This window comes from Coffea arabica, chromosome 7e (genome assembly GCF_036785885.1).
Source record: "Coffea arabica cultivar ET-39 chromosome 7e, Coffea Arabica ET-39 HiFi, whole genome shotgun sequence".
Taxonomy (NCBI): Eukaryota; Viridiplantae; Streptophyta; class Magnoliopsida; order Gentianales; family Rubiaceae; genus Coffea; species Coffea arabica.
This window is the reverse complement of record NC_092323.1, coordinates 6,802,214-6,941,420: the sequence shown is the minus strand read 5'-3', so window position 1 is coordinate 6,941,420 and position 139,207 is coordinate 6,802,214. Positions and strand designations below refer to the sequence as shown.

The 139,207-nt window shown below is 37.3% G+C and overlaps 16 protein-coding genes and 1 pseudogene across 19 annotated transcripts; 5 read left to right on the top strand and 12 right to left on the bottom strand.

The window, feature by feature from the left end:
- Positions 1-4,043: 4,043 nt before the first annotated feature.
- On the bottom strand, positions 4,044-5,489 carry LOC140011477 (homeobox-leucine zipper protein HAT22-like). Its single transcript, XM_072060421.1, has 3 exons — positions 4,861-5,489; positions 4,694-4,773; positions 4,044-4,548 (listed from the first exon to the last, which is right to left on the bottom strand). Exons 1-3 carry the CDS (start codon positions 5,335-5,337, stop codon positions 4,266-4,268), a joined length of 840 nt encoding a protein of 279 aa, XP_071916522.1. The 5' UTR covers positions 5,338-5,489; the 3' UTR covers positions 4,044-4,265.
- Positions 5,490-15,233: 9,744 nt separating this feature from the next.
- Positions 15,234-20,599, top strand: LOC140011194 (uncharacterized). Its single transcript, XM_072059860.1, has 10 exons — positions 15,234-15,808; positions 16,297-16,483; positions 16,570-16,703; positions 16,801-16,913; positions 17,009-17,132; positions 17,574-17,723; positions 17,836-17,991; positions 18,973-19,052; positions 19,134-19,183; positions 20,113-20,599. Exons 1-10 carry the CDS (start codon positions 15,431-15,433, stop codon positions 20,250-20,252), a joined length of 1,512 nt encoding a protein of 503 aa, XP_071915961.1. The 5' UTR covers positions 15,234-15,430; the 3' UTR covers positions 20,253-20,599.
- Positions 20,600-23,536: 2,937 nt separating this feature from the next.
- On the top strand, positions 23,537-29,386 carry LOC113701730 (protein CROWDED NUCLEI 4). The gene is made up of 9 exons (XM_027222493.2): positions 23,537-24,086; positions 24,606-24,815; positions 24,895-25,148; positions 25,568-25,838; positions 25,924-26,007; positions 26,096-27,516; positions 27,609-27,771; positions 28,749-28,917; positions 29,000-29,386. Exons 1-8 carry the CDS (start codon positions 23,862-23,864, stop codon positions 28,848-28,850), a joined length of 2,730 nt encoding a protein of 909 aa, XP_027078294.2. The 5' UTR covers positions 23,537-23,861; the 3' UTR covers positions 28,851-28,917; positions 29,000-29,386.
- Positions 29,387-31,730: 2,344 nt separating this feature from the next.
- LOC113702116 (branched-chain amino acid aminotransferase 2, chloroplastic) lies at positions 31,731-36,879 on the top strand. Its single transcript, XM_027223121.2, has 10 exons — positions 31,731-32,088; positions 32,265-32,344; positions 32,850-33,027; positions 33,270-33,446; positions 33,531-33,662; positions 34,379-34,477; positions 34,671-34,787; positions 34,986-35,081; positions 35,447-35,559; positions 36,508-36,879. Exons 1-10 carry the CDS (start codon positions 31,954-31,956, stop codon positions 36,623-36,625), a joined length of 1,245 nt encoding a protein of 414 aa, XP_027078922.2. The 5' UTR covers positions 31,731-31,953; the 3' UTR covers positions 36,626-36,879.
- A 4,863-nt stretch (positions 36,880-41,742) lies between these two features.
- Positions 41,743-43,774, bottom strand: LOC113701426 (transcription factor MYB87-like). Its single transcript, XM_027222078.2, has 3 exons — positions 43,170-43,774; positions 42,866-42,995; positions 41,743-42,738 (listed from the first exon to the last, which is right to left on the bottom strand). Exons 1-3 carry the CDS (start codon positions 43,303-43,305, stop codon positions 41,979-41,981), a joined length of 1,026 nt encoding a protein of 341 aa, XP_027077879.1. The 5' UTR covers positions 43,306-43,774; the 3' UTR covers positions 41,743-41,978.
- A 9,556-nt stretch (positions 43,775-53,330) lies between these two features.
- LOC113701564 (1-aminocyclopropane-1-carboxylate synthase 3-like) lies at positions 53,331-55,606 on the bottom strand. The gene is made up of 4 exons (XM_027222285.2): positions 55,234-55,606; positions 54,967-55,098; positions 54,713-54,873; positions 53,331-54,577 (listed from the first exon to the last, which is right to left on the bottom strand). The coding sequence occupies exons 1-4, from the start codon at positions 55,378-55,380 to the stop codon at positions 53,602-53,604; spliced, it is 1,416 nt and encodes a 471-aa protein (XP_027078086.2). The 5' UTR covers positions 55,381-55,606; the 3' UTR covers positions 53,331-53,601.
- A 12,289-nt stretch (positions 55,607-67,895) lies between these two features.
- Positions 67,896-70,578, top strand: LOC113701077 (pentatricopeptide repeat-containing protein At3g49710-like). Its single transcript, XM_027221557.2, has one exon. It carries the CDS (start codon positions 68,056-68,058, stop codon positions 70,189-70,191), a length of 2,136 nt encoding a protein of 711 aa, XP_027077358.1. The 5' UTR covers positions 67,896-68,055; the 3' UTR covers positions 70,192-70,578.
- Positions 70,579-70,643: 65 nt separating this feature from the next.
- LOC113701078 (probable pectin methylesterase CGR2) lies at positions 70,644-74,371 on the bottom strand. The gene is made up of 7 exons (XM_027221559.2): positions 74,231-74,371; positions 73,472-73,611; positions 73,275-73,314; positions 73,028-73,069; positions 72,417-72,797; positions 71,711-71,766; positions 70,644-71,026 (listed from the first exon to the last, which is right to left on the bottom strand). The coding sequence occupies exons 2-7, from the start codon at positions 73,586-73,588 to the stop codon at positions 70,874-70,876; spliced, it is 789 nt and encodes a 262-aa protein (XP_027077360.2). The 5' UTR covers positions 73,589-73,611; positions 74,231-74,371; the 3' UTR covers positions 70,644-70,873.
- A 2,019-nt stretch (positions 74,372-76,390) lies between these two features.
- LOC113702057 (GTP-binding protein At3g49725, chloroplastic) lies at positions 76,391-81,128 on the bottom strand. 2 transcript variants are annotated; one of them, XM_027223009.2, is made up of 13 exons: positions 80,469-81,128; positions 80,207-80,271; positions 80,040-80,102; positions 79,814-79,903; positions 79,599-79,711; positions 79,303-79,371; positions 78,574-78,718; positions 78,436-78,491; positions 78,233-78,283; positions 77,996-78,050; positions 77,865-77,921; positions 77,501-77,620; positions 76,391-77,397 (listed from the first exon to the last, which is right to left on the bottom strand). In XM_027223009.2, the coding sequence occupies exons 1-13, from the start codon at positions 80,917-80,919 to the stop codon at positions 76,876-76,878; spliced, it is 1,857 nt and encodes a 618-aa protein (XP_027078810.1). In that variant the 5' UTR covers positions 80,920-81,128; the 3' UTR covers positions 76,391-76,875. The 2 variants fall into 2 exon arrangements, with proteins under 2 accessions (XP_027078810.1, XP_071916502.1); XM_072060401.1 differs by lacking the exon at positions 78,233-78,283.
- Positions 81,129-83,827: 2,699 nt separating this feature from the next.
- On the top strand, positions 83,828-86,467 carry LOC113702055 (pentatricopeptide repeat-containing protein At3g49740). The gene has a single exon (XM_027223005.2). The coding sequence runs from the start codon at positions 83,924-83,926 to the stop codon at positions 86,117-86,119; it is 2,196 nt and encodes a 731-aa protein (XP_027078806.1). The 5' UTR covers positions 83,828-83,923; the 3' UTR covers positions 86,120-86,467.
- Positions 86,468-86,792: 325 nt separating this feature from the next.
- Positions 86,793-91,521, bottom strand: LOC113702056 (squalene epoxidase 3). The gene is made up of 8 exons (XM_027223006.2): positions 90,907-91,521; positions 90,118-90,229; positions 89,810-89,984; positions 89,118-89,286; positions 88,663-88,881; positions 88,143-88,418; positions 87,602-87,880; positions 86,793-87,136 (listed from the first exon to the last, which is right to left on the bottom strand). The coding sequence occupies exons 1-8, from the start codon at positions 91,504-91,506 to the stop codon at positions 87,032-87,034; spliced, it is 1,935 nt and encodes a 644-aa protein (XP_027078807.2). The 5' UTR covers positions 91,507-91,521; the 3' UTR covers positions 86,793-87,031.
- Positions 91,522-92,010: 489 nt separating this feature from the next.
- LOC113701967 (proline-rich receptor-like protein kinase PERK2) lies at positions 92,011-96,991 on the bottom strand (annotated as a pseudogene).
- A 1,570-nt stretch (positions 96,992-98,561) lies between these two features.
- On the bottom strand, positions 98,562-105,915 carry LOC113700340 (DEAD-box ATP-dependent RNA helicase 16-like). The gene is made up of 15 exons (XM_027220763.2): positions 105,537-105,915; positions 105,267-105,425; positions 105,068-105,157; positions 104,841-104,969; positions 104,489-104,589; positions 103,996-104,110; positions 103,349-103,480; positions 102,815-102,880; positions 102,530-102,709; positions 102,015-102,110; positions 101,417-101,554; positions 100,886-100,968; positions 100,303-100,340; positions 99,996-100,210; positions 98,562-99,190 (listed from the first exon to the last, which is right to left on the bottom strand). The coding sequence occupies exons 1-15, from the start codon at positions 105,780-105,782 to the stop codon at positions 99,098-99,100; spliced, it is 1,881 nt and encodes a 626-aa protein (XP_027076564.1). The 5' UTR covers positions 105,783-105,915; the 3' UTR covers positions 98,562-99,097.
- A 3,856-nt stretch (positions 105,916-109,771) lies between these two features.
- On the bottom strand, positions 109,772-111,161 carry LOC113701816 (receptor-like protein 44). Its single transcript, XM_027222637.2, has one exon. It carries the CDS (start codon positions 110,861-110,863, stop codon positions 110,039-110,041), a length of 825 nt encoding a protein of 274 aa, XP_027078438.1. The 5' UTR covers positions 110,864-111,161; the 3' UTR covers positions 109,772-110,038.
- Positions 111,162-120,379: 9,218 nt separating this feature from the next.
- Positions 120,380-125,024, bottom strand: LOC113701814 (AP2-like ethylene-responsive transcription factor ANT). The gene is made up of 9 exons (XM_027222636.2): positions 123,851-125,024; positions 123,050-123,725; positions 122,706-122,788; positions 122,561-122,569; positions 122,368-122,456; positions 122,212-122,285; positions 122,071-122,121; positions 121,895-121,971; positions 120,380-121,295 (listed from the first exon to the last, which is right to left on the bottom strand). The coding sequence occupies exons 1-9, from the start codon at positions 124,185-124,187 to the stop codon at positions 120,661-120,663; spliced, it is 2,031 nt and encodes a 676-aa protein (XP_027078437.1). The 5' UTR covers positions 124,188-125,024; the 3' UTR covers positions 120,380-120,660.
- A 1,110-nt stretch (positions 125,025-126,134) lies between these two features.
- On the bottom strand, positions 126,135-127,739 carry LOC113701966 (short-chain dehydrogenase ptmH-like). Its single transcript, XM_027222890.2, has one exon. It carries the CDS (start codon positions 127,708-127,710, stop codon positions 126,862-126,864), a length of 849 nt encoding a protein of 282 aa, XP_027078691.1. The 5' UTR covers positions 127,711-127,739; the 3' UTR covers positions 126,135-126,861.
- A 2,652-nt stretch (positions 127,740-130,391) lies between these two features.
- LOC113701817 (thioredoxin-like protein AAED1, chloroplastic) lies at positions 130,392-133,086 on the bottom strand. 3 transcript variants are annotated; one of them, XM_027222638.2, is made up of 7 exons: positions 132,652-133,075; positions 132,306-132,352; positions 132,087-132,201; positions 131,125-131,169; positions 130,985-131,044; positions 130,785-130,880; positions 130,392-130,710 (listed from the first exon to the last, which is right to left on the bottom strand). In XM_027222638.2, the coding sequence occupies exons 1-7, from the start codon at positions 132,955-132,957 to the stop codon at positions 130,591-130,593; spliced, it is 789 nt and encodes a 262-aa protein (XP_027078439.1). In that variant the 5' UTR covers positions 132,958-133,075; the 3' UTR covers positions 130,392-130,590. The 3 variants fall into 3 exon arrangements, with proteins under 3 accessions (XP_027078439.1, XP_071915812.1, XP_071915811.1); XM_072059711.1 differs by lacking the exon at positions 131,125-131,169; XM_072059710.1 differs by lacking the exons at positions 130,392-130,710; positions 130,785-130,880; positions 130,985-131,044; positions 131,125-131,169 and adding an exon at positions 131,283-131,771 and having other exon boundaries at positions 132,652-133,086.
- Between the last annotated feature and the right edge of the window lie 6,121 nt (positions 133,087-139,207).

Sequence of the window (139,207 nt, the reverse complement as noted above, 5' to 3'; positions counted from 1 at the left end):
AGACGCTAATTCTATTTATAACTTCCAGCACTGTCTTTCATCATCAGTCAGTGTTATAATAACGTTGAAGTATTTTGTTAGAAATGAAGACTTCAGATGCAAATATACTAGGCATAAAATCTGTTTATTTATTGTGTTTGATCGATAAAAATTATTTGTATTCAATAAACAAATAAACTTGAATACTACGGCATTTGATTCAACTATATACTCATTTCCATCCTAAATAAATGAGAAGCCAGTAGCGTCTGGAGGATATGAATATGACCTTTGCAGCAGCCTGAGTTACACGAGGTGTGTCCCCATTTGGATTGGTTTCTTCTGGCTCATGATAATTGCTTTATCCGTGTAACCACCATATTCTACAGCAACTCCGCCTAATAGTAATAGTAGTCTAGTGTTTCCGATGAAGAACAAATTAAGGAGAAAAAAGAAAGCAGAAGAGGTCGGGGGCCCAGGCTGAACAACCAAACAGCAACCCCCTGCCAAACCCGGGCCACATTCAACAATCCAAAACGCGCCACACGGATTGTTTGTAGACACTCTACTACTCTTCCCCAGATCTAAAATCGCTGCAAAATTCGGCTGCTACCTGGCAAATGATTATTTGCTGAATGTATTCTTGAGCGCAGATCAGATTGATCACAATCTGCCGACATGCTTCCATAATTGGTTGCATTAAATAATGACCCAATATGTGCTAGTTGCTGAACATGCGTAAATTCCCAGTCTAAGGAGAGATTTGTATCGTAATACTCCTAGGTAATGTTTATTTTTGTATTTCATGGGTCGCCGTCCGTCGATGATGATAGATGCTGATTCAGTGCTAATTGCCACTAATTTTAAATTAATTGAAGGTTACAGAGTTTAGACAGGCCGCCAAGCTAAATAGGGGATGACATCTGTCTTACATGCTTTTCTTTTCGAACCTTTTTTTTCTTTAGTTAGTATAAAGTTTCATGTGGGCACACGGATTGCAAGTCTACCGTCCCTAAAACACTTAAATTAATTGGAACTAGAAAAAAAATATATATATATATGACTTTGCCTAGATGGTCTCGTGTTAGTCATGGAATCAATATCCGAGCGGGACTAAAATGAGCTTGATGCATTTTAATACCATCCAAATATCCAATAACTTTCATTTTTTTTTTTTTTAAAAAAAATATCATTTAGTTAGTTTGTTTAATTTTGTAAAACTTTCCGCCATCAAAATCATGCATTCTCCTGAAAAATGTTTGATGATTCAGTTTTGTCATGTGACTAAACGTTGCCTGTGTTTCCTCTAGTAGATGATCTTGTACATATTTGCACATTTCATGTCAAGATGAAGTGGATCAGTTCCTATTCTTCGCACTGTGACAAAAAAAAAAATCATGCAGTAAAATCTATGTCAATTGATTTTTCTCTTTCTAAATATCATGAGATTTGAAAGTAAGCTTGCTTTTTGAAGTTCAATTTGGACATAGCAAATTTTGTTAATCAAACGTCTCAAAATTGTTGTGTAGTTATTTGACTTTCAGGAAAATCAATGACTCATGGGAGTTTCAAGTAAACTCCAAGTAGATCCATGCTTTAAATGGATACTATTGAACATATTTCCAATTAGACACAGTCTCATATTTTACATATCCATCCCATCCAAATTAATTTTGGATATGGAAGCCCGTTGGATCTTGGAACTTTCTGTCACCTCTACTTAAAAGAGCATGCAAAGATGAGATAAACCGAATACTTTCCTACCCTAAAAGCTAACTTTGATGCACGCTAATTCACACTTTTGGAGTTTCCTGTTCACCATGTTAAAGAGTTTTTTTTGCACTTTTTACAATCTCTCTTGCCTTTCTTTTAAAGAGTTTTCTAATTAGCTATGTTGTTGTCTAGTGTTTCTGTTGAAAATTGTGGGTTCTTTAGGGTCTTAGGTAATTCTCATGGGGCCAATAATATATTATCAGTTGGCTTAATTCTCTGTCCACGGAGATAATACAAGTAAATGATGAAGGAGAGAAACGCATCATGTTGTGTTGACTAACGTCCAAACGGGGCGTTGAAGGAGCGCATTGGTGTAACCGTAACCATGATAGTGATGGTATGCGTTTGAGGGAGAGAAATTGAAGAGATAAGAAGAGAGACTTTCCAACTAACTACCTCTAGAATAGTTGATTATTACATATTTTGTGGAGCGAAAGGTTAAATGTTCAAACCATTTATTGTAGCTTCTTTTCTTAGATCACTCGTATAAATATGTAATGCATCCGTCTGATTCTGTGGATTCATTCTATTAAAATAAATTGGAGTAGAAATAGGAAGAGACGTAAATGATAATAATTAATAATAAAAAAAGAAAAGAAAAGACACTCATCTCCTTGTGTATTACTCCCTCCGTCCCACTTTGATAGTCCTGTTTTCCTTTTTCGTCTGTTCCAAATTGTAGTCTACTTTCCAATTGAATAATGTAGTTGTATTTTAATTTTTCTAAAATACCCTTATTCAATGTAAGTAAGTTGTTGTTACTATAAACCTACCCATTTAATGAGAGTTGATTCTTTTTTTACCATCAATTCAAGTTCCCATAAAGTTGTACTCTAATTAATATGAGGGTATTTTAGAAAAATAGCTACCTAAATTAATTATTCCAAAAAAGTTAACTACTTTTTATTAAATTATGTGAAAAAAAAATCAGGACTATCAAAGTGAGACGGAGGGAGTATTATATTTTTCCTTTTCTAAAAAGAAAAGGAGGGGTGGGGGTGGTGGGGGCATTAGAGTTTGAACATCCAGAATGAACGATGATTAGACGAAGACTACGAGGCGTTGTAACTTCCAGGAAAGTGTCCTCATGATTTGTTGGACCACAGCAGGAGAGACATTTCTAGGTAACAACAAATGCCACTAACACACTCTGCATAAATTCATGCTAGTGGACCGAAAGACCATCACAGATCCTCCCAATGATTCAGTCTATGACTTTGCCCATGACCAATCATAATAACGTGTCCTTTAAGAAATACACCTCACGCTGCACTCTCTTACTACAACATCCATAACATGCGTGTCAATTCGGCACCTTTGCGCCGTGCCTCTGTGTTTTTCACTTTGAAAACATCATCCACACCTCATCATCAACTCTCGATTCCAGACTTGAGATAGATGAGTGGAACTAACATTATTATTATTGAATTTGGAACTGAATAGTGACACCCAGAGGATGATTTTAACTGCAAACTACTGCGAGAAAAAAGAAAATATTTCATGGAAACCTCATTGTTCATAATATGATCGTGAAGGTGAAGGAAATCAAAACAAATGAGGTAGGGTGTGAAGCGTGAACATCACGTGGGTCGTGACCCACCGGTCCCCTAAAAGTTGGGACATTTCACGCTGGATGATCAGGCCCATCATCCATCCATGTACGCAAACATGATCCACACACGCCGCACCATCCCCCACCCTTTCCTTCCTCTCTCTCTCTCTCTCTCTGAGGGGGGGAAGAAGGGGAAATGAGTTTTGGGGATTTTTCCATTCTTTTCTTTCTCCGCACGCATCTCACCCCTGCTGCTCATGCCTCATGACCAACGACCCTTTCAGTACCCTTTTCATTTTATAAAAAACATAAAATAAAATTTTATTGGTTGCCAATCAGGAGAGGAAAAAAAAAAAGTTGGAAAAAGCTACAGACAGATACACGTGAGCCAACCCCTCCCTCCTCTTCGTTCTCTCACACACATCATCATCTGATCATCATAACTTCCAACTGATTTTCCATCATTATCTTCTTCATTATCTTCGTTTGGTAAGAGTTTATTGATGAGCTACTCGAACCATCATCCCTCCCATTAACAATCGGTGCCGTTTTGATATTGATAGGCCGAACAATTTTGCCCAAATTCAGACTTTACATTTCATGAATCAATGCATGAATTAGACCAAAAAAAGTGGTGCACTGCTTCGTTTTGATTGCAAGGAAGGAAATCAGTAAGTGATCGATCAATGCAACACAAAACCAAAAATACTACTAACAAGTAACAAGTAACAACCACCCCTCCATAATAATAATATATATATATTGCTTCATCATTTACAAACATATGTCAAAAGAAATGATTATTGAATTTCTACAAAAAAAAAAACCTCCAAACTAAAACTTTGATCGCATGCCCCTTAACCAAAAAAAGGCCGGTTATGGGTTTTTTCCATAGTCTGATGATCATATACCCAAGTAAACTATTTAGCGCTATTATATCTGTTGCTAAATTAAAAGCTAGCTAACAAGCTGCAGATGGATTGGTGAAGGGATTAAAGAAGTGCGGTTTTGGGGCCATGGAAAATGGGCTCTTGCTGGAAGAGTTTTCACCAACTCCGCCGACCCTTTCGCAAGAGGGGCACATCGTCAGTGTAGCCGCTGGCAATTGCATGTACAAGGGCTGCGCTAGTTTTAGCGCCTTCAGTTCTTGTAGCTCCTTCTGCAGCCTCCTGTTCTCGTCCGTCAACGTCTCGCAGCATTTCTTCAAGAACTCGCAGTCTACTTCCGTTTGCTTAAGCTTCGTCCTGCGTATGGCCAAGAAAAAACCCCCCTCCATTATTTCAAATAAACAAAAAATTTGTGCATATCTCAAAAAACCGCCTCGAACGATCGATTTTGTTTTTCCTCGACATTGTTAATCTTCAGGGTGAGGGATGAAGAAGTAAGTACCTGGCTCTTCTGTTCTGAAACCACACCTCAACTTGTCGAGGCCTTAAACTCAGTTCCCTTGCCAAATCTTGCTTTTGCTTCTGCAGAATCAGCAGATATGTATGTATATATACTATTACGTGTGAAAATAAATCAACTAGCTAGCCAAAGAGAGAGAGAAATGTTACCGGATTGAGAGTGCTATGTTGCTTGAAGCTCTCTTCCAAAAGAGCAGACTGAACTTTTGTGAGGCGAAGCTTCTTCCTTCCATTAGAACCATCATCATCTTCGTCACTTACTCTTGACGAAACTCTCTCGATCTCCACCTCTTCGCTGCTCCCGAGCTCCCTCTCCCTCTTCACGCTATTGTTGGAGAAGGACGACGCAGCACTATCTTGACGATGCAAGTCAGCAGCAGAAGGTGGAGGCTCATTATTCGAGGCCTTATTAGCAGTAGCATCCAGCTTCTTGACTAGCATATCGAAAGTGTCGCCGCCGGAAAGGCTCAAGGTCAGCGACGGCTCAAAGTTGGCCAACTGTTCGGACTTGAGGAGGGATGGCTTTCTTGATTTCTGGTTATCCGTTTTCAGTGGTTTGTTCTCGGCGGTTGACGGGAAGCCTAATCCTAATACAAGGCCTGGGCTACATACATCATCCAAACCCATCTATCTATATGTTTCGCGTAGACTGGTTGAGGAGTGGATTGTGGAATGAGGGGTTTTATCTTATGGAGGGTTGATGCTTGGTTTGTTTGTTGTTTGTTAAGAAAAAAGGCACGAGAGAGTGGGGAAGAGATGAAATGAAATGAAATGAAAGAGGGTCTCGACGGAGGGAAAAGTTGCGGAACAAATAGGATGGGGGAAGAGAGTGAAAGAGGAGGTTGTTTGTGGCTTGTTGGGGGCGGGGGGGGGTATTATCAATTATGTCGAGGAGGACTGAGAGGAGTTGGGTTGGGTGGGTGGACGCTATCTATCTCTCTATCTCTATCTCCATCCATGATTTTTAATCAATGGGAAGAATGAGTAGAGAAAACGAATAAGGTGTGGGGGAATTATGAAAAAGTGTCTTTCTCTCTCCTTGCATAGGTTGACCATTTGATGCCCACCGTATTAAACTCCACAACAGTAATCTGACCTACTAGCGAGGGAACAAAAGAAAACCGCCACCAACAAGTCTTACGTGTTCAGCGTACTACTGTACAAAATTCCGCCAACACACTTTAGACTCAATCATAATAATAATTATTATTATTATTATGGATGGATCCATTTCTTCTTGGTTTAGAATAGCTCTACGCAGATGTCTCTACTTCTACGTGGAGTGGACTGCGGATACGGATAATAATGGCCTTGTTTGGATAGCACATTTTTTTTTTAAAAAAAAATATTTCGCTTTTATCATAAATACATTTTTAAATTTATCTTTTTATATTGTCAAGCACTTTTTTATCTCACATAAATTGCATCACAAAAAGTGCTACAGTAATTATTCCAAACAAAATGCTGCTAACTTTTTTGTCCTTGAATTCGGATATTTTAGCTCAGCTCAAAGCATTTAACAGGAACACATGCATTAATTCAATTCTGATAGTTAGTAATTAGTTTATTATTCACAAAATTATCATAAATCGCAGCAGAAAAAAAAAAAAAAAGAGGAAAAGAACCCCCTAGAAAACAATTTAGGGTTGTATGAATGAAAGGCCAACTTAGAGTGGGAAAACGGAGAAATAGCACGGAAGTTAGAAACACATCAAGAGGATGATTCGTCCGCCGCTTGCCACCCCTTGACATGCCAAAGTTCACTATTACCACTACCATCACTTGCCGCTACTTTTCTCTTTCTAATGATTCCAACTTTGATGCATTCATGCTTAAACAATAATAATAATGACTTGCGAGGATCAATAATTGAGCAACAATTGTGCGACAGGCAAGGCAAAGAGGTGATATATTCACAGTAGCAGTATCTAACATTACATTATCATCATCGTGGGTTTTTTATTCACTCCCTAAGCATTTAAAAAATGGCTGTCTGGGGGATGTCAGGCAAATCTTCAGTAAAAGGCTAATTTGCAGTCTTAGGTATTTGATTGGATGTCCACGAATTGTTACGGAGTACTACAATTTATCCATTTTGTGGTAGACCATACTGACTGTCCCCCACTCCAGACCTCCAAATATCAAATTTTGCTGCCTCTGCCTTTCGTGGTACTACTGTTACTGTGCTAACTTATTATTATTGTTTGCCATACTTACACCTGACATTGTAGGCCACGAACTAAAAAATTGTTTCAACAATTAACGCAAACATCATTTTTCGATCAACTTTAAAATGCTACCTAAGAGCATCCAAACATGTTTTTTTTTTCTCTTTCTTTTTTAGTCAACTTTTTCGACTTCAAATCAAAGTGAACAAAATTAGAAACACATAATATAACAGTGCTACAAAATTAACTTTGGCTTAAAAGAAATACCAGTGATACATTATTATTATTATTATCAGAAACAAGAATGAAAAGATATCAGAATGAGGCAGAGATGGCGATGGAGGGACAAGGGGCACAAACAAGGTGCAACCGTTTCTGCCGGTTGTGTGCATTTTTCACTGTGCTTAACTTTGATTACACACGATATGACTTTCTTTGCACACGACGTAACTTTAGAACAAATTTTTGTGGGTCCCACACACGGCGTGAAAATCAAGTTACAAGATGTGATTTGAGCCGCACAAAATTTTTTGAGCAAATCATGGCCGTCAACTACCAGGAGATGGGCAGCATTTCCGGCGATGGAGATGGGCAGCATCCCATGAATGGTTTCACATTTTGTTGTTTGATGTGTAGGAAAGAGAAAAAAGAGGGAGGGGTTAGGGAGGTGGAAAGCAAAGTAGGTAGAAGGCAGGAGAGGATTTCAAAGAGTTATAATTAAGGGTGCCAGAATATGATTCATCAACAAGAAAGAATCCGGATCTTTGCTTAACTAGAAAGTTGATGTAAGGGGTAGTGTTTGGGACCCTACGCTAATCCGTGCGCTTACGAACCAATCCAATAATGCAATGTCGGCTATGCTGATTAGGAGTTAGGTCACCCGTATACCATAATCAAAACCCAAATCATTAATTTTCTACCCATTTAGAGTCACATATATAGAGATGGTAGCCCTTGCTTCAATTATTATGTATATTACTCCTACATGGCAATTATATGGTTTATTCTCGGAATTATCATATTCCCCCAAATGCCAATCGCATGGTCACCCCGACCAATTATCTTCTATCAGAAAGGTGTCTGATATGCACTCAGTTTCCACGCAGTTATAGTGCCCCCAGGATTATGCAAATATACATTACACACTACCATTAAGTTTGAAAATTGGATCAAACGTCATGATTATTTTACTGAATCATAACTCAAAACTGTAAAGTAGTTGTGGTTTTTGCATGACAATTTTGTTCGCCATCTTTGCACGCAGCTAGTGGGTACCCACGTCACAAATTGACGAGTTGGATAAAGGACGAACAAACCCCTTTGAACATATACGTGCAGCGTAAGGCGACCAACTACCTTCAGAGTAATTGGCTAACGAGGCTCTTTTTTAATGCAGATCAAGGGATTTGATTTATTAACTTGTATTTAGTTTTAAAGTTTTCTAAAAGTTTTATCAGCGAGTGTAAAAGACATCTATTTGGGATGTATGTGCGCGCGTGCATACATATAATACATTGTGTACCATTATTTTAACAAAAAAATAAAGATTGAGAAAATAATTAAGTACTAGCTGCATGAGTTTGGTACAAATTGATAAACTGTGTGATAAATGCCTTGGTTAATAATTTTATATCTCATTTTTCATATACATGTATATAGTAGGTGTGTATACATGACGACGAGTTGGTGGAATACAGGGGTGTGTTAATTAATACCTATTGAGCATCATCGGTTAGGCAAAAAAAAAAAAAAAAAAAAAAAATCCATACTATTTTATTACAACATGGCTTCATCCGTATTGATTCTAAAGAAACAATAATAAATAGAATGGAGAATGTGCAGCGCACACAACATAACGGCAATTATTACAGTTCAATCATAAAGTTGGCTTGACATCATGGGGCACCCCGCACGTGTAACAGAGGAATACAAGTGTTGTCATCGCAAAAGATAATTTGAATACAATGATGAGGGCTTCTCTGCTTCGTTTTGTCCACCTTCCTCAGTGATGCTTGTAAGTGTATCAATTTCTATTCCCTTCCCGCCCCTTTCCACCCAAATTCGTATATTCTCGATTCGCATCGTTATTCTTGTTGATTTTTTTTTTCCTTTTTCGGTCTTGGACCTGATGTACTCTTTTATGGGTGCAGAATAGGGTCTTTTTTTTATTCCCTTCTTCTTCTTTCTACTTGCAATATTTTTTTCGTGCATCAAATAATAGTAGTCTCAATGGTAGAACAGTGAGAGTGCAGAATAACTCAACAAAGTTGACTTCGATACAGAAAAATCATGGGCTGGCATAATTTTAAGTGCGTTAAAGATGGAACCAGCTCTGAGTTCAACTTTATTGGAGGTGTGATTGGGGATGCATTATATTATTTATTTGTTTGTTTTTATAAACAAAAGGTTTTGAATCCAATATTTACTACTTATAATATCTTTATCTTATCATTTAATCCAGCGATGATGCATTAATTTGATTACTCGAAAATCTAATCCAATCCTGAAATCTAATCCATAATATTAATAATCAAAGACAGACACACGAACTAACGAAACTTTTGGATTGCCTGAATTTCACGAGAAGAAAATCTCACGTGACTGTAGACCAACTGCATCATTTGTCCTAATGCAACTGGGTTAAATGGGATGGGAGAGACGGTAAATGGATAGAGCAGCCTGTAGGGGGAGGTAGACAAAAGTGGGAGCCACCAATGATTTGGTATTATGGGCATTGGATTCAGTGGGGGATGGATGACTGTAGAGCGTAGAAATTGGCCGTGATGGAGGAGAGAGGAGGCAAAAGAATTCCTTGTAATTTTTTTTTTAATTTTTTCGAGGGGATAAGGTTTCGTGATGTCCTTTATTAGTTCCTGTCTTTACGGCCAGCCGACCAACGTTGATTACAACAAGTCAGAAGAAGTTCAAATAATTTGCGTTTACCTGTGGATCCCACTTTTTACCTTGTTGGCAACTCTCCTCGCCAGAAATAGTACGTAAAAAGAGTTTTAAATTTACAACACGGTGTTTGTTTGGATTAACTTATTTTAGATAAAATAATTTATTTCATAAATTTCAATCACCATTTTATCTTTTTAATTATCTTTTTTATTTTACATACATCATGTCACACAAAATATTACAGTAATAATCTCAAATAAATCATCCAAACTAATTTTTATCCATCACGTCCAAGATTTACAGCCAGCCCCGTTAACTCACTTACGTCCATCATGACGTCTATGTATTCATCCTTTCCTTTTTCTACTGACCAATAAAGTGGATTTGAATTTTAATCCCTATCACTTCATCTCTTTCTTTTAGGCATCGATGCCAAAACTAATAATGTCGTCGGACTCTACTAGAAGTTTTGAATTTAGCCCTTGCCTGTGTGTGTGTATATATATATATATATATATATATATATATAAAGAAGAAAAAGAAAAAGAGGTTTGTTCCTCGCTTGACAATTAGCACTTCAGTTTCCAAGTCAGACTTCAAAATTTTCGATTCACAGGTCAGGGCTAGGAATTGATCAGCCTGTGACTAGAAAAATGTGCTCTCTGTCAAGTAGACATGGGAATGGATCGATATGTGATGCATGGTACATACTTCCAGCAGCCTCCAACAAAAAGTCTAGTGAAAGCCAAGACTTGCTAATACAGACTAAGTGATAGCTTTATTTTAGTTAGTAGTAATTTTCTACAACTTCTCATCTGATTGCTGGTGTGTAATACACATCAGAAAGAAGAAAAGAAACGCTATAGATGTAGAGACACATAAGAAGATGTATACATAGTCTTTATTATTATTCAATGATGATGATTGATGAGCAATACCCAAAAGTTAGTATGATTTTATTATTGATTCTGCACAACCTATTGGAAATTTCCAAATTCCACATTTCATCCGCAAAATTCCATAAAATGGTGGTGTATTTAACAAAAAGGTAACAGCCATCCCTCAGGGTGCAGCTCATCTGGTCGTGTCATCTATCTTTACCGTATCGATCACGGTTCGACTCTCTCTGAATTAACGCATTCTAAGAGGCGTGCTCTGCTCAACTGCAAGAAATTAGTGTGGATGATTTCAGTATACTCTTGTATCGGAAAAGAAAAAAGAAAAAATAACAGCCCAAAAGAGACAAGGGTACGATTTGTCACTGGATTTGGACAAAAGGACCCGTCTTCCTAGTCAGAGAAAGCATGATAGAATTGAACTGCACATGAGTACTAGGCTACTAGCAGCTTTGAATTTTAATGAAACGGGAAAGAGAGCATTATCAAATGCACCGACTTTTACTAAAGCAAGGCCTTAGGGCGCCCCCACCCGCTAGACTTTTTGGTGGAGTCGATTAAGCCTTCAGAAGGGAAGCATCATTGCTTGCGTTTAAAAGTTAAAATGCAGGGAAAGCTTTGAGAGAGAGTTGAGAGCAAAGACTCGGACTGGGACAAACCCCAACCAACACCACCTCCCCAGTGTCCCCACCCAAGCAGCAAAACAAAAAGTCCCCCCACCCCCCCTTCCTCTCAAGTCTCCATTGGTAAAACTAGTACCTGATTTTCCTCATTTTTTTCCTCGCATTTAGATGGAGAGAGAGGTATAGAAGAAAAGGCATGTACCCATGAAGCAAGTAGCAAGGACTAAGAAGGGGGTCCTACGGAAAACCAACTTGACAGGGATCATGGCCAAATTTGACTTGGTGGTTGGGGGTAAGGGGCAGAAACAGTTGAAGGCTTTTGCCGGTTCTTTTATTTGTGTGGCACAAAGTTATGGCATATGGGTCCCCCAGTTGGACGCCCAAAGTAACAAGAAAATTGACAATTTTGCCTTCCAAAGGGTTCTCTCTCCACTATCTTTTACACGAAATGGAATCGGCTTATTGGTTGAATGATGTGTTAAAGTTCAATCAGGCGTGGTCATCGGCAATCATTAATGGCTTAGACCTTCAAACATACCACCAAATGATTTTACAAATACTACCTCCATAGTTTAAGTACTACTGGTAACAATCAAAAGCATTTTGACCCGCAGAGGCTATCCACTAAGCATAATATTCTACTAATTACTGTGGGCTAAATTTGTCGGACAATTTAATTATATATGCTCGTGAATATTTTCTTTAACTGGTTTGATGCTTGGAGGAACAATTTTTGAAGGATACTCTCCTCTGTTCAACTTGATCAAGATTACCTAACTTCTCGAAGAAGAACGTCAGTTTCTTAACCATGAAAAAAGCTTATGTGGTTATTATGGAGTCAAATTCCATCATTAAAAAAAAAGGGAAAAAGTTTTTTTTTTTTTTTTTTTTTTTTAAGTTTGATCATCAATAATATGTTATTAAACTTGCTTATTGAAAGGAAAAAAGTTCAAAAACTTTCAAAAATGTCATAAGTTGGGGTGTTGGCGTACGTAGAATGACAATCAAGCCTGACAAAAACAAGCCTTTCGTTTTAATAAAAAAAAAAAAAACCAAGCAATTCATTCTAAGCTCAAAATTCCTCAGAACTGAAGATTTTCCTTTCCAGTTATATTTTCTTTTTAGAACATGTAAGGAATGTCTTAATTGTTCATGCACTACAGATGCGATTGCGTCGGCGTCTGTGTGAAAAAATAATCAAAATAATAGCTTGCCTGGTTAGAAGTTTTCAAAACAACTCAAAATATTGTAAGAGATTTAGCATTTAGCTTTTATTTTATTTCTAAGTAAGTTTTATTTATTCTGGTGCATGTTTTTGTTATGTTATTCAGCAAAAATCCCATCATCCACGGTGAAGAAGAACGCTTTGGCAAGGATCTCCTATGGGTCCATTAGTTTAAAAGGCTCAGGAAAACAAAAGCCCAATAACCGTTGAATTGTATGATGCTTTGGGGTAGGAACAGAAAATTTGGGACTGGGCCTCACTGTCCACTGGGGAAGGCGCCGTGAGGTCAAATCTTCAAGCTGCAAATAATTGTCCAAATTGTTCATCTAGCCATCTCATCTTCGACTTTATCAGAATCACGGGTCTCCCGCACTATGGAGGATAAGGCCGTGGACGGCTACAATAGCTGTAGACAACCTTTTCTTAAAGAGCGTCCATGGAAGTCAAGCCCAATAAAAAATCCCAGTTGAAATCCATGCCCAATTAGGCGGTACTAGTAAGTTTTATCAGCACACTCTTACACCGTCTTCAAAACTCAATTTAGCTGATAGGGATATTGGCTGGATGATCATGATGAGATCCCTGCTTCGACGACTTTCAAACCTTACCTTTTAAGAATTTAAACTCAACATTCAATGTGAAATTTAAATCTTTAAATTCTCGAATTGACTTAACGTGCATTTGATAAAATTAAGGTCTAAAAATTAAAATTTAAAATCTGAATCTATTAAATTATTAAATTGTTAAGTATTAAATCTAATTTATTTGAGTGCATGTCACATTTAGTGATAAATGAATTGTTTATCACTTAATTTTGGGAACAAGCTTTGCTTAAAAAGATTAGTGCAACTTAATTAATTCAAATGTTCAATTTTTTTCTTATCAAACGGTCTGAATGTATTAAGATCTGAATCTATTAAATTTAAGTGTTTAATTGGGTTATCAAATAGGGACTAAATTAGATATATTTGAGTGTATATTACATTCAATGATAAATATATATCACTTATTTTTTGGAGTAAGTTTTGTCTAGAAAATTCAATGTCGTTTAATTAATTCAGATGTTCAATTTTATGTTGAATTTGTTTATCAAATAGGGCTTATTTTTCGCCAAATTATAATGGAATATATTACAGCTATAAAATTGTTAAATAACTGGAGTAACTCCTCCTATATCTTCCTTGGATAATCTAGCTAAACAAATGGGGAAGGATTCCTTTTACATGATTTCACTAAGCAAGTTCAGGGCAAACTTTGTCAAATTGTAACTAAAATAGTTATCTTTCCTTTTAATAACAGAGAAGTAGCATTTACAGAAACTTTGTTTAAGTTCCCTAATATCTTCTAGGAATGCACCAATCTTCTGATCATTTGTACTCTCGTCCTTGGTCTTATCTACTACCACAGTGCAATCAGATTGAAGTTCAATATTTTTCCATCCCTTGTGCTTTGCTTTGATAAGTGCTGTTCTGATTGCAATTGTTTCTTCAACCCGGGGCTCACAACATCTTTTCTCAGGTCCTGAGCTACTATTATCTACTCGCTCTTGTCTATATATACTTTTTTCCCTTGAGAAAGGAAAACAATCAAGCTAGAAGAGCATTCCAACTAAAGCCAACTATGTGGAAGATGTATGTGAATAAAATCATGGTGTTTATTACGTGCAATTATTTAAGTTTTTGCTGTGGTGAATATCAGTATAGTATCAGGAAAATACACTAAAAACATTATGGGGATTTATGATGATTGACAACTTCGCTATTAAATCAGGCTTATAATTTTATTTATATTGGGGTTGAGTATGTCCTATTAGTCACTGATACATTGATGCCGATATTAGAGGCGCAATTGTCTTATAATTATTTTTAAAAATAAATTTTACTAGTAATTTCCCATTCATATTTTTTTTGTTATCGAGTTTTTTTAGGTGTGTGAAATCAGAAACAGTAAACAAGCTTCAAACTCCGCTCTTGCAACTGTATAATCCACTCCACTCCGCGCCAATGCGGGTCTGATTCTCAACCCCTTGGGTAGTTCTCTTATCGGATCTCACCTTAAAAATTTGATAATGGTAACAAATTTGACATCTACAAATAAATTTTTTTTTTCATAATAGGTGTAGTAATTTTTTAGAATTCCATTTCAAGTAAATCACCAGTTATTTGAGAATGATTTTCTGAAATTTCAAGTCAATGACAAATATTCAAATTAAAAAAAAGTGTATAGAGTAACAAAAAATATCTAATGCTGAGAGGATTGAGAATAATTCTGATTATAAATTTAGAGTTTATAGATTAATGATGCACTGACTGGGTTTAGTAAATTGGAGTTACTTTACTAAATTGCAAAAGTCAATCTGTTGACTAGAAAAAGACAAACTGTCCGCTTGGGGTGTGCGTTGCTCTTTAGTGCGTGAGGCTTTGAGTGCTTAGGTTTGTCCCACATCGAAATTGGGAGGGGGATTTGGGTAGTTTATTAAGGTCCTCAGGAACCACAAGAGTTGCCGGCTTTTGTGGTTTCCTGTGGAGTTACTTTACTAAATTGCAAAAGTCAATCTGTTGACTAGAAAAAGACTGGGTTTAGTAATATTCTCAGAGATAAATAATTAAATGGATTTCAAAGTAGAATTTGATTAATGAAATCACGTAAGTTGTTACGCATGTCTCAGACAACATGAGTTGTTATAAGTATCAAATGACCTCCGAGACTTCTTCTTCTACGGTTCGACCTCTGTTAAACAATACATTACGAAGTGTACTACTAGTTTGTTGACTTGTGTTTCCAAAGTCGCCGGAGACGGAAACTGTACACAGAAAATCTAACAGCAGTACCTACACAGCTCTTTATCACTCGTACCACCACCCACTTCCCCTGCCTATGGCCTGAAGGAGGTTGTCAACTAAGATAATGGCCACTCCACCATTCCCTCTCGTGCTCTCTTTCCTAATCCTTCTGTCCCTCTCCTCCTCAGCTAACTCTTATCCCCCTCGATCTTCCAAACATGCCCCTCGCTTTCTCGGTAAATTCTCCCACCTCCACCAACCGACGGACCAAAAATACGAGACCCGATACTTTGAGCAGCGGCTTGACCACTTCAGCTTCGCCGACCTCCCATCTTTCCGCCAGAAATACTTGATCAATACTCAGCACTGGCTGGGGCCTTCCCGTCTCGGCCCCATCCTCTTCTACTGCGGCAATGAAGGCAATATTGAATGGTTCGCTGCCAACACTGGCTTTGTTTGGGAAATTGCCCCCCGCTTCGGCGCCATGATCATTTTTCCAGAGGTTAGATTGATTATACTTCTACGAACTACTTTGTAGGATTCAACAAAGACCATTTTTCTCATAATACAGATTAGAAGGGTACTTTGATCAATTTAAACAAAAAATGAAAAAGGTAAATGCTTTATACCATAAATCAAAGTTGAACATTGCCTTCTAATTCTGTACAAGACTCGTGTCATTTGGGTGCAATAATGGTTGAATGTACTGGTAAAAGCTGTCTGCTTTACATAAATCTTCTACAAATATAATTATATAAAGTTGAGATTAAAAGGTTGATTCTGATATATGTTGTAGGAACAGACATATTTGTTGGACCCTCAATTTGATCTTTGTCTTCTTTTCCTTGGTGGGACGTAAATGTTAAAGAGGCCACTTTAGTTTGAGTGATGTAAATGTATTAGGTTGGGAAGGGGGGGGGGGGGGGTTGGTTAGGTTTTTGTCCTTGTCCCGTGCATTTGTCTAATTTGATTGAGAATTTTGATTGGCAGCACCGGTACTACGGGGAGTCAATGCCATATGGAAGTCGGGAGATTGCATACAAGAACGCGAGTACATTGTCATACTTAACAGCTGAGCAAGCGCTTGCTGATTATGCTGTTTTCATCACTGAGCTTAAACGGAATCTTTCTGCTCAAGCTTGCCCTGTAGTCTTATTTGGTGGATCGTATGGAGGAAGTGAGTGACGGTATCAGTTTGCATCTCGTATCTCTATGTTTTGATGATATATTTATCAGCACTGAATATAATGGCACATGATGCAGTGCTGGCAGCATGGATGCGGCTAAAGTATCCTCATATTGCTATTGGGGCATTGGCTTCCTCAGCACCAGTTCTTCAGTTTGAAGATATTGTGCCTCCTGAAACTTACTATGACATAGTCTCTAATGATTTTAGAGTATGTTTTAAGTTGCTCGTGTACCTGGTTTGTATTATGATGTGTCATTTTGTACTGCACTTTAAACCTGATGTCGATTGTGTATTTACATCCATAGCGCGAGAGTATTAGCTGCTTCAACACAATCAAAGAGTCTTGGGATATAATTGCATCAAAGGGAGAAGAAAACGATGGACTTAACCAGCTGACAAAGGCTTTTCATTTCTGTCGGTAAGGGCATGTCACTGTAATTTTGTCATCAAATAGATAACATTCTTGATAACATTCTTCTCAAGTCTCCTGATCCAATTGAAATAATTGGTCAGGAAGCTGGATAGCAGTGAAGATCTTTCTGATTGGCTCGACTCTGCTTATAGTTATTTGGCAATGGCTGACTATCCATATCCTGCTGACTTCTTGATGCCTTTGCCTGGGAATCCAATAAAAGAGGTTCTTTTTGGGACTGAATCTTTTGATTGGGTTGGATGTTTTTTATAGCTTGGCAGGAGCTACAAGTGTCAAAATTATCAAGTTTGCTTGTCTCTTATGGACGATATTTCTTAGTCCTAATTTCCTAGAAACTTTTCTAGCTAAAGTTTCTTGAAAACTACCCTGATTATAATATCGTCTTTTAGTAACTGAGGTGGTTACCACCTGAAGATGAGAAAAAGACAAGGTGTTCTTCTCTGGATGTATATCCTTTCCCTAGCATTTAAATGAGCTATGTCCTATAAACTGTTGGCAATGTGGTTTGATGTTTTTCCTTATGTTATCTTGTCTGGCTTGAATTTGGATTGATGCCTCTGGTTGTAGATATCTCTTAAATGATAACTTGTCTAGCCCTTATTAGTCACAGGGCCTTGTTATGCAACTGTTTTTCTTCTTTTTCAGCTATGCAGAAGGATTGACAGTTGTCCTGATGGGACAAGCACCCTGCAGCGTGTATATGAAGGAGTTAATGTCTACTATAATTACACTGGAACCGTTGATTGCTTTAACCTGGATGACGACCCCCATGGCATGATCGGGTGGGATTGGCAGGTGTCAATTTTCACAAAAAAGATTTCTTGCATTTTAACTGGCGAAATAAATATATGCATGCTCCAAGGGATACCACTATGTTGATATTCTTGGTTTCTTTCTACATTTTCAGGCTTGTACTGAAATGGTTATGCCATTTGCTAGTAGCAAAAACACGAGCATGTTTCCAGAATTTGAGTATAATTATGCTGATGATGAGGAACGATGTCTGAAGGATTATAATGTCAAGCCAAGGCCTACATGGATTTCTACTGAATTTGGTGGACATGTACATGAATAATGCTTTAACTAAGTTGCTGGATGACCTACTTGCTTCTCTTTTTGTCCTGTCTTTCTTTAACTTCCTTGAGAAGAGCATCTTCAACTTTTCAGTGATCTGTTAGAAGGCTATTCATTACAAATGATTTTCTTGAGCTAAATTTGTTGACTTTTGAATCTTCATGCAGCTTGGAAACCATTTATTGATTTGTAGAAAGATGTAAATGTGGTTGAAAATAGTGAGGCTTTAACACGGCTGTCTTGTAACTTGGCAAGCAAAAAAGAAGTAGAGGAAGGGGGGAAGGAAGCTAAGAGTGTGGTTGCTGGTGGAGAGTGAAATGTATGCAAGTTGTAATAGTTTCTACATAGAATCCGAGTTCTATTATAAGCTCAAACAAAATATAGAAAAGAACATCTTTCTCATCACGGAAGCTGTGGGTTTTGGAGATAGAGAAAACGATACCAAGTGTCTTGATGTCCATCATGGATTATATCTATATTAGCTATTTTATGTCTTACTTAAATGTTCCCTGCATATTGGTTCCGATTTTGTTGTTTCTGGAGAATATGTTCAATTTGGCACTGTTACTGGGCCCATCATTCTCTGATGGGTGACTTCCTTCTGAATTATGACTGCCATTTTTATCATGGAGCATGAAATCTTGCAGCATGTATTAAAAAGATTCTAGGGCATATCTTTAATTTAAATCATATCTGAGCTAAAAGTTGCATCAATCTTGTCTAGCACCTAAACAGTGCCTGTTACCCAAAATATGCATAATTTAAATTTAGCTGATATCTGTTGACCATATACTGCAGCAACCAGAGGCTAAACATATTCTTACATCCTACTTATCTACTGATTATTCAGCTTTGCAACCTTCTAAATCATAAATGGAATCTTGTTCTTTGTACCTGTCCTTGGAGGCGAGCATGATGCCAAATTTTAGCTTTTCTGGTCTAATAAATTTGCTTCTTTCTTGTTGCTCAGGATTTCAAAAATGTTCTGAAAAAATTTGGTAGTAACATCATTTTCTCAAACGGCCTATTAGATCCATGGAGTGGCGGCAGGTGACCTCTTAGTTTACTATGAATCTATAAAATCATGGAGCATTCATTCACCAACGTTTGACTAAAATGTATGTGCTGCAGTGTTCTGGAGGATGTTTCAGAAACTATTGTTGCACTTGTTACAGAAAAAGGTAAGTTTTTCTATCTTTCTGGTCTCATAGTAGCAACATTGAACTAATTTTATGCCACAAGTTTTCACTCTCATCAATGAGATCACATGCTAAACTGATCTTGAATTCTGTCTTCTCATCCACATCATACCCTGCATCACTGCAGTCTAAGATCTGTTTGTTTGAATTCTGTGAAATTGATTTACAGAAACCGAATTCAAGTTTGAAAAATTCCACTTGTCAATTATGAAATGAGCAATAAAAAAAAAGAAGATATTTTCTTAAATCTATGTTAGAAAGTGCAATATTCGTAGAAATAACACTACTATAAACCTTAATTTACAATTTAGAGTTTCTAGGATTAAATATCAGGTGATTCATGCCAAAGCTAGTGATATAGAGTAAAAAGCTTTCATTGCTTCGTCATGTCCATTACCAGTAGTCCATGCCTTACCGGTTAAATAGCTCTTCTGCTGGTGGCCATTGCATTCATTCTCCACTTGTCAGCAAGCCTGTTAATTTATATTTTCTTCCTTGTACCGATATGTACATGCCATATATGGGCTTGTCTTTGACCACTAGTGTTAATTCGGGTATTTGTATTCGGCGATGAATATTCAATATCTTGAAGTAATTGAGTTTATTAAAACTAATAGGTGTTATATAACCAAGGATATCAGGTTATGTGCTCCACCCAAGAACCTAAAGATTATACTTTTGTATATTAAAACTTTACACAGACCTCCAAAACTTAGGGTCAGTGCTCCTTTAATCTTACCAGGGTTATACCTGCCATATTACTCCATTCATTCAAATCCCAGCAAAGTCAGCTTCTATTTCCCTCATGCATGAAAGAGCATAATTTTGATTATGTTGCTGTGGTTTAGCAATTACAACAAGCCAGTGTAAATGCTTCAATCGACTGATGAACCGTTTTGTCGGTGTCTCAGGTGCTCATCACTTAGATTTACGCGCAGCAACCGATGAGGATCCCGATTGGTTAGTGGACCAACGGGAATCTGAAGTGAAGCTGATCAAGAAGTGGTTGCAGGAGTACTACGATAACAAAAGGGCAACATTCACGGCGTAACGATTAAGGTCTCTGGTTTTGCTCATCTCGCAGTCTCCAATTCTAAAGCTCTCGTTGCTCCTACTGTTATCAGACAAATGCCACCGTCTACCGGTTGAAACATGAATTAACTCCGATGAAAAGTACTAGTTAGAGAATTTAGTACAATAGTAGAGTTGCGCTTTGATTTTGCGTTTTTATGTCCTTTACTAATGCGTTTAGTCAGGACTACTGCATTAGCCATGAAGTTACAAACATATGATTAAGGAGTATCAAACTACCAATGTATGTAAGGATTGTGTTTATAGGCGATTCATGAAAATTTGTAAGTGACTTATGGGATAATTTCAGTGTCATGCTTTCGTTCATGATGAGCGATGGTTTTTCTATGGGATAATTTCAGAAATCTCCCCTGAGGTTTCTGACATTTACACTCACCTCCCCTGTGGTTTGAACAATTACACTAACCTCCCCTGAGGTTACTAATCCTTTACAAATCCAGTCCAAATGATTAAAATATTATTTTAGAAAGTGAAATTAGAATTTTGTATCTGATTTGCCCTTTGTGCTACGTGTCCAATGAATGACAAAGTATTACAAATTAATTAATAATTAATAAACTTTAAGGAGCGTAATTTATAGGCAAATACGTATTACTTATTTAAAGTACCGGCTCTTTACATGTATTTTACTTTCAAACATTTACTTTATTACAAATATTTATTCTCAAATACAGATTTGTATTTACTCTCAAATATTTAATTTTTGTTAAACAAAAAACCTACCAGTTTTTCTTCCGTAGAAATATTAATATAACACTTTTTCAATTTTAGTTATAAATATTTATGTATTTAACATAAATTAAATGATTCAGGATAAAATACTCATAAAGAGCTAATACTTTACTCATGTAATTGATGAAAATAATAAAAAATTAATACTTTATGGGCCATTTCTTTTTTTAAAAAATATTTAATTTATATTAAATAGATAACCTACTGATTTTCTTTTTGCGAGAATATTACTGTAACATTTTTTACTTTTTAATTACAAATGTTAATATATTTATCATAAATTAAATATTTGAAAATAAAATATCTGTAAAGGGCGGGTACTTTAAATAGGTTATGTGTATTTGCCTATCAACTACACTCCTTACTTAAATCAATAAACTACACTCCTTATATTATTTAAAGTACTCGCCCTTTACAGATATTTTATTTTTAAATATTTAATTTATGATAAATATATTAACGTTTGTGATTAAAAATTAAAAAGTGTTACAGTAATATTCTCGCAAAAAGAAAATTAGTAGGTTATCTATTTAATATAAATTAAATATTTTTTTAAAAAAGAAATGGCCCATAAAGTATTAATTTTTTATGATTTTCATCCATTACATGAGTAAAGTATTAGCTCTTTATGAGTATTTTATCCTGAATCATTTAATTTATGCTAAATATATAAATATTTATAACTAAAATTGAAAAAGTGTTATATTAATATTTCTACGAAAGAAAAACTGGTAGGTTTTTTGTTTAACAAAAATTAAATATTTGAGAGTAAATACAAATATGTATTTGAGAATAAATATTTGTAATAAAGTAAATGTTTGAAAGTAAAATACCCGTAAAGAGCTGGTACTTTAAATAAGTAATACGTATTTGCCTATAAACTACGTTCCTTAAAATTTATTAATTATTAATTAATTTGTAATACTTTGTCATTCATTGGACATGTAGCACAAAGGGCAAATCAGGTACAAAATTCTAATTTCACTCTCTAAAACAATATTTTAATCATTTGGACTGAATTTGTAAAGGATTAGTAACCTCAGGGGAGGTTAGTGTAATTGTTCAAACCACAGGGAAGGTGAGTGTAAATGTCAGAAACCTCAGGGGAGGTTTCTGAAATTATCCCTTTTTCTATCAAACAAAAACCAATCTCCACTCTGTTTGTTTTTTGGTTGAATTTTCTTACCCCTTCACAAAAGCGAAATTGACAAGGGGTGGTCTCAGTCTCACCACGTGTATGGCTTAGCCATGGTTAAAAAAAGGAGTGCTCAGGAAAACCCAAAAAAAAAAGAAGAAAAGTTTTAGGTCAATCAGAATAAATCTTCTTAAGGTATAACCTAATTTTCACTTTAATCCCAACCTTTGAATTGTGTGGTTTTACTCTCTATGAGACAAAATTGTCCCTCAATAAACTTGCTTTTGATTTTTCGTGTTTACTCTTTTTTCTTCCTTCTGTTTCTCTTATCTTCTTTCTATTTTCTTCACTCCATAGCCTTGTACTTCTTTGATGAGTAATGAATAAAAAAAATAATCATAGAGTATTAAAATTTTTATATAAAAAAAACAAAGAAGAGGCCCCATTTGGATTGAAGGGAAAAAAAACAAAGGAATTGTACTTGTTCCACTTTTTGGGATATGGATGTAGACTCTACATAGTGAGATTAAAAGGGAGCTCAATCCTTGTCTTCTGTCCAATGGTCAGGGAATGGCTAATGGAAGGAATCTGTCTGGCAATTTGGGGGTGGGGAAAGGGATTAAAAGGTTTTAAAAAACGATTTTAATCGTGCTTGGACAGTAAATTATTTGAGATAATTTTATAAAAAAAAATACTGTTGTACTTTTTTGATATGGTGTATGTGAGATAAAAAAGTGATTGGAAAATGTGTTGATGATGCAAGCAAGTTAGTTTGTGTAAGTAAGGTGTAATAATTTACAATTCAAACATTTCTGCATTTTGTAAGCCTTAATTCTTTAAGTTGTGATTTGAAAATTGAAATTCATCAATTTTACAGCACATTATATAAGTTTTATTATTATTATTTTAATAATGCCTTTCAAAATGATAGTTTGGTGGGTGAAGTATCAAAAATGGTCAGTGAATAAAACGAGAGTCAGGCTATAGCTTAAGGAGATTATTTGTAATTAACGCAAAAGCTTTGATAGGTACTTAGGAGTAGCGCACAATTTATTCTGCTAGTCATAGTTAGTCCTCGACAGCTGCTGACCTTCCGTAGGACTTTCCTTTTCTTTCTTCAGCTTCCACCGTAAGACTCGAGCAATTAATTTAAGCCGGAGAGGTTTGCATATTAACACCCATTTTAAAGTTTTGAATTTCAGGGTCCAGACTCCAGATGTGTGATTTTCGGTAATGAAAACTTAAAAGAACACTTATAATAATGAGAAGAAACCCTCACTAAACCTCATCATTTCCTCTAATTACTTGCTGGGTTATTCTCTATTTTAGCAGTTGTACTACCTTTACCTGGAAACGAAGCCCTCTTTCTTCCTTTGCTGCCGATTCAAATCAAATCATATTTTAATTCCATTCCAGTTTCCAACTCAGAGCAACCGAGGCCCCAGTTGTCCACCACCACTCGCCGCTAAGAAAAAGGCATAAAACAAAGGGGGGAAAAAAGCAAGTAGAGGGCAGTTTTCGTGGGTCTTCACCACCCAGTTCTTGCTCGAGAACCCAACTTTGATCTGCATTTAAGTTGTTGAAGACTTCAGCAGAAATAAATTTAGGGAAAAAAACAAGCTAGGGGTTTTATCTTTTCTTATCCATTCCTTTTTTTTTTTTTTTTTTTTTAAAAAAAAAATTTATTATTGTTCAGAGAGGATGGCGAGTCCTCTGTCAGAGAGATTAGCACTGACACCAAAGACTCAGGTGACTACTCTGATGACGCCATTTACTGTGCCGGATTCTGGTGGTAGAGTTTTCAGGACGCCGTTGACTGATGAAGCCATATGGAAGCGACTTAAAGAGGCTGGTTTCGATGAAGAGTCTATCAAACGGAGGGACAAGGCTGCTCTTATCGCCAATATTGCCCGCCTTGAAGCTGAGGTTTTTTCCCCCTTTTTAAATCAGTTTACTTCTTTTTGCATTTTTTCCCCTTCTTATACCCTTTCTGCACTTTCCATAATCAAGAATTTCTGACTTTGTAGTTATTGTTAGGGAATACTGTGATTTTACTTGCCGATTCTTCTCTGGTTGTTGATAACTTAGAAGGAAGTTGATTGATTTTAATTAAATATGCTGATTCTCCAATTGGGGATTCTTGAAATTTACTGTTTTCTATTAATGGATAATCAAATTTGTACTCTTTGGTTGTTTTACACAGAATTATGTGAAGACAGGGAAATGCTGTAGGACATGAACTTAAATGGTTGTTATTACTTTTTGTAACTAAGTCTTCCTGAACATTTATGACCAAAATCAAATTTCTTTTTTCTTTTCTCCTGGTATTCCGTCCCAAAGGCGGAGAAAAGTGGGGGATCTATGGGGGAAAAAGCAAGAATTTTGTCTAGGGTCTTGAAGTACAGTTACTCATCAATTTGACAGAATCTGTGGTTTGATTTTCAGAAATACGATATTGAACATCATATGGGTCTTATCCTCTTGGAAAGAAAAGAGTGGGTTTCAAAGTATGATCAATTGAAAGCTGCTGCTGATGCTGCTGAGTTGAACTATAAGCGTGAACAGGCTGCACGTGCGTCTGATTTGGCTGAAGCAAAGAAGCGAGAAGATGCTCTTAAGAAAGCTCTTGGTGTTGAGAAAGAATGTGTTGCAAATGTATGAATGTTCAAAGTTCCTTCTTTTTCCATGTGTCACTGTATTTTGCTTGTTTGTTCTTGACTTTCTGTTGTTGTAGATTGAGAAAGCACTGCATGAGATGAGAGCAGAGTCTGCTGAGGCAAAAGTTGCAGCTGAGAGTAAATTGGCTGAAGCACGAAGTGTGACAGAGGATGCTCAGAAGAAATTAACTGAGGTTCAGGCAAAACTCTGTGCAGCAGAATCATTGGAAGCAGAAGCTAGTCGATATCACCGAGCTGCTGAAAGAAAGCTACGTGAAGTTGAAGAACGTGAAGATGACCTTAGAAGGCGGATCTTGTCATTCAAATCTGAGTAAGTCTTCTGAATCATATTGGTCTCTTGTATCTAAAAGGAAAGACATTGCTTTTATTCTTTCTTTGTTCCCCTTTTTTTTGCGGTTGGTGGGGATATTTTCCAGGTCCTTATGTATGTCTGTTCTGTCATGCTAATTTATTACTAGATGCTCCGTGCCTGGCATTTTACTGTGAAATAATCTGAGCAGTTGAGTTAATTGTAGCAATTCTTTTCATGCATGTGTGCCATGTATTTCATTATCTCTAGTCTCTGTTCTGGTCTTAGTTTAATTATTGCTCGGAAGTCAGCATATATTGAAGTACCCTATTGTGAAATATTGTTAAGCTAACTGTAATTCTAACTTACATTTCAGCTTCTGGAATTTGAATGTATTGAGGGTGATTAAATCATGAGTTCGTCTTTTTCTTACATTCTAGGTGTGACAACAAAGAGAATGAAATCCACTCTGAGAGGCAATCTTTACGTGAAAGGCAAAAAGTTTTGCAGCAGTCTCAAGACAGATTGCTTGATGGGCAATCTTTACTTAACCAAAGGGAGGAGTACGTTTTTAACAGATCTCAAGAATTAACCAGGCTTGAGAAGCAATTGGAAGCTTCAAAGTTGGATGTAGAGAACGAGCGCAAAGTTCTTTTTGAGAAAAAACAAGATTTGGATCTTTTACAAACGTCCTTGTCAGCAAGAGAGGAGGTTTGTTGTCAAAGTTTCCTGATTAATTCCGTGCTTCTAAATGGTTTTGTCAATATTCTTTTTTTCCAATTTTATGTCCCTACAGGCTGTTATCAGCAAGGAGTGTGAACTTACAAAGAAAGAGGAAGAGCTGCTTATTCTACAAGGGAAATTAGCTAACAAAGAGTTTGTAAGTTATTATAAGAACAGAAACTTAGCAAGATGTTTGTTCATTGGGTAAAATTCCGCTTAAACTTGCTTCTGGATGCATTATGTAGGATGGGGTTCAACAAGCAGTAGATGATCGTGAAGCTGCATGGAATGTACAAAAGTCTGCTTTTGAGGCAGAGATGGAAATGACACGCAAATTGGTGGAAGAAGAAATTGAATCCAAGAGGCGGACTTGGGAGTTGAGGGAAATCGATATGAAGCAAAAGGAGGAGCTTGTGAAGGATAAAGAGCATGATTTAGAGATTCAAGCAAAAGCAATTGTGGAAAAGGAGAAAGATTTGGAAGAAAGGCTTCATTCACTTGAAGAAAAAGAAAAAAACCTTGTTGCTGCTGAGGGAGAGGTGGAGTTGACTAAGTCCCTGCTGGAGAAAGATAAAGAAGAGATCAACCAAATAAAGCTTGACCTCCAAAAGTCTTTGGATTCTTTGGAGGAGAAAAAGAAACAAATATGTTATGCTGAAGAGAAAATGGAGGCAATGACAAGTGAAACAAATGATTTACTGGTTCTAGAAAAAAGATTGAAGGACGAGATTGACATGATCACAGCACAGAAGCTGGAGCTTGAGGCTGAAGCAGATCAGCTGAAAGCAGAGAAAGCAAAGTTTGAGACTGAATGGGAATTAATTGATGAGAAAAGAGGTGAGCTCAGAAAAGAAGAAGAACGTGTTGCTGAAGAGAGGTTAGCCATTTACAAGTTTCTTAAGGATGAGCGCAACAACCTCAAATTGGAGAAGGATGCAATACGTGATCAGTATAAACGTGATCTTGAGTCTCTTTCTTGTGATCGTCAAACCTTCATGAGCGAGTTAGAGTGTGAAAGGTCTGAGTGGTTCAACAAAATTCAAAAAGAACGTACAGAGATTTTGCGAGACATTGAAGTGCAGAAAAATGAACTTGTGAACCGTGTTGAAAAGAGGCGTGAAGAGATAGAAAGTTATCTCAAGGAAAGAATGGAAGTTTTTGATGAAGAAAAGAAGAAAGAACTTCAGGAGATTGCTTCTCTTAGAGAAACTGTGCAGAAGGAAATGGAATTTGTTAACTCAGAAATGAAAAGACTGGATACTGAAAAAAAGGAGATCCAATTGGACCGTGAAAAACGAGATGAGGAATGGGCTGAGCTAAATCGTTCTATAGAAGAACTTAAGTTGCAGAGAGAGAAATTGGAAAAACAGAGAGAACTACTGCATGCAGATAGGGGAGAGATTCTTGCTCAGATTGAGGAATTGAAGAAATTGGAGGACTTAAAAGTCATTCCAGATCGTATCACTCCACGAAAGGTGCCGGCAAAGAATAAAATAGATTCAAATGGTACTGCGCACAATTCAGGTCGATCAGATACTGGACCGTCTGCTCTCTCTGCTCCTTTGTCTTGGCTTAAGCGCTGTGCTGATACACTGCTTGAGCAAACTCCAAGTAGCAAAAAGAGAAGGCAAGAGAAAGATGTTGCTTTGGACAGTTTTTCTCCAAGGTACTTACCAACCCCCAAAAAGTAGTTTGATTATGCCTGTGTGTTGACATTATTTGTTTCTGTTGCATTTTGACTGGGTGGTTTACATATAGTGCATTATCAAAAGAAGCAAATGCTGCAGAGGCTGTGAATGCTGCAAAACCAATTAACCAAACTCCTGTTGGTGCTGAGGAGACCACTGTATATATAGATAAAATCATAACGATTCGGGAAGTAACCTCAGTAGATGTTGGAAGAGCTAGTGGGGATAGTCAGGTAATAGAACACCTTGTCTTGTCATCATTGTTTGTGGTTCTTTAGGTGAATTCTTGTTGATCTTTAAAAAAATTTTGAAATTATAGACTGCCACATATAGCTGGTAGCTATAATCATGATTGCGTTCCTGATTTAAATTGGTGTTGGCAATTCCACAATTTTTTGTTTTGGTCTCACTTCTGTAGTTACAAGTTGATTCATCCCGTCAATATATGGGTAGTAGATGGCTTTTATATTTTTTTGTTGAACATACTCGTGGCATAAATATTCTATTTTTTTGACCATTTCAAAACAATGATTGTCCAATCTTGTGGCCTTTGTTACTTAAGCGGAGCTCAACAATTTTAAATAGTCTTGATGAATTACTTTTACTAGATGCAAATGTAGTTGGTTTTGCTCATGTTAGATGTCTTATTATGTTGCAGTACAGGTAACTACTGCTGCTAACTGGAGAACTGTGAAATCTATTGTTCATCTTAAGCTTAATGCTTGACCACGGATTCCGAGCTCATTTGATGCCACTTGAATTGCATTGCATTGCAATTTGTATAAATATGACTTTCAGCTATTAGCTTTGAGCTTCTAAAGATGGGAAATATTTTAGTTGGACATTTATTGAATGAGTGCGCAGAATAGATTGTGATTGGTCTTCATATCTCGCTATTTATATGCCTTACCATCATGTAGTGTGGATATTTTTTAATTTTTCTTGTTGCATTCTTGATTTTCCCCCCTTTTTAGCTTTATAAGAATCAACTTGGTAGATATATCTAGTTCAACTTCCAACCTCAACTGTTTTTGGAATTACGTGTGATAATGTACTATACCTACTAACTCTCAGTTGCTGTGAACCTGGTATGTTTGTTGTTTCTTCTAGAATCAGATAGACTAACTTGTCAGTGTTCAATGCTCGTTTTTTTTTTATCATTCTTTTTCTTGTTCAACTCATTGGCAATCTTGAATGTTTGTATCTGCAGGAGTTTGTGCCCCAAGAAAGTGACGATATACTTGATAACAATAATGGGCTAAAGAGCAATGACAATATAAACCTTGAGACCGAAGCTAGAGTGGCGAGGTAGAAAAACAAGCAAATTCTTCTTGCTGCATTTATATAGCTTTGGTTCTTGGAGATAGCTATCCATGGAAGTATGTCTCCCCTCTTTTTCCACAACCTTCTCCCTTTTTCCTATGCAGACATTATTCTTGACAGCGTAGATTTTACTTTCAGGTCTGCACCAAAATGGTCAGGATAAGCGACTAGATACTGGGGGCTCTTTTAACGTGGCCTGCTATTAGTCTTCTAAGCTGACTAATCTTGTAAATGCTACTTTATGTGAGCTTTTAATCATGCGTGCTTTTGTTAGGTAGGTGATGTTAATAGGTGTTTGATAGCATTCCTTGGCTGAAAGGAAGGTTTTTAGTATAGTTGTGCTGGTTTTTAGCTCATAACTTTGTACCAGTGTGTGCTTGTGCTGGTAATGTAGACATGCAAGTGAGAAGTATGTGGTGCTTAGATGTGGATTTAACCGTCTTGGAACTCTGGGGTCCTTGGTATTTCGTGGTGTTTAGTTTTTACAATATTTGATATCTGAGAATCGGATACCTCATTGCACAATAGTATAGTTTATATTTTCCTCGCCCTCTTTTTATGGATTTGCTGCCAACTCTTTTGTAAATTTATTTTGCCGTTCACAGCCTGCTGCCATTCATTAAGGAGTTAGTGGGGAGCATATATTCTGTTCCCACGGTATACAAAGTATTTATATGTAGTTAGTTATAGGTCATCCTTGGGAGCTAGAGCGGACTCCTTAATCATCAGGCAACCCCGTGGCTGTGATTTAGTGCAAGACTCAGCTCTGTGGAGGAAACAAATCAATGCAGGTTAGAAATTCCAAGTACTTGCCCTGAATCATATAGAGCTGTGATTGTTAGTTGAACTCGTCAATCTTTTTCTTCATATGCGTGTGTAAGTAAATACGTTGTATGCATGAGCATGCTGACACTATAAAATTGAGCCTTCGTGGGACCATCGCACTGAGAAAGCATAATGAAGAAGATATAAAGATACTAGCGGAAAAAGATATAAAGTTGAGATACAACTAAGTAATAATAACAACAAAACGATCAAGTTCACCGGCCAAAAAAGAAAGTTTAGTAAATTTTTTTCCCAGTAATTTAGATCACTCAGAAGTGGGAGAGCAGTGGGCGGCTGTTTGGCCGATTGATGTTTGACTTACAAAAAGAGTGGACTTGATCTTTCCCCTAGTTTGTCAGGGCAAAAAAAATTTCCACATAAAATGACGTCATTTTCTTGTTACATGATTTTTAAATGCCTTTTTGCTCTTGGGAGTTCAAAAAGATAACCAAACACCTACTATTCTTTAACTAATCTTGTAGGAAGGAAAAAAACTGCCATTACTTTTTTAACTAGTCCATTTTGTCTTTCTTTCAAGAGAGTAGGAGTAGGACTATCAATGGAATCGAACCAGTTCGAGATCGAACCAGTTCGAGCTCGATTTATGCGGCCTGAGAAAAAGCCCAATGACCTCGATTTTTTAGTGAGTCGGTCCGAGTTTGAATTTAAAAATTAGGCTTGAATTAAATATGAGTCGAGTTTGAGCCTCATTAAACTCAAATCCGATATAAGTCCGGCTCTTTAATTACTTATATATATAATATTTATATATATTATATATAATTATATATTCAAATATATTATTACTAAATACTAAATACATATAAATTACAAAACACAAAAATACATCTAAAGATTTTTCTACTAGTTTTTTGAAAGCCAATATTAGTAATGTATAACTGAATCTCTAAGTTTTCTTATCAGTTGAGTAAATTTTTGTGTTGGAATAATATTGGTCAATTTCTTTTGGGTCTAGAAGAACAAATCATCACGCATGTTTGGATTCAAATCACAAGGCTATAAAGAAATTCCAATCTTTGAAAATATATTGGCTTATGATCGCATGTTTTGTTACTATTTTCATGTATTTTAAATGAATTAGATATAAATATTGATGAAATTTTTTTGGTTTATATGCTTTTTAAAAACTATTACTTGTTCATGTTTAATTTTAATGTTGTAATTTTGTAAATGTTAAATTAGTTTTACAACTTAATAGTTATAGTAATTATATTAAGAAAATTAAGGAGTAATAAGTGAGTTTGGACTAAATCCGAATGAGATTCACAATCCAAATATTATGAGTTGAGTATGAGTTTCATTTTTATTAACTCGAAACTCATAACCCGAAACTCGAAAATGTTACAAATTAAATAAACCGAACTCGAGCTCATGAAAAACCGATTCATTAGGCTCGATTGACAAGTTTAAGTAGGAGATGATGCGAGATTAGTGTAAAACCTATTTCAAGTCTAGAAAATTATTTTTCTATATTATCACAGCTGCTTTATTAATCAACTCAAGAAGTAGTGCTATAGTATTTCCTATTTCTGAACTTAAAATAAATGTTGTTTTCTTCATCGAATATGAGAAGGCAATATAAACGCACCTAATATGGTTTTGATAGTAGGAGTGTTTTGGTATGTAAACAGGGAGTGTTCGGATAGGAGATTATTTGAATTATTATGTAAAATAATTACTGTAATAATTTTTATAATGTGATTATATGAAATAAAAAATAAAAAAAATCGAGTAAAAAACGTGTCAAGAATAAAAGAGGTGATTGTTAAGTAGACGGAAGTTCCATGATAGGGATTCCACCACCCATGCAGTAGGCAAAGCCAAACAGTCCCCAATTAACGTGTTAAGAGTTTTTCTTGTGTACAATGTGTTAAGAGTTAAGACGACTGGATGACTTTGATTAAATAAAATATAACACGGCCGCCGGCGGCAACGACGCAGGCCAAAGGAAGGAAAAAGAAGCTAATGAACCTGAAACGGAAACCAAATACCCTAAATAAAACTGACAAAAGATCTCATACGTGACAACCAAATTACGTCTTTTATTACTATTATTACTATACTGATTCGAACCCACGACACGACCATACTGATAACTATACCAAAGTACTTATTTATTACTGCCCTGTAGACAAATTGGTACTATAAGCCTCCATCTCCCGAGCAGCATTTTGGTCAAGGACGACCCAAGAAAACCAGAGAGAGAGAGAGAATCGAAGGAAAGAGAGCGAGGGAGTGGGAAGGAAATGGAAAACTGCGCAGTTTTTGCAGGGCTTCACCCAATTCCCCCAAATCAACTATTGGGGCCATCAAGAAGCGCTCTTAAGCTTCTCCCTCCTTTCTTCACTGAAAAAACACACCTTTTCTCCCTACCTCTCAAGGTATCATCATCAGAGCATTGTCTTTCTAATCAAAATGAACCCCCTGTAATTAATCGATGCAGATTTTTTGCCCTTTCTTGGGTTTGCCCCCTTTATTTATGCTATGCTAGTTTTTTTTTGCTTGTTTTTGCATGGGAGTTTTGACTAATTGATAGTATATTTATTATGAAATGCAGCTGCAAAAGCAATCACATTTTGCATTGCGTACTACCAGTAACAATAATGGTACTACTTCGCGCGTGGCCTCTCCCACAAGGTACGCTGTTCCTTTTTTTTTGGTCAGAATTAGTTGTGCTGCTTAATCTTCAAGATGTGCTGTTAAGTTGGACCTAGAAACTTTGGCAAGACACAATTTGTTTCTTACTGCATGTCATTCCTTACTTTTAAAGATTCAATATTTCTACAATTAAAGCCCATCGAGAAGCAGATGTGAAGTTTTGCGGACCGATAACATTAGAATCCTACTCCTTCATCAGAATGTTTGGCTTTTGATTATTGAGATGGAATGGATGTTAAATCTGATTTTGAGCACACCATCACTGCGATCCAGAAGTACGAGTTGATAAGCTAGTGAGAGTGTGTTTGGATGATTGAAATTAAAAATAAAATATGTGATGCGTGAATGATGATCAGGAGATTTTTCCTTGCTTTTGTTGAGGTTTAGTCTGTGATAACATCTTACAAGTGAACCTTCATTCATACACTTTCATTTTGAGTGCTGAAAAATCAATTTTAGTGAAGTTGAATTTTTTCAATTACAGCAATGTGACCACTGAATTAGCTGACATCGACTGGGACAACCTTGGCTTTGGCTTCATGTCTACTGATTATATGTATGTCATGAAATGTTCTCAAGGTGAAAACTTTACAAAAGGCGAATTGCAGCGTTTTGGGAACATTGAGTTGAGCCCATCAGCTGGTATCTTAAACTACGGACAGGTAATCCTTTAAGAGCTTTATCGTTGTTGCATGAACGAGTTTAATATAACTTTATAATGTCTACTACTGTTTTTTGTTTAATTCCATAGTTTTTCTGTAGCGTAAACAGTGCCTAGCGTGTTTTTCATTTTCCTTTTAAATTTTTAGACAGTTTATAGACTTTGTTCTTTGTTCAAGATCTGGTTGTTTTGTTCACATGCTTTGAAGCGTATAGAGGATGTTTTATTGTAATTTGTTTGTAGGGTTTATTTGAAGGTCTAAAGGCTTATAGAAAACATGATGGCAAAATTTTACTTTTCCGTCCTGAGGAGAATGCTTTGCGGTTGCGGATGGGTGCAGAACGTATGTGCATGCCTTCACCAACTGTTGAACAGTTTGTGGAAGCTGTAAAAGTCACTGTTTTGGCTAATAAAAGATGGGTAATGTGGCATGTAACCTTTCTCCATGGCTAGCTCTTGTGTCTCTCATGTTAATTCTTTGCTTGTTGCTCCGCCTCTTTCCAGATTCCTCCACCAGGTAAAGGTTCCTTGTACATCAGACCATTGCTGATGGGGAGTGGCGCTGTTCTTGGTCTGGCACCAGCTCCAGAGTATACATTTCTAATATATGTATCACCTGTAGGCAACTATTTTAAGGTATTAGTTTTTGTCCGTTGGCTATTATGCATTTGCTATGGTGATTTTTGGCACTTTATATTGCTTTCAAGCTGACATCCCTGGAAGTTTCTGCTGAGACTGGCAGGGAGAAGTAACCAGAAGCTCTTGAATGATATCGAACAATTTGTTGATCACTATACCTATAATATAGGCAAAAAAATGCAATATTTGTGGGACTCACTTTTAAGTAACTGAGACAAAACATGACTATAGTATAGTGTAACAAAGAAGAATGTGAATGTCAAGATGGATTTTTTCTTAAACATCTCAATGCAGAATTAGTTGTAATTGGAAAGCTGATGATATCTTTTGAGAACTACATAATATTCACTTCTAAAAAGGCAATAATAATAGGTAGATACAAGTAACATGAATGTAGGGTAATCAAAAAGTTACAAGAATATGGTTTCTAAATGGATAGTGGGTTGGATGGCGAACTAATAGGACAGATTGGAAACAAAAGCCAGCTTTTCATATTATGTTAGTCAACTTGACTATATTACGCCAGTTAACTGATCTACCATGGTAGTCTTTTGTCTCAAGAATGATTTAAATTTGCTTTTCAGGTAATCAAATTATAACAGTCTATTTCTATTTACTTGTGTTTGCAAATATCCTAGTTGAGGTCTGTGTTAACTTTTTTTATTGGTGGATTTGTTAACCTCCCTATGGTTTTACGTTTAATTTATTCCCAGGAAGGTTTGGCACCAATAAACTTGATAGTTGAGACTGACATGCATCGTGCAACTCCAGGCGGTACTGGAGGTGTCAAGACTATCGGGAATTATGCTGCGGTAAGCTACTCTCCTGGTTCTGGTATTTTTGTTATTCATTCTGTCAATAAGGTGTAATTTTGATAGCAGCAAGCTGTATTACCTGTAGAACCACATTCTTCCTTTTCACTAAAAGAGTGGATCACGATGTTGTGTGTTTGATTAGCCTAGAAATTGCTAAAACCTTTAGGATCTTCTGGCTTGCAATTTGTAGGTCCTAAAGGCCCAGAGTGCTGCAAAAGCCAAAGGCTATTCTGATGTTCTCTACCTTGACAGCGTTCATAAGAGATATCTAGAAGAGGTCTCCTCTTGCAATGTTTTTCTTGTGAAGGTACACTGTTCATGGTCAGATGCATATTACCTTGTGGCCTTTCTTGATTCATGATGGGACAAATAGAACCGGTTTTGTACATTTCCAAAAAACACGTAACAATTATTTAATTACATGACCAGGATAATATGTGAACCTTTTACCAAGGAACCTTTTTTAGTGATACATATTGATGCTATTCAAATTCTCTTCCTATAGGGAAATGTCATTACAACTCCTGCAATAAAAGGAACTATCCTACCTGGCATTACACGAAAGAGCATACTTGATGTTGCTCTTAGCCAAGGCTTCCAGGTAACCTCTGGCACTGTGGAGACTATTATGCTAGCTTTTTTCTGCAATTTGCAGATCAAGCCGATTCATGAGTCTGATTAGTCAGTGATTTGACATTATACTCATATTCCAGCTTGATCTACAGCTAATAAAAACATTAGAACATTTCCCAAGCGTTAAAACTATAGCTTGATAGAAACGAGTATGACAAAACATTTTGTTGCGGTTTCTTTTTTATCGAAAACAACACTAGTTCCTGTTTATTTCTTTCCATAATTTCCCATTGATGTCCCTTGCTGAGCTGGAGTTCTTTGCTGCTGATAGACTCGTGGATTTTCAATACAGCTGCTGTAAGCTATTGAAAGCTTATTTGCTAATATATGTAGGTTGAGGAACGGTCAGTCAGTGTGGATGAATTGCTTGATGCAGATGAAGTATTCTGCACAGGAACAGCGGTTGTCGTGTCTCCTGTTGGAAGCATAACTTATCAGGGTAAAAGGTAACTATCGGTGTTACTTAATAGTTTTTGTGGTTCACATGTACCTTCGTCTGTGCGTTACCGTACTAATTATACGTTCTGCTATGGTCAACATCCACATCTTCAGAGAAAGGCAAAGGCAGAAAATTCAATTGCAAAACCATTGCTGCATTCATGGCGAGTTATCTGCCTTCCTCTTTCTAACCACTATCAGCCTCTACTTTGAAAAGCTAAAACAACACCCTAGACTCTCTTCCTACCTTATTTTCCACTTCTTGATTGTGTGATCCTCCCAAATTCTTGTTCCTCTTTCATGATAATGCACCTGTATTGTGCCATGAATAGCTGGAAAAAAACAGTAGTTACATTTTTCTCATCACCAACAATACAAGCCTTGCACCAAACCCTCACAATCAAGGATTAAGCAAACCCTGTTGCAAACCCAATTATCTTCACTTGAACAGTTTTTAATATGCTCTGTACGGGCAAAGCATCATCACCACTAAGCTTGCCACAATGCATAAATCCATGAGAAATTGTTTTTACCTTTGTTTTTCACTTCAAAGATGTTACTTCATGACGATTTTCTCAAGTATTTATTTATGATTATGCATGTGTTCATATCTTTAAGTATGCGATTTGAGAGACATAGTAGGGAGATGGTGCTGAGAACTAAAATAGGAGTGGTCTGGTAGGATGACAAAATGAGGGTATGATTGGAAAGGGGCATTTTAGGAGGTTACTCATTTTGTCCGCTATCACTCACTTCTTTTCTACCAGTAGCATTCCCATTGTCTATTATCCTGTTTTTAGTCATTTAGCACGTGCTACATATCGCCCCATTTGTCGATAATTTTTGTGAGCAGGAGATGTTATTTTTCCCGTCCTTTCATTATTCCACTACTTTACTCCCAAGTGGACTTCAAAATATTTGTGTTCCCTAAGGCACCTCCCTACTTTACTGTGCAGGGTGACCTACGGAGCAGATGGTGTTGGTCGTGTTGCGCAACAATTGTATTCTGCTCTAACAAGTTTGCAGATGGGAATCTCGGAGGATAAAATGGATTGGATCGTTGAGCTTAAGTAACCCTTGGTTAGTGATTTTTGCTCAAGGATACTGTTCATGGTAAAGATAATCTTAGTCTACATTTTTGATTGTGAAAACTTATGAACTAGCTTTCACATATCTTTGTTTAAAGACGAATTTCAGTGTGTAATATAGAATCCAGATAGTGTTCCTTTATGTTGGATAATGCTGAAGGAAGTTACTGTGAAAATACTGCATTTTAGTCATCAGCTTTTAACAAAATACAATACTGGTTACCAAGAAGGATTGTTAAATTCTTTGCTTTTCGGCCCCTCATGCTGGCTTCCGTGTATTTTTGTTTGTCAATTGCGGCGAAGGCTACAAATCCTCGAGAGGCAAACTTGGGTGAGGGGCTGGTCCAGGTGATTGGCCCATGATCAGGCTGGAGGGGCCCGTCTTGATCTGGGTCACTGATTTCAAAATTCGTTCCTGTGCGATCTTGGGCCATTCAACGCGGGGGCTGGTTGGCCCTGCATCTGTAGAGGCCCCGGACCCGGTAAAGTTAATGGAGAGGATTACTCGAGGCCTCTTGTCAAAAAAAAAAAAAAGCAGGATTAGCAGGCATCGTCGCATTGAAACAAAAAAAGGAGGCGTTAGAAAATATGCCGAAAGGGCCATGCTGAAATCGTACTCAATTAAAAGTTTAAAAAAAAGGGTTATTAGCAGTCAAAGCTTAGTTACCAGTTGTGATTTGGAAGACTACTAATAGCCTAAATTATTAGTAAAGCTGAGGAAAGTTACTGGTAACATTGAAAATTTACTAGATTAGTTGTCACTTGGTTGGTTACTAGTAACCAAATTTGAGTAGTAATTTGAAAAACCTACAAAACCATTAGGAAAATAATCCCAAGTTGTTCATACTTTCTTTACAAATAACCGGAAACAAATTCCAATAAGTTTGTCATTTAATTACTCGCTACGAAAGCCAAATGACTAGTAGCTTGAGAGAATTAAACAATAATTAGTGGCTAGTTTAGTACTAATAACCAATCCAACTTGCTATGACTGTACTGTTGATTTGACAGTGACCAAATTACAACCTGCTTTGCCATCCTCCAGGAAAGTTATATTACGTTATTTGTGGAGATCTATTTTAAATTTGGCAGGAATTTGGTTTGTGGGGGACAAAAAAGATCCCAATACACATTTATATATATATATATATATAATTCTCCTCTCCCTGTTTTCCTGTCTTAGTTCCGTCAGGAAAACTCGTGTGAGGAGGTCATGTAATATAAAGACCTGGGTATGACTCTTCGAATTTGGTCCAAATAAATATATATATATATTTATAAAAAAAAGGATCTTTTATCCAATAGCATATTATACTTTTTGATTTGGTATAAAGGAGTAAAGATATGGGAGAAAGTGATGTTTGGAGTGGTTGTCACCATCTTAATGCCTCAATCACGGGGATAAATTTGATGCTTATTTTTTCAGTTTGGGTTTTTTTTCAATCAGCCTACTCATTACAACACTTAATTTGCTATCTAAATACACACATTCATATTTATTTTTCTTCTACATTTAGATACTTTCCCGAATTAGAAAAAAAATAATACATAAAACTATTTTAAAGACACTCGTTAGTCATTTCATGTTAATAGTTCCATTTCCCTTCATTCTTTAATATTGTGCTCCATACGCGGGAATTTTAGTGCTCTCGTCTTCTAATCTCCTCCACTTCAATCTCATCAGTCTTTCCTTTGCATCTTCAAATTTTACATGTTTTTCCGAAACCAAATGACATGAACAGTACACCATCTTCGACATTCTCAGTAGTCACTGGTCGGTAGAAGTGAGCCACCCGGGGTTCTATATCCTATATTTTGTGCCAGCCCAGTTGCACTAATGTAGGATTAGAAACCAATTCCGAAGATCCAACTCAGTTGAGAGGAGCATTAACTACATTATCATAATGTCCTGATTCGATACTCAAACATCCATTTTTCCCCTTTTCCCTTCCGCTTTTGTACTTGAATTACAAAAAAAAAAAAAAAAACTGTCTCTATTTTTATACACTTTATTATTATTATTATTATTATTATTATCATTATTAGGTGAACATCAACATACTAATTATCCGTTATTCCATGGACTCGTGATTTTTGTAAGAAAGCAGAGGGTTATTTGAGATACTGTTGCATTAATTATATATATATATATAAACGAAGAGTATGGAACTCTTAAGGTGGCTAGTTGTATAAATGTGCTTCTTACCGTATTTGGTAACAGCCCTTCTAGATTTCTATAAATCAAAGCTCCCTTGAACCCAAAAGGGTTGGTTGAATGTGTGCGGCAATGCCTGCAAAGGCTGGGAATAATTACGTTGATGGGGACAGAGTTCAGAACTCCAAACAAGAAATTGGTTTTACATTTTTCAGGAGACGAATTTTATTTTCCCTGTATCTATTTATTATCGCAGGGCCAATTTGCTTTCATTTGTGTTGTCAAGAGAAGCACTTTAAAGGCCGTCAAAGAGTAGGAAACTGGTGAACCTTTAATGCAAATGTTCCTGCTTGATTGCCAACGGATTTCAGGAGAGCTTTTTCTCATGATTCAGGAAGTAATTTATCCACTGCAGTAAACTGGAGAAGCACACCGACTGAAAGAAAAAATGAAAAACGTAAGCGAGTGATTGCAAGAGGAAAGAACAAGTAACAAAGAAAACAAGTGAGCATGTCACAAGCGTCAGCACCAGGCAGGGTGTGCCACGTTCCCAAACACCATCTTTGTCCAAAAAAAAAAAAAAGATTAATTAATTAGCTAGTTTTTTCTCAGCTTGACTGGCAACCAAAACCCTTTATTATTATTGTTATTATTATTAACCAAAGACCCACATGACTTATGAGCAGCCGGCCTTAACTAGCTGCTCATTTGGTCGACAAAGATTTTGGCAATGATTTGACGTCAATTTTGGTTAAATTTTATCTGTTTCTATTTACATGTATTGGGAGTGATTTTGGTCGACCTTAATTCCATGGCTGCCACCATCACGTGATTAATTATAGAACACAGCTTAGCTAGATATCATTGAAATCGATCGACAAACTACTGACCCTTTCTCAAAAAGAAGGGAAAAAAAATTGCTGAGTATGGTTTTTCATGATCAGGGAAAACTGACGAAAGTGCTATGCTTAAAATAAATAGTAATAATAATAATAATAATAACAGTGCCAGTTTTGACATTTTGAGTCGTGCCGACGTTGGAGTCCTGTACAAAAATGATTCGTTTCCGGTATCTATCAGCGTCAATGATCAAAGTACACAACACATTTTGAATAGCAAGAACAAGTACACTTCTTCTTAAGATACAGATGGATCCATTTTCATTGTTTTGAGTTATTTCTTTGCATTGGATTAGAATATTAGTAACTCAAAACTTAGAAGACTATCATGCTAGAATTAATAGCCAATTCATGATGAAATGGTCAACCTTTTTTAAGCTTTGTGCCACAGCCCCTTTATCTGCTTTTTTGACTTCATATTCTACTCATATTGATGCCACTCGATGTGTATGTTCCTCACTGTGTCCCACAACCCCTGTTTCATCTCTTTCTAGTTTATTTTTCTTGATCTATTAATGTCAAATATCTTGTTCTTAAATATCGTGAAACCAAAATTTTCCTTTATTATTAGTGGTCGAGTTACTTCGTTACCCTAATTAATTTCCGATGAGGTTACTGGTTGTCTGGTATTCCATAGCCAAGCCTGCACTTTTCTGAAACAACATGTTTCTAGAATTCTTTTTACCAGATCAAACTGAATTAAGCATAGAAAAGGTGCATTTTGGCTCCCCAACTAATAATTCTTCATCGGGAAATATATAAATAACTAGATGAGCACAAAAGAAAGCAGAAAAGAAAAATTAATGTAGTTTATATCACCAATACTCGTCACTAAAATTGAGACAATTATCATCTATTTTTTGGGCTCTTTTATGTACATCCTATATCGTTGTATTATACGGCATTAATTTGCCTCCAACTTTACATTAAATCTAACGAAATTTGTGAACATATCCCTCGAAACTTGAGACACAAGGACAAAGCCTTACATACAAGAACTTTTAGTCGAAGGAGTTGAGTAAATGGTCTTTGGAGCTCATGATTTCATTTTCAAGATATGTACTGTATAATGGTCCAGGGTCTCAAGGTTTATGCTAATTGTACATGTATAGAGTGATTCAAGTATGTACGAGAATGTCTAGTGGTTAATATTGAAATCTCAGAACGTAGAGGTTCTGAGTTTTTTAATTCCCTTATGTTCATTGAGTTTCTTAAATTTCACCTTTCTTCTGTTTAAACAAAATTAAAAAAAGTGCATATAAGGATTGATAAACGTATCTTAATTATTTACTCTCTCTTTATATATATATATATGTATATGTATATATGTATATATGTATTCGATACCACTGATTATGTCATGTGTTACTCAATTAACAATCATATGCACACCAGTAAGACTAACCATGGGATAATGTTTGAGTTGGGGATATATAGTTTATCTTATCTTGGCATGGATAGAATGGAGTATTGAATTTGTTGCACAAAATAAAAAAGTTTCTTTTCGACTGTGTGAAATCTATACACTAGCCGTAGTCCAAAATAGGAAGATACAATTTGTTTGAAATTAACGTATAAAACTCAAAAGTGGCTATTAGTATCGATAAAAACCATTATGCCAAATGGCAAAAATCCAAAAGGGGAAAATATGGAACAAATACTCGATATGGATAGGCTTCCTTGATGTGATACCATTACAGCCGACAAATCAGCCCTGATTCGTCATTTCCATGCAATTTAATTTTATTAATTCCACTAACATCATATGGTGTTGTGCTAAGTGCTGCAACAGCTCTTCTTATTTAAAAACAGTAATCAAGAAAGCACTAAGAGCTTGCCGCCAGTTCTGGATACCCTACATGCTAAAGCCATTGACTTGTAGCCAAAAAACTGTAAGCACCTTTCTAACTTCAACAATCAGTGCTGCCTTTTCATGGATGATTCTGAGGTGTTCTGTGAAAGATGCATATACTTTCACCCGCCCTAATAATGTAGAGAACAAACAAATGTAATTCCAAACGTAAATGGTAAAGGTATGAGAGGAGTGTATTAATTCAGCATCTATCCATCAACTGGAAGTCTAATTCCGAACATAAATGGTAAAAATGGAAGAGAATAAACAAGTGCATATTTCTAGCAGCAATGAAGAGTCTCTCTACGTGCTGAGTCAATATCAAAGTTATAAAGCAATACAAAATTAACGAATCCAAGTTCAGAGGGGAATTATGCTGGAACACTAGCCCCTCCTCTTTGACTGTGGCCAAGATAAATATATTTTTTTGTTATTATTGAAGTACAGTTTCTTGTTGCATCCTGAAGTAGCTGGATTTTTCAAGTGTGCAGCTTTGCTGGATAGGTTGTTGGCAGATTTCGTAGCAGGATACGATAGGAGAATAAACAAGAGAGTTTGTATCTCCCCAGCTTGTACTTTCAGGTGAAGTGCCGGTGATTGTGCTTCTATTAACCGTATCCGTTCCCGAAAAACTTTGTAAAGTATCCGACTGATGGAAATTATTAATGTATTCCATCCCATTAAGCTCATGAAAAGGGAAGCTGCTATAGCATGGAATGTTGCTGTTTGCAATTACCCCGTGAATGGGATAATAGCTGCTTGGCGAACACTGTTGTGAGCATGAAGCCATGCTGAGGGGATTTTCACATGCCTGTCCTTCACCAAAGGAAATGTCACAAGAGTATAAACTGTTGTGATTGTTAAAGCTGTTCCCATTTGCTTGTTGATCATCGGCAGACAACTTTCCTGCTATGATGACCGCCTGGTCCTCCACATCATGTGCTTGTTGCTGTGGAATAACTGCAGGAAAGGCCAGTGGTTGCTGCAGCTGATGAGAGTGTAGCACATGTATGGCTTCTGTAGTCATGAAATTCTCTTTTTTCCTATTCATTTCTTGCTTGAGAGAGCTGGCTGCCCGAGTCCTTTGATCCTTACGTTGCTTGCCGAGCAACTTTTTCTTCAGCTTTGTATTCCAGTAGTTCTTGATATCATTGTCTGTCCTTCCAGGCAACTGTGCCGCGATAATAGACCACCTTGAAGATCGCAATAAATTTGACACTTTCAATCTCTGAGTTTATGAGAAAAACATTGCGAAGGAAAAGTATATGGAGATCACGACGAGCCCTATATTTTTAATGGTTGTTGGTTAAGTTAAATTACCTGCTTCCGATATTCATATAGAGGCTGCAAATGATGCTATCCTCTTCCTCTGAAAATCCACCATGCTTGATATTTGGCCGCAGATAATTCAACCATCTGAGCCGACAACTCTTCCCACATCTCCTTAGACCTATAACATGCCACCAACTCATTTTTTAGCTCAGCTCAAAAACATTATCAGTTTAGAATTAGGCCCGTGTTATCAATTTACTTTTTTCTTTCTTAATCATTTTATTCTGTTAAAAAGAAAAAGGAAAGTGAGAGCACGAATTAGTCAAAACTCAAAAAGTATTAGCACAATTACCTATTTTCTGTGGCAAGGCAATCCAGTTGCCGCCAGTGCCGTACTGTTCGATGTAGGCTTTGAGTTTTGCATCTTCTTCTGGCGACCACGGTCCTCTCTTGACGTTGGCTTTGTCACAGCAAGGAGCTCTACCCATATTCAGTTTTACGCTAGAGAAATTATTATGTGCTCTGACGATCTTTTGTTGCAAAGCTTCCCACTATTGGTGATGGTTGCAGCTGTACGTTTTTAAGTAATTATATAGTGCTGGGTAGGCTAGAGAAAGGGGGGTGAATATAATAGCTGGAGAAGGAGAGACATAGGATGGAATGAGCCCCTGAATTCAAAAAAGGAGGAATGGGGAAAAGATGAAACTGCTTTCTGCATAAAATAATAGAGGAATTTGAATGCCAGAGGAGGAGACTTGGGAAGTTTTCTTATTGTCTTTCTTAGTCCAGAATCTCTCTCTATCATCATGCATATAATTCAGACATTCATCTTGACTGTCTCCATCTATAAAACCTCCAAACAACACACTCTCGGACACGCACAAACGTACACGCTAACTGTCACCATCTCTCTCTCTCTCTTTCTTATTTAACACATAGTACGTACCAGCTTGATCCTGATCGTTCATTTGACATTTGCCTGGCTAATTTCTCTACGGAGACCCGGAAAAGCACAATACTGCTGACCCTGCATCACACTTCACCTATCATCTCATCAACATGAAAACTATAATCAATCGAGCTTAAGGATAGTAGTATATAAAAATTGGCGGAGGGACATCATTTTATCGGCTCAATTTTACGTTGTCGATATTAAGCATTTAATAATATATAAATACATTGCTGGCTACGACCACAAGACGACAAGGGGATGGAGTTCAGACGCCACCAGATGGACAACAACTTGGCGACTTAGCAGTGTGCAGCCTGCTTTCCATGGCAAAGCTGGGCATTTCATCCAAGCATAGATGTTGAGAAAAGGAAAACCCAAGATTTCACTGTTTCCGACGATGATGAGATCACAGAAACGGCGGCATGGTTTTTGGGCGTTGGAGTTGGTTCTAGAACAAATGACACGGTGGAAAAATTGCGGTCGCATACATGCTGTTAACACTTACCACATGTTATACATCCAAGTGCAGAATATTTCATGATGAGATCAGTTGATCACAAGTATTTTGATATCTGTTACCTAAGCTTTGTTGAACTTATTTTTCTGCGCCTTAGATCATTAATCTATGTTATCCTGCAAACAAAAGTAATTACCATTTTGCTTGTGGGTCTCATGACTTGATAATTTATGCTTGCGATCGAGAAGTTCATAGGAAGGACAGCTATGGCACTTTCGTAGATGCCAGAGTTTTCAACACCTTTAATATCAAGCAAAGTCTCCCCAAGTGAATATATTTTTGACAAATCTTGATTATGATGACCATTTTGTAAGTGGCACAAGGTTTGAAACTTGTTGGAGAAAATGGAGAAGTTTCAACTAATTACTAATACTACTATTACCAGTTGTGGTTGGTTTTGTGGTTTTTTCATCTTCCTTTTCATAGTTTCATTTATTTGACCCTATGCGACCAAATCAAATGTGGACACTCCCAAAATGAAATTAAGTTCAAATGAATTTTCTTTTCTTAAAAGAGCTCTGCACATTTCTATGATTTTACCCAAACTCGCATTGATTTAATTTGCCATATGAACAACTACAATTGTTTGCTTAAACATCAGATTTATCGTGTATCCCTTAGGGAAAACAGATGACAACAGTTGGACTTTACGTATGACGAATTTGTTCCTACTACCATCGTCATTTCAGGACCCGCCACAAACCCCCTATCATAGAGCGCAACAGCCTCAAATCTCACTAATGGAGGACAGGGATTTTGACTGTCTTTCATGCCGTATCCAAATTGATCTTTTTCACCCTTGCAGCTTGTGGAAATGGGATCCCCGAATTTAGATTTTAATTCGAAAACTTCGTGTTGCCAAAATAGAAAAGGCATTTGTTTTAGCTGAATGCGATGCAATTATCGAACACCACCACCATTAGCCAACAAGCGCTGATAGCTCGAAGATTATGGTGGAAATTGGAACTTTCCCCAGAAGGTTCAGCTTCAAAGAGAGACAACTATACCCAAATTTCCACAGCCTTTATTTTCTTTTGTTTTGGTCAGTACATAGAGCTGTCTTGTCTTGCTGAATTTATCTGCTAAGTGCCTGTACCAGATACTATATTGTTTCACGTGCCATAATTTAGAACATCTAGTAGTATCGCGAACACACAGGTAACTTTTTGAAATTTGCACACATACATAAAATTCTCTTAGTTAGCAGTAGTATTTGTATTGTTTGACACATTACAGGTAGGTTTTCCTGTTCCTCAACATGGTATAGCGCATAATTTAGGGCATCCTTGAAATCTATCCTAATTTTTGCAACTGCGAGTTCTTGCATGCAGCTAGCTAACACAAAAAGATCTTATGTTCTTATGTGCTTATAATATCAATTAGTTGAACAGGAGATGCTGGAGTAGTTTTTAAGTGATTTTTGGGATTTTTTTTTCTTGGGGCGGCGCCTTGGGGGGGGGGGGGTGGTGGAGGGTTGGAAGATCACAAGGAAGAGTTTGTGACATTCAGACGCAAAATGAGAAAGGTACTCCAGAAAGGAGTCAATAATGTGTGGTTTCCCTGGAAAAGACAGTGAGTGGAAATTTTATGTTGGTGGCCTACAGCCCTACCAATGACAACTTTTCTATTTTTCCGCGTTGAAAACTTCGTGTGAATCTCTTGATTAATCGTCTACTTCATTTACTGGTAAACAACATGTAAATATAGTGCTGCAATCGCAATAAATTCAACACCCTTTTGTTAAAGTAAATGTTAAATTAATGCCATCCTTTTGACTTCTTGAAACGTTATATTTGATCTGCAGCCGTAGTCGGGTCTTAGTTGGATGTTTGGTGCTCAATTTGCCAGACTCCCGCTTCCTCTCATCGAAGTGTTCATCTCCCCCAGATTCTGTCTTCTTCCGTAAACTTGGCCCTACTCTTTCGCAAAGAGTCTTTTGATAGTCTTTCCCGACAAATAATACTACTCCTTTACAGTGAGATGATTGACAGTATGAGTAATTTATCAATTAAAAGATCATCATCAACTAATAAGTCTAAAAAAGCACTTGGGATCCTCGGTGACATGTTTTTTATGCCAACTCAATGCCACCAATAGTGTTGCGCCAAGTGTCATGTTATTATTTACACTTTAATTTTCTAATAATTCAACTTGACTTGATTTAACACAAGTGTAAATAATAACATGACACTTGGCGCAACACTATTGGTGTCATTGGGTTGGCATAGAAAACATGTCACCGAGGATCCCAAGTACTAAAAAAGTGATGCCAAAAGTGCATCCATCCATTGCCTTGAGAATATCCAGACCTCTGAGTTTATATTATACCAGAGGTGTCAGTTATAATCAAATTATGTTGATTCATTCAAATCCGTTCACTAATAAGTAAATTTGGGTATGCAATAAGTTTTGAATGGGTCTAGATGAGTACTCAATTAAATCCATTTAATTAGTGGATAGTGGATTTATTTGACTCATTCATTTATATCAATTTAAAAATAATTTATATTTAAACTCAATTTTTAGTGGGTGTTAAGCATATAAATTTGAATTAATTGAATAATAATAAAATATCATTATTTCTTATCAAACAACGTGCAAATTTTTTTTTTTTTTTAAAAAGTAGAATTTCAACTGAATCATAAATGAGTAATTGGATATACCATATTAAATGGGTTGAATCATTTTGACCAATTTATTGAATGGGTATAAATGAGTTAACTCAATTGTATCAACTATCCATTATGTCCCGCCCAAACGTATCCCAACATGTCCGAATCACCTCTTTTGACATTTCTAGTTTATACGAGGCTAGAGAGAACCTGGCAATTATACTTTCAACTGTCATTATTATTACCTTGGAAAAGAAAAAAAGAAAGAAAACTTTCTCAATCCGCATTTTATTCTCATTTAATTAGTAACCCAAAGGATAAGTGATCATTACTTACTTTAATAATTCTTTTTTACACTAACAGATTTAGATTATACCACATATTATAAATTTAAATTTAAAATTCAAATCATACACATATAACATACATCTAAAACTGATAGCGTAATACATTGTTACATTGTCAGTATATAAAAAGTTAATCCAATAGATTAACTTCTCATTTTACTCATTTCCTATTCTTTAATTTCACTGGTGCATTACCCTATCTACTTCGAATCCTCATTGGATTGGGCCATTTTAGCGGGGCCAATGATGAACAAACTGGGTTACTGGCAGTTGAAATACACTTGGAGTCTTGGCCCAAATTTGCGAAACCACATAGGCCAGAAAATCTTCCTGATGGACTCATTCAGTGTCACTTGGGCTTTTGGAATTGAACATACTATCGTTGGGGATTTATCTGTTGAATAGTCAGTCATTTTCCTCAAAAGCTGCTTCTATTAAATTTAAGATTAATATTTTATGTACCGACAGTGTATACATTTATCACCGTCCGTTTGATATATAATAATTAATCTTAATTTAAATTTAAAATATAAATTTTATATATTAGTCATGCATCCAACTATAATAGTGTATATAACGATAGTGTATATAAGATTAACTCTAAATTTAAACTTAAAAGAAAAAAAAAAGACTGCAACTCATATTTGGTTCCTAATCGTCTTGAGAGTTGATGGTAACCTTTCTAGCTGATTTTATTCTATTGTATGTTTAAAGAAACATGCATGGGTGTTTCCAGATTTTGATCATCTACATGTGAAATAGTAGGCTACATCTATAGAGAACTATAATGGACCCCAATCATATAGGAGTAATGTGTACGTCTTCATTGACAATAAACACTCGTCCAAAGCCCAATTAATGGTTGACAACATGACATTGAAATTTTCGTCCTGAACAAGGGAAATCCCCCGTCACTGATTTTAGCCGATCTGGACGGGAAAGCTTCCGACCTTCAATTTGACTCCTAAGCACAGGATGCGGACGACTTTGTTGCCTTCACAATGTGGAAATTAACTCCCTCGTCACGCATTATGTTACCTCCTGTGTCCCTTTTTTTCTTTTTAAATTTCCTTCTTCTCTGTTTCTTAGGGGAACTGATCCGTCGGGACCTCTGTTTTGAAACTTGGACCGGACCGGCCGGTCGAACTGGGAACCGGCCAAGTGTCCGGTCCGAGTCATGGTAAAAAAGGAGAAATTTAAAGCCCGGTCAAAGCTGGTCAAAAATCGGATTTGATCGGAAAAAAATCGATTTTTCCGGTTCAATGGGCATTTAAAAAAAAAAAAACTCAATCTTTTCAATATTATGTTTTGGCCCCCTAAATTGTTAAAATTTATTAATATATCTCAAATATTTCATACTTTATAAATATTGTCCTAAAATTTGATGTTATTTTTCAATTAAATTCATAATTTTAATTCTAAACTTGTTAATATTTATTAAATAACATAAATTGCTACTTGATTGTTCTAATTTCTTTGTATTTTCTTGTTAAATATATTTAAAACATCAAATATATATGAATATACCTTTATTAATATTAACATATTATTAGATATTTTATATATAATATTTTAATTTTTAAATAATTTTTATTTATGACGTCATCCGGTTCGACCCCCGGTCGAACCCATTGACTCCTGACCCCTGACCTCAGCCGAGTCGATACCCGGTCCGGTTCTGAAAACATAGGTCGGGACTTGGTAGAAGGATATATATTCTTGTTAAAACATGCATAAACTAGAATCTTTAATTTCTCCATCGAAAGAGTGAAGAATGCTACAGCATTGCTGATATCCATGCGCTCAGATGTTTGCCGTCATTAGTCAATGATGCCTTTTCATGTCTTTATATAAGATGCACCACCCTTTTTCTTTTTTTTTAAAGTTTCCTGTTTCTTGGAGGTGGTGGCTGGGCAATAGCCAGGGTTTAGAAAGAAACAGTAAGATGTTAGATCAATTAAGTGAGTTGGATGGCTTAAATTGAGAAAATTCCGCATCATCTTTCCACGTCAGTCCGCATGGGAGATTATTTTCCCCTTATTTAGTGGACAAATTTTAAGTGATACAGATCATTTCTCCTTTTCCTAATAGTTATTGCGTAAGTAATATGTCAAGATTCTTTAGTCTCAACTTTTACAGGCCATGCAAGAGCAAATGTAAAAAATCCGCAAAACTTTTGAGTACACAAGCTACTTGCAAGAGTAATATATGCTTGATCAATCCATTGATATTTTGTTACGCAAGTGCTGTTACATTTCCGAATGCATCTTAATTTGCCGAGGTAAAAGTACCATATCATTTAATATCAATGAGAGTCCATGCATGGTTTACCAAAATATCCTTGTGCTCAATGCATATAGAAGTACCACTGTAATAGAAAATGCAAGAGGAGATTTGAAGGGAAGACCCTATTTAGCAGGTGATGCCCCTTTTTTATTACAATTTTGCCGATAAAATCAATTAAGTAATAGTAATTTAGGTCCATCAGTCCATTCAATCATTGAGATTCGAGACAAAAACTGAGACTGGAACAATCTGTTCGAGATGGACGAGGGTCCGTGTTATTGAAAAATCCATGGTATGGGCTGTGGGGCACGGTTTCGTACTCCTGAGACAAGGGGTCACGTTCAATTGGCCATTCATGTTCGCGTCAATGTTGGTGAGTGAGTAATACTAATAGCGAGTTATTGATATCGCTAAGGACACAAGCGACGAATGAAGGAATAGCCATGGCACCACCTCACACAGGCTCACCTGGCTCCATAGCTGAGAGCACGCGGATAAACCCTACCTTCAACTCTTTAACTCACACGCTTTCTCTCAAAAAAAAAAAAAAAAGAATACTGCAGATGTTCTCTGTTACTCTCCATGTGCTTTGATCGATGATTTCATGTGAAACCCACATGACACTCCATCCCACATTTACATAAATGGTCTTGTCTTGCCTTCAACTCATAAACCAACGTTGCTCCCATGGTCAAGGTTGTATGCAGTTGAATTTTGGAAGATTCTTTTCTTTGGTTTTTCCATCGAATTCTTGAATATTATGACATGCAAGTATGTTAATTTGAACAATAAGAGGTAACTGCTGTAAAGGTTGAGAATTTTAACCATCACGATACGTATGTGTAACAACAAATTTCTTGTCGCCAGCTCGACTTTGGGGCAGGGTTCAGTCGATAGCTTGTCATTCGGAATATTAACAGTAGCGATACGTTGCCGAGTGTCTAGGTTGCAGGAAACAATAGCCTCAGTCAAAAATATTCCTGTCTGCTATTGTCTTCCATGTCGACATACAAACAAATCTATTCAACTGCGTGCTTATTGACTTTGGATCAGCTAAGGTGAAAGATGTTCAAGGTTCTGTCTTGAAAAGTTTTTCCAAGTTTTAGCTTTTCCCTGTTGTTACTTACGATTAGAAAGAAAGTTTTACAAATTACAATACGCAGGAAGTTTTTAAGGGTCACTGTCGGATCTTTATGTAAATAGCATGTTCAAGAAAGCATGCTTCCCCTGCAAATCATTGTACTTTTAACAAAAATTACTGATTTTTAAAGAATAAATGCATTGCTTGGTCCGAAGGGACTAAGCTCGTGAGTCCAATTTGGAATTTGTGATATTCATTCTCTTAAAATTAGAAAGGCATCTCAATTCCGACCTTTGCTTACAGTCTATTTTATAGCTCGTTTGTAAACTATTTAGAAAGTTTATTGCCTTGGACAGCATAACTTGTGAATGGTTTAGCTGCCAATTCTAATAATGCTATCTTGCTAGGTTTTCCGAAAGCTTATGCAATCTCACTACTTGATGAGTGTTTTGGATAATTCGTGTTGAAGTATGCACAAGTTACTTACAATTTTATTTGTCGGAATGACTCCAAGTAATACAATATTGAATACTTAGTCCCTCAGAAGTTTTTTATGTATGAAGGGTTAGAGGCTGAGCAAGCTGATGTTTTGTTCTCATGGTGAGGCAAAAATGGTGTTGAGAGACAAAAAATTTGCTTCTCAAGAAATTTTAGCTACATTAATAAGATTTTGGGCGAATTTACTCATTGTCAATCAGTTTTGAGATGTAACACATTTTTTTATTATGAAATTAGAGTTGGAACTTGGGTATACAATTCCATGTGTGACTTAGTATTGGTTTTAGTAAACTATTTTTACTATACATGTCTCCCTCATTTTAAGTAAGTAAATACATAATCAGAAAAAATTCTTTTGTGTTCCACCTCAAAGCGCAAAATGACCACAAAATAATCATACAACGAGGTTTGTTTATACTTTGGAACTGAAAATTCTCGACGTTGATAGGAGCAGCCGGAATCATCGCTACCGGAAAGAATGCAGAGCGGGATTAGTCATACTCGAAAATAGCAATTCTGCAACCTAAAGTCAATATAATAGTACAGCCCCAGAATCTTAAGGAGCATCTCAGCTCTCCGAATTCTACAGCAAAACCTAGCAGATTGTAGGCCACATGTTAGTAGTCAAGAAGAACATGGAAACGGACCAAAATTCTAGTGTGTTTATTTTTACTCAGTAATGTTTAACTCTTTTCCTTGGCCACCAATACCCTCACATGGACCAATTTCGCATGCAACATTCCGGGAAAACAATAATAGAAATCAAGGCTTCACATGCAGGTACGATGATCAAAGCCTAGGATGACTACTCTAGTTGATATGTTAGTGCTACTCCGATCCATCTTCTGACAAATGCATCAACAAACGATAGGATGAGGAAAATGTCACTTTGTTGTTTTAGAAAGACAATGGCGTTATTGAAATAGCACCAAAGTCTTTTGGCTTAGAAATTTTTAGAGAATTTTCTAGCATATCAATAAATAACAGTAAAATTTTCAAATACTACCGTTCGTTATTATTGCAGTTGGAAGGAGAAAAATGATCCGTATACCTAGCCAAGTATATGAAAATTTGATAATTTCATTTTTCAATTGCCAAAGTCTATCGTTTAAAGGACAAATGGGGTACATGATGTGCTTTAGGTCCTCATTAGATTGCAAGCTTTTCAAGAAAATTTTTTTGAAATAACATATGTTTAAATTATTTTTTTTATTTCACATACGTCATATCATTATAGCATTTTTTTTTTTTAACAAAAACTTCCAAAAACTCCAATCTAAATGGACTCTTAGTCTAGTGCTACAATTGAAACTCTAAAATTTAGAGGTGTTCAAAATTTTCTTCTCTCTTAATAATAATAATACATTCAAATTTTCAAAAGATTTAAACATGAAAATTTCTTGCAGGAAACTCTACCAATTATGTAGTTAGTGACGGTATATGGATGATCATTTTCTTTTTAAACTTTTTTCTTTTCCTTTGTGTTTAGTCCTTTTTCTTATCTGTGTGTCCAAGATTAAAAGCGTTAGAAAACTTAGGTTGTGTCTGGATTGCATTTTTCTAGATTTTTTGTAGAAAAATTACTGTACCGATTTGATATATGTTAGGTAAAAAGATGATTGAAAAATATGTTCACGGAAAATGTAACAAATTTTCTTTGGAAAATTGCTGTCCAAACAAGGCCTCAGGGTTTTCGAAGCTCCCATCTCATTCCAGAAAAAAGACTGGTGTCGCTACCCTACCCCAAAACACTAGGTGGAGAACGAATTCATTGTTGTGACTCATTCCATTTCTGACCCGTATCAAGAAAGCTGCTCATACGGCTAAAACGTCGTCTTATACAGTATTCCATTTCTCAAAAAAGAAAAAAAAAATCCATTGGGGGGGGGGGGGGGGGGAATGTCAGTTATATATCTGTTTAAGAAACCGGCCAATGCAAGTCTAATGTCGGCATCATTCTACCAGGATCTTGCCGGTAATCCCGCCGCTACCACGAAGCATTCCCAAATTCCAATGTAATCAAGTGTAGGCATTACATGCATTCTAAGTCGTTGACACAGTACTACAGTAGCATGTTAACTTAATACTAGTTAATAGTATTCATTTGGGTTTTAATTTTTAGGACGTTGCAATATTGAGTTTGATAATGCCATGCATACTTATTTCTAAAAAGGAAAAACTCATGCAGAAAAAGGGCGTCAAAGAACATACAATTAAATATGTAATCCCGAATCTGATCATCATGTGACACGTACATTATTGTATTAATGATGGTTTGAACAATTCAAGAAGATATCGTGGAAGTCCTCACAAATGAGATTTTACAAAATAATAGAGCAGAAATCAACCACTTCTAATCCACATGGACCGAGTGCACTCTCTTTGCATGAAATAATAGTACAAAATTTGAAACTCAACATCTAAATATTGAGGAAAAAAAAGAATAATAGTAAAAAAAAAAAGTCAACCATTCGATACGTTCACACTAGGACTATCGTTCATTTTCACTGTCATGATGAAACGATAACCGAAAAACCCATTTGCTGAGAGACTTTCGGGCTGAATACTTGCTGGAAAGATGATGACTCCGACCGGTGTTGGAAGATTTGGTGGCCGTTGATACCACAAAATCCTTTATCCTTTGCATTGCCAGGTCTAGCGTTTCTTCCAACATGTTGGCGAAGCACACACGAAACCAGCCGGGTTCGGCACAGTGGCATGAGGATCCCGGGGAGATGTTAAGCCCGACTTGATATACTATCTTCTTCCAAAGCTCCATCTCCGCGTCAAAACTTTTGGAGGTCAAAAGATGCCTCATATCCACCCAGCAGAATAATCCGGCATTGCTATCAAGGCAGCTGATTCCAGCATTCTTCAGTCCTCTAACGAGCATTGCGTGCCGCTTCTGAAGGCGTACTTGATTCTCAAAAATGTAATGCTTTGTGAATTTCTTGTCGGCGAGCATGGCGGATAGCAAATACTGAGTCTGGGAAGAAACTAATCCGAAGCTCGACATTTTTGTGGCTGCAGCTACGACTGTGTTGTCGTTGGAGTAAATCGCTCCAACTCGAAAACCGGGAAGTCCCAGATCTTTGGAAAGACTATATACTAAATGAACTCTGTTCCAAACTTGAGTGTTGGCGAGATTTCTTTCTAGTAAAACCTCCATGACACTAACGAAGCTCGGCGAGCTAAAAACTGTGCCAGAATAGATTTCGTCGCTAATGAGATGAATGTTCTTGGCAGAAATGAAGCTAACTAGAAGATTTAATTCCTGACGGCTCAGAGCCGTTCCCAGTGGATTGGAAGGGTTAGTGACCAGGACGCCCTTGACTCTGAGGTTCTGCTTGCGAGCAAGTTGATAAGCATCCTCAAGGGCAGATTCGGTAATTCGAAAGCCGTTTGAGCCCGTGCATTGAATTGGAACGATTTCAACTCCGGTTCTCCACTTGAGATCTCTATCAAATCTGCATTATTCATGCGGTTTCATCATTAGACCCGGTCCGGCAACGTGATATCATATAAGAGTGTTTATATACCGTGTACAAAAAAAAGAAAAAAAAAGTACGGGGTAGCATGGCGCTGCATGTATGCGTGCGTACCCTGGATAGTATGGAGTTGGAAGGAGGAATGCTTCGCCTGGTTCAGCTATGCAGAACGCGAGGGTCTCGTTAGCCGAAGTTGCTCCTGCAGTTAGGACTAGGTTTCTGGGATCAAATGTGACTTTGTTTCCTCTAATTTCTTCCATGAATTCGGCCAACGCCTGCATTGAACATCCATAAGAGATAGAGCCAGCTGAGCATAGTACTTAAATAAATTTGTGACGGTACTTCATAAATTATCGTTTTCAACGAACCTTCTTGAAAGCGGGAAGGCCGTGATAATCTTGGAAAAGAGCTAGTTCTCTGAAAATGGACTCCCCGTTTCTCGTGAAGCCACTGGCATCTGGATTTTCAGCCAGCCATGACTCCAGCAGATCAAATGAGAGCTGCCAAAAGTAATAGTGACGGTATGAGATAAAAGAAGAATGACAGTCGAAATTTACCCCCAAAAAAAAAACCATCACATGCATATGTGGAGTAAAAGAGTTGAAAAAGAGGGAAAAGATATTTTGTTGACAAACCTGACTCTCCGCAAGACCCATCTGAATAATGCCTGTCGGATTGCGAACCTCATCGTATGGGTTCTTCTCATACTCCTGCCATCCCAGGAAGTACGATGAATCTTGGCCGTGGGAATTGCACGTGGCTTTCCTAGATAGCAGCTTCATTTTAATTACTCTGTATTTCTGGTTTTGTTTGGAAAAGTTAGCCTCGAAAAATCGTGTGAGCCAAAAGGCAAAAAGAGAAGAAGCAGCCGAAAGCTAGCAGGAAATTCTGTAGCCAGCAAAAAGGAGAGACGAAAGAGAAGAGAATTGGGATTCAGTGGAAATGTGGAAGGAGGAGAAAAGTAGTAGTCGTCGATGGAGTGGGTTTTGGGCAATGGGCAGGTATGTTGCTCTCTGGCATATTCTCTATGCATATATATAGAAGTTTTGGCTGCCAAGGTCAGCATAGACCAACATTTTTCTCCCCCTTTCTTTTCAAAAATCTTCTGGGTTTTTTTTTTTCTTTCTTGTCATTATTAGTTTCTCCACCGATTTTGCTCATTTATGAAATTTTTTTTGAGTACGAACACGCAATGTGTGCTAAATCCACGCGCTTTTCCGGCTACTAAAACTTTTTATTACATCCTCTTTCAAGACCTCAACTGCGCCGCGTCAGAGATGCGTAGCAAAATCAGTGGAAGTGAGTGTACAACAATCTCCAGCAGGCATATCTATTTCGGATTTTTTTTTTTTTAAAAAAATAATATTTTTTAACGTTTTACTCATTTACTTTTCTTGACGTTTTCCTTCTTAATTACTACCAGGGGGCAAGAGAGAGAGATGCGCTTTGAATTAGGTGCCGATTCTATGAGGTAAACATTATGCCATTTCCGTCAAACTCAGATGATTTCAATTGGTTGGAAACTAAAAAAGTTCGTATGAAAATTTGATAAAATGGTGTAGTATTAGATTTTAGACGGATACATGTAGAGAAAAGGCTTGTGATTTGCCGAGAAACTTAAAGCCAGACCGACACAAATCTCAGGACATAGTGACATGAGGAAACAAAGCCCACCCAAAATTGGACCTTTAACCAAGCCATGGTCCACATGTTCCCCGACCGCGATGGCCCATCTCTTACTTCCATGTCGGCCACTCACTCTCCTTGTACAGTCTCCAGTCTACACCCGTATATCAATAGATGCAAAAATTTTTTTTTTTTTTTTTTTTTTTTAAAAAAAAGAGTTACTCCCTGATTTAATCACCACGATTTGGTTGTTAAAATTTGTGATGAATATGAATGGTCTATTATTAACGAAGAACTCCACCTGAACAAATATCGAGAGGAGGGGAGAAAATTGAAGCTAATACGAAAAGCTGAGTTACCACTTCATTTAGGAGTCAACCTCTGCCCTCCTCAACCCACACGTTATCCACTAAACTATGCCGGGGGGCGGCAGCCAGCGAGAAAAGAAACACTCTCCGTGCCATTGCGTGTGGAGAAAAGAGATATAAATTCACATTTGCGAACAAGGGTGGAAAATGTGCCACCTGGTTTTGAGTTGTATAAAAGTAGTAGTAACTTCAACAATTCCTAATAACTTGACCGAGGTTTCCAGAAGGGCACGGTAGATTGATTGGCTGTAACAAAAGAATGTAATGTGGGGTGAAAAAACAGAAACGAGAAAACCGCACCAACCGGAAACTTTCGACCGACGAAATTGTTCCTAGAATCCCTCACCCATAACCTAAGTGCGCCGTTTGTATTGGCCAACTGATTTACGACTCAAAGGCTAAAGCGATGATGGTGGTCACTGGTTATACCATCATCACATTTAAGACTTGGGTGAAAAAAAATTATACTTAAAATCATTGCGGAGTTCGATTGAAGTCATAAGACAGCCTCGTTTAGGTAAAAAAAAAAAAAAAAAAAAAAGTGATCAAAAGTGACCTGGGATCTCTATAATTCCACAAATTTCGAACAACGAAAAAAAGAAAAAGATATATTATATTGGCATCATGGTAGGTCATGGGTGACCTGCGGTGACTTGGCGCTCCCAGATTTAGAGGCCTTTTTCATGTCTTTTTTGGGGTATGCACGAAAGAATTCTTCAGGGAAGAAAAAGTTGAGGGACAGCCCATCGTGGTTTCAGCAATTGTCTGATTTCTTCTCTTTTTTTTTTTTTAGTCTGACACTTAGATGGATACTGGGATTTCGATACTCCCCTAAGTTGCTTGACGAAAAAGTCACATTCCACACCAACCCCGCCACCAGTCGTACCATAGACCTTTGCATTTTTTAGACGGAACCGCTGACCGGTCAAATTACGAGCCACATGAATAAAATGAATAGCAAGCACATCATGGTGTCGTAACCCCAGAGCAGTTCAAGATAACGTTGCTACATCCCGACGGTGCAAAAGTCGGGATGTTAAAATGAATTAATATGAGGACTTTTAGACAAATTTTTTAATTAACGAGGTGGTGATATACATTAATATGTACATTTGATTTTTTTCCAGCAATTTTGACTCTGCAAATTGGTTTACTCGTTTGGGAAAAGGGTCCCATTGTACCAAATTTTGACTTTTTGTCATGAATTCATTTAAGACACGATTGGTTTAATTACTAGGGAGGGTTGGCTCAATATATCCGAGCGAGAACGTGGGCTTAGAGTTCGAACCTAAATTTGGTAGTCGGAGGCAGAAAGAGCATTGGGAGGGAAAAAAACAAGAGACATGATGAGTTTAAACTGAGATTAATATTTTGCTTCCGAGATTTGATTCCGTTCCGAAAGTATAATCTGCGATCTCGTATGTTTTCGCAGATAAATCTTTGAGAGCCCAAATTTATCTCTAGCCTGGTGCACGGTGGAGATGTCATGTTCTTTGAAAAATTTATGCTTTTTTTTTAATGAGTGAATTATTATTAAATACTTATTAGTATGTATACATGTAAAACAATTTCAAATTGGGCAGTTAATTGTTTCCTATTCCATTATGTTCCCCCAACATTTTGTTTTAAACGGTTAAGGACTGGGAAGCACATAAACCACTCATGGGCTGTCGAAATGATTTCTGTTATCGTCTCGACTGGAAAAGAATTTGGATGGTTTGCCCAAACCCCATCTCCCATGAGACATGGCATACAAGTTTTCACTTCTTGAAGCGAATTGAAAGAACAAAATAAGCTTAATCTAATACTTGCATCTAAGGTTGTTGCTATGGTCCTACTCAAACATGATGAAAATTTGGTCTCTCAATCGGCGAGACCTCATTGATTGATTGATTGAACTATTAAGTTAAGATTCACTCTGGGGCAAGAAATGACGGGTCGAACAATATAATTTCACCCGGTCGTGGAAAATTCTGCTGATAAAATGACATGCATGAGTAGAAGACAAGGTTTGAAGGCGGTTGAAAAAGAGGCATCCGTCTATATCTTTTTACACCTGACACGAAATTGTCACAGGTGCCCATACTGAGATATCTTTACGGGCCTCAATTTTATACAAATGTTACAGATCAGTTTGCCACGCAATCGTTCGATTTTGTCAAGAAAATGACCAACTCTTTCGAGTTCTGAATAGCGCTGCAAACGAATCGAGCCGCTCGCGAGCGACTCAAGTTCAATCAATATCGAATTCGAGTCGAGTTCGAGCTAGCGAAATCGAACTCGAGCTCGAGTTCGAATTCAAAATATTAACCTCGTTAGCTCGTGAGTTCGAGTATATATATTTTTTTATTTTTTTTATTTTAATAGTAAAATTACATATATATCCCTAATATTTTATTATTTATCAAAAAAAATAATTATTTGTTATTTTTATTAGATTAATTTTCAGAAACTCGAGCTAATGAGCTACTCACGAGTCAAACAGTCGAGCTACGTTACGAGCTGACAATTCAAGCTGCTCGTGAGCCAGAAATCAAGCTACAGCTCACGAGTCTTGTCGAGTCGAGCTCGAGCCTTACTTTTCCTTGGTCGAGTCGAGTTCTAACTCAATTTTCTTGGCTCGTCAAGCTCGAGTTTGAACTCGAACCCACCTGTTATTAAGTCGAGCTCGGTTCGATAAGTCCAAAACTCGACTCGACTCGAGTCGTTTGCAGCCCTAGTTCTGAATATTCCAGATATCACAATTGCTAATCTCTTGTACCCAAATTTCAAGTGCATTAAGTTGTATTGTAGAACGAGAAAAACACATGCTTCCTGGTTTTGGGCGTCGTATGATCTTCTCTCAGAGGGCGAAGTGGTAATCGTGCAGCCAACCTCCTACGCAACTTGTTCAAATCGTGTTTCGATCAGAGAGAACAAAACTTCAATCAAATTTTCCACTCTTGACAAAATTAATTCAACCAACAATATAATGCTTCTGGACCACCCACCGGCTCACAGTGCTTAACAAGTATATGTAGAAGTTCCCATACTCTGATTTGCCACATTTTTCTTCCCCACAACCCAAAAAAAACATTCTGTATATATATATATAGGTACTTTGTTTATAGTAATTTTCAAGGTTGGGTACATTTAAGAACATCTTTGTGCTAATAATAATAGGCAAAAGATTTCTCATAGTTGATTAATTAGGAAATAAGTTCATTACCTTTGGATGAAGGGTCCTGTGTCTGTTTTTCGTATGAACACATATTCTTATCTCGACTCTAGACTGACATGGTTATTACAAACTAATGTTGTCTACTGTTTCTAGGAAAGATTAATATAGGAAAGGGGATATAAACCGTGAAATCCAACTCTCCTTCACTGGACTGACTTATATTGGGAAAGATTATTAATATTTTCTTTTTTATATAGGGGATTAAGGGCTATAATTTTGGGGGAATATTGGATTCTTAGCCCCTCAAAATGATAAGAAAAAAATGATTGAAGGGGGACCACGTGGTTTGTAGTAGGAGAAGGGTGATTAGGGCATGTGAAAGCCTTGTTTAAGTGCCCCCACCCCATACCTTGAAAGGGCATAGGTAAGGACCATAGAGGCCTAAAACCAGGGTGACAACCAACATGACAAGCACATTAAGTCCCATTCCTTCCCCAGACTTACCCAGGGGAGAGGAGACACTATCAACTAGTCATAGGACCATTTGCTTCCTCATCCCCCTCTTCAATGGTGTAGGCCCCCGGCCGACCCTCCTTATTTAGGACCCTAGTGCATCAGCTCCTGTCTCTCTCTCTCGCCGCCGCCTCCCCCCACCCCAAAAACAAAAAAAAAAGGCCCAAGGCCGTTCATCTTTGAACTCAATCAGCACTTGTTCTTGATAGATGCATGATGTGTATTTATGAAGGCCGGCGACGCTGAGATATAAGATAAAATCCCAAGGTCAACGCAAATTACACCTAAATACAAATTTTTTTTTCTTTATTAGGTGAGACCTCAAATTTCAACTATAGTATATCACAGTTGAAACATGGACACGTAAACGGCATGCTGTCAAGAGTGAAACTCAAAGTCGTCCTGACTGACTCCTCAGTAAACAATTTCAAGTTCTGGATCAAATGGTTGACTTAAATTAAAGTCGTGCAAGGGAACTTATTTCAGTAGTCAAGACTTCAAACTCCAGCAATATCTATAGCAACTTCGCATTCCTTATTTTTTTCCAAAGCGTCAAGGCTTTAGGTTTAGGAGATGACGTTCCTGAAAACTCTCGGCACATATAGGGCGCAGAGTCAATGCTGCATACATGTGGATGTGGTATACACTCTGAAAGCTACAAGGAGCAACGGTGGGAGATAAGACCATAATCCATCGTTGACAAATCTTGCTCCTTAAGTTTGGTAAGGAAGTATTGACATATCCATTTTCTTTTTATTCTTTGTTTTCCCACTGTTTTTCTTGTTGACTGAAGAAAGTTCAAAGCTTGAAGTTGCACGTTGCGTTGAATATATGCGATTGCTTTCACAAGACTGATTAAGAATTCAAATGGAGTTTAAAAGAGAGTTTAAACAACAATTCTATTTTGACTCGAGGAGTTTGCTTTTTTCTTAGTGAACCTATATTATTGGTTGACCCCCAAAAAAAAAACACTCTATGTATGTTTCACGTACTATGTGTACAACCAAAGCACTGCTGATTGTGTTAGAAGAAGTTTAGAGAAGAATGATTAGGTCCGCTTCAATCTGATCTGATCATTTCTTTCTGAAAGTAATCAAAATTTGGAAGAGATTTTGTAGTAAAGGGCTCAAAGATAATAAGCTAGAAAACTAGTTTAGAAGTACTGCCAAGGAAGAAGAAAAACGAGTAAACATGTAAGATTGAAATACACGTCGAAACGTCCTTTCGACGCTACGAACATTAATTGGGAGTGTTTGGATAGCAAAAATATCTCAAATAATATTTCGCTTGTATCATAAATACATTTCTTAACCTACCTTTTTATATTCCCAATTCACCTTTTTATCTCATATATATCACATCACAAAAAGTACTACAATAATTATTCCAAATAATATCTCAAATAATACTCTATGTCAATTAATATTGGTATTTCGTCATGATTAATCCACTACCAAGCTTGTCAGAAAATTTCCGTAACTGATTATAAGAAAATATAAAAGCCAGATAAGGATTTAGGATCACACTACTGTTTTTCCCCCCTCTCTTTGGAGGGTTTTTGTTTGGTGAGGGGTAAAATAGGATAATAAAAATAAATTAGAGGTTTTAAAGTTTCTCCACATTACAAATTTTCGTCAACAACGAAGCCAACAAGTAAAATGGCGACTAACTATGAAACGTAGTGTGTCATGAAGAAAGGTAAGAAGAATGTCATTTTGAACTTTTATGTTCTCTTCTTTTCTTGCTCCTTTCCTTTCTTGTCCAAACAAAATTACACGGTCAAGCTTACATTCTTCAAATGAGGAGGAAAAAAAACATGCTTTTAGCGAGTTTATTTGGACAGTGGTTTATTTAAAAAAATTTTATTATATCACAAACAAATTTTATAACAATATTTTATTTCACATAAAAAAAAGAAGAGTTGTAGTATTTTTTCAAAATATTATTCTAAATAATCTCGTATCCAAACACACCGATTGGTTATTCCATTAATAGGACTTCACTTAACGGAAATGAAAAACTGATGCTTTAGTGCGTTACATTTGTAATTCTCCTACCATCGTGGAGTAATTTAATTTATCTTTGGTTTGCAAGTCCAATTTTGCTTTATCTAAATCTTGATTATCGCACGTAACTCCATGGTGAAGTTGAGGGATCCCCACCAACTTTCTTCTACCTGTCCATTCTTTGGACAAAATACTAGTACTGGTTTCTTCTAAATATAACCATCGAGATGTGAAGTGTCAATCCGCTAAGCATTTCACCGTTCTCCAATGCATTTTGCATCCTCAATTTTGCAGTTTAAGATACGTATGCTGTCTTCTCCCAGCTGAAGATTTCAAGCAGCTTCGGGCTGGAAATTGCGTTTGAGCATTTTTTTTTACTTTTTTTTCCAACACGATAGATTGTATATTACAATTATTCCTACTCTACACTAGAGGAACATGGGATCTAAACAGGTCAAGGAGAACCCGGTGAACCATCACTGGACACGATAGATTATATATTACAACTACTCATACTCTACATTAGAGGAAGGGCTATCTATGCTACAACTATTCCTACTCTACATTAGGGGAAGGGAAACCTAAACAGGTCCAGACGGGTGCCTATGTACCGTTGGCGAAATATTTCCACAAAAATCTAGATATTAGAATATAAGTCAAGAGATTTAATCTCTTGATTTACGCTCAAGTAGAGTTTTAAAACTCTATCGACGGCCAATTACTCTGGAAGTGGGAGTAGTTGGTTGTTTGAGCATTTCCTACTTGTTCATCAGAAGTTTGAAGCCCCCGAAAGAAAGTTTCAGTAACATATATCATGTTGCTATTCAAACATAATACTTAGATACGCAATAGCCGCATTTTTTCATCAAAAATGTGCCGTGTATACCTCTTATTTCTTTTCTCCCTTCAACGTACGTACGCATCAAGTTTGAAGACAAATTTTCCAAAAAAAATTCCGAATTGTAATATACTTCTCATGAAGTCTCGTGCTGAGATGATAAATTTCCACAAAGAGCTAAAGTCATAGACAAGTAATTTGGAATTGAATTCCCCTGCTCAATTTGCAGGTTGATGTGGACACCCGGACAGGTTTTCAACGATCATGTCTGACAAGCAATATTGACGAATAATACTGGTGTCGAAAGGAGGAAGTATGCAGGATTATCTATATAACTTTCCACAACCCAATTATATATTTCACATAATTCATCAAATGTGTTTTGTAAATCCAAAGCCTTTTTTCCCCCCTTGACAATATCAAAACAAGAACCGGATTGGTTTGCTATTTTGAGAGTTTTTATAAAAAATGTACTGCAACGATTTGATGTATGTAAGTTAAAAAAAAAAAGTGATTGAAAAATGTGTTCATAAAAAACGTAAAAAATTTTCTAAAAAAAAATTATAATCCAAACAAGTTATCAACACCGGAAAAGGAAGGGATGATGTACCTTACCTATTGACGTAATTAGATAAATCTTGAGTAAGGTGTAAAGTTTTGAAGGCATTTTACGTTTATAATTGAGCTAGTGTTGACAAATTAATTAACATTCCATTCCGAAACAATCTTTGAGTTTCGTTTATGACTGGAGGACAAGAGACGAGAGAAGCAGTCTCAGTCTCGCATGTTTCTTTCAGACCAGTTAATCTCTCGTCGACACTCTCACTTAGTGGGCCGTCTGAAGTAACACTCACGCATGTAGTGTAGCATATTCACACGTCAAAGGATGTTAAGAGCTGGAGATGATGCCATTAAATGCCAACATATAATAACAATCAGATTTTATCGCTTTCTCTTAAGTAAGTCTCAGGACTCACAACGGCGCGCGCCCATGCTCGATGGTTTTCGGTCATTACCTTAATGCTTTTAAATATTGATGGATGGGACTCCTCCAGCCAATCTTGAAAGTGTTGGCATATTAAATCAAGTCCAAAAAAATAGAAATATTTATATTATTATCAAATTATATTTAGTAGTATATGGGACTCCTCCAGCCAATATTTAGTAGTATTTTAGTCAAGTTAAAATTTTAGTAATTCTATTATAATCAAATTATACTACTAGTTTTATTGTTTGAAAAATAGTATTTTATTGTGGTTATATGACTTATTTACCAAGTCATCTAGTTTATAAATAAGAAATATTATTATTGTACATGGTTGGGAAGATTGAAACTTTGAGAACTCTCTTATTATGTGTGATTAATAATATATTATTGATTTATTCCTCTTCTTCTATATATATATATATATATATATACATTTATTTATGTGTGTAAATTGTCTCCATATATGCATGAATTTTATGAAATATATCTCCTATAAGTTTTTGATTAATTTTTGAGTTCTACACCTAGCCCTAGATCCAAAAAATTAATCTTGGAGTGCTTGTGAACATTGAAGAATTGGCTAGATTACGAGATTAATCCTAGACGTTTCTGTTGTCAAAGTTAATCTGTAGAAATTGATGTGAAGAAATCTGTTGATTGAATTAGATCAAAAAGTTGGTCATGTAGTATCCAATTGGTGAGGATCGAACCATAAAATTGGTTCAAAATTTGTCAGATTGCGGCCGGTGTTATAATAGTGATCAGAGAAGAATCCTGTTAGTTAAGGTGTGATTATCAAAATCACAAAGTGATTTGTCAATAAATTGACATCAAATTGCACAACAAAAACATTCTACCCAAATGTGTGGATTATTGCATCAAGAGAAGTGGTTAATGATAAAGAAATGGTACAAAATGAAATTGATATAATTTGGAAAAGAGATTATTGTTTGTGATAGCGGTGAATCAAATCTAAGAGAGAACCTGATTTAAAGAAAGTAATGTTGGCATATTAAATCAAATAAAAAAAAAGAAATTTCTATATTAGTATTTAATAGTGTTGTAGTCAAGTTAAGGTTTTAGTAATTCTATTAGAATTAAGTTATAGAAGTTTTATTATTTGAAAATTAATATTTTATTAGAAAATTTCTTGTGAGTGTTTACCAAATCATCTAGTTTATAAATGGGGAATTTTATTATTGTATACAGCTGAAAATGGTGAAATTTTGAGAGTCTTGTTATTATGTGTGTGTAATTAATGATATATTGTTGATTTATTCCCTTTCTCCCACATATATTTTTATATATGTTAATTGCCTCCCCATATGCATATGCATGAATTTTATAAAATATATATTCTTTGAGTTTTTGGTTAATTTCTGAGTTCTACAGAAAGTGATAATTTCGCAGACTCTATTCAAATAATACTCCACCTCAATGCCTCTTTATGTACTGTAGTCCATCCATTCTTATATTCAATGCCACGTTTAAGAGCTTCGAGTCAAACTATTTTGTTCAGAAGATGGCTCATTATTGTCAGTGTGAAATTGTTGAATCATTAATTTCGCAGTCACTTCTCCGATGCAACGTCATTGGGTACCAAAGAGCTGGACCTGCTATTTTGGAAAATGAGTTGCGGTCTCCGCAGGCAGAGGACATTGGCACCAGCATCAGCATCACCAATTGATTGACCTCAAGTTTACTGCAAAAGCCGCCAGCCATATTGCTAGTTAGTGAGAAAAAATTTGTAGCGCGAAATAAGCATACTCAGAAGAATATTATTGCGATATCTGACAAACTTTGTTCTCATATGTTTTCTCCCCCCCCCCCCCCCCCCCCCCCCCCCCCACACACCCACATATATATATATATCATTATGGAGTACTGAATAAATGCAATGACCATTGTCACCGGATTACTCATTCGTGCCATAGATGATCTGATTTTTTTTTTTTTTTTGGGGGGAGGGTAAGCAATAGGTGCAACGAAATTAGGACACCCTATAAGCATATGTTTCTTTGTGCTGGCGCTGGGGAAGCATGTTGCTGTTTCCCCAGTGAAAGCTAGCAGAGCCGAAAAAGATCCAATTGGGCTAGCATGTTGTAGCTAAAAGCCAAATTGCCACCTAAATCCTGCTTTAAAACCGCTTCGCGTTAAGATTTTCAGGCCCAGCGTTCATCTGGGACTAATTAAACTTGTCATCAACCTGAAGCCTGAGATGCACTGATTAAGCAAATGATGAATTGTTCCCCCCCAACCCATGTTCACATGCCTCCCCACAGAGCAAGTGTGAGCCACCAAACCTAGGGCTATCAACGGGCCGGAATTCATTATTCCGGATCCGGACCCGAATTACTATATCGGACCCGGATCCGACCCGTTTACCCGACGGGTCTTTTATTCTATGTTCCGGATCCGGATCCGGGTCGGGTCTACCCGAACAAATTTAGCAAAATTTATAATTTCTAATAAAAATGAGAAAAAAATATATTTGTAAACTAATTTCTAACTAATGCAAAGAAAAAACCAAATAAGAAAAGAAATCAAATTGATTTTACTCAAATACATCACCCTAATCAAATTATATTGATAAATATATATTTTTTAAATTATTAATTCATTTATATCCGGATCCGGGTCTAATACGGGTCGGAATACTATATTCCGTATCCGACCTGTTTTTTTGTTTGACAAAACGGATCCGGATCCGGATCCGGGAAACGGAATTAAATCCCTACCCATACCCGCAATAATTTCACGGATCCGGTCCGGATCCGGATCTAGACCCGACCCGTTGACAGGCCTAACCAAACCAGCCTCCCTAGTCGTCCCCTTTTGGTGTCCCAATACAACACTTGCACCTTGCTTTTATTTCTAATTTCTATAATAATAATAATAGATCTGATACTCAAATAGACGACAGACATTTTATATTAGTAGAGTACTGTGACGACAGCGTATCAAGCACCACCAAGCACCGAGTCTCTGCATACATTTATATAATCAGGCGAAGCGGAGATCATAAATTCCCAATTTCGTGGAGGTAAGCTTGTAAACATATGCTCGCTACAAAACCCAAATTGGAATTGAGATCTCTTAAGCCCGGCAAGGTGGAATTAGTTCTTGGGTTATGGGCAATCAGAATATCCCATGTTCCCAGAGTTCAAAAGAGGGACTTGGTCGTTAGTTTTGGGCCTGTTCTAAGACTATTCTATTCTTCGCCTAAGTCCTTGTTAAGCTAAAAGGTCCCATTTTTCGTCAGAGCATTTTTGGGTCATAGATCGCACAAAGACCTTTCTACATGTAGAATTTTTCCTGTCCTGTGATTAATCCAGTTAGGGTCTTACTCATGGTTCAAAGTCGCGGTCGCGGTCGCGGCTTGGATCGTTTCACATCGGTCTCGGCATATCGGTCGTGGTTTCGGCGAGACGTGAAATTTTGAAATATTTAATATTCTAAAAATTATAAAAAATATGATAAATAAAAATAATTAAAAATTAGTAAAAATAATAAAAATTCAAGTTGACTCGGGATGATTCGGAGTGACTCGGCCGTTTCAACCCTTCACGGTGACGTCTCGGCCTGTCACGTATCTCGGAGACGTTTCGTCGCTGTCTAGTCTCGAGCTAAGCCGAGACGGAGACGACCGGTCTCGGCCGAGTCGTTTCGGTCTCGGCCGAGTCTTCGAACCATGGTCTTACTCACGCCCAAAAGAGTGAAGAAATATGTCTCCAAAACCCCGCTTAAATTAGTGACTGGATTTTCAAGTATTATTCTCCTTCTTCTTTGCAAGACTTGAACAGTCTCCCGATAAAATTATTAGAAGAGAGAGAGAGAGAAGATATTTTTTCCCTCCTTTATCTCTATGACAAAAACAAAATACTTAATAAAAAAGAAGAACCATCATCATAGTGTCACAAACAAACAAAGTGCTACAATGCTAGTGTTGGCTTCTTAGATGAACCAAACGTCATGGAGCCTAGTTCAACAGTTCCGCCAACTTTTGAAGACATGCATAATTCAAAGAGACCTCTTAACGGGAAAATCTCTCCACGCTCTTTTCATCAAGTCCCTTATACCACCTTCGACCTACCTATCCAATCACTTCATCACCCTCTACTCCAAATGCGGCCTACTCTCCGACGCCCGCAAGGCTTTCGACACCACCGCCAACCCAAATGTTTTCTCCTTCAACGCCATTATAGCTGCTTATGCCAAAGAGTTTCTGGCCCACTTCGCCCACCAACTGTTCGACCAGATTCCCCAGCCTGATCTGGTTTCCTATAATACTCTCATCTCTGCCTATGCTGACCGCGGGGATACCCTGCCTGCCCTTCAACTCTTTAGGCGTATTAGGCTTATGGGTTTGGATATGGATGGCTTCACATTCTCTGCGGCAGTCAATGCTGCTTCTGATAACAACAGTTTGATTCAGCAGCTGCACTGCTTGGCTGTTTTGGGTGGGTTTGATTCATATGCTTCTGTAAACAATACTTTAATTACGTGGTACGGTAAAAATGGCTTCATAGATGAGGCCAAGAAGGTATTTTATGGGATGGAAGAAATTAAAGATGAGGTGTCTTGGAATTCAATGATTGTGGCTTACGGGCAGCACAAAGAGGGATCAAAGGCGCTCTCTTTGTATCAAGAAATGGTTCGCAGGGATTTTAGCGTTGACATGTTTACTTTGGCAAGCGTATTGACTGCCTTTACAAGCATGGAGGATTTGTTTGGTGGGCTTCAGTTTCACGCTCAATTGATCAGAATGGGGTTCCACCAGAACCCTCATGTGGCAAGTAGTTTGGTAGATTTGTATGCAAAATGCAGAGGTAGTATCTTGGACTGCAGAAAAGTATTTGAGGAAATTCCTGACCCCGACTTGGTCCTGTGGAATACAATGATTTCTGCGTGTTCCCAGAATGAGGAGTTCTATGAAGAGGCAGTCGCTTGCTTCAAAGAGATGCAAATGTCTGGTCACCGTCCTGATGATTGCAGCTTTGTTTGTGTGCTTAGTGCTTGTTCTAACTTGGCATCACCTTCACAAGGGAGGCAAATTCACGCTTTGGTAGTTAAAGCTGATATACCATCAAACCTAGTTGCGGTAGATAATGCCCTGATAGCTATGTATTCCAAATCTGGAAATCTTCAAGATGCAAGGAAGGTATTCAATCAGATGCCGGAGCATAACAGTGTCACTTTCAATTCAATTATTGCTGGATACGCTCAGCATGGTTTAGGAAAGGAATCGTTGTTACTTTTCGAACAGATGCTTGAAAGTGATACGGCTGCTTCTAGCATAACTTTCATATCTGTTCTTTGTGCATGCGCGCATACAGGAGAAGTTGAAGAAGGGCAGAAATATTTCAAAATGATGACTCAGAAATTTAGGATAGAACCAGAGCCAGAACATTATTCATGCATGATTGACCTTTTGGGTCGAGCAGGCCAGCTCAAGGAAGCAGAGAAACTGATTGAGACCATGCCACATGATCCTGGCAGCATTGGTTGGGGATCATTGCTCAGAGCCTGTAGAACACATGGTGACATGGAGCTAGCAGAAAAAGCAGCTAAAAAGTGTCTTCAGCTGGACTCTTCAAATGCAGTTCCATATGTCATGCTTGCGCACATGTATGCCAGTGCTGGCAGATGGGAAGAAGTTGCCAAAGCTAGAAAACTAATGCGAGATAAGCAACTAAAGAAGAAACCAGGGTGTAGTTGGATTGAGTTGGACAAGAGGATCCATGTGTTTCTAGCAGACGATAGTTCGCATCCAATGATAAATGAGATATATGATTTTTGGGAAGAGATGTCAAAGAAGATGAGGCAAGCAGGTTATTGGCCGACTGTGAGGTGGAAAGGTGAAGAAACAGCTAGGCAGGGGTATCACAGTGAGAAGCTAGCAGTTGGATTTGCTTTATTAACAACTAAAGAAGGTGATCCAATACTTGTTGTGAAAAACTTGAGGATATGCGAGGACTGTCACAATGCAATTAAAGTTATCTCTACCATAACTGGGAGAGAGATTACTGTTAGGGATTGTTACAGGTTTCACTTCTTCAAGGATGGGCAATGTTCATGTGCCGACTTTTGGTGATTACTTTTCTGTCAAGGATGGAAGAGCTAGTGTTGTGAGGAGTTCAAGGAGATTAAATCTGCTACTATTCTACTAAGCAAACATTTACTTGGTGGATTCCATGTATACAGTACACTGCAAATCTTGCTAAAATGACCCTATGACATGTTTTCCAATGTCACCTCTCCATTGAGTTCACATTGGTGCTGGATACTTCCGTAAGTTTAGAAGGCTCAATTCTGGCAGTCCATCCCCGATGGTGAAGTTGCTAAAACTTTGTAAATTCAGAAAGACTCTTTTCATCTATTGTAACTTGTTATTGGCATGCTAACATTGGAAGTGAAGCGAATTTGATTGTATTCTGCTGATGTACCATGGAATAATCTTGTATATGTTTTCTCCCTCTGCTGCCTCCTCGCTTTGGAATGTTTTTAGCATACTTAAATTCATAGACAGTAATTAAAATCCAATGGTACCAAGAACAAGGACTTGCAATATTAGACACAGCAACTGATAATTAGCCAAATTCCAAAAACTAGTGCCTATTGCCTTTTGAACTGTTCAAAAAATTGTTCTCTAATGCAAGGAAACTGTATAAGCACTAAATAAATAACTCCTATCCTACCAATTATCTAATCAATAATTATTGATTCAGTGGCTTAATAAAGTGAAAATTTAAAGACAGTCCTAGTATTGAAGCAAGTCAGCGAAAAGACTTGAGATGGAAAACTTGGCACCTTGGGATGTATGTGCTCTCGGTTGCAACCTGTTCAAACTTTTTTACTGCAGCTTCATTCTCCATTAAACTAGTCTGGACAAAAAAACGACCCCACCAAGAAGAGCTGCGCATTTTTGCCTGGACATGAAATTTGGAGTAGTTATTTTTCAGGCAAAACAAGCCCTCTGCATTCAGCAAATATAAGCAGCAAATATCCCACAACAGAGCATCTCAACCAGTAATGTCTCATTTTGCGTACTCTAAGTTCTTCATGCTAAAAGTATAAAAGAAGCTTTGATAATTGAACCAGATGTAAATGATTGGCCTTTGCTCTTTGATTGTGGAAGTTTTTGTATATTTTGTTGTCTGTTTTTGGCGGACTAAAAGCAGAGAACTAAAATCGAGAGGCAAACAGGCTGGTACAGATTCAAAAAAATACATGCAACCATAGGTAACAAATTTGTAGCCTATGATCAGCTACTGTAATAATGGTCAATGCTTTAGACACTAAAACAATCCAAAAAAGAAAATAGGAAAAAAAAAGGCTTAGGCCCCAAATTAAATGACTATTGACAGAAAGCATCAAAACTACAGCATCTGAGACAGGATTCCTCCTGGAAAAAGGCTAGAGAAAGAGCACATTGACCTTCCACATAAGCTACAACTTTTCTCTGACATACTATTTCAGCAAAAGAAACCCCCATATTTATCCTGTTGGTATGCCAATTAGCTGACTCTTCCTACATCATTTTTCGATTGCTAGCTATAAAAACATCTAAAAAGCAGTAAGACCACTTGAAGCCAAACTAGTTAATAGCTTACCGGGCGCCCAAACTTGGATAGCTCAGCAACATTAGCTCTAGAATGACCTGGAAAACCTAAATAGGAAAAGATATAGACCAAATAACAGGGAATTCAATCTCCATCTTGTTAATAAACTAGATATAAAATGAGGAGTTTACAAACTAATCACTGTTTTTGGGTCGGACTAGTTAAATGAATACTGAATAGCTTAGGTTGAGAACCAGTACCAGTAATGGTTGGTGGGTTCCAAAATCAGCATGCATTCAAAGGAAAACAGACCAAATTGTTCAAGTAAAAGAATACATGCAAAGTACATGGAACTGCACATGTAAGTGGATCACTCAAGTAAAAGAATACATGCAAAGTAGATGGACCAGTATATCAGCACAAGTGGATGGGAGCATGGCTCTGAGGATGTGCCAATGTGTGTACAAGTGAGAGAGAGAGATAGAGAGAGAGTTTGTGTGCATGTGCATGCACTATTATGTTTGTGTTTGTGTGTGTGTGTGTGTGAGAGAGAGAGAGAGAGAACTCTATTTTAGGAGACAAATATTTGGCTGCTCTATGGTTTGCTAATTTATTGCAAAAGAAGGTAAATGACTTCTAGTTCTACATGATGTGTTGCTGGGCAAGGATGAAAGCGTCTTGCAGGTTTGAAATTCTTTCACTTAGATACACAACTAAATATTACCAGACAGCAGTATGCATATTGTTTTGAGCTTACCTGTAAATATGACGAGACCATCAGATGACACCCTCGCCAAATCAGAAAGAGTCTTGTTCAGGTATTTTGGGGACAAATAATCCACAGCATCTGACACAATAACAAGAGAAAATGAGTTTTCCCTGTATGGAAGAGAAAACTTGATACCTGCCACGCGTACTATGCCCCTGTGCACAAGGCTTTTGCAGCTCCCACTGGGATCCTCCAAATCGTAGGGCTCCACACCCCAGGCTTCAGTATCATCGTCTTTCAACAAATTGGAGACCACCGAACAAGTATCAAGTCCTACATGCAAAACTTTTTGCATGCTTGCACCATATGCCTTCTTTAGGATAGGTATTGCTCTCAAAAGTTCCAATGTACATGTGTTGCCTATAGATGCTGAAAACTCAAACTATCAGCCCTTGGCATACCAAGTCCTCGTAAAAATTAGATCACAGTGATGTTCAACTAACATATTCAATGCTTTCTAGACAATTCTATAGCTACATATTAATCACGATTTAACATAAAAAACTTTTGAAAAAATAAAACAAAAAGATGAAAAGGGAATCAATTGCAACTTTTGGGCAACGTTTATACATCTAAAACTTAAATATCTGAAGTTGTACCATCAATTCCAGCAACCGCTTCCCTGCTAGTCCCTGATAAACCTACAAACAAAAATCTCTTTCAGGGTGAGAAGGGAGAAACATTCGATCTCAGATCCTATTAGAAATCAAAAAAAAGATTTAAAACATGAAACTTCTAAAAAATACGATGCGAAATTTTATTAACCTATTGTTTCTCATTTTGAAGTCATACATGAAATGATTAGTAGCCAACAGACAACCTATATCTCAGCAAACAAAGAGTTACCTGAGCCCCGAAACAAATAGCCAACAACGAGGATGACACCCTGAAAGTTTAAGAATGACGAGAAAGTTTCAGCATATGAACACTCAAGTTGCAACATGGAACTTGGAATTTAGAGCAATAAAAGGAAGGAAATGCATCACACAGCTAGCTGCATATTTCATTCACAAACAACAAAAAAGAGTTGTAGTCTAACGTACCAGGGCACCAAGGACCACGGATAACAAAGAAGAAGGGCGTGATTTAGGACGAAAACTTGCCCCAGAAATTCCAGTGGCCGTAGAGCGCCTTGCGGGATTTGAAGGCCTTCTTGACATGACTGTTCTAGTAGTGATCCACACTGGACCAAAACAAAGACGAAAATTTAACCATCATGACAGCCAAAGCACGATAAAATATGACCCTACTAATTCTACGCACAAATTGCAGACAGTGTTAAAGTAAGGAAACAAATTAAGCCCATACAAACCCGTTGTCTATGTCAAGGGCATCATACTATAATCATGATCTTCAATTGCTTTGCTTACAATAATAATCACGAGAAATGCAGCGACGGCCTAAGTTAAGACCGTGATCTATTTTTACGTGCCATTCTTCAAAGAAATACCAGAGTCCAACAGTTGTGCCAGCATTTTCAGATCCAAATATAACCTTATTTCTCATGCCCCCCGTTCTCCTTCCTGTCCATATCCTTCCCCTTCTGAGATTATTTTCTTTTCTTTTTCTTAAACAACCATTTATGCTGAAAAATCAAGGCTAGTATTTGCAAAAGGACACATAAAGGTCGAGAAAGATTTAAACCTTGCAGGCAGATGATCATATCGATCAAAATACAATCGCAGCAATATATAATTACATAATGTGCATGCATGAACTCCAGAGGATGAGAAAATAATTCGACATCAAAACGAAAAATGATAATAATTAAGAGAAGTTTAAGGGATAAGGAGGAGCGTAACCTGAAGGAATCAATTTGAGAAGAAGAAAAGAGGTTACGGTGGAGGTGCGGCGGGGCGATGGGGTGGGGTTGCCTGCATTGTGGATCTAAAGATTTTAGTTATTTGGCGCGCCATCGGATCAACCGCGTTTAAATAGCGCTGCTGCTCCTACTACTTGATTAGATTTTGGATACTACGGGTGGCCTGCCAGCCTATAACAATAATAATAGGGAAAATCGTTTACAACACCTCTCACATTTTGTAAAATAATTTTTTCATTTTTTATTTTTAGAAGTGTAATTTTATGTCATTTATAAATTTCATATTAATCAAATTTAGTCCATTCTTAAATTTTTGACTAGTTTTTGTGCGAAATTTACCATGTGCCTTGCACGTGATTATTTTTGAAGGGCAAAATTATCAAATCAAATTTTACATAATTTGATCCACAATCCCTCATATTTCACAAAATAAATTATTTTATCTCTCACATTTTACAAAATGAATTTTTCCATCCATCGTATTTTATAAAATGAATTTTTTCATCTCTCAATGATCATATATACGAATGATTTTTTTTAAACCCATATATATATCTATTTCATTTCACTTGAACAATACAAATAGTATATAATATATCTCTATTTGATTTTGCTTGACAAATAGAGATATCTTAGATGCTATTTGTACTGCTCAAGTAAAATCAAATAGATATATACATGAGTTTAAAAAAAATTGTTAGTTTTTCACTCAAATTCATTTCTTTTTACTCGAAAATTGAAAACAAAAAAATTTAATTCTAAACATTATCGAGTGTTTATATCGAATTAAATTTAGACAAAAAATAAATAAAGGAAAAGTATGACAAAAATAAATAAGTGATTGGCACTTTTAAATTTTAAAACAATCACAAGGCAAATAATTCAACTATTAGTCTTAAAGATGATGAGTAGAAATTTCAAATTTAAATTATAATTTGTTAGCATGACTATAGAATTTGAATTATGACCCATTAGTTTGATGGCTTTATTATAAACTCAATAAATGAACTATTACCAAAAGAGAAAAGGTCACAAATATTGAATAAGTTTACATTGTGAGAGCATATAGATATATACATGGATTTAAAACAAATAATTTTGTTTTTAATCTATGTATATATCTATTGAATAGCATATATATAACTACAATTAGCTTGTTTAGGTGAAATCAAATAGAGATATATTATATACTATTTCTACAACTCAAGTGATATCAAATAGATATATACATGGGTTTTTTTTTTTAAAAAAAAAACTATTCATATGTATGGTCAATGAGGGATGAAAAATTTCATTTTGTAAAATGTGAAAGATAAAACAAATTTCATTTTGTAAAATGTGAGGGAAGAAACAATTTATTTTGTGAAATTTAAGAGACTATGGATCGGATTATGTAAATTTTGATTTGATAATTTTGCCCTTAAAAAATGATTACATGCAAGACACATGATAGATTCCTATCAAAAACCAGTTGAAAATCTAGGTAGAGATCAAATTTGACCAATGTAAATTTCTAAGGAATGTAAAATTATACTTTTAAAAGTAAATGATGAAAATGCTATTTTACAAAATATGAAAGCCGTTTTGAACTATTTTTCCATAATAATAATAATTGAACTTACGCCCTTCCAGCTCAAGTTGTTTAAAGGAATAAACCATGTGATTCGCCCTCCTACATTTTTTAAGCCCAATGTGAAAATATCTAACCAGGTCATTCTCTATTTGGTAAATAGAGAAAGACAAATATTTGCTTTTCAAGACATACAACTCATGGCATATTTTTCACTTGAGATTTGATTTGAGAATTGAGAGAAAGAAAAAGAAAATTATAATTCAAGACTTTAAAAGAAACTTAAAAAAAAAAAGAAGGTTAAACCTAAGAATGCCAAATTAGTCAAACAAGTCAACTCATATTTATTCCTACAATTGTTTGATAATTCAATTTAAAACTTAAATTTAACGAATTCAAATTTTAACATATTCAGACATGTTTGACGACAAAACATAAAAACATCTTAATTAATTGATTAAGTGACTCTGAATTATTTAGGCAAAACTTACTCCAAAAAATAAATAATAAACCGTTCACAACTTAATAAAAAATATGCTCAAATGTTGGGATTTTAATTCAATAAATTAATGACTTTAAATTTCAGATTTCAGTTTTATTAATATTTACCATATAACAAAGTAGAGTATATACTACTTCGTCCTGGTATCTGTTAATGAATTGGCACATCATCATCTGTGAAGAGAGGAACAACACAAGTATAATAATCTTCACAATGAGAGTTTCTATGGCTGCCGCGATAGCTACTATCCAAAATTGATGTTGGATCCTGATTTGATGGCCAAAACAAAGTAGAAAGAAATCCAGCAGGCTAAGCGTCATTGATTTGGTGCCCCTCCTCCAAGTCATTCTTCTTTAGCATGCATATATATATATATATATATATATATATATATATATATCTTCCAGAACTGGATCACATGAATTAAGATTTAAGCTTGCAGCTTCCCAGCTTTCTTTGATCTGGCCGAACTCATCATAGTAGCATTAATCCAATGGCAACACAGCTACGGCTGCAGGAAGACAAAATGAAGCTATCCTGCCTGGCCAACTGGCTATTGCTCAGCTGCTATAGGATCTTCTGAGCGAGGGGGCCTCCATTTGCGATCAAAGATGCTCCTTTCCACGACTTTCTCGTTCTGGATCTTTAACCTCTCATCAATCAGCTCCAGCAACTCTTGCAAGCCAACTCCCATAATGGCAGATGTTTTCACATATGCAGTGGGTCCCAAATCAAATTGAGGATCTTTTCTGCTATTCCTCCAGCTCCTGTAGGTGAAACTTCGTAAATTATCCGGAGTGTCTTGTCCCACAGAACAGCCTTCGTAGTCCACCAGTGATTCTTGTTCTTCTCCTGATAACAGCCAACCATCAGAATAATCACCTTGTTGATCATCCAGGCCCTCCTCACAATTCCCTGACAATTCAGCCTTTGCATCTACATCATCAGCTTCAGAAACATCCAGTCCGGACAACTGGTCAGAAACATTTTCACCGTCCTTTGCATCTGATAAATCGCCAACTTCTTCATCCTCACCATATTCATCGCGCCGGAATTCCTCATCTTGAAGATCAATCTGAAAATGTTTTGCCAACAAAAAAAAAAAAAGCATCTCCTTCTCAGATACTCAAATTTTTTGCCTGTAGTCCACAACTTAAGGAAGGAACTGGCCATAATACCTTATTCCAAACTTCAATCATATTCGCAAGCTTCTCCTCAGATACTCCTATTTGCCGAAGAACTTGAAGTACAGTCTTCCGTTGCTCATCGAGAAATGGCGAACTCGAGTCTAGGACATGCTGCAAAAGAAATTGCCAGTTATCTTGTGTAGCAATTAAAACAATCAAAGCACTCCATCCATTTGTCGAAGGCAGGAATGAGACATCTCGAAATAATGCCCCAACTTCACAAGATTTTTATGCACTCCTTTGCTCCCTCTGGGAAGGAGAATTGATTCCCCAGGTATCAGGTGCTTTTACAGAGCATAGATCAAAGTTCAAGATCGAAGTCAACAGACAACAATCAAATAGTACTACATCATACCACAAGGAGGTCGGCCTCAACAACCTCTTCCAAGGTTGCATGAAATGCTTCCACCAACTGCAAGGTGCAAAATATGAGAAGTAAGAACCATGCAAATAAAGCCCAATGGAAAAACACAGCTTCCTGGTTACCTGCACGGGCAAATCTGATATGAAACCAACTGTATCACTAAGAAGCACCTTCCTCCTGAAAATAAGGGAGAAATAACGATCATCTCCATGACATAAAGCTTAGCAGATAATAAAAATCTTCCTACTTTATATCATCATAAAAGTTGACAAAAATTATTAGCGTTTCAATAACAAAATTCAGAAGTTGTTGCTTACTACAGAAAACTAAAAATTAAAATCTGAAGTGGTTTATATTACCCAGAAGGAAGAACTACACTTCTTAATTTAGGGTCAACTGTTGCAAATAATCTGCATAATTACAAAATTCCGATGAGCCACGCAAACCTTAACCAAAAGAACACAAGAAATGGATACCAGATCCATGAGACCTCCATATCATGTGAATGACGTTATCAAGATATACAAAGAAGACAATTGACTGCATAAACAATTTGCTATACCGGTCATCACAGTAAAGATAACTCTCTGAAAGCTCACCAACTAGGGTAGATTTTCCCTACAGAGAAAAGCCAAACAGCATTAGGCTAATTAAACAATAGGGAACTGTAAAAGGAATTAGAGGTGTTCTAACCACCTACAGCATTTGTGTACCCAACTACAGCAACAGTAGCAATGACATCATCATCTGATCCTCCATGCCTCTTACGAGCAGCACGTTGCACAGCTCGTGTCCGTCGCACCTCCTTAATTTCAGACAACAATTGACTCCGCCGCTCCAGTATTCTGAAATTGAAGAGTTACAAGACATATATACTTCTATTGAAGGCATGTAACAAGTGGTGGTCGTGGTGGTGAAGAGGGGGGGGGGGAGAGAGAGAGAGAGAGAACTTGATAAACACAGAAGTGTAAACTGTAATAGAAATCCAAAACACAGAAGGTAAAATGGTTCACACACAAAGCATCCTGTCAAGAGAAGTTTCATTTGAACTGATCCTGTTAACAAAATGTTTTCACTAGTGAAAAAAGGTCCCCGCTCAACATTCAACTCTTCGCTTCTTTTTACACCACATTCCAGGACAAAGTCAAAAAAAGACACAGAACTCTCAACTAACTTGCCATGATAAAGTTAGAAGTCAAACTAGGACTTTCTGGATACCATGCTTTTAAGTCAGTTACCCCATACCACCCTTCGTTTAATAGGAGTGTACTTCAATACAAATAAAGTAGAGAACCAACCATCATATCCATTTCTATCTCAATCCCCTTGACTTACATATTTCTTTTGCATATACAGACATTTAGAAGATACCTGTAAAATGGCAATCTAAGAATCAGTTGAGTGCAAGGTTTAAAGTCAATGATCAAACCTCCGTCTTTGGAGTTGAAGTTCAGTTTCTCCTGCACCACTAATGAAACCACGCCCCCCACTTCCTCTCCTGCAAGTCACAAGGAAGTGCATAAGATTGGAACAAAAACCACAAAGGCTACAAAATAAGCAAAAGGCTCTATCTGACATCAATTGGTTTTAAACAATAGACGTCTATCATAAGAATGAATATTCCCATACTAGGTAATTTTTCTCTCTTGTTCCTTTTGAGGACTTTTACTAAAGATGTATCACATGGCTGAGCAGTAACTGAGGAACTTCAAACAATGTACTTACCCTCTGGCACTGACTACTTCTGCTTCACCAGCTCCGCCAAATGTATAGCGCCCACCAGGACCACGAACACGGACAAGCCTTGATCTCTTGTACATAAGAGCTGCTAACTCAGCCTGTGGGTCAATGATGGATCAAAGATGAAATATTTGAAACTTGTACGAATAATGGTAACAACAATAGTAACAATGGTAGAAGGCAGAATATTCGCTCAATACTTGTAGCTTTGCTTCCTTTGTCTGTGCATGAGCATTAAAGATCTCTATGATCAGACCCACGCGATCTAAAACAGGTTTGCCCCAAATACGCTGTCATTTGAATAAAAAGACAAACAAATGGGTAAAAATGATCAAATGATATTCATACAATATATAGAGTAGATAAGTAGGTGGATTTGTCTAAACAGACCGCAGACCGCAGAAGGCAATTAAAATTAAAACTTACCTCCAAATTCCTCTGTTGAATGCCCGAAAGACTTGCATTCACAAATATAGCATCCACCTCGTCCTATTAAGACAGAAAAATGTTAACAACTTCTGCGTACTAAAAGAATTCAGCTGAGTAATCAAGACAAAGAAATAGCAAGCCAACCTAGTATCCCAAAAGCATACCTTCGAGTCCAAGGCATATAGATGGCATTTAACTGTGTCCACTGTTCCTTTCCTAAAATAAGTATCTGCAATAAAGCACAATCTGATAAAGCTACTTCCAACTTTTGGTTCAGCTCAACATCTTACTGTGTACTGTTGTTTTAAAAAGGATAAAAAAGATATAAAATTTAGCTAATAATCAAACACTAGTTTATCAGAAAGTTCATCACTTTACTGCTGTATTCCACAAAGGGATACTAGTAAATAAATCCGGAAAACTGACCAGCACGAGGTGATCGGTCAATCGGATTCTGCACCACAACATGAGGGGGCAACTCTTTCTCCGAAAACTCGGTGTCGTAGTAACCATCTCTCTGTTCTTCCAGCGAATTCGCGAGGTTCAAAGCCTCTTCAAGCTTCCATTGCAAAACGGGTTCAGGCCGAAACCGCGGCTGAACCACGAAGAGCTTGGGAGGGCGGCTAACAAGCTCATTGTTTTCAATAGACTCTCCATCTTGATGGCGTCGCTGAAGAATCTGAGAACTTGAAAATGGAAAAGAAAGGGTTGAGAGAAAAGAATGCAACTTTGGGCTTTCGAAAAAGGAATTTGAAGGGCTGAGTAGACTGGGATGGGTGTCATAGCCTGGGATATGGTTGGTTAATGTAGTATAAACGAGGGATTTGGGGCTGAGCAATGATTGTATATGGCGAATACGAGAGATGGTTCTAAACATATTTTTGGCAGATGGCTTTGCCTGCCTCTGGTTACTGCATAGGGAGTAAGCAGCTTAGGAAGGAGAAGGTTCGGTCTTTTTTGTCTTCTTTATTTTCCTCTCTTTTTTTCTTGTATTTCCTCTTCGCGATTTGGTTGACCGCCGAAACAAAGGAGCGCTCTGGCTCAACTCAACTCAAATTTTGGTTAGGCTTGAGCAGCTGTTCAAATAGTGTAGTTGAATTGAATTTGAGTTTTCATGTTTTTGTAAGTTGTTCTTTTATACGTGAACCATAAACGATAAGGGAAATTTGCCAAATTGGTCCATAATATTTTTATAAAAAACTTTTTTAATCTCCAATATTTAAAATCAGCCAGAATCGTGCCTAACATATAAATTATGATCCATTTTTATCCTAATGCTCGTATTTGCTCATTTTTTCGACTGAAAATAGCACGTCTCTTTCACGTGGATATATTTTTAAGAGCAAAATTGAAAAACATACTTCCTTACTTACCTTTCCCCTCCTCCCCAACCCCAATCATCACCACTACCATTATCAACACCGCCCACTTTCCCTTCCTTACCTTCTCCGTCCCTTCCTCCCCTTCCATCTGTGTCACCATCGCCACTCCCTGCTGCCCCTCCTCCATCTGTAAACTTATCACCCCTTCCTCCCCCACAACCATCACCTTCCCCTTCTTTTCGCACAACACCTCCTTCTCCAGCTCTTTGACTCTCTCCTCCTCGGCCAATTGCAGTCCCAGCATCACCTACCTCAGTTTTTCCACCACCTCCCGCTATAAAGGCCTAAGGTGAGTTTTTTGAGTGTTTGTCTAAAATTTTACTGTAGATTATTGTAGAAGTTGTAAGAAAAATTTTTAGGTTGAAAAACTTTTTTCTTTTCTTTTCTTTCTTCTTCTTCTCCCTTCCCCCTCCCCCGGCACCTTTGCCCTCTTCCCTTCCCTTTCCCTCTCATCTCCCCTCCCCCTCCCCCTCCGACACCAGAGTTGTTGCAACCATGGATTTTTTTTTTTTAGCTTTGTCTCTTCCTCTCTCCTCCCCTCTCCCGCCATCCTCCCCCTCCCCTAGCTACGATCTGGTCGCGTGACCATATCGCAGCTAGCAGGAAGGGGATGGTGGCAGGGGAGGCAGAAGGGAGGGGGGAGGGAGAAAGAAAAAAAAGGAAAAAATAGACATACACCAACAGATCAGTCAAATGGGGAGGGGAAAAGAGGTGAGGGAGAGGGAGAGAAAAAAAAAAAAAGGCCGGCAATAACAACTGGAATAGTGACCGGCGCCGAAAGTGGTGGTGGAGGTGGTGGCCGGCGACGGAAGACGTTGTGAGGTGGGTGGGGGGGAAAAAGAAGAAAAGTTGAAGGGAAAGTTTTTTGTGTATTATTTTGAAGTGTGTATGTTAAAAACTTTGATCAATTTTTTGGGATTCCTGTAGCAAAAGTTGTTAAAAAACTAGAATTATACAAACTTGCTAAAAACTTGAGATTCCAAACAAGCCCAAAGTCACCGCTCACAACCCTCCATCTCCTGTATTACCTCCTCTACCATTACCTGCTTCTTCCCAAGCTCTATCCTTGTTAAATCCCCTTCTACTTTCGGTGGTGTCTCCTCCTCCCATCACCACATCTCTTATTCTACCTTCTCCCCCTGCCTCTCGAAATAATGCATCCCAAATTGATGCTCCAACTAGCTCAGCCTTATCAGCAATTGCCCCTAAGAAACCCACTGCAAGATTAACTATACCTGCTCTAAATATTATTGCAATCACAATATCTAGAAATGGTGGGGGCATGAAAGGCGGAGTTGTCATGACAATTGGATTCGTGGGCTTTCTGGAAATTGGTCTTGTGGTGCTTAGTGTCTGGTTGGCACAAAAGCAAAAGAAAAAGGGAGCCCTATTCAACATTAGGTACACAATGCCTTCTTCATATGCTTCATCCCAAAATTCAGGGGGAAAATTAGGGTTTTTTGTGACTGTAATGTTAGGGGGGAAAATGAAAAGGGATACTTTTGCTTTCAACCGAGAATGAAGTGTGTTTTTCAGTTTTGCCCTTAAAAATATGCCCACGTGAGAGAGGCGTGCCATTTTTAGTCGGAAAAATGAGCAAATACGAGCATTAGGATCAAAATGGATCATAATTTATATGTTAGGGACAATTCTGGGTGATTTTAAATGTTGGAGACTAAAAAAGTTTTTTGTAAAAATATTAGGGACCAATTTGACAAATTTTCCAACAGTTAATTGACACTTCAATAATCAAGTTTGTGTTGATTTTAAAAAGAAAAAAGGTTGTTGATTTTTTAGAAAAAAAAAAGAGGTTGAGTCGATCTTAAATTGGACATTTTTCCTAAAATAGTAAAAAATAAAAGATCACATGATTTTTTTTTGGAAAGGTATTTAAAAGTATTATATATATATGTATAAAGGAATTTATACATGACTGTTGGAAAGGTAATGATGTTTTTGCTTATCTATTACAATTCTATTTCTTTTACTTATAAATTTGTTTTTCTTTATAAGTTTGTTGATTTGACCAATTTATTTATAAGTTTGTTGATTTGACCAATTTATTTATAATTTCATGCACTTCAACTGTTTCAATTAAACCAGTTACCATACAGTTATAATACTAGTATCTTTTTTTTTTAAATTTATTTGAATAAATATTTTATCACATAGGTTAAAACTCCCGCGTTTAGCGCAAGCTTCTCCCTAATATATATACATATATAGGACTTTTTTTATTTAATAACGATAAATCTTTTATGCATTAATAATACCATATACTAATAGATATAAATAAAAATCTAAATGAATATCACATATACAAAATTTCGTCGTTTCACATATATAAAATTTGATGTTTAAATTCAATTGATATGACATACATCAACCTTACACTGATGGTATATAGGAAAGATTAAGCCTACGTTGTGTGTACAAAATATGCTAAAAGTCACTTGTGTTTCATAATTTCATCAATCCAAGTGGGAAGATGAACGTCAGATGTTACGAGGAGTAGGCTTCTTGACTACCACCATAAGTGGGAATTGCGCCAACAAACTAATCAAACTCAACCGCCAGCTTATAAAACTCACTCGTTCCGAGCAATATGCTGGCGCCCTCCTACTATTCAGCCAAATTAATTCGTCCCCACATCTCAGACCTGACCATTACACCCTCTCCGCCGCCCTCACAGCCTGCGCCAACCTCCGGGACAGGAGCACTGGCAACCAGCTCCATGCTAATGCCATTCGGGCCGGGCTCATTTTCTTTCCTCACGTTTCAAATACTCTTCTTTTGGTTTATGCAAAATCACAAGACTTGAGTTCAGTGAAAAGGGTTTTTAATGAAATTGAAAGCCCAGATGATTATTCATGGACAACATTGTTATCTGCGTGTGCAAAGCTCGGGGACGTTGAATATGCTTGTCAGATGTTTGATAAAATGCCACAACGAAATGTTGCTGTTTGGAATGCGATGATCACAGGGTGTGCAGAAAATGGGTCTGATGAGATTGCATTCAGATTGTTCCAGAAGATGCATTCTTTGGGTGTTGGACGTGATAATTATAGTTTGGCTAGTGTTTTGAGTCTTTGTTCTTTGGAGTTGTTGGACTTTGGATTGCAAGTGCATTCTTTGGTTATCAAGTCTGGACTTCTAGCTAAAACTTCGGTGATTAATGCTTTGCTTACAATGTATTTTGCATGCGGAAGGATTGGTGATGCTCATGGAGTTTTTGAAGAAGAAAAAGGTATTGTGCATGATCAGATAACTTATAATGCAATGATAGCTGGTCTAGTCAGCATGGAAAGAAAGGAGGATGCATTTCTAATGTTTAAGAATATGCAAAGTGCTGGTCTATGGCCTACAGAGTTGAGTTTTGTTAGTATAATGAGTTCCTCTTATTGTTTAAGGGATGCTATTCAAGTGCATGCACAAGCGATAAAGATGAGTTTTGAAGATTGTACTTCTGTGAGTAATGCAGCAATAACAATGTATAGTAACTGTGGGAACTTAAATGCAGCTCGTGTGGTTTTTGAGAGACTAATAGAGAAAGATAATGTGTCGTGGAACACCATGATAACAAGCTATGCTAATGAGAATTTGGGCAGAGAGGCTATCTTAGTCTATTCTCATATGCAGAGAGAAGGGGCGAAACCAGATGAGTTCACAATTGGAAGCTTACTAGTAAGCTCAGAGTCAGTAGTGAATGTTGAGATGATTCATGCTGCTGTTGTGAAAAACGCTCTACTTTTGAAAGTCGAAGTTTCCAATGCGTTGCTTTCAGCATTTTCCAGGCATGGTTACATTAACCAGGCCTACAGATTATTCTATACAATGAACACCAAAAATTTGATATCCTGGAATACTTTAATATCCGGGTATCAATTGAATGGATTTCCTGTCCAGGGTTTGGAGCAATTTTCAGTGCTTGTGTTGTCAGGATTTATTCCTAACATTTTTACTCTCAGCATTGTTCTGAACATCTGTGCCAGCATTTCAGCTCTGCGGCATGGAAAACAGGTGCACGCCTACACACTCAAAGTTCATTATTCTTTGGAGACATCTTTGAATAATGCTTTCATTACTCTTTATGCAAAGTGTGGTGATTTGTGTTCTTCTTTGAGGATCTTCCATAAAATGACTTCAAAAGACACAGTTTCATGGAATTCCATGATATCTGCATATGCACAAAATGGAGAAGGTAGGGAAGGTGTCCGTTGCTTTGAGCTGATGCAAGATTCTGACACTAAACCTGATGAGGCTACCTTTACTGCAGTTCTTTCAGCTTGTAGCCATTCAGGTTTAGTCAATGATGGCTGCCGAATTTTTAACTCCATGGTCAGTACTTATGGTATTGAACCAGATGTAGACCACTTCTCTTGCCTCATTGACATTCTAGGTCGAGCAGGTTACCTTGATGAGACCGAAAGATTAATAAGCAGCAAGCATGTTGACATAAATTCAGGTGTCTGGTGGACATTATTTAGTTCCTGTGCAGCTCATGGTAACTTGAGATTAGGAAGAGTAGTTGCTGGCTTCTTGCTTCAAACTGAAAAGCATGATCCTGCAGTTTATGTGCTTCTATCAAAAATCTATGCAGATGCAGGAAAATGGACAGAGTCTGCTGATGTGCGGGAATTGATTAAGAAATTGGGAGTGATGAAGCAACCTGGAAGAAGTTGGATCAGATCATAGGACTAAAAGATTGGTCACGTTGGCATGATTGCCATGATATATTTGAAAGCAAGTATGAGACGTGCAGTAAATGTGAAGCACTTAAAACTTTGGACATCATGGCCTCGTAGCTCGAAGAAGTCCGTGCCAAATCCATGTGCTTGAAACGCAGACGCTAGCTTGAAAACTCGAGAGGCAACCTTTGACTAGTTTTCGAGTTACCTCATTCTCCTATGTCTTGACTAATCATAATTAACCTGAGGAAAGCTCTGTTTTCGCTGTTTGTGTAGTGCATTCCTATAAAAGGCTACAAAGGAAATCAATGGCCAAGGCAGAACAAATTGGAATCATAACTTCTATTTTTTACTATTTTAACTCTTCCTATATTACAAGTCTCTTAGACAGGAGTTTGCATTGACATTCCTTGTTGAAGTTAAGAAAACTACCATAAAAGAAGTACCATATCCTTATCAGCTAATTACTACGAACCCATTAAACTAGTTTACATGTGTACCTTATTTTTAATACGCGGCCTCGCATATTTTTTAGATAAGGAAATATAATGTGCTGCCTAAATTGTACTTGAGAACCAGAACAATTTATTGTAGTGGCAAATTACCATTTTCGCTGAAGAGCACCCAAAAGCCATGAAAGTAAGAAGGTTCAATGTTGATGTTGGCGACGGTACGAGAAGTTTAGAAGTAAGATGGTTTTTCTATTAAAATATGAGCCAATGTAATATGGGAGATTCATGCTTTACAGTTTTATCAGATGCCTAAACTTCAAATTTTTAGTTTTGTTCACAGTTTTAGTCTACTCTACAGCTTCTGTCTCCTGGCAGATCAAAAATTCACATAACGTCCCTTGCTTTTTAGTAAGAGGAGACGGGTGAAAGTCGCTAAATTGTGTTCAGGCCTGATAAACTCGGTATTTTCATGCTTGAGGAGGGTCTCTATAATATGCAGGAACACTTGCAGGGAAAAACATTTGCCTCGCTCCTTCAGCCTTGATGATAGGAAAAATGATACTTGATGCACCCTGGAGACAGGAAGTTTGCCAAGTCATGAAAATGACCAATGCTCAAAGACATTCCAAAATGTGTGGGGAAATTGACGTTTATAATTAAAAGGGTACTATTTAATGATTAAAAGTGCATGAGGAAGTCAGTTAACAACTCAGAGAAGGAAAGATAAAATGTCACAAGTGCAATTTGTTGCTGTTGCCGAAAGGATTCCGTGGTAAAAGTCGCCCATATCAGTGAGAAATGAGAAAACGAGTTTATGAATAACAAGTGATTACTAAGCATGGTTTATGGTCAAGGAAACTCAAACTGTCTCGTAGAATCACTCTCTGTTGTATGCAAAAACCTTGTTTGCATATTGGCAGACTTTTAACATGTTGGCTAAAAAGAAATTGGGGAAGCTGGATTTTGGTGCTAAAAGAAGGAAATCAATGCCTTGGGATGCACTAATCATTTGTTGGAAAAGGATTTTCTTTACATACCGAAATCAATCTAGCTCCAATCCACAATTTCTTGGGAGAAGGAAAAGGGGTCAATAAACGTCCCACGCCATATGTGGCAACAGCAAAGAAATGGAGAACTAAGCTCAGTGGTCGTGGATTTAAACCGGAGAGCAGAGCTATAGGTCCATTCGAACAAACGCCACCAAGGCTCAAATAATCAAAACATGCTTCGCGCATTTCCTTTCTTGCTTGATCAGAAGAAGCACAGAACACCTTGTATAGGGCCGCAGCCAGCGTATTTATCGTAGACGCCACTGGCTGCATATTAAGGACCATGAATGGTGTCAATATTATGAGGAATTTTCTTCATAGACAGCATGCAGAAGCTAGATGGTAGACATGTATATGGCAAGTAAGAATTGCATTCTTTCTTCTCTTTTATGAGAATTGCATTTTAAACGTGGAAATCAAAGAAAAAAAAAATGAAACTATTCCTTGTGTCAGACTAAATATCTACCAAAACTTCATTTTCTGAATAAACGCTTCAACATCTTCTAATTCAAACTGCAGGTTAGCTTACCTTGCGCAATGTGTAAAAGGACTGGAGATATTTACACAAGGACTCTGCGTCATTCATGTTTTGCAACGGTTTAAGCAGATCTCGTAACACTACAATGTCAGAAAGGGCTACGGTCATTCCTCCACCGGTTAAAGGATGACGCATGTTGAAAGCATCACCCAGCAGTAGTGCTCCAGGAGTAGGATGTGGAGCAGCTGGCATGCTTCTGTTTGGCATTGTTCTAATGTCTCCTTTGTCAATAGCAGATATGAAAGCATCATGTAGCTCTGCAGGAATCTAGGTCAAGCAACATATAAATCAATTGAAGTTGGTCCAAAAACACGACAACTCTCCCATGTCCAGAACAAAACCAGGGAAAAGAAAAGAAAAGAAATGGACATTGAGATGCAGAAAGCTAAAGCATATGCCAAAAAATTAATTTTTTTTTAAAAAAAAAGCGCTAAAGCATACACAAACATGCTACACAGGGGATATTCTATATGTAAAAACTTGAAGGATGAACTTAACACTATTTAAGTACCTGTGGAGCCACCACGGTCTTTAAATAGTTTGCCATTTCACCATCAGCAATGGAAGGAAGCTTTTGCCCTGGTATATCAACTAAGCAACGTATCTCTGTGCTAGTAATTGGATAAAACAAGATGGGTGAAGGATCTGCCAGAATGACATGCCCGTGATTTGGAAACGGAAGTTGACAGTTCTCTAAGATCAAACCAACAAAGCAAGAGGGAATCTCCACCTACATGAAACATAATGGTTATACTGACAAACTTTCAAAGATTTAAGCATTCCACTTGGGAGTGAAGAGCAAATAGCAGAGATATTAATGTAACTTTTTTTTTTTTCAAACAGTATTCTAACAAAATAAAAATAAATAAAGATAAAGAGACAAGCTTCAGTTTAATTTGATTTGATCCAGATCTGAATGCAGCAGACAAGAAATTGTACACAAAGCCATTGCTTTTGAGGTTGTACCTTAGAGCTGCAGAGAGATCGTCGCAAATTTGAAAAGCACCCATCACACACTATTGTAAGAGGAGCATAAGCTTTCAGCTGCTTGCCGCTTTTGGTTTTGTACTCAACACCTTTTACAGTGCCATCGTCTTCAAGCAGGGATGTCACAGTGCCTTGTTCCAGTCGTACACTAGTGAAAATTGAACCAAGAAGATATTCAAGAAAAATAGATATTTAGAAAATCAGAAATGTAAATGATGGTTATACATGTGGTGCATGGTCCAAAAGATAAACTTTTTATGGATCCTTAATCTGGAAGTCTTAGTAAATTGGACATCCTAAGGCACGAACAAGTCTAAAAGGAACCATAGATTATATATATATTTTTTATTTTCTTCTCTTTGCTCTTTTCATTTTATTCTGTAGCAGAAGTTATCAGAAAACTTATAGATACCAATTGATCTTTCCAGCTTACTAAATTGGTATCTATATTCGAGCAATTAATATATCAACATGTTCAAAGAGATGCGCGTTGGAAGTAGTGATCAGAATTTGATAAGGGTCAGTTAAAATAGCACGCAAGTAGTGAAATTCAATGCATGAAAATGAATTGTAAGCATCCAGGAAAGTAATTTGGTTCCTCATTTGTTCTGGCATAAGATAAGAAGCAAGATAGACATTTGTGCTCTACAGAAGTGGGAAATAAAATTTACTTGGCAAGGCTAGCTGCTTTTTCTCTCATCCTCTGAATAAATCGCCCATGGTGAAAGCTTCTGCCTGCGACATCTGAATGGAAATTTTCCAAGGGATAAGAAACTCTAGTGCTTCTACCGTCCTTGAAAAGAGCATAACCAAGCACTCGCTGAGCATCAATGTGAACTACACAATCTGTAGTAAATGGGAAACCACGTCAGGCTACTAAAAATCAGCTTCTGCCACCCGAAAAAAAAAAAAAAAAAAAAAGAGCCACAAAGCTGATGTTTCACCAAACAAGAAGATTGGCAAAACGTTAAGAACATACCTTCCAGTCCCAGCTCAATTAACTTGAGATATCCACCTGGTTGTAGCAGCTCACCCACAATTCTGTCAGGCTCACTCAAGTCTCTTTCGATTACACGGACTCTCCTTCCTTCCTGCAACAGCAATAAAAGATTACATCGTATATTATAGAACTCCACTGTGGTGAAGTGAAAGGAGAAACTAAAACCAAGCCGAACTTCAAAAAAGTATTTTTTTCGTATATTGTTTTTACATAAGTGACAATGCTGAAAAACTCCAAAACTACTTCATGCCAGATAACATCGCTGACAATAGCCAGATATTATTTTTACTGTAGGAAAGGTGAGCTCCAAGTCATCAGAGCTCTCAGTTCAGAAAACCATCCCTTTATTTATTTGTAAGGAAATAAATTAAATGCTCAATACATCATAATCAAAGAAAACCTGTTAACAATCCAAGAGTAAATAGAGAACTGATAGTCACCCATCTTAGTACATATAATTATTAAAAAAAAAAACTTTCCTATAGACTCTTCCTCTTTTCTCTCTAATGCTAAGATTCTTGGTGCAAACCCTTCCTTCAAACAAATTCACCTATACAAAATACTCCCAGGAAGACTCTTTCTTGGTTTATCTTTTTTGGGCTTACAGAAACATTAAATTTAAAAAAAAAAAATCTTTTACAGAATTTAAAACGGAATAGTACTTTGAGAAAACGCTCATATGAATTTTTTTTGTTTTTTTTTGGGGGGGGGGGGTGTTTGGGGAGTGTATGTGGGTGGAGGTGAGCAGGGCAGGCGTTGGCGTTCGACCTTCCCAAGGGTGTACGATAAGGCTGCACCAACGACGCCCGCACCGACTATGATAACATCGGTATCAGAGTCCCAGCCGGTCCGGCATTCATCAACCGCCATCTGGTTGCTCCGAATGTCTAAGCAGGGCCGGTCTGCGTGCGGTTTCTGCTTATATTGTTTATTACTCCTAAGTTGCAAAATGCAGAGAATGAGAAAACCAAAAACAGAGGCAAAGAATGTTCCGGCAATGTACTTATCCATGAATATTGTCATCATGATCAGCATACCAATCCGAATTTGTTGGCCAAAGAACAAACGGGGTTTCGAACCTTCTGGTTCTCTGTTTTGGGTTGTCGCACTAGTAGTATTGCTGTTGTCAGTACAATAAACAACTGGGAATGTTGTTGTTGTTATTTTAGTTTTGGGGTTCGTTATCTGAATATATAGAGGCCTGTTGGGTCGGGATACTGTTGGTGATGGTAAATTCCAAGAAACTGAAGTAGGAAAGGTGTGGCGTGTTGGAAGAGGACGATGGACGAAGGAGGAGGTAGAATGGGCCGGCTTGGCAGCAGTTGATGAATAAATACTACTCCTAAAACAACTATTAAACCGCATCATTCCGTTGATTTTGTAAGTAGATATTTGAGTGGTTCCTAAGAGGACAACAAAATTTGGACCACTGATATGAGTAACAACGCTGTTGGGGTCAGCTGAGGTTTGGCAAGTAGTACCAGCATCTGCATCTGGGGATCTGGAGCTGAATTGAGTACACAGTGGAGAGAGGACAAGGGAGGGGTGTATGTTAAGTGGAAAGGTCCGGTGACCGGCAGGTTGGCCGCTGGGTGTCTTGACGTGCTGGCCTTTTTGTTTAGAGCAAATTTTTCGGTTGGCCATTAAACTTTTGCAATAGTCGAGTTTTAGTCACTCAACTATTAAAAGTCTGATTTTAGCCATTAAAATGTATAAAGTTAAGATGTGAGGCCATTCTGTTAGATTTAGCCGTTAAGTTTGCCGATCTGTCCATCCGTGCGATTTCCAAGGTAAAAGACTGGGTCAATTTAGGAAGTTCAACATAACATTGAATGCTTCTCTCAAAAATCGTCGCTTTTCTTCCTCCCCTCGTCAAATCTTTGTCAGACCCTTTTCATCCTCAAAACTTCCCTCCACCGTTTCATTACCCTCTCCGTCAGTTTCCGCCGCCTCCGTCGCTGAATTGATAATTGAAATCTTCCTATAATCTCCACTCGCATTATCATATTTATACTTCAGCGGCTCCTCCCCGGACAAAAGCTCCAGAATCACCACTCCAAAAGCGTACATGTCAGACTTCTGCGTCGCCAAGCCGATCGACTTAAACTCCGGCGACATGTATCCTCTCACTCCTTCAAATTGCCTCCCCCTACTCCTCGACCTCCGCAGCTCCGGCAACTCCTCTTCCGTTATCTCACCTCATTCATATCTCTCCGTCTCAGAGCATAGCTCGGCGGCTCCGAAATGGCAAATTTGGGCATTCAAGGAAGGCCCAGTGATAATAATTTTGCTGCTCTTCACGTACTTATGGACCAAACTTATGTTGAATCCGGCTGCGGTGTGGATATAATTCAAGCCGTTAGCTAAATCCGTGGTGATTTGCATTCGCGACATCCAGGTGGAAAGAACGGTGAAATCAGGGTTTCTTGGATTTCGGAGACAAGTAGAAAGATTCGAGCCGCTGATAAATTCATAAACTAAGTAAATGTGATGTTTGAAATGGAAGCTCCGAGGAGCTTGATTAAGCATTTATGATGGCTTTTACAAATAACCGATAATTTGGATCTCAGCTCAGATTCGTGGATTGTCTAATGGATTTTCCATTGAAAAATAATGACGTCCTTTCCGTTGAGCTCGCAGCGCCAGGACTGGGAGGAGGAGGAGGAAGTGGATTAGCGTTTGGTGAAAAAATTGTTGGTGGCAGAACGGATTTCGGAGAAATCATAAATATAGGCGTGTTCTGGGAGGGAGAGATGGAGGCTTGGAGGCTTGGAGAGGGATGTACGGCTTGAAGCGGAGGTTGTACCAACCGACGAATTTAGTTGAAAATCAGAACCGGAGCCGGTATTCGGGGCAGAACCTGAATAAAAGGTGCTGCTGGTGGAGGGACTGGAGGAAGGAACTTTAGCAAATGGAGAATTTGGGGACGAGTGGCGGGGAGATTGGGTTGCTTGAGAGGAAGTTCTGGGTTTGGTCCTGATGCCTACGGTGGATGAAAAGGGTCTGACGAAGATTTGATGAGGGGAGGAAGAAGAGTGACGATTTTTGAGAGAAGCATTCAATGTTACGTTGAACTTCCTAAATTGACCCTGTCTTTTGCCTTGGAAATCGCACGGATAGACAGATCGGCAAACTTAACGGCTAAATTTAACAGAATGGCCTCACATCTTAACTTTATACATTTTAGTGACCAAAACCAGATTTTTAATAGTTGAGTGACCAAAACTCGACGATTGCAAAAGTTTAATGGCCAATCGGATAATTTGCTCTTTTGTTTATAATGCTACACGGCCTGCTCATCCACTGGTGATCGGAAATTTGACTAAAAAATTTGATTTTTTGCAGTTTTTTACTTCCGAAACCAACATCTTTTTACTGTCTTTGATAATTGGATTTATGCCAAAGAATCAATAATTTGATAATATTCGAAATATGAATTATCATTATAGTAAAGCAAAAAATTTTAATTTTCTCTAAAAAAATTGTTACACCAAACTAGATCCCATTTGTTCTTTCTCTACAAAATTCAATGAAATCAACTCCAACAAGCATGATATGCCAAAAAATCAACTCCATACTGTAGCAATATATACGAAAATTTTTTACTATAAAATTATTTTGAAAATTTTGATATGTTGTATGGATGAGATATTTTTTTGGTTATTGTGTATTACTGTAGCATGTATTTGAAAATTTTATTTTTAAAAAAAGATCAATCCAAGCAGAAAGAAAAGAAAGAAAAATAGCATAAGTATTCAGAATCATCCATCATCATTATTATTCATAATTCCTATTATAAGTTAACTAATCAGTAATCACTAGTATGTAAAACATTAAAGTATTACTGTTCTAGTTAGTAGTAGGCCCTAGTCACTAAGAATTAGTAGATCTTAATATTATATAATACGTAATATGTATATCTATATCATGTATAAGTAATAATATATATATCCTGTGTGTGTATATTATAAGAATTTCGAAAGTTCGGCCGATAATCAAGAATTAGGAAATTTATTTTCAATATTCATTTCTAAATTATTTTACCAAACATTGTACATTGAATATTCTTCTATTTTACCAATTTTCATTTTACTAAAATTCAATCGAAATTTCGATTTAGATTGGACTGGCCGATTTTTTTTTTTTTTCTGAAGTTTAAGCACTCCTACAGCTTGGGGAAGTAGATAGGTCTATAGTTCGACAAATACATTTGACATTTGTCGTACTGGTTGATTTTTTTTCTGAAGTTTAGCCACCCTTAGTGATCAAAACAAAAAAAAAAGCACCCTTACAACATGGGGGAATCAATAGGCATGTAGTTCGACAAATACGTTTGACATTTATCATAATACTACTACATTCGTGTGTCTCCATGTGTGTTTTTTTGAGATTATTATTATTATTATTTTTTGCATAATTTCAACTCCAATCACACCATGGATTAGAATATGGACCATAGTGGTTTATAAGAATTTTTATTAATACAGCTCTAACAGTGAAAGTCAAACATACGTACAAACGTCTATTATCATTAAGGTGCCAACTTGTGTTGGGTTGTAGAGGTAGAGTTAGGTTTGGTAGTAAAGTGGAAAAAATTATAAGTAGCCTCCAAAAAAAAAACAAAAACCTTCTTGTGTTGGGGAAAAAAAAACACGTGTTGGTTGTACGTTTTTGTGCGACTTTGTCTGGTAAAGAGAAAAGGCCAGCGATTTTTTTCCTCCGTTTCGTTTCCAGGTACATTTCACTGCGGACTGAGCTTTGGAATATTCTTTGGCGCTCGAGTTGCGATTATTTCCATGACACCATCTTGATTTTCTGTTTCGTCTCCAACAGCCCACCTCTTTTATATTTTTTGGAAATATTTGGTACCATTATATATTCAGAGTAAAAATGCATATAACTAATATTGACTGCATTGTGGGCCTACAACCTTATTGGTTAATTTCAATTTAAAACATCCCTTTTTATTTATACTGAAATGAATATAAAACATGTCTATGGTGTTAATTGCACGTTGATATACCAATAAGATCACCTAGAGTTAATCCTTTGGTCATTTCGTGTATGGGAGGATTGGTGAAGATAAGGAGCCTTTTAGATTAAAGTCATGCACGTGCATGAATTGGAAAGAGCAACTTATCAGAATAGTCGCTAAACTTTTGGAATCGTTGAATTTTGACTACTAAACTATTAAAAGGCGGATTTTAACTATTGAAGTATCTAAAATTTAGATTTCAAATTATTCCGTCAAATTTAATCGTTAACTATGTTATATATGAGTACTCGCACGATTCACAAGACAAGAAAAGGGTAGGAATTTCACATAGTTATCGAACGATTAAATTTGATAGAATAGGTCGAAATATAGACTTTAGATAGTTCAGCGTGCAAAACTAAACTTTTAATAGTTCGATGGTCAAAACTCGATGATTCCAAAATTTTAGTAGCAGCCCGAATAATTTGCGCAATTAGAAATCCAGGATACATTCTGAAGGTACAAAGGCTGCATCAATACTTACACATAAGTTTTTTTTTCCCCCTATTTCTTTTGGGGTGATACAGTCCCCACAGCTCTCCCAAAAGAATAACGAGCCCGAATTTTTTGGGTTCTAATTTAAAGAACTTAGCTGCATTAGCCGACTGTTTCTACGGACCTATTTGACAAAGATCGTGCATTGGCTTTGAAAATGACAATCCACGTACAAAATCTAAGTAATCCGGACTGAGATCTGGTTGCCAAATTATACAGTGCAGGCAGCCACGTTTCTATACTCGAGAGTTAATAGAATGGTATAGAACACAATAAAAATCGGAGGCATATGGATTGGTGGTAGCCACAAAATCACCCCGTGATTTCAAGATGTTTCCTCTTGGCAAATAAAAAAGTAAAGAGACAGAAAACTAGTAGTTTTTGTTGTCTTTTCTTTCTTGATATTATCATGATCGCTGTCGAAGTGCTTGTAAGTGCCCCATCGACAAACATGCTGAAGTCGTTTTTGTTTAGGTTTCCTCGAACCGGTCAATTACCACATTCTATATGTATTTCAAGTGTCGCTTCTTCGGCATACGAACACAATAATTTCCAGGTATACGTTAGGCAATTAGGCAGCAGAAACTCGTGCAGTCGTAACGCTATGGTGCCGTAGAAAAGAGCGACTCCCTGTGGTACAAGAAAAAGATATGCTTCTGATGATTTATCTGAAAAATTAAGCATAAACAACATAAAACTAAACGAAATCGATTGCCTCGTTTGGATTGTGATTTTTCACGGGAAAATTTTTATGTTTTCCGTAAACATATTTTTTTTTTTAACGCAAGCTTTTCCCCATACTTCACTCAAGTATAATTTTGCGAAATCTTGTCGAAGAGCAATATATCTCGCTATTGATCTAATCCAAATTGCAATACTACTACCCTTGAGCGCCTGTCATTTCCACCTTGTGAAGGTTTTATTTATCTTAATGCCTTTTCTTTTGGTGATGATGTAAATTATGTATGTTTGATATCCAAATGCATAAGAAATCCTTTTTTTTTAGGACCACTTGATCTAACTTCATCCACATTTAGACAAGATAAACTCAAAATCAGGGGACAAAGTTGGACCACTTAAGATGAAGTTGCTGCTCAATTTCCCGAATACAATTTGCGAAGAGACGGCTGATTATTAAATGCAGAAGATACGGCTGATTATGAAGCACTAAGAAACACATCGCCACATTTTAATCTTACGAAGCAGATGCGTGAATTTATCAGCAGAGATTGGCAATGTAACCCGCAACAAGCTTAAGAGGGAGAGTAACAAGAGTGCAGATTGGCTAGCTAGACCAGGGGTCCCAATACAAGCAGATTTCATCTACTTGGATGATCCTCCAATGGCACTGTAGGAGCTTCTGGGGGGCGGATATTTTAAGGGCAGCTACCGCCAGAACTATTCCATGTTAAGGGCTCTGTGGCCAGCTTTGTAACCCCCAACTGTACAAGTTTGACATAGCATTTTATCAAAAGAAATCTTGATAATCAGTCATCAGTGCCCACAACAATCACTTTACTAAAAGTTGAGACCATAGGTAATCAGTAATCTCAACTTTTGGTTAAACATTATTAGCCTTCAGAGTGTTTTCGAGTTCAAGCTTTTTATTCCAATAAATATCCTCATATCTTTGTTTTTTCCTTAAGGAAATTATTCTTAAAGAAAATCGTGGAAAAATAAAAAGGGAGATATGGATCATCTGGAAACTAAATTACAAGGGTTTTTATGGTATGATATAAAGTGATTGCACCAAAAAGAAGACTCGTACTTAGGTGGGTCTAAAGATAGAAAACCATTTCGAAACCTAAAAGTGGACATGGATATTTAATAATTTTAACTGGTATACTACTATGTTGTCTGGTTAAAAGAAAGATTTTTTTTTTAAAAAAAAATCATATATCTACGTATAAATCTAATATACACACATATATATATATATATATATATATATATATTCTTTTTGGGCTTTTGGGACACGGCAAAGTTGATCTACATCAAGCGTGGCCGAGTGCATTATGAAAACGGGACCGGTTGGTTGGGATCACATCAAGTCTGCTTCACGGCCTGCACGAACACATCAAACATGACCACAAGGCAGCATAGTCTTTTGACACTATGTTTGGATTGTGATTTTTCTACCAAAAATTTTTTTACATTTTTTATAAACACATTTCTCAATCACTTTTCTATTTTACATACATAAAATCACTATAATATATTTTTTATAAAAAAAATTTTAAAAATAGCAATCATCAAATGTTACTGTCCACAGATCCCTGTAGTACCCGCCAGCAATCTCCCATCGAAGGCCAAAAGACAAGAGGACCATCAGTCGTCGCTGGGACAGTGGGGCTAAGTCGGAAAAGACGAAAGATACATATTTACTAAACCGACGACCAGGCTTCTGTCAAAATATATTAATCACGAATCGTGGCTGGCCGTGGGGGCAGTCACATCTTAGGAGGAGCTTTTGTTCTTTCCAGTGATGTTTACATCATCTCTAGTCAATTTTTGTTTGGACGGGGTACATTAGCTTTAGAAGGATCCTCTTTCCGTCTCGAAAACAAAAGGTCGGGGGGTCGGTTGCCAAGATCAAAGACACACGCCTATCATGGTCATTAACATGGCCTCTTTAATGAGCTATAATAGTATCTCTTAATATCACTAGTGGTGTTCAGGAAGAATTTTAAATATTCCAAACATAACTTCTTTGCTAACGTTAGATTTACGCCACATTTGATATTCTCAGACAGAGAATTCCTTCCTGTCTTGTTTGGGCGACCAATCAAGCTACAGGCTACGCAAGTCCGCTTCAGACTATCAGACTCTCGGATAACATCGACTGGTGAGAAGGAAAGACTAATGAAGTTACCAACGTGGACTAGACACCACCTCAACATAATAAATATATATATATTTAAGAGAGAGAGTTAGACAACACACAGGGAAGACATCCCTTAGTTGCCTTTTGGGTAGGAACAACTACATGTTTTTTAGACATCAATAAGGCAGCATTCGCTTTTCCACAAACGTATTCTTGAAAAATTAAACAAACAAGTTATTGGGCTTTGTTACGATACTCACTACGGGACTGGAAGCCGTTGCACGAGGAGGAGTGAATGGATCATGCAGCTTTTGGCGGCCAACTTTTTCCGCAGGGTTTAGACGGATACAATCTACGCCATGCGCCATCACCAAAAGAATTCTATACTTGTAAGACTAATCAATTCCGAAAGTTCAGACACTGCAATTGGCCCAGGATCGCCCCAGCACGCAAAATGCTGTGTGACGATCCATGGAGACATGGACAAGAACGGGACGACATGCTGGATATCAAAATTTAACATTACAATCATATATAATATAAAACAAAACTTTTGGGGACCGAGACTCTCCCGAGCTGAAATATTCCAGCGAGTGCGCAACAAATCAATCGACAGTCTCTTTCCTTTTGCGCTTATGACCGGCATCGCACCCTGGTCCCCTCCTCCTTATCCCACCTTTTGAAGGTCGTCTTGATGCCTGAAACCAAGGCTTCGTTAAATTCATAAGAAATCTGCCCTTGCAAGCTATTCGACCCACCACCATTGCAAGCCATTCAACAACATTTTGATGTAATGCAGTTGTATAAAGTAATTTTTGTATTATTTTGCAAAATATGCTAGCATGTGCGAATGCGAGAGCTTGGTCCTCTTACAGTTTTAGAAATTGTAGATTTTCCATCTTGCAATCTAAACTTGTTTTTGGCCCCATTGCATTATCAGACATGGTCGCCGATTCAATCTATCATCTCTTTCATACATTTACTGATTTGGATACCTACTTTTATACAATAAATTTGAGATCATTAATGGAACTTAACCATTGTCCCATGCCTTCTGGGGTGTGAAACTGACATTCGATACAATAGTTAACTTTTAAAAAGGTGATGTAAATTCTACAATTTATCTATTTGTTACATGAATTCTAAATGCTGAATATCTATTTAGTCACACAAATGATATATGTAAGTTACCGACCAAAAATTTGTACCCAATTTGATGATAAACATGAACTAAGATGATAAACTGAGTTTACCTTCTGTTCTTTACGAGGAAATTGGGAACAAAAATGAGTTTAGATGGCAAATTTACAGGGGTGAATTTCACTTGTCATAAATATTAGAGGGGGCATTAACTTTTACAAGGATCTAACTGAACATTTTAATACTTATAAAGGAAAATTCTACAATTTTGAAATATTAAAAAGCATCCCACCCCGAGTGCACCCATGTTTGCTAGTACAATCATTGAGCAAATGAAGACCAGAAAAAATATTGTAAACGTACCTCAGCAGAAAAGGTTTTCAAAGGGTCTCTACTTTTTCTAAACTTGCCCTTAAATCCTTTGCGGCGAGCAGTGTTATTATTGCCCATTGCAGCTCTCGCAAGCTTTACAATTTTGCGGGCTTCCTGCGTTGTTGGGTCCAAGAGGTATTCGGGCACATCACGTAGATGGGGAGCCGGATCCTTCTTACTTAAAAGCTTGTCATGTTTCAAAAGATCTTTCCCCAGAAACAAATATACATGTCAAATTGCTGAAGAGAAGTCATGTGCAAAGTCAATGTAATTATCCACGAATAATAATTCATCTTACCCAAGTCCCTGGGATTATCTTGGAAATGAGCCTTCAACCTGATCAAAACTATATAAATTAGCTCAAAAGCAAGATAGAAGACCATGCAAGAATAAGCAGAAAGCATAACATGCATGCAAATCCAAATAAATTAAGCATGTCAAAACAATATCAAAGCTAAAATGAAAACAATAGACATGATCACAAATGACTAGCATAAATTTTTGGCCACACGGGCTACTCATGCTAGTGACTGACTACCTCAAAGACATAAAAGTCAAAATCAATGTCTCCCTGACAATCAAATATAGTGTTCAGATGTAGAGGAACGTTTAATTCGCATCCACTTAAACAACTCCCAAGTCCAATGTCACAGTCAGAGATGTCATCTCCTTCCAATGGAACATGTCTAGTGCTCATATGCAAAGTATGAAGAATTATCATCTGCATCTTAATGCATAACATGACAACAAAGGGATCAAATTCAACAAACTCTAAAACAGATATGTGAACTGCATCGCAACTTCCAAGGTGCAATTAACTGAAAGCTTGCAGGCAAAATAAGGCCAACCCAATCATAAGCTAAAGTGAGAAAACTACTTACTTTTCTGAATTGAGAATTTCATTTCTAAGGTCCTGTGCCCGAGATTCTCTCACAGCAACTTTTGTCACACTCCTTGCCACATCCTGAAAAAATAGCCATTTACATCTTCCACGGTACTGATTTTACAACACCAAAGATGACCGTTCTAAACATAAATCACAATTTAATTGCTGTTAATAATCACCATCCTAACATAACAAAAGTAAATATTTTAATTTCTCAGAAATGTCCAGCAACCAAGGTGACTGAGTTGATGACCAACTTACCCTTGAAGAAACATACATACATGAATAATTAGAGAAAGCCATTGAAGAGTTTCTACCTAGTTCCTTTACGAAATGAGCATTCACACAATGGAAAGGACTCTACTTAGAATATAGATTAATCACTTCTATCATACTTTGACAAATGCAGTACTTAAGTTTGGCATATATAGAAGCACAGAAGCAAAGTAAGCATAAAGAGATGCTTAATGCATAATAAGTTCAAAAAGTTACAACTTACTATGCAGTAAAGGAAGGCAATATTTACCTCAGCTCTATATCTCAAGCCCTCCACAGCATTCTTAGTGAGCAACGGAAATGGAGCTATAAAATTGGAGTCCATATTATCACTTTCACCGATGATGGATTTAATATCTTCAAACATGTCATTTTCCTCAGGGGACACCTATTCAAGATCAAGTAAGAGGGAGATAAGAAACATATAAGAAAATGATCACAATAATTTTAAATTCATTACCATAATCACTTTAATCATATTAGGGGAGACATTATTCATGTTCTAACATATATTAGGAATTCTGATATAAAAATAACAGCAAAAAATAGGGGCAAAACCTATAGCACAATCCAATATTTGATATAAAAAATAAAAGGCATATTTCAGTATGCAATAAACACAAAGAAAAAACTGAAAACCAAAACCATGATTGCGAAGGATGACAGAACTTCTACAACATGGATATATATGAGCCAATGATTTACCGAAGATTCTAGTCAATATTCAAGCAATCATACTGTTCATCAGTTCTGCTTGCAAAAAAATGAAGATCAACCAAATTCAATCTGGAAGTCAGGGTATAAATTCAGTTACAAAAGTAATTCCAATTTAGTCTTTAGAAAATTACCAGAGAGACAGATGCACCAGTGTTATACGCTCTTCCAGTACGTCCAATTCGATGTACATATCCCGCAGCACTTTGAGGCATCTCAAAATTTAGGACCTGCAAGAAAGAAAAGAATCAATACAAGTCGATTATCAAACTGACAACCTCATCAGCCACAGACAAGTAGATGATACGCAAAGCAATTCCTGTATGGAAGAAAGCTCAAGGGTAGGATAAACAACATACATGGAAAAGCTCAAAATTTTCAATCAATAGTAACATACTAATTACTAATCGTGCAACCATCCACTTTGATTGTAATAAGAAGATTAAGTAGATATATGCTGTCTGAGTATCTCCAAATATATAATAACCTATGCATAATGATACCTGCGCTTATTGCAAAAATCATACATCAAAGTAAAGATATTGTAACAAAGAATAAGATACTGCAATATGACGTCTAGAATGTGGTGCAAAAATTTTAAAAAAAAATTCAAGTGTCAAGAAAAATGTATTTTAGAAAAGCAGCCTACCGTGTGCACATTTTTGAAATCTATCCCTCTCACAACACCAAACTCTGCATCTAGTTTTTGCTTGGCATGCTTTCTGGCTTTCTTCTGCACAGCATTACTTCCACTGTCAAACTTCTTTTTCTCTTGCGGCTGACTGTCATCAGTCGCAATCAAATAATCAAAAAGTCCAGCATTGAACTCCTGACAGAACATGAAACAAGTAATTAGACCGGTGGTAATAAGACTAGTCATATCATCATAAAGATAGCTGCTTGTTGACTACAATCCAGCAAGTAGAACTGTTACCTCAAGGATATGTAGACGAGAATTTTGGGGCAGCTCAGCATTTAAAACAGCAGACTTTATACCAAACTGTACAGAGGGACACTTAATTGGTGAAGTTGTAAATAAAGGCTTACCATACTTGCCTCACCAATCAGATTGAAATTCATCAAGAAACAATACAATTGATCAACACTTTGCTGAACTTGCAAGTTTTCTAAACCCCAGATCTGATAACCATAATTCCTAGACCACTGATACCCATTTCCATCTGTCTACAGCTTTAGATTTTCACCCAAAAAAAAATCATAATAAAATAAAAATAAAAAATAGGAAAAAATTGAAAGGTCCTTATATGCAAATTAGGGGGATGAAAAATTGAAACGCAGAACATCTTCTTACTATTCCCTGTGTTACTTCTAAATTGGTTAAAGCCAGAAGTCCCCAGTCGACATCAGAAACAGCAGATATTAGATGATAACCCACAAATAACTGGCACTAGCAAGTCAAGACAATAGCAAAGCAATAATTGAAAGCAAATTAGAAGAGTCAGAGTACCTGTTCAAAGAAGAGCTTCAGTCTATAACTTGTATCAATTGCATTGGTGAATATCAAAACTTTTTTCTGAACAAGCTCGAGCTTCAACAGGGCAAGGATGTGGACAAGCTTATCTCGGGCACTGCATGATATCTGATAGCAAGACATAATTTTACGTAGTTAATGTGAAATAACAACAACTATTCCAATGTAATACAGTACTGTTATGCATATCTACAGAGTCACTTATATGTGCATAAATTCATTAGACAAAGCTCCAACCCTATTCAGACATGATTAGGCTAGAGAAGCAAATCATCTGTTACTTTAGCAATTATGTCAGTAAAAGGTTGTAAACCACTATAACCTTGGGATATGCTGCAGACCAGAAACTTAGAGGGTAACTAGATTGTACCAAATTTCGCAAAATTATAACCATTGCTGTATGATTTTTAAATTTTAAACAAGGCATGTTGCGTATGACGTATGTATTCCATTGGAGAGCTGTAATGAAGCTTGACAGAGTATACAAAATATAAGAATTGAAGCAATAGCAGATTTTCTGGCTTCTTGGCCAGTATGGTAATTCTAGTTTTCATTTGCAGGGGCAAAACTGCCACCAAGAATATGTTGACAAGATTCACAACTGCAGGCAGAAAATTTCTTACATAAAACTGCTGAACATTCTTGGGGATGATGTCATCCTTAAGGTCTCCTACTTCAGGCAAAGTTAAGATGTAGGGATTATGTAAAATAAGCCTTTTCAGCTTTTCAACATCAGCACTGCAAAATGTCACATGATAGAAAACAGTGTAAGGTATTTGCCAAATAAGCAATGAGAGGCAAGTGGCATAATCCGATCCATACGAGGAAAAATAAAATGACTGAATGCAGTAAATTTCTCACAAAGCTTCATGCATGACATGCTTCAGTATTACAAGCAGAGATTGAAGTCAAAGAAAACAAAATATCACTTTCTAAAAGAGCATGAGCCAAAAATGCCATCGGTGGTATGCCCCACCACAAGCAAAAGAATGAATTTCAGAACTGACAGAAAAGAGTATTGGACCCGATGCAATATAAACAAAAATATTAGGATAATGATTTAATTTCAACACAGATAGGCATAACCTGCTAAAGCATTATAGAACAGGATCAAACCTAGAGGTTGCTGACATGAGAAGACACTGGCAACGTCTAGGGACATGCGCCGTAAGAGCTTTAAGATCATCTTCATATCCATATGACAAAAGAAGATCTGCCTGATATCAAATACAACTATCATGAGTTTCTCTCACCACTAAGCCATCCACAAACTTGAGACCATCAAAATTACAAATTTTTTCCTCGAAAGTATTTGAGGTTCTTATAACCATACTAATTAAACTGGTGCTAACACCTATTTAGAAACTCGATAAATGAACCTCTTCAATAATCATGTTGTAGCAAATGCACCAACCCTTTTTCTTATCCATATCATCACTAAGGTATATTGCACAGTTTGAATTCACACCTCATCGAGGACAATAATGGACAAGGAATCCTGAACAGCTTTCTGCTGAAGAACACCATCTGACAGGCATGTATGTACACAAGCAGGCGTAGACACTATAATATCAGGTGGCCCAGCCAATGCTGTTCTCTGCAGCCACCAACATCCCATGTTTAACAATTGAATTATACAACTCCAAGCTCATTAATTATAAAATGGCACCAAAACAAGAGAAGGTAAATTCTGACCAAGTCAGAATTAGACATGCTGCTAGTCAATTGCACAACTTTCAGCTGCACTCTACATAACTCAATTAGCGACATCACCTCCGCATAAACCTAGAAAATGAGGAGCAAAAAACAAAAATACTATTAACTAAGCCATTAATTCCTCAATAAGATTGATTTTTCTTCACAACACTAGCTCAAATTAATCAAGATTACATACTTGTTGGCATAACTCACGAGTAGGAGCTAAAATGAAAGCGGTAGGAGCTTGGTTATGTTTAGAAGGCGAGTCAGAAAATAGCTTCTGAAGTAAAGGTAGGAGATAGGCGAAGGTCTTTCCTGAACCAGTCTTTGCCCGAGCAACCACGTCTTTACCTTCCTGCAACAATTTAGATAGACAACCAACAAAAGAAAAAAAAAAGGTTAAACGAATTCGTAACTTTTAGACAAATCAAGAAACTGACCAAAATTGATTCAACAAGTCAGTTACAAGGATGAGAGGAATGGCGACGCGCTGGATAGGTGTAGGTTTGTCGATGTTTTTCTTGATAAGTGCTCGAATTAGGCGAGGGTCTAATCCAAGGTCTTCGAAACTCCGTTCTTCCTCCTCCTCCTTCTCCTCGTCTTCTTTTTCTTGTTTAGCTGCTGCTGCTTCATCCTCTACAACTACCGGCTGCTCCTTTAGTTCTTGATTCTTATCCTTATTTTGCGATGATTTCTGTTTTTTCTTCGCCATTGGATTCGAGGGAAAGAAACGATGGCTGAGGGTTTAAGACTGCACCGGTAGGGCTTTTGCTTTCCGCTGACAAGGAAGCAGTCCAAATGACGATAAACGGGTAATTCGGGTCGAATTACGTAGCTTTTGCAATGAACTGAGTGGGCGTGGTACCTCGTGATATTAAATCAAACGCCTTTAGGCGTGCAGCATCCCACAGTTAGAGGCGTGGTATCTTACCGCGGATCAAATAATCACGACTTATACAGTCTTTCTTAGTATCTCTTCCCCAAAAAAGAAAAAAAAATTTGCTTTTTGTCTGTGCATTTTTTTTTTTTTGAACAATTAATTGATATATTTGTAGAAACGCTGGCTTATTAATTTTGAATACGTCGGTCTCTTCTTCTTCTTCTTTTTTTTGGCTTGAATGAATTTTCAATACATTAGTTAATGATGATATTCTGAATGCTCAAAAAAACTTTTTATTTTTTGAGTGTTGAGTTAAACGGTCTAGTGAGAGGGATTGTAGACGTGTATATAATTATTTTTTAATATGATATTTTGAATATGATTATTTCTTTTCTAGTATGAATTTTTCCCCTTTCGCTCCCCTTCTCCCCTTTTTTTGTCCTGTGATTTCTTTATGAGCCCTTTTTTTTTTTTTTTTTTGAGAATTGGGTTAGATTGAATGGTAGGATGAGATGGATTGTAGCCCTAAATATAATCATTTCTAAATATGGTATTCTGAATGTGATTATTTCTTTTCTAGTATGATTTTTGCCCTTTCGCTTCCATTTTTTTTTTATCCTATGATTTCTTTATCATGACTACATAAAGTTGGATAGATGATTCCAAGTTCAATCAACATGCTAAATAGTAAACTCTCTATTTTAAAAAAAATCTCTATAAAAGTGAAACTTTTTTGTCTATATAAAAGCTAAACCTCTTTCACTAATAGAAAACGTGGTTGAGCTAGAAAATGATTTTATTATAACTTGATTGAAACTAATTTAGTAAGTTTTGATCACAATCTCCTCTAAGAGCTTTGGAAAACATAGAGGAACTTATTTTTGATTTCAGGTTGTCCAAACAAGGTTGATAGAAGAGAGAGGAAAACTATGCATTGTATTAAATTTGTATACTATATGTTCGTATGCATAATTTAAAAAAACGTTTATATTTGTACATTTTCAAAATATTTTGAAAGATGTATATATACTTTTTAATTGACCATATAAAACACATAATAAACTTTTGACGTATTATACTTCACGAATTATACTATAATTTTTGAAAAAATTTTAAAATTTTAGTAAGGAGACTGACTTCATCCTCTTGGTTATATACAACATGATAGTGACATATAACATAATTATGTACATAACAAAACATAATTCTATAGATTTATACATATAAAAATAATAAGCTGATAAGATTTTAATAAATTTAATGTCTCATACACAAGAATATAGGTCAAAATTAGCATAAATATAATATGATCTTTTAAAAAATATAGTAATTTTAACTGTTGTATTTTCAGTTTCATAACTTTCAAAGACATTCGTACCATTCACTTACGATTTTATAAGCAATATTCTGCCAAACAAGTATTTTTATGCCTAATTTTTTAATTGTATTATTTTTTAAAAAATTATATAATATATATGCATATAATATCTCATATTGTACTCGTCCCGAATTTTGGGAAGCATACCTAAATCCAAATCAATTTGGTCCGAGTTGACGGAAATGGAATCGGCCGCTGAAAGTCTGAAGACTCATGAGAGTTTTCTTAGGGATTTTGGGCAAAGAGGGCCCAGAAAATGATGAGTCCATAACATGCATGGTATTCTTGGGGGATACATTAATGAGAGGAATTAAAGCACACTTTGACTTAACTTTTACTTTCGGTGCGAAGTTGAATATCTTGTGATCCATTTGATCTGATGATACATACAAGGTGCCATGCATCACTTTCTTTTCTCTGTGCTGCCCTTTCAATTTGTCGAGCCCATCGGGAATTTTCTACGGGGAAATTAATATGACGAGGAGGACGAGCACGGGTGTCAAGTGATTCACAGGAATATCGGGTTAATTTCAGTCATCAATCTCCTCCGTTTCTTTTGGTATTTTCATCTACCAAAAGGAAACAAAATTAGAGCCGATTAAATTAACATGAAGAAATTTGTAAATTTTTAGCAGTCGATAAGATTGGTTTACGGAAAAATCGTGGCAACGATTTTGACTAAAAAAAAAAGTTCAGGCTCTAGTGGCTTCTATTTCATGTTGATAAGCCTAATCAGCAATCACCACAAAAGTTTTGGCACTTTTACTTCAGTCGTTCAAGCTGAAATTCCAACGTCGTATAAGCAAATTAGAGAAAACAATCCACAACAAAGGAAGAAGCGTAGAAACAGGAGGAAGACCGCACCCAGCTTCGGAGGAAGCAACTTTTCTCTCTCACGAATGTCTGTCTTGTGTAGCCAAAACCCAGCCATTAAGGCTTGGTGGAGTCGAATGCAAGAGTTCAAAAATTCACATTTAAAGTGGTTTGGTTTCAAAATTCCAGACAGGTGCATAGTGCATTCGTTTGATCCGGTGGTGGTTCAGTCCCCTCCGAATTACTCCTGAATAAATTAAATTGTACAACAATTATTACCTTCGGGAAAAAAAAAATAAAAAAGAATACTAAAAAGTAATACTAAAAAGCATGTGAGCACGTTTGAAACGAAAGCTAGGCCTAGGATGTTGGCGCTGCTTCATATGGCCAACAGATCGATCAAAATCACAAAGTCAAACCACCATCACTATTAATCAGGTCAGGAGAATTGCGAAAAAATATCTAATTGAATCAATCTTGACATTGTGCCCAACTTCAAAATTGTGAAGTAGTAGTATCAAATCATCAATAATATGCTTCATTATTTTGGCTTAACAGAAATAGTAGTATGAAAAACTGGCTGACTAACTGTGGTTCAAACACACACACCACCCTCTAACTGTGGTTCAAACATATATTAATAATTGGATAAGCTCCCTTCACGCGGGAGTCTAAATTCTTAGTTAGGTTCATAATCATAATAATAATTTCGAAGAAAAAGAGTTCCTTTCGCCCATGATTCAACAGCTTGGAATAAACTTTAACTACCCGCCTGCCTGCCCCGTTGACATCTTGCTCTACAAAGAGACTCATATTGTGTCTTTTCCTTCCGATCATTCAACATAATCACGAATTCTCTCTAATTATACAAAACACGACCCTTGTTTAGTGTTGATTGATCATTCAACATAATCACGAATTCTCTCTAATTATACAAAACACGACCCTTGTTTAGTGTTTACACCACGAACAACCCGGCACGACACCACCCAAAAAAAGAAAAAAAAATCTTGACAATCAAAATCAATCATAACTAAGGTCTCAGAAATACTGGACGATTTGAAATAGAAATCAGCAAATCCCACATCGTATTAAATGCTAATACCATAATTTATTCTAGTCGCGCCAGCAACTAATCCACAGTATTTAAAGCTAATTAGTCTGTATAATACAGGAGTATACAAACTAAAGAAAAAAATTAGATTGTGATCAGCTGGAATGTTTCCCATTCCACAATTAATAATTTTTTAGTAGTCAAACTCTGCAAACATGAGATGTCTCCACAAATAACCGTACGCAAGTCAACTTTTAGCGTACGCACAAGCAAAAAATCAACAAGTACTCTAACATTAATGCTGTAGAGCACTAAAAAAATACAGTGCCACTATATTAAAAGAAACAATTTGAGAAAAAAAATGTACGTAATATATTTGCCTTAACTCGTAATTGAATTCGTTAATTCTTTACATTGTCAAATGTTTCAGAAGGATGAAACCAAAATTTAGCACAAAAGGTGGGAAAAAAAAAAAGAAGGAAAACGGTCACAACCGAAGACGGAAAAGGGGGCGCAAACAAAACAAAAACAAAAAAAAGAGCAACTAAATCCCCCCCCCCCCCCCCAAAAATGAAGTTGGAAAATACCCCCAAATTTTAGCAAAAAGCCAACAACATGGAACTTCAATCCAGATGCCCATCACAATCATCGCCACTAAAATTTACTACTACTGCTAATCTACTACCAATACTAACACCACCTCCCTAAACATACCTGTAAGTTCCATCCAATCCTATCCAGCCATTGATTCTTAGTGGCAGCTCCATTAATAATATATTTTTTTTTAAAAAAAGAAGAATTCAAGAGAGAACAAAAAAAGAAAAAAAAAAAAAAGAGGCTGAATCAGTAATCCGGCATGAGTTGACTAATTTTGCCTTCTTCAGCAGCCATTTTCTGCTCCGAAATTTTCAACCATACGCAAACAGCTGTAAAGCTCAGCACCAGACTCAACAACCCACTCCCCAATCCGATCCCCACAATGGCCAGAACCGATAGCCCTTTGCTCCTCATCGGCGGCAATGGGTACCCGTACAGATCCTTATTCCCCTCGTAGGAGCTCGCATTAAACCTCGGCAGGTTCCCGCTTCTATTTCCTAAGGACGAAGGTATCGGACCCGACAACTTGTTATTCGAAACATCGAAAACCGAGAGGCGGGCCAGCAATCCCAGCTGCTGAGGGATGAGCGCGGAAAGTTGGTTATCGTGGAGATCGATCACATTAAGGTAGGCGCAGAGAGCGAGCTGTTGCGGGATTGGCCCGGAAAGGCGGTTAGAGGAGAGGTTCAGGACAGCGAGATTGACGAGGTATTGGAGGTCAGGGGGGATGGAGCCGGAGATGGCGTTGGAGGAGAGGTCGAGTGCTTGAAGATTAGTACAGCTGGAGATATTGGGGGAGATGGAGCCCTTTAGGGAGAGGTTGGAGAGGGAGAGTTTGTAAATGCGGCCGTTGTTGCAGGTGGCACCTTGGAGGAAGGAGGTGAAGCCTTGGCAAGGGTTAGCGAAGGTAGCTTTGCTCCAGTTTTGGAGGTTCTTTAATGGGTCTTGAAGGGATTCACTGAGGTGGGTTAAGCATAACTCGTCGTTTGGATCTGGCTCTGATGGCGGGAGTAGGGCGCACGTTAGCAGGATAATCAGCAGCAGGATTCTTGTGTTGCTCCAAACACCCATTCTTTTTGTGGGGGGGTGGAGGGTGTTGTGTTGGGGGCTAGAGGCTGGTGGCACTAAAATGCGTTTGGAGAAATATAAGACACTATTATACTTAGCAGTTACTAAAGTATTCTTTTTTCTTGGGGGGACGTTTTTGTAGCACTATCTGAGTGCAGGTTGGCAACAGGTGGGAGGGGAAGATGGGTACAATTTGCTGTAATGTATGGAAGTAATTAGACTAATTGCTCTAGTCTATATTGGATTAGTAGAAGTTCACAGAGCTGATGTTCAGAAACTGAGAAAAGGGGAAGGGAGGGGACTCACCAAAAAGAAGCAACGAAGAAAGAATTTTAAAGAATGAGAGAGGGATGCTTTTATTTGGGATTTTTCGTAATTTCCTTATGAGAGTGACAAGCCGCACGCTAGCCCAGCACCACGAGCACGGACCAGGAGGAAGGGGATTGGTGTTGTCATTTGTCATCAGGGTGGGTAAAATTATCCTTTAACTCAAAAATTCATTGTATCCAATACTCGAAAATTAGAATACATGATCTGTATTATTTGATTGGATCAAAAGAGTGTCGGGCGCCGTTTAAGATGCAGGATAAATTATGACCGCATAATTAAAAATTCACGGGAACTCGACTCGCCCTCGTGTATATATATATATATATATATATATATTATTTTTATACACATATTATAAAATAATATTTTTAGAGTTAAATGAGCAATTTCATTGAACAAATTATATTACAAATTGAGAGCCTATAGTTTATTTACAAGATTCATTTGTCGAGGTCATGATATTATATTTTATAGAAAATAGTTTAATTAATGTGGAACATATATTTAAAAAAATGTGTTACTTATTTCAAATTTTTATTGATTTTGAAGTCTTTTAAATTTTTTCCTTTATCTTGTATTTTCTTCACATGCTTGTTTCTTAGTGGGAGACTTTTTTTTTTTAGAACAAAGTCTTTATTAAATTTTAGATAAATATTAAAATATAAAATTAAATTAGTATAAATTATTTTTTAAAAAAATTAAATGATAAGTGGGACAAAGCGAATACCTGTTGAGCTAACCCTAACTTAGCAGGTACTCGCTAATATGCGAGGCAGATAAGGATAAAAAAATAACTGATGGGCAAGATAAGGATCTTGCGGGTCAGATCAGTCAAATGATGGACGAGGCGGATACCCGACCTTCGCCCACCCTATCAAACGATTAGGCTAATGTTTTCGAGATCTTTCATAATTAATTAGAGCTAATTCATGCTCATGCTGTGGGCTTTTGCCACATCATAAGGCTCTTTTTTGTTTTTTTTGGGGTGTTTGGTAGGGGAAGTGCTGGGGGAGTGGTGAATATGGGATAACGAGAATGAGAATTAATTAGGAGCCCCCCCGGGGCTAGACCATCGTCTTGGGATTTTTCCGGAACTCTAAGGTCAAGTGGTCGAATCCCACTTAACTCCCGGTGCGCTTGGGGTGGCGGTGTACTTGGGCGCAGGGGATTAGTCGGGCCGCCTTCGGGTCTTGATCCGGACACCCCTGTGTTGACAAAAAAAAAAAAAAGAAAGAGAATGAGAATTAATTTCTATTAATACTTAGCTTCTCTTCTTTAGTCTTTAACACCCAGAAATAAAATAAAAATAAAAAAGAAAAGAACTGGGGGAGGCAGGATCCCACTAGAGACTTTATAGGCTTGGTGAAAATGAAAGTGGAAGTAAATACAAAATACTGGGCACGAGCGAGACGGGGTGTTCTCTGTTGCGGACTGGGGGTGGGTCAGCTGCTGCAAAATTTGAGGACTGATGGGGTTCGATGGGGACAACACTAATCCCGTCCTCAATGGCAATTTTTGGGCACTTGATGCGCTCTTCTTTTCATTTTCATGGGCGGCTAGCAACGTCGAATTCTAGTTCAATTACACTTTTTATGCGGCAAGCTTATCTCTTCGGACTAAGCAACAGCTACTCCTATTTGCTTTAATGAAACAATTAAAGTCGATTAAAACTTTTATAATCACGGTTAAGAGATGATTATTGATGCACTTGCCCCTCTTGGCTCTTTTGATTTATCCAAAAATTTAATTTTTAAAAAAAAAGAAAGAAAAGAAATGGCCTTGCTGGAGACGATTTTCCAATTTTTCTGGCCCCTCAACTGTAGAGTACTTTCCCACTCTTCTCTCTTTGTTTTACTTTAATGTTATGCATGTTCTCTGAAATGATACCTCTTAAGTATTGCTTAATTTAAAAGTTATCACCGGGTTTGGACGGCAAGATGGACCACCTTACTCATGCTCTACCCAGCCTAAAGCTGCATTGACAGTGGGCGCGAAACCAAGTCGAAAAACTCCCAAGTACTTTCTCAGCTGCTGTTTATGTAGTTTTGGTTTCACCGGATTGAGTAACTTTTAGTACTTAATTCCTCAAACGGGTGAGGGTTTAGCTTAAAAAATGTATCAAGGTAGCATATATAGGACTATAGGAGTATGGAAAACGAACTTCCCATTGTAATACTTGGTTGTCCATCGAACACAAAAGGGTGAGGAAGTAGTGATTATTTTGTGAGTTTGGAGATTGCGAAAGAGTCACGCTTGCAATATTCAAATTTTATTGCTAATGCTGAAGTTTTTGCATAATCATTCATCCATATGGAACTCACTTTAGGATACTAGCTACTTAAACACAATCTAGTTTTCTTCTTAAACACAATAATCTAGATTATCATGGTGTTTAACTCAAAAACACATTATCCATTTATAACTGTATAATGTCAGTCCATATCCCAATAAGCTGCTCAAGACAGAATCAACATCTTTTTCCTACAAGCTAGCACAAATGAACATGCTGTTGGGAGCAAAGTCCAAAGCTCTAAATCCAAAAGCGCTTCATGGATCACTGAAAGTGAAGGAAGAAGCCATATTTTTGCCTAGCAGGCCCGTGAAGTTTGTGCTGCGTCCTAAGTCGGGAACAGGAGTTGCAGTCTCGTTGCTCCTGAGAATTTTGTACCATAGCCTTAACTGGTCCCTCCGACAACATGATCTCTTTCCTCCGCAGATATATCATCTTACTCCTAAATATCTATGGGGAAAAGTCGGAAACAAACTTTGTGGGTATTAACGCTGCACAATCCATCACTCTTCCTCCCCACAACTCACACACACACACACACACACACATGTATATGTGTGTGTGTGTGCGTGCGCAGGCAACTCATTCGTGTGTGTGTGTGTGTGACACTGACAGGGACTCGAAAATGATGTGTAATTCGTCGGTCTTCTGAAATCGGAACAAATGCTAGTCTTAGCTTGAATACTTGCACAATAATTACCATTAACTACTCCCTCCATTTTTTTATAACTGACGTTTAAGAAATTTGCTCTAGTGTACTTTTATCTGTCGTTTTATTATCCCCATACAATATTAATTATTTTTTCACAATTTTACCCTTTTATCTCTCTTTTCCAATACAGGGTTCTTAATTACTACTCCTAGTTTGGTGGGAGTTAGTTTGCATTGCTTTTGGCCGAGTAAAATAGCACCATTTAGTACTCTAGTGCGAGAAAACATGGGTGAATTGGATAATTAATGAGGGTACAAAAGGAAAGTAGTGTACAGATTTAAGCAATGAAAAACTTTTCTTAATTGGTGTGCAAAACCTTAAACGTCAGTTATAAAAAAAGGGAGGGAGTAGTTAGTGGTTTTGGGTGCATTTGAAAAATCAACCAACCAACCAACCAATGCAGGGTTTATCAGTGTGTTTTTCCAAGGCATGTCATTATGGGTTTTTGGTTTAAGAGCCTCTAAAATCTCACCGCTTGGAAAATGAAGTGGTAAAAGATAAAGTACCAACAAAAACAAAAAAGGTGGACGGTTGGTACTAAAGGTTAGGGATTTGGCGACGCAATGAAACGCACTAATTATGCATCTGGTTGTAGAACTGGTGGTAGAGATAGACATTGGCTGCACCATTGACTCGACTAATAGAAATAGTGGGGAGGGGAGTCGTAGTATTAATAATAATACTACCACTAATTTAATTTTAACACTCGTACAGTACACTACTCAGCCTCTAGCAGTGGGCTACTCGTTTCGAATGCACCTTGGACCGATTGTCCAATAATCATCTTGTACAAAAGTACGATAATTTGAATACTTGGTGCGTCTTCACTGGCTCCCTGCCCCCATGGAACATTTACTGGTGCTTGAACAGGTCAGGTTAGCACTTAACCACACAACTCTGCCAGGTAAAATTTCGCTCTCAAAGTTAGGGATATAATAATAATGAGTGTGTTTGGATTGTAAGTTATTTGAAATATTTTTACTGTAGCACTTTTTGTGATGTGATGTATGTGAGATAAAAAGGTAATTGGGAAGATAAAAAGGTGTATTGAAAATTGTAATGGTGATGTCAGCAAATATATTTGGCCAAATAATTGGCTGTCCAAACACACTCAATGATGGAGTAGTAAATGTTCCAGAACTGAACCACCACCGCCTCTCGCTGGCGGGGCGGGGGTAGATCAGGGTAGTGGCGGAGAAACTTTTTTCAGTTTTTGTATCTGCTTTCTTTCATTTAAGAGATATATATATATGTGGTGCATGTCTAGTTTTGGTTCATGGATTGAATTATTTGCGTTGGCCTTCTTTTAGACACAGAAACCCAATCGCTAGTCATCTTCAGCTTTTTTTGTCTAATAAAGTTTTTGCCATCTCCGATAATTTACACCTAAGAATTCCATCCCATAAATGTTGTGCTTTTTCTTCTTCTTCGACAATTCTTCTTCTTTTTTTTTTTTTTGTTTTTTAACCCTTGAATAGGGAAACAATAACTCAATTGGTGACTCTATTTCATTTAATCACTCGTTATCTTATTTCATGTTCATGCATAATACTAAAGCAATAAAATGTTCATGCTGACTCCGCATAAAAAAAAAGACAAACTAGGAAGTGAGACGAGGCCTTCCACGACAACCAATGTTTTAAAACTCGGACCGTTAATTGAACCGGTGAAGTGTTCGGGTCAAAGTTCAACCAGTCGGACCGTAGTTCAATGATTTTTTTAAAAATAATTTATATAAATATATATGCACAAAATAAGACATGTAATGGACTCATCTAAAACTTTATATGATAAAAAGTTTAATATTTTCAAATAACTTGGATTTTCAAAATTAAAATTTTTAAATTATAAGTTGAAACAAATAAATTTCATCTCAATCTCAATTATATTTACCAAAAAATAATCTTAAATTCAATCCAAAATATACCACAATATTTTGAAATTATACAAAATTCACGTTTATAGGAATTTAGATTGTGAGTTAAATTTTAATTTACGTTTTTGGAATTTTGAAATTACAATTAAAAAAAAGAAGTTTGGAGTTTAAAGGAAGTCAGGAGAATCGAAAATAAAAATACAAACTTGATAAGAAACAAATAATGAGATAAAAAGTGAGTGGTTGTGGCATTTAATAATTAGTCTTTAAAGTTTAAGAAAAATAATTCTTTTTAATTTTTTTCAATTTAATGGACAAAAATAAAATTAAAAGATTGAAGAAAACATCAATAAATTAAAACTAAAGAGGTTTGATTAAAAAGAGTGTGACAAAAGAGGAGAGGAGAGAGAGAGAGAGTTGAAAATTAGAAAGAAAGAGTCATAAAAAAATGAGATTTTGTAGAGAAAACGGAGAAAAGAAAAATGGATATTTGTTTTATATAAATGAGTTATCATAAAAAATTTATAGGATGTAATGGTACAATGGTTGCTACATTGGTCTTTCATCACAAAGGTCCTGAGTTCAATCATTGGTAGCTGTGTTTTGCAAAACTTAAAAAAATATTAAAAGGAAAACTAAAAAACCGACAATCCTTGGTAGCTGTGTTTTGCAAAATTTAAAAAAAATCAAAAGGAAAGTTAAAAATCGAAAACCATCGGTTCGACCCCCCCATTCACCGGTTCTAAGGGTTTGACCGATTTTCTGACAAAGTCAACTGCAATATAGAATCGGATCGATGCTATGAACAGTTGGCAATTTAACCGGTCAACCGGCTTGTCCGGTCCGATTTTCAAAACATTGACGACAACAGAAGAAAGAGAGGCTGGTATGGTAGGGAAACCGTATCATGTTGTAATTTGACTACTTGGATTTGTTCTTGGCAAGTCTTTTTTTAAGTGTCTGTTGGGACGGGGATCTTGACATTCAAAACTGAGACAACTTTACGGAATAAAGCAGGGAAGAAAATGACTACAAAGGATAGCTAACCACATAAACCTTTTTGTGGTAGTTCTCCTACAAACACCTGGGGTCCCCCTCCAGCATCATACCAAAATCCTTCCCTTTGCTGCTCAAACATCTGTTTGGTTGGTAGCCAATGGGCCATTAGATTTAGATTATCGTTTCATTCTCTGCTGATAGCAATCTCTCAACGCCTTGTCTCTCGTCTCCTAATCTCACATTTTTAATCTTTAATAATAATTCGTGGTTCATAACCAAGACATAAGTACTCGCTATTTACAGCTCAAACAAACAAAAAAAATTTGGCCCATAAGCGTTCCATCAACTATCGAATCTTGGCAGGCAAGCAATTTGCGGGATATTGTTGGTTTTGAATAACACTTGAGATATTCTTGAAATTATTTTCAATTGGAAAAAAAAGCATAAATTTTGCATTTAATGGTCAACTGACTAAAATAACAGCTCTGCTGAGGTTCCGTGGGACTGGACAGACTGGCGCAAGTAGAAAATTGCCATTTTTATCTTTTCCCCTTAGGCCTGTTCATTAGCAATTGGGCCAGGCATTCGCAAGGAATCCGGAAGGTGATGTGCCTCGGATCCCTCATGTTCCAAGGATAGCCTTTGCTCACGGTTTGATCGATCTTTCTAGAGGCCTATCCTTTGGGCAGATGGTTAACGATTCTGAGAGGATTTGGCATCTTAAAGCCCATAGTAGAAAGAAGCCCAACGAATTAAGCATTTTGCTACAACTGGCGACATTTACGTCACTTGGGCCACTGTAATCCTGAAAATACCCAACACTCTTGTTCGTTCCTTTCTAAAGCTATCCTTTTTATTAGATTACTTCCTACTGAGACTAATCCGATTAGCAATATACATATACATATATATATATATATATATATATATTTTTTTTTTTTGGGTAACCTTTTAAAAGACTATTCTTCCTTTTGGAAATTTTTTCCTCAATGACTTCCACATTATCGATGGGAAACCTTACTAACTGAAAATAGTTACGAGTAGTTTTATGCAAAAAAAAAAGGAAATTTACTGCTATTTTGCAAATTATAGAGGGGGTTCCTAAAACTGTAAAAGATTAGAAAAAATATAGGAGGAGAAACGCATTCGATTCATTAGTCATAAAATTTCTCCGGATATTCTGTACGAATCGATTGCAGTCTATACTACATCCATCCAAGTATGAAACTGGCAATTTCTGAACAAAAGTGTGAGGCTTATATATATGTTTTGGTAAGAAGAATGTGTGAGGTTAAAGTAACAGGACGATAACCTCAATAGTCAAGTGTAGCGAATGTCCTTTTTATAACTAACGCCGTTAATCCAACTGCGCTATTCATTAGTTTGGCTCGTTTGAATTTTTTATATGTGTCGAGTTTGAACGAATATTTTGGTTCGATAAATCATCAAACGAACACAAGATAGTTCATGAATTTAAACGGTCATTTGCGAACATGGGCCTCATTGTCATTTTACAAAATTTAGGGTTTATATTGTATTCATAATTCCTATTCCAAACTTTCCAACCTCTGTTAGTCTCAAACATGTTGTTTCTTGGTAGTTAATACTATAGACAAGCAAATTGCATCAATTTTATGAGAAAGAACCTGAACTCGAGTGTCTCGAGTTTGTTCATGAATAGTACATTTATGTTAAACGAGTCAAGCTTAAGTTCAAACTAAAATTAGAATTTTGTTTAACGAATCGAACACGAACACAAATTTAGAACTCGAATAGTATTGAATGAATATGAGTATTGTTCGAATAATTTAATGAACAGAGTTCAAACATGATATATTCATCTAGATTCAATTCGTTTACAACTATATTTATAACCCCCAAGTAAGTAAAAAGAAAAAAAAAAAAAAAACTTGTTTGCTTGTAGATACTTGCTTCTGTACAAGCATTGAATGTTTAAATCATCCAAGAAAAGTTTGCATGGACATGATTAAACTTTTGACAATTTCCTATTAAGACAAGAGAACGTGCTTTTCGTATAAATTAATTAATTACAGCTCGAGAGCAACCACGCATGCAGTTTGGGCTGCTTATCTGATTAGCGATCCCATCCTAAGAAATACGTACTACAAAACAATTCTAAACAACGTACGTTTACACCTCATGTTCGGTGGCAATTTCCCATTACAATGATAATAATAAATGTGTATTAGTAAGACAAAGATAAAACAAGCCTGAGACAACATAATTGCTAATCTTGTTGACGGGACAACCTCTGATCCAAGACTTTCCCATCATGCTAGACAACTACTCACAAATTTTCCTTTTTGACTGCATCATCACTCCCTTTATTTCCCTTTCCCTTTTTCCCCACTTCAGTATTGTACGTACCAGATCAAGATGATATGTTATTATTCTACCCTTTCAAATTTACAACAAAGGGATAGAACCCGGTAAATTGGATTGAAATACATATAATAAATCTCTTCCCTGACTGTTATTTGATCAACACAGAAAATCCAAGATTCGCCCTCCTCCTCCATTTTTTTTTTTGAAGAGAAGGTTGGGAGGGGGGGAAAGGAAGAATGGACGGACTGGATGACCTAGAGCCAGAATCTAGAATTGAGGGACTGCATGCATTTCACTCCGTAGTAATTAATAGATGAAATTCAGTTGCCAAAACATGCGTCTGAATTTTCATCCTTAATCGAGCCGTTGTTGGTGACTTCAATATGATATGATTGCATCATATCATTAGTATTCGTACATGAAATCCTTGCATTACCTGTGTGCACGAGTGAACGAGTTTGCTCGTGAGGATTATTGATATTAAGGATGCAATTATTGACGTCCAGACGCCAAATCACTTTTGTGATGATTGCTTTCGGTTGATAGCTAATGCCGATTAAATCTTGAAAAGCGAAGATGAGAAAAGAGATATGAACAAGATCAAGCACCACAAACTGCAGCACTATGGAAATTTCAACTAGTTATGGCCCATTTTACTTACCGCCAAAGTAATAATGTGCCAGAATCCATTCTTAACACCCTTTTCTCAACTTTTTGAAGAAAAAAAAAATGAAAAAGGCTGGCGGCTGGCATTTTTTGTCACCTTTGGACAAAGCTTAGGTTGGAAAACAAAAAGGAAAAATTTTTACGGTCACGATTACTGGTTTGAAATAGATAACCGGAGGATCTACATCCAGAAAGAAAGAAAAGTAGCCCAATTGATGGTCAAAGACACAGGTAATAGACCTTTCTGCTATGGGAAACTTTGAGCTGCTTCTGTACTTAAAGGTGCAGAGAAGCAAAATCTAATCATGAATTGGGGTGCATTCATTTGGTCAATGAATCAACGCATGGATTAGAAACCTTACCTAATCATTTCCTCTAAAGCTTCCCGCCATCAATTTTTTCAAGCTTTTGATACATAAATTTAGTGCCCAAGTTGGGAAATGTTGAATTTCTTCTCGACAGAGTTTACAGGGCCCCGCTAGAGCCAGTAACTACAGGGAAAAACCACATGATTTCCCTTGCCTGTTGCTCATGCAAAAGTCAAAACCTGCAGGGTCCGTTTTAATTAGACACTGATTGTATCATGATGCATCTGTCCACGAAGCAAAAACAGAGACATGAGGCCTCATCTGAGTTGAAGAGATCCAAGGGTTGGCCGTGTGGGGTGATGGGCTAGCAAACAACTTGGATGCTGCTGGAGGAACTGTAAATTGCATTGGTAGACTGTTGCTTTTATCAGGGCTGCCTTCTCTGGAGCAGCTCAAACTCGTCACCAATGAAGAGGGTTCTGAGAAATGAGTCATCATCTTGCCTGATCCTGCCGCCTCTTGATGAGCGGTAGTGCTAAGCGTTTCCATCCCCATCAAATCATTCACAGACACTGGAAAAGATGAAGTCTTGAAATGTTCGGGATCACCCGGTTTCTGAAGAGGAAACTGATGAAGAGCCACATTCCAGTCTAACACATTATCATTATTCTCCTTGGAGGTGGTGTTAACTTCCTCATTGCAGTTGAGATTGGAAGGGTTCCCAATAGAGATGTCATTGCTAGATTCCAGGTTGTTGTTTCTACGAGCTAGTTCGCCTGCAAGAAGGTTACTGCTCGCCATGATCCGATCTACATCGTACCTAGATATGTCAAAGTTGGTTACAGCATTCGCACCCCGAAACTTGATTGCTGCTATGTCATAGGCCTCAGCAGCTTCCTCTTGGGTGCCTGAAATGTTATCAAGTAAAACTTAGAAACCTAATTAAAATGCAATAATCAGTTTATGAGTGAGGCAGCTTTCTGCTTTCCGCTTTCCCCAACATTATACAACTACACTACGTTGTTAAAACTAAAGGAGAATGATTTATTAATATGTACAACTCTAACTGCTGTGTAAAAGGAAGGGCAAGTTAATCAACAAAATGCAAAAGCATCCGAGAAGAGGGAAAAAAACGGGGGCAAAAGCCAAAGTGGCCTTGGCGTGTTGGCAGCATTGCCGTTTACCCCAGTGAACTGTTTTTTCGCAAAAGCTGTTTCCTTGCTGGTATCGCACAATCCCGCAAGGCTTAATCTCTGCGTCACTATCAGCAGTATGCTGAAGTCTCAAGGGTCAATAAGTAGCAAAAAATGGGCATCCTAGAGATGTGGTCTAATTTATTCATTTACTTTTTTTGTACAGCATGTACTTGATAAATTATTTCAAAAAAAAAAAAAAAATCTTTCAAGACCTAAACCTGTTTGTAACGCTAGCACGACAATAGGAAAAGCCAGTACAAGTTAGTAGTAGGATGAACAAAAATTATGATTGTTTAGGTCCGAGAACTCACTGAAGGTCCCCAAGTAAAGGTCTTTGTTGCCTGCCACTCTGCCAATCCTAGCTTGCCATCGTCCATGTTGATGATGTCTGCTAAAGAAAAATATAAGAATACAATTTCAGCTAAACAACAGATACTAATCATGATCAGAAACATAGCAGTATATATCTGTTTCTAAGTTCTAAGACCTTGTTACTCCTCTGTACATTGAAGCTCCCCTTGAGAAACCACTGCTCTTTCTGCAAATTGTAGTGTAGATATCATGGAGAGGATAAAGTCAGACTTAAGAAAAAATCAGATGCTATAAGATAGAAAGGATGATGAGCCACCTTCTCAAGTGAGCCACATATTCCTGCCTTGCCATGCTTTTCATTTCTTCAAGTTCATGCTGATAATTTTCCAACTGAAAAGGCATCACCAAGCAAATCAGGCTAAGGAGAGTTAATAGGATATCTAAGTTCAAGTTACCAGAACCAAACCCCTACCGGAAAATTAATATGAGTCGAAGGACCCCAATACTTGAGTGCTGCCAGATCATAAGCCCTTGCAGCTTTTTCTTCCATATCATAGCCACCTAAGTTCAGCATTATGGAGTACATGAGGTGCTAGGAACATAAACACAATAGTGCTCAGTCATTTGAAAAATAAACAACGAAAGGACTTAGAAAACAAATATACCTAGATAAACTGGAAGACGTCATCAGAGAAGCAACCCCCGTTGTAATAACATGAGAAGGATAGGATTCAAAGTTAGCAAGTTAAGAAAGCTGCCAATATGTACAATGTGGCTAATTTTGTAGCAAATAACTTGTTAGTTACTTACCTTGCCTTCCTTTTCTGCTTTGACCTTCTTTCTTGCAGCTGTTGTCCCATAGATGTGCTTCATATCTACCAGTCCATCTGTGCCTGATCACAATCCAGAGGAAAAGGCATTCTAATAAGTACTACCAACATTAAGGATACCAAATACTGTTTGACCAGAGGACAATTAGTGTTAAACTACGAAGCATGATAACAAGTGAGCAAGCAGAATAAGGACAGGCTAAACTAGCATCCTATTTATGTAAGAAGAGCAAGTTTGTTTAACAAACCAAGATTTAACTATTCTAAGACAAATAATGGATAACAAAAAAGAGATATTAGACGAACCAAGTCAAAAGATCTAACCTTGTTACGCCTCTAAACTGTGAGGTTCTCTGCCCAAATGTATCAATGGACTTTCTGTGAACTATCTGCTTCTGCTCGACCTTTTCAGGCCCTCTTTTCTTAGTTTCAATGGCCACACACTCTGTCCCTGTGGGTGAAATTTGCTGGGAACCAGTAATACAACTTGATTGTGAACCCGGGCTCATTGATAAGCTCAAGGACTGCAAATCCCCATACCCCATTGCACCAAAGGAACCAGACTCACACCTATTTGCAACCCCGCCGCCAGTCATCTTAGGCTCTAGTGAATGATCGCCAAGGTAATTCCTAGAAACCCAATTCTTCATACCAGAAAGATCATTATCTGCCATTATAGGCAGCTGAAGATTGGTTTCAGCAAGATGAGTTTCTTTGCTTCCCTGTTCTGATGCCTGGTAAAATTCATGGCATCTAAAGGGAGAGTACTCCGCATACTGTTGAACCTGAATCTGCTGTTGCCTCTGCTGCTCCTGCTGCCTGGAGTTCCCTTGTAGATTGTTCAAGAAATCTTGACTACTGGGCGCATGATTCAAGCTTTGGTGGTAGTACATGCTGTCTAGGCTGAGAGCCATACTTCGTCTTTCACCAGCTTCGTAGTGATGGGTCCCCATTGTTGTTCCACCAAAGAAGTTCTCAAGTTTTGGAGTTGAAAGCATACCTTGATAGTAAAAGTTAAAAACTCATAAGATTCCGCGGGTACAGGTAAATAAGCAAGTATTACAAAGCATCAAACAAGAAAAAAACCAAAAAGACAAAAAGAAGCTAGTTTTGAGCTAGACAGACCTTGTGGTTGTGAAACGTTCATAGCCTCCATAATGCACAATGAGCCGTCAGACTTGAGTGGCATCACAGTCACAGGCGAGTAGAACGCAGCAGCATTGTCACCTTCAATCCCACGGTAGATTCCAGGGTAGTTAAAATGAGAGGAAGGATGGGAAAAGCTTAATGCGACTGAGCTAGAGACTGCATTAGAGCAAGGCAGAGCTGTTTGGGAAGGATGGTCAGCAGAAGCAGCAGCAGCAGCACCACCATCCATTTTGTTCATTTGGGGGGACAAAGAGAAACCCAACCAGTTAGTATTACTATTGTTGCTGGTGTTACCATTACTTAGGGACTTCATTTTTCCCGCTTAGAAGAGAGTCTTCTTACTCTTAGCTAGAGTAGTTTACCAGTTTCACTTCGCCTGGTGGGAGGACTGAGGAGTCAATCATTGGAAAGCATATAAACTAATCATATCTCCTCAATCTCTTTGCTCCCTCCAATTGAAACTATGTAGGAGTAGCAGCTTGCAAGTTGCAAGTAGTAGTAGTATTTTGTTTTCTAGCTGCGGAGACTAAGTAGACGAAATCTTGCCAAAATCTAAAGAAAGCCCAAAAACCCACTGAATAGCTGAATCTACGGTCTTTTTCTTTTACTTTTCTTTCTCTCTCTCACTGAAAAGATTTCTAAAGAGAACACAGCTAGTCCCTTTAAACTTGAACAAAAAGAATGAGTTCCAGCAAGCAATGCTGGGCATCCATCCTGCATTCCATAGGGATCTGTGTTTGAGAAAGACAACTTCTTCTTTTACTTTTCCTGTCCTCCGCTCCACCCTTCCCTTCCTCTAATCCTCTTCCACTTTTTCTTTTATCCTTTCCGTGGTATGCTCACACGCAAAACACAAAACTACACTGCTCCGCTAAACTGGTATATTTGAGCAGAAATACCAAGTCCTCAAAAAGACCATCAATCAAACTAATGGCCCCAGAGCACACTCTATTATCCCAAGTGCAAAACCGAGGGATCGAATCAGAAGGGTCCAGGGCATAAATCAAGAAAATGTACCTCTGTTAAAATAGGCCTGGACTTTATGCTGTTTCAATACCATTACTGATCGTTCCAACACCACAGTGAACACTATTGTGTCAAAGTACACATACAGTTATAGTAATTGTTTGTGAATACGTATGCATTTCTCTTTTTGTACGTTTTTTTTTTTTTTTGTTTTTGTTTGGGGAGGGGGGTGGCGAGAGGAGGGTTTCTTTGGTCAAAGCTCAACAAGATTTATATGTTGTGTACAGGGAGGGGCTCATGACTTATTCATCTTGGGGAGAAATATTTTATCCGTCGGTAATTGAGTGGAAGTGGCAGAGGGTGGGGGTGGACACATTAATACGATATGATTTAACAATCAATTAGGTGGTGTTGCTTTTTTACAATCCCGCAGGATCAGAGAAGCTTAGCTAGATTTCATAGGGCAGAAGACAAAATGTCGATCTGATCACTTCACCAGTACAGTACATAGCCCCCTCTGCTGCAACTGGACCTACTAGCTTAGTTGTTTTTTCTTTTAGAATTCTTTTCTTTTGATTAATGGGCATCTAGTACTATGTATGGCTGGCTACTACTTGGTCACCGCAGGAAGCAGAGCCTGTTTGACAAGTCTAAACGATGCCGTCTAGATGTTGCCTGGATTGATACGTCTATTGTCTGCTTAGGTACTGCTGCTGCAGCGCAGATGCAAACGAGAAACAGAAACAAAAAAATCTTTTTGACTAGCATGCCTGCTTTCTCTGCATATTTCCTTTCACAAGCAGCACTCCAGCCTTCTCTACTGTTTAGTTTAAAGAACTTCACCGCTCCCTTTCCCCTCTCCCTATGGTTTTATACAATTTCCTTGTTCCCTTGCACCTGGTATAAGGGCACACCAAGTTTTGTATACATTAAAAGGTTAGAATAACAATAATAATGCTAAAAAGTGTACAATCAATAACAAGAATTGTCGTGACAGCAGGTGTTTTAGGCCATTAATTGGAAACGAAGCTTAATATGAGGAGAATGACATCCCAAATTTAAATCAAGCTCCTAACCCGACTGAAAAAGTATCACGTTGCATTGATTTCTGATGTTTAGTACGGAGGAGGTACGAGATCTTTGTAGCTCAGGAAATTTCAACCTTACGTTCTTAATCGCGGATGTTAAATGTTAATTATGCAGAACGCTAATGGAGACAGATTTTCTCGCAGAAATGATTCGTTTTTTCAAAAGGGAGAGTTGAGTAAAACGACCTAAAGATGGAGGATACTGCTACGGCAAAGAGTCATGGACCCTTTTCCTTATAATAGAAATGATGAGTAATATCCAACCATCCACGAAAGGCCGATAGCAAATTGCCCAAAATAGTACTGGGCCTCATAAAGGAGGCTCGTTCCCTACCTGAACAAAAATGTCACTCCATCCAGCAGATGGGAAGTGGAAATTTGGATGCAGGAGTAGGTGGAGCCACATTTCTCTTCTTTGTCTGCTTCAAATAGGCCAAGTCATAATCCCTTATTCCCAGGAAAATTTGGTCTGATAAACGGCTCTAGTCCTTTACTACTCAGACCTCCTTATAATTTTCTGTCTACGCATAGACACCACCTTATATAACCACCTTGTTTTATGCCCACCCCCCCCTGGGAGCATATTTGGAAATGCATTATCCCTTAATTCGGGCTTTAGTTTTCTAAATTTTGGGCGGGGGAAGGTTGGGGTGTGGGGAGCAATTCATCTGCAGATGGTCCTATCTTCTGTTTGGTACTGTATGATTGTGTATAGTACCGACACTTTATGCTGGGAAACCTGCTAGTTAACCAGGAAAGAATTGCTCTTCCTTGTCCGGATAACATTGTAGTTGTTAGATGTCACTGTTGGAAGTTTTAAGAACATGTACTGGAACTTGAACATTGGCAGTGTTTTTGGTAAAAAAAAAAAAAACCAGTAGTAAAATGTTTTCAAATGCATACGTTGTGACAATCTACAGCATTGCAACCCCCTTACAGGAAGGCTTTCTTATTTAGCTTGAATCGAGTAGAGAAAAAGAGATCTCTAGCCCAAAGGGGCGACCACGAAAGCAGAGCAAACAACCCAGTCATGTGACCAAACACAACCTGCTTTGGTGGTCTAGGACTCAATACTTTCTTTGCTACGTGTCTAGCAAAAAGGGCTGCATCTGTTGCTTTGCTACCCTGGGAAGCCCTTGCTCGCTCGGCAATAGCTTCCTTGAATTCTTTATAAAGTTTCCAATCATAGTTTCCCAATTTCTCCATGTTGGTGTCACCAAAATTTGATCTTACAGCACCCGGAAGCACCAAGATCACATCGACATTAAATGGCCGCAGCTCGACCCGCAAAGCGTCGGACATGGCATGTACTGCAGCTTTGGTAGCACAATAGGAGCCAGCCCACGGGGTTGGCACTTTTCCAACAACGCTCCCGATATTCACTATGCTACCACATCTCTGAGAAGCCATATGAGGGACTACGTGTTGAACCATCCTTAATTGCCCCAAAGTGTTGACTTCGTACGCTTTTCTCACTACCTCCAACGGCAGCTCAGCTAAAGGGCCAGCACTTCCTATTCCTGCATTATTGATCAATACGTCTATTCTGCCACATTTTGATATCACAGAATTCACAGCCGATGAGACACTGTCCTCTGATGAAACATCAAGCTCAAGTGTCTCAATTTTGTCGACCGACTCTAATTCTAACATATCATGCATGCGGGTGGGGATGTCAGATGCGAAAACACGACAATTTTGCTCGGCGAATGCCTTGCAATATTCATAACCGATGCCCCCTTTAGCACATCCTGTGACCAGAACGACCTTGCCTTCACTCATCCTTGTTCCTATTTCGGGATGGTGTCCAATCTTGATGTACCGCATTATGCTTCTTATAACTTTAATTAAGAAGAGATTGATGAAGATCTATGTTTACTCCGCCAATATTGCCTCTTGTTTTACGTATTCAGGGAGCATATGCTATAGTGCAATGGCATATACTAATGTCACGTTACGTCAGCCGGCTTCGATGGATTTTCATCTAAATTCTCTGATTATGCGACTCTACCCGCTTGGCCTGGCGCATATCCTACGTGCCGACTTACATGAAATATTATTTGCCATATTAGCCAGCAAACTATACTTGCATGCTGTTGGCCGACGGTGACTTTATCATCAAAATTCTGCTAATTCAGCTTCGTTTTGCTAATGAAATATGTTAGAAAAGACAACAGTATATACTTGAATCCCAGGCAAATCTTGATTCTTTTTTAACGAACAAACTTTGTCTTGGTTATAAACAAATTTGAAACACGTATGTTGCTGTCAGGGAATTCATGGTAGAGAAGGAATCAGCGATTTTAACTTGGAAAAAAAAAAATAAAGGCAGAGTCCATGGCAGTGCACTTTAAAGAGGATGCGGATTGGTTTCAGAATTCAGGTGGGAACACAAAATCTAAATAAGATCACAGCTATGGGCATTGGGCAGGAGGAGGAGTCAACAGAAAAAGTAGATGATGGATAGCAACTTAGCTGAGAACGACCACAGAGCCCAATGGGTGTGGCCTGCGGTTCTGCATGAGAACAAAAGGGCTAGCAGCTGCTTGCCCTTTTAAGCTCCCAGAGAGAGACCTATCTCTACACCATTAAAGTCCCCCTCGTTTGTAACTCTCTCACCACAGCAAATCTTTTAACCTCATTCTCTTTATTTGCTCTCTCTCTCTCTCTCTTTCTCAGTTTCTCCTCTCTGTCTCACACTACACTGAGTGTGTGTGAAATGTCATCTTCTACGGCATGTGTGTCTTGTCACATTCACCTAAGATTCTCTCTATCTACCATCTAGATCCAAAATGGCAATTGGCTCATCATACCAATACCTTTGCATTTTGCAAAGAAACCCCAAAAACCCCAAAAAAAAAAAAGGAAAAAAAAAAGGGCAATCGTAAATTTCATTCGTCCATAGCACCTTCGCGTGCACTGTCAGTACACTTAGTACTATTAGTCTTCCTTTTTGCTTTCTTTTAGTTGTATGATATGAACTCTGGGGGACCTTAGACTTGCATGGACCATACAGGACAACCTCATTTGATTTTCCATCACAAATTCATAAAAAGCTCCAACGAACGTGAGGCTGCATTCTGATGTGGGCTTAAATGTGATATGGTCAAGCTTCGATTTTCCAAAAAGGACCCTTTATTTGGTTCAATTTAGGATGTTATAATTCTGTTGCAGCTGTAAAAGGCTCAATTCTCAGTATCACTTTCCTAATCAAATTCAATGTTTGTAATTACGATGAATCACAGTAAAACTTTTATCTTTCTTGTAAGAAATGATAGACTTCACTCTTCAGGTGATTAAACTACAGTTTTGGAGTGTCATTATTCTTGCTCTCTTCCAGATACATGAAGAGCCAAAACCCAAAATATGCGAAGGATGCTGCATTAATAACTTCTTTTTTTTTTTTATCTCACCAGGCAAAGAAAGGTAACCTAAAATAGTATCCAATCCGAGGATACCTCTGGTCCTCTACAATCTGAATGCGAGTGGAATAGCAAAATTTTGCCAACAAGACCACTCTGTATCTCAGGGTGGGGTTGCTTTCATTCAAAGAAGATTCTACATCCGTCACCCATTTTGGGCGCAAGTGCCTTTCATGTCTCTGCTTGCACGTCCTTGGAAATGGTTCCATTTTGCCATTCAGGAGGGCTTTCTCTTTCGCAACCAGGAAATGGACTTCCTCTACATTATTAGAATGGAAAGATTCACACTATTTAAGTTTATCTTGATATCTATTTCCAATGAACTTGGAACCACAGAATTCAAGGGCCAGTTATTTAAAAAGGGACAATACCATTTTTTTTTGGGGTAAGAGATGAAAAGGTAGTCTGGAAATGCATCACTAAAGATCCATTCAGCTTGCATTTAGCTTCTTGTTAGGATTATGTAGTGGTTTGGACTAAATGACGATGTCAAACTTGTTTAGTAATTCAAATACTATCATCCATTTCTTCTGAACATTTAAAAAGAAAAAAAAAACAAAGGGATCATCTGATCCGAGAAACTATCACGTCTTAATCCTATTCACAGTTTTTAGTTTTCCACCGCCGGAACCCATGAGTATGCTTGCACAGTTGCACGTCCTTGAGCGTATTCAAGTAGCTCGCTTCACATATACAGCTATCCATTTTCTGTTGTAGCTATAACAGTGACCGTGAAGCTTAGTGCATCAATAACAGTCCGGGCAAGCGCAAAAAGACTATGCGGACATACTTAAGCTTACCCAGCCTGTAAAATTATTCTCAAGAGTCTTTAGTTAGTAATTTCAAGAACAGAACAGCGATATACATACACTTTCTTTCTCTCACTTAAGGATATTCCATCCTTTCGACCAGACTAATTTTCGAAAATTGTGTAGAGCCTTGCCCCAAGGATACACAGTGAGGTAGCACACGAGGATCGATCACGAGACCTGCTAGTAACTATCAAACTACGGAACCAATCGGACTACCTCGGGGGCGATATACACAAAATTTTACATGATTACATATGCGCGCGAGATGGAGAGCAGTTCACACTATAGTGAACAGACAACAGAAAAAATGGTAAGTGCTATGCTGAAGGCATTATAAAAAACAGCCGTTAGATATTGGTTATCTAACTTTAATAATGACAGATACACCAGAAAGCACCATTTTAGAAGAGAGAGAGCAGAGAAAGACTTCATGAAATGGGGACTTTGCAGCAGATATTAATGATGTCATCTAAGGGAGCATGGTCACCGGTCCCTTCATCCTTCCGAGCATATAGCAATTCTTTTCCTCTGAATACAAACATCCCTCCCTAATCAAGAGAAAATCAAAATGTTGAGAGAAGAGTAACATTGATCTGGGACCCTAAAGGTTACGAGCTCAAACCTGTTGCAAGACTCCACTTCTATCATCTGGGGTGGCTTCAATAGTGTAGTTCTTTACAGCATTTCGTAGAGTCTCAAATCTTGAAAAAACTTTAGCCTGTTAGGTCAGGGTCCAAAAAGAATTTACCAAAAACGCTAGTTTTGATGATAAACCCATTTTACCAAAAATACTAACGATAATAAGACAACAGAAAATATTACACTTGCGGGGTTGAAAAATGTTCGACCGACACCGTAATACAAGCCCAAGACATCATATGCCTGAGATACAAAGCATCAGAGTTAGGATGGCAAACGGAAGAAATTGAACTGGCAATAACTGAGAACACACAAGCTATTACCTTACGGTCAGGGTCAGCATAGAGGCAATCAATTGGAAATGGTAACTGGCCATACAAGAACATTACCAGAAGCATCAGCTCAAACAATAGCATGAAAAACTACTTGAAATCAAATTGTGGAAATAATCGACAAAACAATCTTTCTCAGAGCAAAATGATGCTGAAGAAATGGATCGTTGGATCCTTTTCATATATACTCAACTATACTTTAAAATGATACAAACCCCATGCCAGCATATTACACATTAAAGAAATCCAGTGTAGAATCTCATCTTTATAGAATAACTCAGCCTCACAATCTTAATCAATCAGCAGTTATATTGCTGGCAGCCTTGCCAAATTGCAAGTTTAATTGCCCAAATATGACCTAAAACAGACTGAAAACCATGGACAGGTACGGTTAGGAATAACCATTGATACACTAGGCCTCCATAAGTGGATAAGCTTCCATGAAACTCAGGAGGCAAGTCCCATTCTGCCATTCCAGCCAGACATCCTAACCAAGGAGGCAAGAAATGGTGCACAACCAAATGTGGCACAGGCAGACAAAATGAACTCCATTGCTTATTCACAAGAATCATTTCTGCACGCTTATGACATATCCAACATTTTGAACACTGGCAAACCAAAATCCTTTTGAAAAACGACTGCAAAAAGGTCTCGAGTTTCTTGAAGAAATCATAAGAGCAGATAGTGCAATCTGGTGCGATTTACTGCACTCTTTGTTTCTTGTTTTGCAGTAACTTGACACCAGGCTTAGTTATAATCCAGAATTTAGATCATGGATGTCAAATATACGTCAAGCTACCATCTAAACATCCTAATCGAACCCAACGTCAATCCTATTTCACATAGTAAATAGTTTAGACTCTTCGAAGTAATAAATGTTAAGAGAAATCTTTTGAAGTTCATGTTAACCAAAAAAAAAAAAAAAAGGCGGCTATGAAATGCAAGAGACAAACCCTCTCAGCAAGAATGCGAGCTTTGCTGGGCGCACCAACACCAACAGCAATTAGCTTCACGCCAGCAGAGTCGAATCTCTCTTTTGATTCTTTAAGTACTGAAGCAAGTTCCCAGCTAAATGATTGTGAACAAAGAAAGCCATTAAAAAGCACCAGTGTGAAGATCAAGCAGGCAACCATCACAGAAAATAGCATTTGCTTGCATGGCTCCGTGCTTACCAGCAAGGACACCCAAAATGCCTTAACAGAGCAACAACTGCCATTCCCTAGAAACAAAAAAGGAAGATTTAGCAAAAATCCCCTGATCGAGAATTAGACTAAAAGACAATTACCAATTAAAAAAATAAAATCAGGATATCATGGGTTAAATAATAGGGCAGTGTGATTTTAGTTAAAATTATTTATAAAAAAAAAAAAAAAAAGAAGCGCTGGCGGTAAAATTAGGAACTAACGGTCAATGATCATCATCTGATAAAAGCGCATAGCTAATGTTGTAATTCTCAAAATTTTAAAAAAAGCGTAAAAAACTACTCCACCAGTATAAATTTAAGTGTGGGTGAATTACCTGTTTTTGATCCCAGAGGTCTTTGAACTTGACGGGCTCGCCGGTGGCGGTGAAGATGCTGACATCACCCAGCAAATCCCCGACATTCTGGGAAAAAGAAGCAACCGAGGAGGCTTGAGCTCTAGCCGGAGAACGATTTAGCCTTTTGGATTTTGGGAAATGGATTGAACTGACAGAGTTAACTGAAACTGAACAAGTCTGGGGTGCTGACACTAGCCTTTGAGATGACGGAAAACAAACGGAAGTGGAAATTGACGATCGTTTTAATATTAGTGTTTGCGGCGGAGGAGATATCGTCGTCGCCATGGCTTTAGGCTTTAGAGAGAGAGACCGAAGCGCGGGATGGGGATCGGGGCAACGATGGCAGGAAATTTTTATGTGGCGGGAGAACTTTCCAGTTTCCACCGAAAGAAGATGAAACGGTGACGTAGCATGAGGCTCTTGACCCTGATGAGATCAACGGTTGGTACATTTTCTTGGACTTCGTTGAGCCCATTTCTAGTGGATTAAAAGGCCTACAAATCAGAGGTAGCATATCTATGCCATCTTTCGAGCCCGTACAATGCTCCCGTTCGTCTCTCACACTGCTACTACAATAGTAGCCCATTCAAAAGTGGCCCGAGTGCTTCTTTTGAGGTTTGACGTTGGTAGAGGAATTTGATGATGTCAAAGGCAGCTAGACAACACTTAGCAGCAGGCGCTCTACAGTCCTAGTTTAGTAGTCCCACATCGATTCCGGGGGGTTTGGATTGGGTAGTTAAGTCCTTGGGTTGACTTCAAGGGTTCCGACTTTTAGAGGTTAATCTGGGATTGGATTTAATTATTTCAACAAAAAGTCATTTACTGGAGTTGAAAAAAAGGCAGTTAGACAACAATTGAGGAAGCAACCAATCAATAGGGGATGGAAGGTCAAGGATTCACCTTGCCACTTAATGATGGTTGACCGAAAAATTTCGTCAGCTTCTCCTCTTTTCCTTAGAGTAGATTATACAAATGTTATCGTTGCGATAAAAAAAAAAAACCAATCAACAGGGGGTTGAAATACGTGGCATGGGTTCAAAAGAAAAGATGAAAGAAAACTGCCGATGATCAATTTGCAGGATTTGAGTAGAGAAATGCTTAGCCAAGCAAAAGGAATACTATAAGGCGATGAACAATCTTGGTCTTGGGGATCCATCTCAAACAAAAAATAATTCGCAATGCGTGAAAGTGACTTAAGATCTGAATTCTAGAGTAATTCGGTTGGCTGGAAATCTTCAGACAATTAATGCGGAAACATATTTGTCTCAAATCTGAGATACGTAGAAGGCAATCATAGGAAACTCGACTGCCATAGACCACCACAACCATATTTCAAGCGCTGCTCCGTCGTGGTACTGCTCAACTCGATGGATGTGCTTTAAATTGGACAGAATTTGCTGGAAGTTCCAGTGCGACTGATTTTGATGCAAAAGCAGCGGTCCATTTCATTCTAACAGATTTACAGAACAAATATAATGGTGCATGCAGCTCGACGACAACGCGGAATCCACGATGATGTCGGAACTTCATCCAACAACGTTTTAGTCGACAAAAGGCAATACTAATATGGAGAGACGCAGGAACAATGATTGGAATGTGTGAGCATTCTAAATTGAAATCCTAATAACCCGTGTCAAGACCACACTTTCTTGATCTTTGTTTTCTTCAACAATACAAGGGGAAATTAGCCCGTTCTATACTTATGACCGTGACAATTTTCACTTTTTAATGGGTAATGACAAAATCTGAGCTGAGAACAATAATGTAAATCTGTTCATACCACATAAGTAATTGTTTAGATGAAAAAACAGAGGCTCTGTACCACACGATTTACGTCAATTGCTTTTCCAAAAATAAATTCCATTTGGAGGGTTGCTTTTCAGGGAATTTTCACTCTGACAACTTTTCCTTTTTTTTTTTTTTTTGGAAAATGGTGTTTGTGTAATAAAAATATAGTTGGAGAAACGTAATTTTCCTAAAACTTTTTTTCCAACATTTGTTTCAAAAGGAGTAATGTAGAATTTAGATGTTCCTCAAACACGGTTTTGTCATTTTTTTATTTAAAATTTTGTTAACTATCTTCTCACTTCACATATACTTAGGTATCACATCACATCACAAGCGATATCAACAGTTATTATAGTAATTTTTCCCCCAAATAATCGTCAATGCAAACAAATCCAGCAAAAAACTTTGCCTACAACCTTAAAACGAGGTTCTCTCGCTGGCACGATTGAGTTTGAAAAGACAAGTACTTTGTAGTACTAAATAAATGAAGTACTTGGCATTGACAATTGTCAAAAAGGGATGCATAGAGAATAGAATGGGTGAATTAGCTGTGCGTGTGAGGCAGGCCCGAAACAGAAATTTGCAAGCAAAACCGTCGTGTGTTTCGGAAAGAGACTGAGAGGCCAAGGCTTTTCAGAGTTTCCTTCGGAAAATTATTTCTCCTTGTGGAATTACTTACTTGTTTTTCGGTGACGGCCTTTGCATTCCTTTTGACCCAAACCAAAAAAAAAAAAAAAAGGTTTGCTAAAATGTGATATTAAAAAAAAAAAAATCGAAGAAGGAGACTTAGGATTTTTAATACTCAGCAACATCACGTGGGTTAGACCTGGACCATATTGGTATTTACGGTCCAAGATATTATTGAAAGCAACGTTTTTGTTTTATCTATCTCTATTTGACAGAGACTTTTGCGCCTTTTCCCACTTCACTACTTGCTGGTGTTGTCTTCAAGGCCCCTTCTCGGACATAACGTAAGTAGTAGCAGTAGTAATTAGAACTTGTTTGGATTGCCAGTTTCCGTCGAAAAATTACGTCATTTTTCGTGATCACATTTTTCTATTATCTTTTTTCCTCACAATACATCAAATCGCTACAGTAATTTTTCCATAAAAAATCACAGAAAATGCAATCCAAACACAACCTAATACTCCCTTCCTTTTTTTTATAACTGACGTTTAAGGTTTTACACACCAATTAAGAAAAGTTTTTCATTGCTTAAATCTGTACACTACTTTCCTTTTGTACCCTCATTAATTGTCTAATTCACCCATGTTTTCTCTCACTAGAGTACTAAATGGTGCTGTTTTACTAGGCCAAAAGCAATGCAAACTAACTCCCACCAAACTAGGAGTAGTAATTAAGAACCCTGTGTTGAAAAAGAGAGATAAAAGGGTAAAATTGTGAAAAAAATAATTAATACTGTATGGGGATAATAAAACGACAGATAAAAATACACTAGAACAAATTTCATAACCCAGATGGGAGACGGAAATCCGCATTACATAACCCAGTCAACCGAATATATATATATATATATATATATACAACCCCACCCCACCCCCCGCCCCCCAAGACAAAAAAAAAAAAAAAAAAAAAAACCAGGAAGAAGAAGAAGTGGCCTGATTCTTATGAATGTAATTTATTGTTCCAACAACTTATTGTGGGCTTTGGGATTGAGAGTAAATTTAACAGAGACAGCGTCTCGAGTTAGTCAAAACACAAGTAAGTAACAGTAGGATGTATGGTGGAGACATTCATATTAATGCACTACCACGCTCACACTGCATTGAATGGATATGGATTGATTTGGCGATATGCTTTGGGCAGCGATCCCCATTCCCACCACCGCCCCCTCCTCGCGCCTCATCCTTCTACCTTCCTCACTCCCAATCCCATCCGCCTTGTTTATGATTTGGGACATTCTATTGACTTGATTGATACACCAAGTACATGCAGGCATCTTTGTCTTGAGCCAATAAATCAACTTTGCTTCTTCTCTTTTTTTCTTTCTTTCCTGCCTTATCTATTTATTTACCCTCATCCCCCCAAAATTCTTACCCATTTTTTTGTTGGAAAAAAAGTCTCAAAATTAAACAAGTACTGTAGTAGCACTTAGCTCTCTAGTTAGGAAATTAATGACGTTTATTGTCCTTACCTTTCTTTAACACGTAGCAGTAGTATACTAGTACTAATATTTACAATTTCCTTTTCCTTTTTTTTTCGTAAAAATATATTTAATCTAGTCTAACCTACTCCTACTCTCAAGGAAGGAGCCTACTCTAATTTATAGGGTGATCCAACTGAACCGAATAACCTGACGGAGCGAAACACATCTAGCCTAGCTTGCGTGCTTTTACATTTGCCATTTTTATCCAGAATCCACCAACTGATCTCTCATCCCAAGAGACCTACCAAGCTTCCGATTATCAACAGTCAAATTTCACAAAGTCCTCCCCCGTTTAAGTAATTGTCTCTCATCAGTGTAAAGTTTCAGAAGTTTTTTCGTAAACAATTCGAGTTAAAAGGGCCTTTTCCTTTTCTTGCTGCAGATTAGATTCTTCTTTATGAACTTTCAACACATGCGTATACTACCTATTATTCTGGTCTGGCAATGAAATAGATTTTTTTTAAACAAAAAAAAAAACAAATACATTCTTCTTTTTCCTTTCTACGATATATCATCGCCGTTAAAGTCAAAGGGTGGTTTAAATTTGTTTTCCGTGTTTTAACATTTTTCACATGATAGAGAATCAACCTGTCAGTCTTACAAATTCAACTACACATTTATTGAAGACGAGAGTTTAGGTCGTCCTCCTCATTGCTTGTGTACCCCCTTATTCCGTGCACTAATGTATAATTCATTGCAAAAGCTTCACATATAAGCAAAATGTAATTAAAACCAGTAAATAAGTACTCCCTCCGTCCCACTTTGATAGTCCTGTTTTCCCTTTTTGTCTGTCCCAAATTGTAGTTAACTTTTCAATTGAAGAATATAATTGTATTTTAATTTTCCTAAAATACCCTTATTCAATGTAAGTTGTTGTTACTATAAACCTACCCCATTTGATGAGAGTTGATTCTTTTTTTACCATCAATTCAAATTCCCATAAAGTTGTACTCTAATTAATGTGAGGGTATTTTAGGAAAATAGCTACCTAAATTGATTGTTCTAATAAAGTTAACTACTTTTTTATTAAATTGTGTGAAAAAAGAACCAGAACTATCAAAGTGGGACGGAGGGAGTATTAACCTAACTAAAATGGCCCCTCACTTTTTTCGTTTTGATAAGATCACAAAGAAACTACAATAATAGAAAGGATTTTTCTAGTTTGACATCCATTAACACATTTAAAATTCACCTAACTTACGATGTATATAGACATACTAATAATTATTATACTCCGCGGCATTTATATACTTTTTCTATTTATTTTTACCTTCCCTCACTTATATTCATTTACTTTACCTAATTAATCTTATATTTTAAAAAATATGACATCTGAAATATATTTTGCCGGGTACCCAGTAGACGTTAGACAGATCCTAATGGAAATAATAATTAATATTAACAAACAATCTCCAAATAGTAGAAATTAAAACTATCAATCAGTAGCATCTTATACCATACAGACAGCGGGAGGAAATGGGTTTCAAAATTACATTATTTTAATTACTCACCTCCTTATAAGTACTCTACATCTATTGAATTAACAATCACCTCCCTACCCAAAAAAAAAAAACCCCCACTTCTCTAACTAATTTTTTTTTAAATATCTTTTTACTAGCTGCACATATATTGGATGTGCATCAGCCGCTAGCTACAGTTAAACCCAAAATGGTCCTTTACTTGAAGACATGCCCTTTTGGAATCGGACGCGGGGCTGGAGCGGTTGTCAGAACAACCGCTCCGGAAGGTGTAACACCATTTGTACATGGTGTAACATCATCTGTACAATGTGTAACAATTGAACAACAGCGAGTAAAATAAAACACCATTTTTGTGGGTCCCACACGGCGTGAAAATCGAGTTACAAAACGTGATCTGAGCCGCACAAAATTTTTTAGCTTCATCCGGGCCGTCAACTGCCTGGGACGGTTGTCTCTGACAACCGTCCAGGCCCCTCGTCCTTTGGAATCTCGGATGTACAACTGCTTCATGAATGTCTTCGTTACAATGACAATCAATTCTTACAATGGTTGAGCAACAAATTTGTCAGTGTAAAATCTGGGCCGCTCACAAATTGGTTAAATAAATAAAAGAAAAAGATCAAAACATTTGCGTTTTGGTTCTCAAATTTCGGTTAAGTAGTTAATAGTTAAATTTTTAAATCATTCTCAATTATTGGGTAAAACAATCTAAAATTGATGTATAAAATTTGATAACGGAGTAATTTTGAACAAACATTTCAACGTTTAAGCACGCTTCAATTATCAGCTATCGATTGATTGAAAATTATCAGCAGTGGTACTAAGTACTTGACTGTGTCTAAACACACACGAGTTGACTAGGCATCTTCTGTTTCCTAGGTAGCGTGTCTAATTGAATAGAAGTGATGGATCAATGGACACTTGGATTTATCCAATTTTGCATTTAATTCTCTTCCAAACAATTTTATCTATAATTTCTCTCACTTCTAACAACTCATATATTGTTTAATAAAGTTGAATTATTCTTGTTATCCACATATAATAATTTTTTATTATACTTGTTAATGAATATTATCACATTATAATAAATTTATGTATA

Excerpts from the sequence above, each read along its gene's own strand:
- LOC140011477 (XM_072060421.1), bottom strand. The coding sequence starts at position 5,337 with ATGGGTTTGGATGATGTATGTAGCCCAGGCCTTGTATTAGGATTAGGC. Across the intron at positions 4,774-4,860 it reads AACATAGCACTCTCAATCCG|AAGCAAAAGCAAGATTTGGC; the intron begins GTAACATTTCTC and ends CTGATTCTGCAG. Across the intron at positions 4,549-4,693 it reads TTTCAGAACAGAAGAGCCAG|GACGAAGCTTAAGCAAACGG; the intron begins GTACTTACTTCT and ends GGCCATACGCAG.
- LOC113701816 (XM_027222637.2), bottom strand. The coding sequence starts at position 110,863 with ATGGGTGTTTGGAGCAACACAAGAATCCTGCTGCTGATTATCCTGCTA.
- LOC113701426 (XM_027222078.2), bottom strand. The coding sequence starts at position 43,305 with ATGGGTAGAGCTCCTTGCTGTGACAAAGCCAACGTCAAGAGAGGACCG. Across the intron at positions 42,996-43,169 it reads TGCCTTGCCACAGAAAATAG|GTCTAAGGAGATGTGGGAAG; the intron begins GTAATTGTGCTA and ends GGCATGTTATAG. Across the intron at positions 42,739-42,865 it reads TATATGAATATCGGAAGCAG|GTGGTCTATTATCGCGGCAC; the intron begins GTAATTTAACTT and ends GCGATCTTCAAG.
- LOC113702116 (XM_027223121.2), top strand. The coding sequence starts at position 31,954 with ATGGAAAACTGCGCAGTTTTTGCAGGGCTTCACCCAATTCCCCCAAAT. Across the intron at positions 32,089-32,264 it reads TTTTCTCCCTACCTCTCAAG|CTGCAAAAGCAATCACATTT; the intron begins GTATCATCATCA and ends TATGAAATGCAG. Across the intron at positions 33,447-33,530 it reads TTTTGGCTAATAAAAGATGG|ATTCCTCCACCAGGTAAAGG; the intron begins GTAATGTGGCAT and ends GCCTCTTTCCAG.
- LOC113701817 (XM_072059710.1), bottom strand. The coding sequence starts at position 132,957 with ATGGCGACGACGATATCTCCTCCGCCGCAAACACTAATATTAAAACGA. Across the intron at positions 132,353-132,651 it reads ACCTCTGGGATCAAAAACAG|GGAATGGCAGTTGTTGCTCT; the intron begins GTAATTCACCCA and ends TTTTGTTTCTAG. Across the intron at positions 132,202-132,305 it reads CATTTTGGGTGTCCTTGCTG|CTGGGAACTTGCTTCAGTAC; the intron begins GTAAGCACGGAG and ends ACAATCATTTAG.
- LOC113701814 (XM_027222636.2), bottom strand. The coding sequence starts at position 124,187 with ATGAAGTCCCTAAGTAATGGTAACACCAGCAACAATAGTAATACTAAC. Across the intron at positions 122,286-122,367 it reads CGACTCATATTAATTTTCCG|TTGGAAAATTATCAGCATGA; the intron begins GTAGGGGTTTGG and ends ATGCCTTTTCAG. Across the intron at positions 121,296-121,894 it reads CCTTTACTTGGGGACCTTCA|GCACCCAAGAGGAAGCTGCT; the intron begins GTGAGTTCTCGG and ends ATAACATTTCAG.
- LOC113702055 (XM_027223005.2), top strand. The coding sequence starts at position 83,924 with ATGTTACGAGGAGTAGGCTTCTTGACTACCACCATAAGTGGGAATTGC.
- LOC113702057 (XM_027223009.2), bottom strand. The coding sequence starts at position 80,919 with ATGTTTAGAACCATCTCTCGTATTCGCCATATACAATCATTGCTCAGC. Across the intron at positions 77,922-77,995 it reads TATCAGATTTGCCCGTGCAG|TTGGTGGAAGCATTTCATGC; the intron begins GTAACCAGGAAG and ends TGCACCTTGCAG. Across the intron at positions 77,398-77,500 it reads TGATTGAAGTTTGGAATAAG|ATTGATCTTCAAGATGAGGA; the intron begins GTATTATGGCCA and ends AAACATTTTCAG.
- LOC113701077 (XM_027221557.2), top strand. The coding sequence starts at position 68,056 with ATGAACCAAACGTCATGGAGCCTAGTTCAACAGTTCCGCCAACTTTTG.
- LOC113701078 (XM_027221559.2), bottom strand. The coding sequence starts at position 73,588 with ATGTCAAGAAGGCCTTCAAATCCCGCAAGGCGCTCTACGGCCACTGGA. Across the intron at positions 72,798-73,027 it reads AGCGGTTGCTGGAATTGATG|CATCTATAGGCAACACATGT; the intron begins GTACAACTTCAG and ends TTGAGTTTTCAG. Across the intron at positions 71,767-72,416 it reads TGGTCTCGTCATATTTACAG|GTTTTCCAGGTCATTCTAGA; the intron begins GTAAGCTCAAAA and ends TTTCCTATTTAG.
- LOC113701730 (XM_027222493.2), top strand. The coding sequence starts at position 23,862 with ATGGCGAGTCCTCTGTCAGAGAGATTAGCACTGACACCAAAGACTCAG. Across the intron at positions 24,087-24,605 it reads TTGCCCGCCTTGAAGCTGAG|AAATACGATATTGAACATCA; the intron begins GTTTTTTCCCCC and ends TTTGATTTTCAG. Across the intron at positions 25,149-25,567 it reads ATCTTGTCATTCAAATCTGA|GTGTGACAACAAAGAGAATG; the intron begins GTAAGTCTTCTG and ends CTTACATTCTAG.
- LOC113701966 (XM_027222890.2), bottom strand. The coding sequence starts at position 127,710 with ATGAGTGAAGGCAAGGTCGTTCTGGTCACAGGATGTGCTAAAGGGGGC.
- LOC113702056 (XM_027223006.2), bottom strand. The coding sequence starts at position 91,506 with ATGATGCGGTTTAATAGTTGTTTTAGGAGTAGTATTTATTCATCAACT. Across the intron at positions 90,230-90,906 it reads TATCGTACACCCTTGGGAAG|GAAGGAAGGAGAGTCCGTGT; the intron begins GTCGAACGCCAA and ends TTGCTGTTGCAG. Across the intron at positions 88,419-88,662 it reads AGACCGTGGTGGCTCCACAG|ATTCCTGCAGAGCTACATGA; the intron begins GTACTTAAATAG and ends TGCTTGACCTAG.
- LOC140011194 (XM_072059860.1), top strand. The coding sequence starts at position 15,431 with ATGGCCACTCCACCATTCCCTCTCGTGCTCTCTTTCCTAATCCTTCTG. Across the intron at positions 17,992-18,972 it reads CTACTGAATTTGGTGGACAT|GATTTCAAAAATGTTCTGAA; the intron begins GTACATGAATAA and ends CTTGTTGCTCAG. Across the intron at positions 19,184-20,112 it reads TGCACTTGTTACAGAAAAAG|GTGCTCATCACTTAGATTTA; the intron begins GTAAGTTTTTCT and ends TCGGTGTCTCAG.
- LOC113700340 (XM_027220763.2), bottom strand. The coding sequence starts at position 105,782 with ATGGCGAAGAAAAAACAGAAATCATCGCAAAATAAGGATAAGAATCAA. Across the intron at positions 105,426-105,536 it reads TCGCCATTCCTCTCATCCTT|GAAGGTAAAGACGTGGTTGC; the intron begins GTAACTGACTTG and ends AAATTGTTGCAG. Across the intron at positions 100,969-101,416 it reads GCTTGAGATATAGAGCTGAG|GATGTGGCAAGGAGTGTGAC; the intron begins GTAAATATTGCC and ends CTATTTTTTCAG.
- LOC113701564 (XM_027222285.2), bottom strand. The coding sequence starts at position 55,380 with ATGAAGCTGCTATCTAGGAAAGCCACGTGCAATTCCCACGGCCAAGAT. Across the intron at positions 54,874-54,966 it reads GCCTTCCCGCTTTCAAGAAG|GCGTTGGCCGAATTCATGGA; the intron begins GTTCGTTGAAAA and ends TGTTCAATGCAG. Across the intron at positions 54,578-54,712 it reads CCAACTCCATACTATCCAGG|ATTTGATAGAGATCTCAAGT; the intron begins GTACGCACGCAT and ends TGAATAATGCAG.